We start from the raw sequence: 144,179 nt of genomic DNA, 5'->3' as shown, positions 1-144,179 counted from the left end.
ATATTTTTGTTTCCATCGCCGTAACCGATCAACGTATTACAGCGAGATCTTCCAAGTCAGCAACAACCTTCGTCAGCATCACCGAGATGTTGGACAGTTGATGCTGAATTTCTTCTCCCGATGTGCACGTAAGTGTCTTTTCTTGTCTCCAGAGTCTGAGAATTTTGACTTCTTTGCCATGTTTACCTCAAAAAGCAAGTATGTAACTGGGTGTAACAAATCTCACAGAATTATAACATGAAAATAATTTAAAAACTAGCAAAGTGTGCGGAGCTAGTCGCTCACACATCTGCTTCTTGCATGGCGTCACGTGTCCCCCCTACAATAAAGATCTGTAAAGTTTTTTGGATTTTTACAAAATTATCTTTAAAATACAGTGTCCTGAAAAAGGGATGCTTCTTTTTTTGCTGAGTTTATATTATAATTCAATACATCGTGCGCCATCACATTACCTCAAGTAGATATAACTGCACCAAGTGCGCGCGAGGGATGAGCGTCTCCACAAGCGAAAGTCCATCACCTGTGATCAATTTCAAACTCTTGCGCTGTTTTTCATGTGACTCATAGAAGTGGATCCACATAGTTAAATGCTAGTTTCGCAGTTAGTGCTTATTTAAAATCAAATAAAATCAAATCACTTTTATTGTCACACAGCCATATACACAAGTGCAATGGTGTGTGAAATTCTTGGGTGCAGTTCCGATCAACATAGCAGTCATGACAGTGATGAGACATATACCAATTTACAATAACATCAAATTAACACAGCACAATTTAAAGTCTAATATACACATAATTACACACAACAATATACAAATAATAACATACACTGTACAGTACAGGTGCTGGTCATATAATTAGAATATCATCAAAAAGTTGATTTATTTCACTAATTCCATTCAAAAAGTGAAACTTGTATATTATATTCATTCATTACACACAGACTGATATATTTCAAATGTTTATTTCTTTTAATTTTGATGATTATAACTGACAACTTAGGAAAATCCCAAATTCAGTATCTCAGAAAATTAGAATATTACTTAAGACCAATACAAAGAAAGGATTTTTAGAAATCTTGGCCAACTGAAAAGTATGAACATGAAAAGTATGAGCATGTACAGCACTCAACACTTAGTTGGGGCTCCTTTTGCCTGAATCACTGCAGCAATGCGGCGTGGCATGGAGTCGATCAGTCTGTGGCACTGCTCAGGTGTTATGAGAGCCCAGGTTGCTCTGATAGTGGCCTTCAGCTCTTCTGCATTGTTGGGTCTGGCATATCGCATCTTCCTCTTCACAATACCCCATAGATTTTCTATGGGGTTAAGGTCAGGCGAGTTTGCTGGCCAATTAAGAACAGGGATACCATGGTCCTTAAACCAGATACTGGTTGCTTTGGCACTGTGTGCAGGTGCCAAGTCCTGTTGGAAAATGAAATCTGCATCTCCATAAAGTTGGTCAGCAGCAGGAAGCATGAAGTGCTCTAAAACTTCCTGGTATACGGCTGCGTTGACCTTGGACCTCAGAAAACACAGTGGACCAACACCAGCAGATGACATTGCACCCCAAACCATCACTGACTGTGGAAACTTTACACTGGACCTCAAGCAACGTGGATTGTGTGCCTCTCCTCTCTTCCTCCAGACTCTGGGACCCTGATTTCCAAAGGAAATGCAAAATTTACTTTCATCAGAGAACATAACTTTGGACCACTCAGCAGCAGTCCAGTCCTTTTTGTCTTTAGCCCAGGCGAGACGCTTCAGACGCTGTCTGTTGTTCAAGAGTGGCTTGACACAAGGAATGCGACAGCTGAAACCCATGTCTTGCATACGTCTGTGCGTAGTGGTTCTTGAAGCACTGACTCCAGCTGCAGTCCACTCTTTGTGAATCTCCCCCACATTTTTGAATGGGTTTTGTTTCACAGTCCTCTCCAGGGTGCGGTTATCCCTATTGCTTGTACACTTTTTTCTACCACATCTTTTCCTTCCCTTCACCTCTCTATTAATGTGCTTGGACACAGAGCTCTGTGAACAGCCAGCCTCTTTTGCAATGACCTTTTGTGTCTTGCCCTCCTTGTGCAACGTGTCAATGGTCGTCTTTTGGACAACTGTCAAGTCAGCAGTCTTCCCCATGATTGTGTAGCGTACAGAACTAGACTGAGAGACCATTTAAAGGCCTTGCAGGTGTTTTGAGTTAATTAGCTGATTAGAGTGTGGCACCAGGTGTCTTCAATATTGACCCTTTTCACAATATTCTAATTTTCTGAGATACTGAATTTGGGATTTTCCTTAGTTGTCAGTTATAATCATCAAAATTAAAAGAAATAAACATTTGAAATATATCAGTCTGTGTGTAATGAATGAATATAATATACAAGTTTCACTTTTTGAATGGAATTAGTGAAATAAATCAACTTTTTGATGATATTCTAATTATATGACCAGCACCTGTATACAATACACACAATATAGATTTACATGACCTGCTTCTTTATTATTAGAACTTCACTTAAGGATGCATTAAAGATATTCTGCCTTTTTAGACGCTCTAACATGCTTTTCTCTAGTGGATAACCAGCTCCGCTTTATTTCACAACGACACTGCTTCTGTATTATTTCGTATTTTTTTAATAATTCCCTCATACTTTGCGATGTACATCACCTTTAGCTGTTTGGAAAGTTTGTAGTGCATCTGGACTGTGAGCTTTGTCTTCTTCCTCTCCTCTATCATGCATTCAAGCTTTAGTGCTCCACTCGAGCATCATCATTAGAGTTTTATATGATCTTGTGTTGCATTAAATGAGATCAAACGACTATTCAACAACTAATATTTTTGTAGATAATTTTTTATTTTCTACATTGTCAATAACGTCGACTAATCGTTTCAGCCCTAAAGAGCACTAACCTTTTCTTGCTCTGTTTTTGCTCTGATGTGGAGAGGATGGCAGAGACTGGGCAGATATGTCATTGGGGTTATCAAGTGGGCTCCTACCATCATTAACATTTTGCTGATTGGCCCACGACGTCTCCAGTAGGTTCAGCAGTGAGTTCTGGTGTCCCAGAAACCACTCCCATCTGCCCAGGCTATTCACCTAGGGTCCCAGCTGAGGTTGTTTCTTTTCAGCCAGAGCCACTGGCTACCCTGTTCTGTGGCCTCCGCTGTTGTCTTGATGGTCTGTTGTAGCACCTTCCCCCCTAATTTCCAGGTCCTTAAACAGCCTTACGAATGATGTTGCCACGAAGCCCCAATACCCAACTTCCACCGGACAGACCTTTGCTCTCCATCCTCAATGTTCCGCTTCCGCTGCTGGTTCCATATATCGAGACTTCTTACTTCCAAAGGCTTCATCCAGATTGTCATGCCCTCTCTGGTCTCCCCATATCGAGCCATCACCCGCACTCTCTGACACGCCTTCACTCATCAAGGACTCTATATAATCTCACCTCATTCACCCAGTCTGGATCGAGTCACCATCCCTTATTGCACTGCTAATATCCCCTATATGTTAGCAGTTGTTGTTATTCTTCTTCGTTTAGCCTTATGGTATTCTTCTTTGGTTTACCTTTAGTAGTGCTCTGTGTTTTCTTTGTAGTTTTTAATATTGTTTTTGACATTAAACACACTGCACTTGGGTTCACTCCAACTCCTGTCTTTGTCTCTCCTTCCATCCAAAGCTCAAATGATGAGCTCAAATGGTACTATGAGTTCCACAAAGTAAACAGTGAGTGCTGAGTTGGACCACAACACCAGATCTGGCCTCAGGTTGGTAATGGCTATCTCTGATGGAACTGATAGCTAACGGCCCACGTCCACCAGCATTTTCCAGCCCCAGGCTGTTTCCAGCTGTCCAACCATGGTTTTGGGGGGAACTTCTGTTTATTTTCCTCTTCTCATACAAAAGTACTAGGCAGTGTTGGCTTTGATGTTCTACGAGGGGGGAAAGGCATTAATGGCTGACCTATTAGTTTCGAGAGTTGCAGCCAGGCCCTTGAGTACTCGGTTACATAGGTCGAACAAATAAGGAAAATTATCCTACATGATTCCATCTCCCATAGGTCCTTCCAGCTGATCTTCCTACTCTCCACTCTCTCCCAATTCGTCCACTGCAATCACATGGCTTCAGCTTCACTCTGGGATTTCCATTTCCCACTCCATGCTCACTTGTGAGAGAAATCCTTGGAGAAACGCATGTCTGAATGATGCTGGATTGAGAGAGAATACTGATGCTTTGATAAAAAAAACTTCTCTCTGCAGGTAAAATCGTATAACTCAGCACTTCACTCTGCTTACACAAAACATTGATGCTCTGACTCTCATAAACCCCTCTTCATCTCGGCACTTGCGTGCATCTCACAGCAGCTGGGTGTTAACAGCTCCAGCAAACGCATCGACTCGTTTGCTCTTCAAAACTTGAGACTTGTCCTTGGCATTGCATTCATGATTGTATTCGCAAGCGCAATGCTCTATCAGTTGACCTACCATGCAATTTGATTGTGCCTGAATAAACTTTTAAATGTAGTTGGTTATGTAATGTAAACATTAAAATGAATCTTTAAAATGTGTATACCTCTTGTGTTTATTTCACCAGGAAACTGCTGGCATACATACAATGAGCCATGAAAAAAAACATTTTAGTCTATGAGACTGGGTTGGTTATCCACAGTTTTCTGCGATTCCCTTATTCCTTTCCCTTACATCATTTTAATGATGTACAAATTAAGAAAGCAGAAGAACTCACTGAAGCTGCATATAAACATTCTTAAGTAAGCTTAATTCAGTCTTTTTGTTTTTTAATATGGTGCCCCTGTTCTTATTTTGACCATCTGTACCAGGGAATTAAGGAGAATTGTTGGAGGCAGTCATTTAGTCTGTCACCCCTACTGCATTCTTAATCGGTGAGTGTGACAGACTTCTAACAGAAGAGGGTGAGGTTTTTAGCAAAAACAATTGGTATGTGTGACAACTCCTACCAAAATTTAGTTGCTTCACTTTGGCTAGTGGGAGAAACTGTGAACAGCAGTGTTTCTTTGGAAACTGAAATGAATAAATTATAGATTGTGTAACTGAGATTAAATCACGTTTGCACTAATAAGAAATGAATTAGCAAGGAACAAACAAACTGCACATGCACTGAAAGAGAGAGATAGAATGTAAGAGATATCATCTAAGGACTCAAGATGGCGCCGAGTATGGCTGCTGCGTTGCGAGCTCCGACACAACCTGGCAGTGTTTTGTTTGTTTTGTTCATAATTCTTATGTTTTTTGTCTTGGATGTTGTCTGCCTTATTGTCTACGACAGACAAACACTTTTGGACATTGGTTCAGCAATTTCACACCGTAAACCGGACTTCAAATTCCTCAATGCCGACCCGCTGTTTACAAACATGCAAGCGGAGCCCTTTGTCTGGGCAGGAGGAAAAGGGGAAATAGAGCCAGCGTCCTCATCAGAGTAAGATGCCATGCAAATCGTCCCCCGCTATGCAGTATTCTACTGGCAAATGTTCAGTCTCTGGATAACAAGCTCTGCGAGCTGAAAGCGTGGATCTCTTTCCAACGAGAGACGAGGGACTGCTGCATTATCTGCCTTACGGAAACTTGGATGTCTGCGGAGATTCCAGACTCAGCCATTGAACCCGCGGGGTTCTCTGTGCACCGAGCGGACAGAGTGAAAGACCTCTCAGGTAAAAGCAGAGGTGGTGATGTATGTTTTATGATCAACAAATCCTGGTTTGATCAGAGGAACGTACATTCTATCAAGTCTTTCTGCTCTCCTGATCTGGAATTTCTCATGCTTCTGTGTCGACCATTCTGGCTACCGAGGGAATTCACAGCGGTCATTATCAATGCTGTGTACATTCCCCCACAAGTCGACACAGACCGGGCACTCAAGGAACTGTATGGGAGTATAAGTGAGCAGGAAACCGTGCACCCTGAGGCCGCGTTCATTGTGACCGGGGACTTTAATAAAGGCAGTTTAAAATCAGTCGCACCAATATACCACCAGCACATTAGTTTCAACACACGAGGGGACCGGGTTTTGGACCACTGCTACTCTCCCTTCCAGGATGGCTACAAATCCTTCCCCCACCCACCATTTGGCAAATCAGAGCACTCTTCCATTCTGCTTCTGCCCGCTTACAAGCAGAAACTGAAACAGAAAGCACCCACCCTCAGAATGATCCAGTGCTGGTCGGACCAATCAAACTCTATGCTGCAGGACTGTTTTGATCACACGGACTGGGAGATGTTCCGGTCTGCCTCTGATGACGACATCGAGCTTTATGCTGATAGCGTAATGTGTTTCATCAAAAAGTGTGTAGAGGATATTGTTCCGACCAAAACAATATGGATCTACCCGAACCAGAAGCCATGGTTAAATAGCGATGTTCGCGTGGCACTTAATGTGCGGACCTCTGCTTTCAATTCCGGGAACGGCAAAACGCCAGTACAGGAACAAGATTGAAGGACAGTTTAACACCACCAACTCTAGAAGCATGTGGCAGGGAATTAACATCATCACGGACTTTAAAGGGAATAAAAACTCCGCCATGAACACCGCTGCCTCTCTCCCGGATGAGCTAAATACTTTTTATGCTCGTTTTGAGGAAAATAACACCACCCTCATGGAGAGAGCTTTCGCGGCCGAAGCTACAGAGGTTAGTTCACTCTCCATCTCTGTAGCGGATGTAACCCGATCCTTCTGACAGGTGAATATCCGCAAAGCCGCGGGCCCAGACGGCATTCCGGGCCACGTCATCAGAGTGTGTGCGAACCAGCTGGCTGGCGTTTTTACGGACATTTTCAACCTTTCCCTCTCTTTGTCTGTAGGCCCCACATGCTTTAAAACATCCACCTTTGTGCCTGTTCCAAAGCAATCAAAAATAACTTGCTTAAATGACTGGCGTCCTGTTGCTCTGACCCCCATCATAAGCAAATGCTTTGAGAGACTAATCAGAGATTACATCTGCTCTGTGCTGCCTCTCTCTCTTGACCCATTGCAGTTTGCTTACCGCAACAACCGCTCCACTGATGATGCCATTGCATCTACAATACACACTGCTCCCTCCCACCTGGAAAAAAAGAACACTTATGTGAGAATGCTGTTTGTAGACTACAGCTCAGCATTCAACACCATAGTGCCCTCCAAGCTAGATGAGAAACTCCGGGCTCTAGGCTTAAACAGCTTGCTGTGCAGCTGGATCATGGACTTCCTGTCAAGCAGACGCCAGGTGGTTAGAATAGGCAGCAACATCTCCTCATCACTGACCCCCAACACTGGAGTCCCACAGGGCTGTGTTCTCAGCCCACTCTTGTATTCCTTGTACACACATGACTGTGTGGCAACACATAGCTCCAATACCATCATTAAGTTTGCTGATGACACGACGGTGGTAGGTCTGATCACTGACAATGATGAAACAGCCTACAGAGTAGATGCACACTTTGACACACTGGTGTCAGGAGCACAACCTCTCCCTCAACGTCAGTAAGACAAAGGAGCTTGTGGTGGACTTCAGAAGAAAAGACAGAGAACACAGTCCCATCACCATCAATGGAGCACCAGTGGAGAGAGTCAGCAGCTTCAAGTTCCTGGGTGTCCACATCACTGAGGAACTCACATGGTCCATCCACACTTAAGTCGTTGTGAAGAACGCTCATCAGCGCCTCTTCTTCCTGAGACGGCTGAGGAAGTTTGGAATGAACCGCCACATCCTCACACGGTTCTACACCTGCACTGTAGAGAGCATCCTGACTGGCTGCATCTCCGCCTGGTACGGCAATAGCACTGCCCACAACCGCAAAGCACTGCAAAGGGTGGTGCGAACTGCCAGACACATCATCGGAGGTGAGCTTCCCTCCCTCCAGGAAATATATACCAGGCGGTGTGTGAAAAAAAGCTCATCAGAGACTCCAGCCACCCGAGCCATGGGCTGTTCTCACTGCTACCATCAGGCAGGCGGTATCGCAGCATCAGGACCCGCACCAGCCGACTCCATGATAGCTTCTTCCCCCAAGCAATCAGACTTTTGAACTCTTGATCTCCAACGATCAAAATACATCAGCACTGCACTTTATCACATTAAGTGCCACGCGAACATCGCTATTTAACCATGGCTTCTGGTTCGGGTAGATCCATATTGTTTTGGTCGGAACAATATCCTCTACACACTTTTTGATGAAACACATTACGCTATCAGCGTAAAGCTCGATGTCGTCATCAGAGGCAGACCGGAACATCTCCCAGTCCTGTTTGTTTGTTTGTTTTTTTATCCATTTTATTATGTTTTGTGTAAAAACAATTTTTTTACTGAAGTTGGGTTGTCCAATCAAATAATGACTAAAGAAATAAGAGATGTATAAAATTGTGGCTGATATGACTTTTTCATTCATCACTTCAAATGGAAGGTGAAGTCAAGTGCATTGTGGAGTACAGTACCCATTTAGTAAGTCATCCAGGTATACTACACATACTGAATGTGTGTATAACATGCAAAGAGCATACCATTTACTGCAGAAACAGTAAGAGTATTATGGTAGTATGTTTTTCCAAACAGTCTATGGCAGGGAGGAGGGCAGGGCTGGGTCGTGATGCTGCACACCCGGCCCCTAATCAGGCTAATCAAGCCCTCGAGAGGGATAAAGGCCAGAGTTCCAGAGAGAGAGAGAGTTACGGGCAGCTGCCCGGCATGTGTTTGTGTTTGTCTTTTTGTTTAAGTTAATCATTAAATGATTATGTATGTTGTTAAGCCGGTTCTTGCCTCCTCCTTTCCCTTTTACCTTGTTACACAGTCCCTGTATACCAAGGCATAATACCAAGGTCGTTATCAGGGGTGACAACAAGGAACATAGTTCTGGGAGCTGTGATGATGGGGGGCCTATTAGGTCTGCTATGGTATAGAACAGTGGTTCTCAACCCTGTTCCTGGAGGCCCTCCCAGCACTACACATTTTGGATATCTCTCTAATCAAACACTCCTGATTCAACTCATCAGCTTGTTAGTGGAGACTCCAAGACTTGAATTGGGTGTGTCAGAAAAGGGAGATATACAAAATGTGCAGTGTTGGGGGGCCTCCAGGAACAGAGTTGAGCACCACTGGTATAGAATACTCATTAGGCCCAGGGTAAAGGGGGCCTGGGCCCCCTAAATGTACGTGACACCCTATCTAATACCTCATTGTTTAATGTTGATCATTATTTACAGTGGGGTCCAAAAGTGAACTACTACTGAATACTGAATACTGCATTTCTATTGCAAATTATATTACCAGCATAAAAATTGAGCGAAAAATAAACATTATTTTCAGATTTTCTTAGCATTGAGTATGAACCCCATTAGCTGTAGCGACAGCATGACCTCAAGATTGCATGGACACAAGATTGTGTGAAACCTGATGATCCATGTTATCCCAGCTTGATTTAATGTCACAAATTTGTTTACTTTTTTAGTTATCTAAATTTTTTTTTGCAGAATATCTTCATTTTACATAATAACTTTTCTTTGCTTTACATCTTTCAAAATGCTAAAACGTTGTTAATTTACAGGTTTAATAAAAAAATAAATACAAAAAATTAAAAAAAGGATTTTCAATGTGGTCTCAGACTTTTGGTCAACACAGTATATTAGAAAACAAGTAGTTTTATATATGTGAAAACGTATTTACCTTCAGAGAAACTAGGTGGTTTGCTCCAATCAAAGAGGAGCAGTGACACCAAGTCTTTTTTTATTTTAAACACTCTGAGCTCAATTTAAATGCACTCTATGATCAATATCTGGAAGCTTTAACTCTAGGGAGTTTGTCAAAAAACCCTCCATGCATAACTTACCCCTTATTCACTCTCCCTCTAGCCAGATGGGAAAGCAAGGTCACTGCAAAGATATGTCTGCTGATAGCCCTGTCTGCTGCCATCCTCATCTCTCACCTTGAGAACAATCAAGGCCTGCCAGGAGCCCTGATTGATCTAATGCAACTGCATAAGCTTCAAATCAAATCAAATCACATTTATTGTCACACAGCCATATACACAAGTGCAATGGTGTGTGAAATTCTTGGGTGCAGTTCTGATCAACATAGCAGTCGTGACAGTGATGAGACATATACCAATTTACAACAACATCAAATTAACACAACACAATTTAAAGTCTAATATACACATAATTACACACAACACACTATACAAATAATAACATACACTGTACAGTATACAATACACACAATATAGATACACATTCAATAAAAATAAAAAAGTATATATAATAGTATATATAGAATGTACAGTAGGTTGTATTGTACTGTATTGACATTCAGACTGTCGGTTGATAGTAAGTTTTTAAGAGAGAATATATATATATAATAATAATATAATTTATGACAGTCCGGTGTGAGATATAAGAGTGACCCAAACAAATATTTATATATTTTTTTATAGATGACAACTAAACTCCATTTGCTGAATTAAACATACAACATGGTGAGGTCATGTGACATCTATGTAGCATATACATATTATTTGAAATGGTATCACTTTACATTAACATTCCCTTTGTTATGGGTTTATAAAGAGGTTCATTAGTCAAGTCATTTTTATTTGTATAGTGCTTTTCACAACACACATCGTTTCAAACCAGCTTTACAGAAAATTATGTTTTAAAAGAAAATACAGCTGTAATATCTTAGAGTCATCATTGTGCGGTTTGATAATTTGAATATGATAATTTGAAATTTGTGCCTTTAAATAAATAAATAAATAGTTTAAATATTTATTATCAATAGGCAGTGGTGGCTCAGTGGTTAAGGTACTCGGTTACTGATCAGAAGGTTGGGGGTTTAAGCCCCAGCACCACCAAGATGCCACTGTTGGGCCCTTGACCCTATCTGCTCCAGGGGTGCCATATCATGGCTGACCCTGCACTCTGACCCCAGCTTAGCTGGGATATGTGAAAAAAAGAATTTCACTGTGTATGTGTGATAAGTAATTATAAACATTATATTTGTATTTAGACCCTCAGTGAGCAAGCTAAATGCGACTGTGGCAAGGAACATAAAACTCTATATGATGTTGGTTAATAGAGAAAATAACCTTGGGGAAAACCAGTCTCACTGTGGGGGCCAGTTCCCCTCTGGCTAAACAGCATGAATATAATACTGATATTAGTTATTTATGTGTAGTACAAGTCATGGTTTAAAGTTATTAAACTAAGTAAATGTTAAAGGCCAATGTTTAAACAAAAAAATTTGTATGAACTGTAAAGTTAATTACTAAAGTCTTCGAAGTCCATCCTAAATTAACTGCAGAAGTGCACACAGATGCATTGTCCTTTGTTATTTGGCTGATGAAGGCTTTAGTTGGCAATTAATTTATTGTCTTTGTATTCCATTTTAAGAGTGTAGTCCATCCTTTGACCAAGGTTATGCAGGCAGAGGTCAGTGAGGTGCTCTGCAGTTCAACTGGCAGCTTGTGGCAGTTCATTTTGGTGAAGTCCATCCTAAGTACAAGGTTCAGGCAGTGACCAGTGAAGCATCTCATGTCTTACAGTTGGAGTTGGCAGCAGTACATACTCTGTGAAGTCCACTGTAGTAGACTGAAGTTATATCTGGTCGGCACAGGCTGCAGTTAGTCGTCATCACTCAGCAACACGTAGCAGAGGGAGTTGGACATCAGGCAGGACCGGATCTGGATCTGGCAGGCTTTGGTAACCTCAGGATATGTTTCTCAAGGTTGATACAGCAAAACAAATAGAATAATATTAGCATAGATGCCACTGACTTTAAAGCAGAATTATAGACTATGAGATGTTTTTCAGGTTCTGGCAGACTTGACAGACCTGCAGCATAACTATAAATTGATAGATAAATTAGGTGTATGCCTGGCTGAATAGATGAGTCTTTAGTCTAGACTTAAACTGAGAGAGTGTGTCTGAGTCCCAAACAATGCTAGGAAGACTATACCATAGTGTAGGAGCCAAAAAGGAAAAGGATCCATCTCCTTTTGTGGATTTTGATATTCTTGGTATTATTAACAGGCCAGAAATTTGCAATCGTAGTGAACGTTGTGGAATATATATATAGCATGATAGAAGACTGCTTTAAGTACTGTGGAACTAGACCCTTCAAAGCTTTGTTAGTAATTAACAGAATTTTAAAATTAATATAACATTTAACAGGTAGCCAATGTAGCGATGATAAAATTGGGCTGATATGATCATAATTGGGCTGAGTGGATGGTCAAAAGTCTGGGAAAGTGATCTGGTGTCTCTTAGTGTTGGTACAACAAGGTGCCACTCATTTGCTGACTGTAGTTTTCTGGCGGGAACATAACTCTGCAGGAAGGATTTTAGGTAGGCTGGAGCTGATCCAGTGACTGTTCAGAGTGCCAGCATCAGAGCCTTGAACTTGATATGTGCAGCAACCGGCATCCACTGTAGAGGGACAAGGAGGGGTGAAACATGCACTCTTTTGAGTTTGTTGAAGACCTGATGTGCTGCTGCATTCTGGATCATTTGCAGAGGCCTAACTGCACATGCAGGAAGGTCGGCTAAAAGAGCATTACAGTAAACCAGTCTAGATATGACGTGAGTGAAGAAGGAGTTGTGTGGCATGTTCAGAGAAGAAGGGTCTTATCATCTTGATGTTGTAGAGTGCAAATATACATGATCTGACTATTTTTGAGATGTGGTCATTGAAATTTAGTTGTTGACAATGGTTAATCCTAGATGTCTGACTGTTTTGGATGGTGTTATTGTAGCTGAACACAGCTGAATGGTGATGCTGTGCTCAACAGCAGGGTTGGCTGGAAAGACAAGGAGCTCTGTCTTCACTAGGTTGAGTTGAAGGTGGTGTTCCTCATCCAGGCCGAGATGTCTGCCAAACAGGCCAAGATCCGAGCAGTCACTGTGGGGTTGTCAGGCTGAAAAGATAATTAGAGCTGTGTGTCATCGGTGTAGCAGTGGTAAGTGAAACATGTTCTTGAATGATGGGTCCCCGTGATGTTGTGTATATAGAGAAGTGGTCCAAGCACTAAGCCCTGAGGTACCCCAGTAGGTAGCTGATGTGACTTGGACACCCCACCTTTCCAGGCTACCTTGAAAGACCTACCTGAGAGATTGGACTTGAACCAGGCAAGCACATTTCCTTTGAAACCCAGAGTAGAGAGGGTGGACAGTAGGATCTAATTGTTGACTGTGTCAAAGACTGCAGAGAGGTCCAGCAGAGTAGGACAGATGATCTGGAGCAAAGATCATGAGAGATGATCTTTTGAAGCCAGACTGATTGTCAGCTAGCAGCTTCTTCTGTGAGAGAATGGCAGAGATCTGATTGAAAACTACCCTTTCGAGTGTTTTCGCCATGAATAGGAGGAGAGAAACTGTTGTGCAATTTTTTATTTGTGTGGAGTTAAGCGCAGTCAGCGAGGTGGTAGAAGGTGGAGGGGGAGGACAAAGGAGTGTGTTAAATGTCCTAAATAGTCAGTGTCTGTGGTGTTGTCAATCTTGTCAACAAGAGATGCAACGCTATCGGAAAAGGAAGCAAGCAGAAGCTGATAATTACTCAGATCCACAGGATCTTTAGATTTACGCCATTTCCTCTAAGCCGCCCAAAGGTTGGCCCAATGTTCACAAAGAATGTCAGAGAGCCAGGGGTTGGGTGGTATCATACATGCTGGCTTGGAGGAGAGAGGACAGATGCTGTCTAGACAGGTTGTTAAAATGTAGCATAGAGTATCTTTAGCAGTGTTTAAATCCAGAGAGGAAAAGAGATTTTGCGAGAGAAGAGAGGTAGAGACAGCAGTGGAAAGGCAGGTGGGTGAGAGAGAACGGAGGTTATGGTGAAAGTAAACCAGAGGGAGAGTATGTGGTAGTCTAGATGAAAGTGTCGTGTTAAAATGAACAAGGTAGTTATCAGAAACTTGTAAAGGTGTAACAAGAACATCATCAGTGGTACAGTTACATGTATAAATGAGATACAGCTGGTTGCCCGATCTCTGAGTTGCAGTAGTGCATAGCCTTTCCAAGTTGAACGAGGCTAGAAGAGCATGAAGTTCAGCGGTCTGGGGATTGTCTAGGTGTGTGTTGAAATCACCAAGAACCACAAGTGGGCTGCCATCTTCGGGGAAGGAGGATAGCAGGACATCTAGCTCCTCAAGGAAGTTAGCCAGCTGACTTGGAGGGCAATATATGACAACAACATTGATTTTTATAGGTTGCTTTGTAATGATAGCATGGAATTCAAATTAGTTAATGTTACATAGTGAGAAGAGTGGTGAAAATGTCCAGTTGTTTGGAATGAGCAAACCTGTTCCTCCACTTCTACCAGGATATCAAGGGGTGTGAGAGAAGGAGAAGTTGTTGGAGAGGGCAGAGGGTGTTGCTGTATCCTCTGGTCATATCAGTGTTTCTGTCAGAGTAAGGATGCTGAGGGCTGACTGCATGGTGAAGGCTGAAATTAAGTCAGCTTTGTTCACAGCTGACTGGCAGTTCCAGAGTCAAACCAAAAATGAGAGAGGAGCAGGTGCTGATGTGCAAATGCACCGTAGGTTGTGTGGGTAGTGATGCGTTCTGCATCTGCATTGTGTAAACTGTCTTTAACAGATAACAGGGATGTGCTTGAGGGCACATGTTATTCAAGGAGTAGACATAGAGGAATGTAAAAGGAAATGTAAATGTAAAACAAAAGGAACAGATGCTTAAGTGCTATCGGTGAGTGGCGCCTTGTCAGTGTCCTTGCTCGGTGGACTGACACAGGTAGACTTGATGGTTTTTACACAAGTAGGTCTTCACATGAGGAGGGCTTCAAGCGAGGGCTGCCACTTCTGCTGCCGCTTCCATGTCAGCGTCAACATCAAATACGCTGCTATCGCGTCGTTGAGTGAAAAATGCTGGCCAAGCCTTATATTTAGCACAACAATGGTACTGCATGTGGCTAACTGATACTGATGATTATGCAATATAACAACACAGTTCAGTACACAGTAAATAAACAACTCTAACCTAGCAGTGAGTAATACTCTAAAACAAGTGAAAACACTGAAATAAACACACACTTAAACAATGCGAGTTCAGCACACAGTAAACAAACAACTCTAACCTAGTAATGAATAATACTAAAATAAAGTGAAACACAATAAACACACTACTGCAGACTCATATTGATAGATCGCTTCTCCATATATGCTATAAATGAGCATGAAGTCCTAAAAATGTTTTGCAGAGAGTTTCAGGTAACTAAAATGAGGTAAGTTGGGACAACGCTTGGAGTGGCACAATTCTTTTGACATCCTCTTGACAAGAACCATGAAAACAAGACATCACAGAAATGAATATAAACACAAGTGGACTGTAGCAAAATGACAGTATGCCTTCTTTTAATATCACTATAATAATCTATTTTTACTGCATTGTGAGATAAATCATGAATTAGTGCATTTTATTTTTATTAAAGGTGTATTTATAAAGCATTTATAACATGCAAGCTAAAATCCCCACTATTTGGCAAGTATTGCAGGAAATGTTGTTATAACTGCATATCAGTGGTTTATAATGCATTTGTAAAGGACTTATTTGTCATTACTGAACCCCATGTAAAGTGTTACTCTTGAAACTTATTGTTTCATAGTGCATACTACTATTTAATTTAGGCCTACTACTGTCAAAAAATATTAGGCAATAATCAACATATACTGTGCTGTATGTAGTAAGCACTACGCTAGTATTCCATTCTGAACATCCTGACAAGGAAGACCTTTTGCAACCAAGTCAGTTGGTTGATACATTTGAGAAATATCATGTCCAATCAGTGTATCTTTGTCTTAGATACAAGCCAATCAGTGGAATCTAGTTTCTGATGTTGGGCCAGCACTTTACTGCAGCTACCATTTCATTTAAACGATGCAGGGTCTGGGTGGGGTCCAAGATGCGGAGATATTAGCCCAGTGCAGAGGTGGCAATAGGGGAGGGGCTAGCGTGTGCTTCAGCCTCCCCAAGGAAGTCCATAGCACCCCCGAAGCACTCCCAAAAAATGTTTGTAACAGCACCCAGCAGATTATCATCTGTATGAAGATTGTGTGAAGAAACATTTTCCATGACAATATTTTAGCAGTCATGTCATCATGTTGCCTGTTAAGCATCAGAACTAGTGATGCCCGATTTACAAATGAATTACTCATTTGAGTAGATTCCTTCAAAGAATAAGTCAAACGGTTTAGCAGAATGGTCTGAATCGTTCAGACAGGTCATGCACTGTATCGTTTGGAGCGTCTCTCACTCCGAAAAACAGAAATTAAATTACTAGAACAGAAAACAATGAAGGGGATTATTTATTGTCATGATACACAGAGCAGATGAGGAGGTAAACTTAACTGCTGAAACTTTAAGTGCACTTCAACTGGATGTCTCACTACAACTCTCTCTCAGTAATGGTGGAGCAGCCCCCGTAACATCGCAGCCCATCTACCAAGGTGAGCGTACAAAGTTAGCAAAACTTTGAAAAAATTTATTTAGGGTGCGTCTCAATTAGCTCCCTATGTCATGAATCGGTATATCGTGGACACGAATTCAGGCACTGGCAAGGGTGTTCATCTACTGATCGTCAGGACACTTATGACTCCATCACCTGCGGCACGATAACGAGCTTGCGCATTCAAGCACAGCTGTTATTAATCAGCACCATCACTGTATAAAAGACACTATCGTTCATTTTGTTGAAGATATTCAAATGTACATTGTTATTATAACAGATAAATTACGTAAATAAAGAAATAAATCTATAAATGAGAGTATTTTAAACCTTCTTTTAACAACTCTAATATAAAAAAGATTGTTTCCCTTTCATTGTAATTATGGATGAAAGACGTTTCAAACAACATCTCTTTTAAAGAGAAAATAAGGCTTTGATGTCATATATTTTCACTTTTGCCCATCTTCTAATTACCTGAGGGACTTCTGAAGACATGACGACGTTTCCAGTAAGGGAACATAGTGAGCAACGATGCTCCCTGGTTTTTATGGTGCATTGTGGGACTTTTTATGGAGCGAACGTTTCAGTGCACTGGAACGATTTTGCAATTGAGACAGCCCTAGAAATGTCCGACTCACTAATCAGTGCCCTGACTATTAAACTAGCGAGCGGACTGAGATGCACCCGGTGATATTTTTAATCAAAACCGGCAAGTGCATTCTTTGTTTGACAGTGATGAATAATATCTTTATTAATGATGCGTTCACGTCATGTCGGAATTACCGTAATTCCGAGATTCCGACTTGTAAAAAGCGTTCACGTCTTCGTAGAGCTCATAATTACAAGCTGTAAACTCTGAATTCTATGAAAGCTCCGACTTGACTGTTGTGATGTTGTGTGAAAAGAACCAATATGGCAGCAGCCTCAACAGTTGAAGGAAGTGAACATATATTTTACATTTACATTTTTTCATTTAGCAGATGCTTTTATCCAAAGCGAATTACAAATGAGAAGAACAATAGAAGCGATTCATCCAACAAAAGGGGCAACAATATAATAAGCACTGTAATACAAGTCTCACATAGCTTAGAGCAGTATACATAGCAAGGAAAGTTTTTTTTTTCCTTTTTAAAGAACATGAAGGTTGTGCATTAGTATGAATGGGTTAGGTGTTAAAGAAAGAGATGTGTCTTTAGCTGTTTTTTGAAAGAGGCAAAATATATCTGTTTAATATGCTATTTTATTATGCCATTGATGCCTGGATCATTTATTTTTGTTCTTAAACATTTAGCAAAAACACATAGAGGTGAATTAATGAAGTGATACATTATACTGTTATCTACAACAAAGCCATTTTGGCATTAGAAGTGTTGCCATAGACATGAATAACTTATGTCTGAGGACGTGAATGGCTCCAAGTAGAACCTCTGAGTTGCCATCACGTAATTACAGTAATTCCGACATGACATGAACAAACCATAAGTTCAACACCTGCGTGTGCAGCTTTTGAATGACTCAAGGTAAAGACATTTTCCAACCAAACAGGTATCAAAAAGTATTATTGCATGTTTTTTTTTTTCATGTACATATTACTCCTATGTAAATACTGTGGTGTACATCAATGTACTGCAGTATTGCCATCTAATACCAACACTTTACCATGATCCTGCCATAGCAGGCTATTTATTTAATTTTTTTTAAGGTAGCTTATTTTGAGAAACTTTAACTAGTGCTGGATGTTCTGTATGAATAAGTCTTTTAGCAAAGCTTTGTAGCCCATAGTTACATTAATTGCTTCACAAAACATTCCTCTATGTCTACTCCAAATACTTGTGAAAATGTAAAAATGCTGCACCTAAAGTCAACAGAATTAAATGCTTTAGTTCTGTTTTTGCAAAAAGTTTTGGGAGCATATTCCCAGACTCCCAGTAAGGGTACACTGTTTTGCTAGACCTGTGCTCCAGACAAAAAGCTGAAAACACCCCTGAAAGTGTGTTGTCTGTTTTACTGAGTGGCAGACAGGCTGCAGTGAAGCGATTTCACTTATGTTGTCACCAAGTGCAAACTGATATTAATAAAATCGCTTGGCCATGCCAGGTTTTGCACATACAGTATTTAGTGATCAATGCTCAGCTCCCCCTGTCAATGATTTAGCACCTCTTCAGCACCAGCAATCAAAATTTGCTGGTGCCGCCCCTGGCCCAGTATTTACGTTCATTCCCAGAGACACAGAGAGAAACACAAAGAGAGAGAGAAGCTTGGAAAGGGTTATGTAACAGATTTGAGCTAAAGTCATGTAAAACCAATGTTTAGTTGTGTCAGTTCCTTTATGTGGGAACCTACTGATCAGGATCACCTGAAATTATTTTTTATCACATGCTTAAAAATTAAGGCTCCAATTAGAATCAAAAATGGTTTGCCTGATGCCACAGGAGAACCTAATAAAATTTCATAAGGACCTTTGTATTCTCTAATTGTTTAATTAAAAATACAGCTATGCACTGGTGCTTTAACCCTCAGAAATCCAACTGATGATGTATTATCTTTTTCACTCCTTTAATGTGTTTTTCTACTAATTATAATTTTTTTACGCATATTTATTTTGCCGTGAATTTTGTGTAACTTCAAAAACAATGGTGGTCTATGGGAAGTATAGTCTGTTTTTAAGCACATTTTGCTTTGAAGTGACTATTTAGACTGATCTCACAGTGAAAAAGTAGGTTGACTGAGCTCATTTCAGTCTGTGCTTACCAAAATTCGAAGCATTAACACCAGTGGCCGAAGCGGGAAGTGTTTTGAAAGTAATGGCATGTGTAAGATTATAGAAAGTTGTTTTTAGCTGTAAAGAATGTGATGCAGTGAAGAGGAATTTTATTAACTCTACCCCCAAATCACAAACATCAGTGGTGTAAAAATGTGATCTTAGAGGAAAAATTCAACCTGTGAATTGCGCTTGTCACTGATTATGTGAATGTGATTACTTCCTGATTTTAACAAAGGACAAGAACCTAGGTTTCCCCGCCATTGATGCAACACACTTCCAGTTGCCCCACAGGAGAAGGTAAACACATCTGAACCAATGCAAAATCTGTGTGGTCATAATTTCATACATACATTGATGAGCTAAAACATTATGACCACTCACAGGTGAAGCGAATAACACTGATCATCTCCTAACAAGGTTATGGGTAGATTAGATGGTAAGCGAACAATCAGTTCTCGTAGTCAACGAGTTGAATGCAGGAGAAATGGGCAGGATAAAGACCTGAGTGACTTTGACAAGGGCCAAATTGTTATGGCCAGACGACTGGGTCAGAACATCTCTGAAATGACAAGGCTTGTGGGGCACTCCAGGTCAGCAGTGGTAAGTACCTACCAACAGTCTGAGGAGGGACAAACCACAAAGGATGTTGGGCAGCCCAGGCTCATCGATTCGTGAGGGCAACGAAGGCTATCCCATCTGGTCCGAACTAACAGAAGGTCTACTGTGGCACAAGTAAAACAAAAATTTGTATGAAGTTTACAGGAGGAATGTGTCACAACACACACCGTTTGAAGTGCCTACAATGGGCACACGAGCGTCAGAACTGGACTTTGGAGCAGTGGAAGAAGGTTGCCTGGTCTCCCATTTTCTTTTATATCATGTGGATGGAAGTGTACATGTGTGCCGTTTACCTGGGGAAGTGATGGCACCAGGATGCACTGTGGGAAGACAACAAGCCGGTAGAGGGAGTGTGATGCTCTGAGCAATGTTCTGCTGGGAAATCCTGGGTCCGGCCATTCATGTGGACATCAATTTGCCACCTACCTAAACATCATTGCAGACCAGGAACACCCCTTCATGGCATGGTATTCCCTGATAGCAGTGGCCTCTTTCAGCAGGATAATGCGCCCTGCCTCACTGCACACATTGTTCGGGAATGGTTTGAATAACATGATGAGTTCAAGGTGTTGCCCTGACCTCCATATTCCCCGGATCTCAATCAGATTGTGCATCTGTGGGATGTGCTGGACCAACAAGTCCGATACATGGTGGCTCAACTTTTCAACTTACAGGACTTGAAGGATCTGCTGCTAATGTCTTGGTGCCAGATACCACAGGACATTTTCAGGGGTCTTGTAGAGTCCATGCCTCAGTGGGTCGGTATTGTTTTGGTGGCACATGGAGGACCAACAGCATATTATGCATTATCATAATGTTTTGGTTCATCTTTGTATATTGGAAAATTATCATAATAAATTCATGTCTTTAGGAGAAAAAAAAATACTGAGTGTATCTTTAAAATGTAATCCAAGATATTAGGTTTCTGGCTACAAATGAATTCATGTCAATTGTAATCAGTATCACATTACAAGTCAGAAGTAATCTACCCAGCACTGCAGATGGGAGATGGTACTTGTCTGCATAGTGGGGTTGACGTCAGGGTACTAGAACTTTCGAAAGCAATAGGTCAAGTTCCTGTGTGATCACTTTAGACTATTGTGTGACTTTAGCAAGCTGTGACATTAAATTTTTTTTTTACCAAAACTGTTGTTGTGATACAGTCCAGATTTTCAGATACTGTTATGTGAAGTTTTTCCCCATAATTATTAATAAAAAAAGGTACTGTTTAATTGCTGTAAACAAATGTTGGAATTCTGCTATGCTGAGGGTTAAAGTGTAGTATAAAGTGGTTCTCAACTGGTTTTGCTTCAGAACTCAGATTTTATATTTGTTGTAACGAGTAGTTACTGAGATGAGACGGGAGATGCTGGATCTAATTGCAGGCTTTTAATGAAGATGATGAAAGTGAAACAAACAAACAAACATGAACTCAAATAGCAACAAACAAGAACTGACAAAGAGGGAATAAAACTAGAGGGTATTTATACAAGCAGGAATAAATGAGGGAATGGAGAACAGGTGAGGATGATTGGGAACAGATGGCTGTGATGAGGGCAGTGCACCAGAGCAGGTGGGATCTCAAGGGACTCAAGGGATGAAGCCGTGGAAGGCAGAGCCAGGAAGGCGGAGCCGTGGAAGACTCTGAGGGTGGAGCCGTTAGTGACTGGGGAACGACCTCCGTGGTCGTGAGCACTGGCAGAAACTGGGGCACGACCTTCGTGGTCGTGAGCACTGGCAGCGACTGGGGAACGACCTCCATGGTCATGAGTACTGGCAGTGACTGGGGAACGACCTCCATGGTCATGAGCACTGGCAGCGACTGGGGAACGACCTCCGTGGTCGTGAGAACGGGCAGTGCCTGGGGAGCAGAAGCCCTTCTCCTCTTCCATTTCTGGACTACCATGAGCACAGCTGTGGTAGGCTCGAAGGGCAGAGCCTTGGTGTTCCCCCTTGAAAATTCCTCTAGGGCTGAAACAGGCATGAACGCTGGCTCTGGGATGGATGAGGCAGGAGTGGGTGTTGGGCATGGCAGGCAAAGGCGCTGGCTCTTTGGCCGTGGGAGGCTTGGAGCAAGGGGCTGTGGGAGGATTGGAGCAAGGGGCCGTGGATGCAGGTTTTGGCCCAGGGTTCCCGCCATAATCCACTATGTAAAGGGAACCGCAAAGTTCCAGAGCCTTCTCCACATACTCACAAAATGTACAGTGAGGATCAGCCAGAGGCATCAGTTCCTTCAGTGCACTATTCAGACCGGTCAGGAAGAAAACCTCCAGAGAGCGGTCAGGATAGTGCACTAAATTTACTAGTTCTAAAAAAATCACAGACATGATCCTCCACTGGACAGTCCCCTTGTCTGAGGAGGTGAATTTGGACAGCCGCTACAGCCATATTTGGTCAGTTCTTCTGTGACAAGTAGTTGCTGAGATGAGACGGGAGATGCTGGATCTAATTCCAGGCTTTTAATGAAGATGATGAAAGTGAAACAAACAAACGTGAACTCAAATAGCAACAAACAAGAACTGACAAAGAGGGAACAATATTAGAGGGTATTTTTACAAGCAGGAATAAATGAGGGAATGGAGAACAGGTGAGGATGATGGGGAACAGATGGCTGTGATGAGGGTAGTGCACCGTGGGAAATGTAGTTCATGTAAAACAGTGACACACAGTGACATTTATCATCAAGTGGCACAGTGCCAGAATTGTTTATTGTTTAAAAAGTAAACAAAAATGCCCTTAAAATTTTAATTTTAAAATGTATTAATTTTACCATGAACTGTATAGTGCCAACAATATGAAAAATTATGAATAGGAAAATTAAATATTTTTTTCTAAATGTCTCTTGAATTTAAATAGTTTCATTCTCTTTTTGGTCTGCACAAACCATGTTTATCTGGAACCCATATTTTATGTCTGGATTGTATTTCTTTTTATCTTGTATAGTTTTGTCCTTGTTTTGTCCTTGTTTCTCAAGGTTCATTGTAAATACATCTAAGTACCCGTGCTTTAAAGCAATGGATCTCAAACAGGGGACCAGGGCCCACTATAGGGGCCTCAGCAAACTTCCAAGGGGGCCTGAAGATGATTTAAAATTATGTTAAATAAGTTAATAAATTATAATATTTATATTATAAAATATTATAATAACACTCCCCCGGACATACGGGTATAAAAGGAGCTGGTATGCAACCACTCATTCAGGTTTTATGCTGAGGAGCCGAGACAAGGTCCGGCCATTTCAGCGGGTAGTTCAGTGTTGTGGCAGGAGGGACACAACGTCTCGTTCCCTCCATCAGGGAACGGAGGTTACACAAAAAACCATGACGTTCCCTATCTGTCACTCACTCGACGTTGTGTCAATGTAGTGACACTAGGGGTCCCTATACGAAACGCCACAACTGGCTGAACTGTGTTACGTGAACTGGCGGTGTGTGACAGGTAGACCACTGTGTGCCTCATAGCCAGCACACCAGGTCGACACATAACCTCACCCAACATAGTTATGAGTGTCAGTAGAAAGTCGACTACCCAAAAGATAGAGACAGGCTAACCCAGTCGTGGCCTCTTTTCCCCTTCTTATTTCCACTCCCTAAAAAAAATACATTACATGGTCTTTTCGACCATGTGGATAGTCTTCAAGGTAGATCCTACCCAACGGGAGAGGAGTTACTACAAACATGGAGAATGGGGCAGAGGGGCTCTGCCCAAGGAAGATGCAGTTTGCCAACAGGGAAATGAATTAGCAGAAGATATATATTGCATGGGTTAGCCTTACAGGGAACTGTCACATGTGGAGCACCTACCCCAGAACAGGACTCTTAGTTAGCACGTGTACTGGGCCGGCAGCGAGTCTCTCCGAAAACTCAACTGCCACAGGGCTCGGAGGAAGTTAACCAGGGAACAAAGTTTGTGAACACTACTGGGAATTAATGGCACATGTCTTCAGAGAGAAGGTCCTTCCTCAGGGGAATTCGCCGGGGGGGTGGGGCTGTCGCGAGGAGCGTGCGGTCCGAGACCACGTCTGGGTGGGCCAGTAGGGTGCTACGAGGACAACCTGCTCCTTGTCCTCTGAACTTGCACAGGGTCTGTGCAAGTAGGCTCACTGGGGGAAACTCAGGGGCCAACTGTGTGCCAGTGCGTTAATGCCGAGGGGGGCCTTGGTCAGGGTGTACCAGAGCGGGCAGTGGGGAGGATTCTTGGGAGGCGAACAGGTGCACCTGTGCCTGTCCGAATCGACTCCAAATCAGATGGACCACCTGAAGGTGGAGTCTCCACTCTCCCCTGAGGGTAACCTGTCCTGACAGCGCATCCGCTGTAGTGTTGAGGTTGCCCGGGATGTGAGTGGCTCGCAGTGACTTGAAGTGCTGCTGACTCCAGAGGAGGAGACGGCGGGCGAGTTGTGACATACAATGAGAGCGCAGACTGCCTTGGCGGTTGACATATGCTACCGTTGCCGTGTTGTCTGTCTGAACTAACACATGCTTGCCCTGGATCAATGGCCGAAACCTCCGCAGGGCGAGCAGAATTGCCAACAACTTGGGAATGGGAATTGTGGGCCCGTCCACAATCCAGCGGCTGCGTGCCCGTTGCAAACAACCGTCATGACCACGACATGCCTGGAGACCAGTTCTAGGGGAACACCTGCCCGTAGAAACAAGAGGTCGGTCCAAAGGCTGAAAAGACGGTGACAGACTGGCATGATGACCATGCGATGTGTCCCGTGGTGCCATGCCCATCTCGGGAATCGAGTCTGAAGCCAGTGCTGAAGCGGTCTCATATGCATCAACCCGAGCAGGGTGGCCACCGCTGAGGATGCCATATGCCCTAGGAGCCTCTGAAAAAGTTTCAGTGGAACTGCTGTTTTCTGTTTGAACGCCTTCAAACAGGCCAACACCGACTGGACATGCTCGTTCGTGAGACACGCTGTCAAAGAGACTGAGTCAAACTCCAAACCGAGAAAATAGATGCTCTGAACTGGGAGGAGCTTGCTCTTTTCCCAGTTGACCCAAAGCCCTAGTCGGCTGAGGTGTGAGAGCACCAGGTCCCTGTGTGCGCACAACATGTCCTGAGAGTGAGCTAAGATTAGCCAGTCGTCGAGATAGTTGAGAATGCGAATGCCCACCTCCCTTAGCGGGGCAAGGGCTGCCTCTGCGACCTTTGTGAAGATGCGAGGAGACAGGGACAGGCTGAAAGGGAGGACCTTGTACTGATATGCCTGACCCTCAAATGCAAACCGCAGGAAGGGTCTGTGTTGAGGAAGGATTGAGACGTGGAAGTACGCGTCCTTCAGGTCTACCGTCGTGAAACAATCTTGATGCCGGACGCTCGCCAGAATGCGTTTTTGCGTCAGCATCTTGAACGGGAGTCTGTGTAAAGCCCGGTTCAGTACTCGCAGGTCCAAGATTGGCCGCAACCCACCGCCTTTTTTCGGTACGATGAAGTAGGGGCTGTAAAACCCCTTCTTCATCTCGGGCAAGGGGCGGTAGATTGTGACCACCCCCGGAACAGCCTGGGATGGGGGAGGAAGAGGCCTGTCCTCGTGACCCATGGAGACTGTCACATCGGGGGCAGATTTGTGCCACAGCTGGGCGCTCAGGGGCGGGAGACTGCCGCTGGAGCGCCAAACCTGCCAAATAGAGTGGTGGACGGTGGTCTTGATGACGGCCGTGCACACCGGATACGTGACCCAGGGAACAAGGAAACCGCTCTTGCTGAACTCTTGAGTACTGCAGCCACTTTGGCATGCAGCGCAATTAAATGCAAAGGTAACAAAAAGATGGAGAGGTCTGCTTACCAGCTCCAGAGCAGCGGGTTTCGTCATCCCTGGGTCGCCCATCTCAAGGGTGCTTTGAAGCCTTTCACGGGTTCTTGGCGGCCATGAGACGGGTGGGCTGGGGTACGGTAAGTCCTTAGGGAAGTACGACCTGATCATCAGGTTCCTAAGAGGCGCCAGGAGGCTGAATCCCCCAGACCTTCCTGCGGTGGGCTCCACGCCGGGGCCGGGCCGAAGGGGCGGGCTGCGGTGGAGCCGGTGCAGTTACTGCAGGGGGACACCCTTGGCGACGAGCAGACGGGGTGCGGGATCTTGAGCCGTACCGGAGCAGGATATGCCGGATAGCTTCTGTCTACTGCTCCACTGTCGAGAACTGCTGGGTGTCGCCGAATAGGCCAGCCTGGGAGATGGGGGCAGCAAGGAATGTGTCCTGTCGGCCTCACCCATCTCAACCAGGTTGAGCCAAAGGTGGCACTCCTGGACCACTAACTTGGACATCGTCCGTCGCTCGAAGAGCGAGGTCGGTCGCCGAGTGCAGTTCCTGCATCAATCCCGGGGCGGAACTACCCTCGTGCAGTTCCTTTAGCGCCTTGGCGGACTTGTAGGAGAGCCATGGCATGCAGGGCGCAGAAGGCTTGTCCAGCGGCACCGTACGCCTTGGCCGTCAGAGACGACGTAAACCTTGGACGGGGGCTTTGGGCACCCGCGCCAGGTGGCGGTGCTCTGCAGGCATAGGTGCACCGCAAGCGCCTTTATCCACTGGAGGATTGCCGAATAGCCCTTGGCCACCCCACCATCAAGGGTAGTGAGGGTGGGGAAGCTGAAAAGATCGGGACCGGGCAGTAAAAAGTGCCTCCCACGACTTTGTCAGCTCTTCATGCACTTCCGGGAAGAAAGGAACGGGGGCGGGGCGTGGCTTTGAGTGGCGCCGCGAGCCCAGGAACCAATCATCGAGCCGCGAGGATTCAGGGAAAAGTGGAGGGTTCCACTCTAGCTGATGCTCGCGGCTGCCCAGGAAAGCATGTCGTCATCTCCGCGTCAGCCTGTGACTGGGCAATCGTCCCCGAAGGGAGGAGCCCAGCTGAAGCTTCCGCGTCCGACTGGACGAGCCCGCTCTCCGATGCTGCGCTCGAGAGCTCATCACTTTCGCAGGCTCCGAATAAGAGGTCGAACTCGTCGTGAGACGAGCCGGCGGACTCATCTGGAAGCCCGATCGCGGCAGACGAGCGTGCTGGGGAATGGGAGGTCCGCGGGGGGATACCCAGCGGAGGCAGTCCCATTGGGGTCCCCAATTCGCCCCCAGTGCTAGCCGCGCTGGCCTCATACCCATGGGTAAAAGGACCGAGGTGGGGAGCCTCTGGGGTGGCTTGCTTTCTTATGAAGGCGAGCCGTGACCGCATCGTTGCCATGGACATGTCCTCGCAATGAGTACATGACCATCCACGAACGCTGTCTCTGTGTGAGCAGTGCCGAGACACGAAAGACAGTGACCGTGACTGTCAGAAGGCGAGAGATGACGAGCGCAACCAGAAATAAAGCCAGGCATCTTTAAAAAGACGCGTCTTTAAAAAGACATTCCGTGTGTGCCGCTCTTTTAGAGAAATATACTCTTTTAGAGAAATATACTCTTATTTCTGCCGAAGCGTCCAGGGGCATTCTCTGCAGTGCACCAGTGCAGAGGAGGGAGAAGCCGCTGAAATGCGCCGTCAGATCCAGCAGAGTTGAATGAACAGTCGTGGGAATTCAGCTCAGTGAGCATGACCGTTCGGCTCCGAAGAGAAAATCTGAATGAGTGGTTGCATACCAGCTCCTTTTATACCCATATGTCCGGGGGAGTGACATGCAAATACCACTCGCCAATTTTCATTGGCCTTTTATCAAAGACCAGAGGTGTCTCAGGCTCCCAAGGGTGACCCCTAGTGTCACTACATCGACACAACGTCGAGTGAGTGACAGATAGGTAAACAATGGCATGACGTAATACTATCAAGTAGGATATTGTTTTGTTTTGTGACAAAGAAGATATTAAAGATATTTCTTATCATAGACCTAGGCTACACATTGTCCTGGATTTCACTCAGTATTACCATTTATTGGGACTGCCAAATGTAATAGGATTATTTAATTAAACAATGCTGTAATATATTTTTGCGTAATGTATTTTGCCTTCTTACTTTTATTTGACATTAAAACTGTTTTCCTGTTGTGATATCAAAAACTTTAATTATACTTTTGCTTCCTTTCTTCAGAGACAGACTAGGCGATGGATTAAGGCTGAATGCATTACATTATGAAAGGAAATAAAAGCTACGAAGCACATTTCTGCAAATGAAAAAACTGAGAGGCCTATTAATTTCGTTGACTCCAAAATATGATTATGATTAAGAACCTGCTGAAATATGGCATTGTAGCTTATGGTTATTAAAAAACTAGCAGCTAACTGTTTTAAGCAGATAGTTGCAAGTAAACGAGATATACTCACGTTTGACAAACTAATTACAGTATGATACACAGAGATGTTATACACATCCCAAAACGGGCTTTAGTCAGAATAAGAAGATGAAATATGAAGAATTACTGCATTACCGTTTTTGTCTAGCTGGCAGGGCAGAAAAGGGATTTTTGAGAGTACTGGTCTGTTCACTTATAGTGCTTGGCGTAATGTTGTGCAGTGTTTGGTGTGAATGGAACCGTTGTTTATATTGAAATGATCCCTCACCTGACTTTATGAAGCCCACTTCACGGGTCGCGTTCACGCGGAGATGAAATGCTGCACAACGTATAGTGCGCGTTCAAGCCATTATTTCATTTCGGATGACTGTACGCATAGTTCCACGAGTCCACCTAATTACCTGCCATTTCTGGACACTGCTTCAATTCCCGCTCTGTTTTAAACCAACAAGGTTCTGTCTAGTGGTATTGAAGGCACACCTCTGACTTTGGAGCTGGCCAATCTCTACTTTTCAAATAAGCTATAGTTTTTGTAATGCATAAATATGCAAAAAAAATTAAAAACAAAAAGATTAATTAAAAACAAAGAGTTGCATCGATGCCATATTTTTTTTCCCCCTCTTGTCATCTATGGCAAGGCGGGCCAAATCAAACTTCATCAAGGGCCAACTTTGGCCCACGGGCCCTAGTTTGGGCACCTCTGTTATAGAAGAATGGGGCTTTGGATTTTGTCTCAGACAATGGGGGGCAGGGCTGTTTCTAAGCATATGGGGGTCCTAAGCGAAAAAAACAACATTGCTTTGCAGGGGCCCCTGGTGGTTTGTGGGCCCTTAGCAGCCACTTATGCCTCTTATTGCTAGAAACGGCCCTGATGGAGGGCCTTGCAGTCTAAAAGGTTGAGAACCACTGCTTTAAAGAACTCAGATCTCAGGGGCGGATTATGATTAGCAAGGGCCCCGGGGCCAATTGTCTTTTAGCCATTAATTACTACCATTATTACAAAAGCCCTGTGAAGTCATTATTTATCCCAAAATCCCCTATAGACTACATTACATTGACAGAATGTTCAAATGAGCTTCAAGTCTGTCTTTGAATGTTCGTGATTTCAAACTTCAACTGTCAAAACTTACATACAAGCCCTTTAATCTTATAGCCCTTTCTTTCTTTCTTTCTTTGTCTTACTGTAAGTTCTGTACAAATGTCTAACTTCTAACATTACAGTTTGGCTCAACAAATGTTACATACTGTATCTAGTTTATTTAGTACTTCTGTACCACACAAAATAAAATATCAATATCTTCTTGTTCCTAACCACCTAAGCCCAGTACTTTTTGTAATTTGGGGCATCATGCAGTTATAGCAATGAATAGTTTAATAAATGTTTTTGTTCAACAGCACTTTTCTTAACCCTATAAAGCCTAACATATGAAATAATAGTCAGATTTTTTTTTAAACCTATTTAAACCAATTTTTCAATAAAATACTGAAATTTTAAGTAAGCACATGTTGCTTCAATTCATTAAATACTTATTTTGAAATATCAGTAACAATCTAAACATTATTGAAATTATATTTCAAGGTCTTCTACTTCAAGAAGTAGAAATCTAGTACATTGCATTCAACAGGTTTTTCAGCAAGTTGATGATGAAGTTGATGGCTTTAGAAAGTCATGTATCAAATATGATACGCACAGCATAATAAAGAGTGGCTCAAAAAATATCATTAGAAACAGGAAGGCAAAAGGGTCCAATAACAGGACTGGGGGCCCTCATAGTCACAGGGCCCTATTGAGGAGGCCTTGTATAAGCTGTGGGGCCCACATATTCAAGTATATATTAAACATTTGCTTTCAAAGTTTTCAAAGTCAAGGGCCCCTGGGCACTGGCCCGGTCCATAATACACCTATGGCTGATCTGAAGAACCTGTGTAACGTCAAGAATTTTTTAATCTCCAAAGAACCATACCAACTCAAGAACCCTAACATTTTAAGAGTAAATGAAGAGGATATTTGCGCTTATCCTACTTGATGCATAAGTTATGACAGCCTCGGCAATCTACCCCACACACAGATGCGTCAAAAGTTGGAGAGGGCGTGCAGGAGCGCGCATTCAATCACGGAGCCGAAGGCGCGGTAGCGCGCACAAGAGCGAAGGGGCGGGGAATACAGGAGAGAGAGAGAGAGAGAGAGAGAGAGAGAGAGAGAGAGAGAGAGAGAGAGAGAGAGTGAGTGCTGGCTGATCTCTGTCTATCTCCTACAGACATCTATGTTGCAATACTCAGAGCAGAGAACATACTGGTCACTGGCAGTGCCATAACCCATCATGCGCGCCGTCTTCTGAAAACGTTCGGTAATCGCCTGGCAGTGTTTCTTTTTAGCATTTGTACATCTCAAAATGCTTCTGCAAATGTATCGATGCTTTTAACTAGAATTGATCATGTTTGTTTCAGGCGCGAGGAATGGCTTAGTCCCATGCGGAGCGCCGATGCTGCACGATGAGTGTAGCGCTGCAAGATTTACGAAACAACGTGAGTCGCAGTGATGCTTTTTTATTACATCAAAAACATCTGCAACTCATTTCAATGACCGAACATATTGTGATCTGTATGGGACTGCGTGATCTGCTTTAAATGAATTCCTGGCACGTCAAAAAGCAAGTCAAAGGCTTTGTTGTAAGGAAATCATTCTGCAGATTTCAGGATAAACCACACCAATGTTAACTGCGCGCTTGTTTTTCCTGTTTAGCCTACTCTATGGTTGCGCGTCGTCTCGTGTTTCGCGAGGACTGATGCAACAATACTCATGACAAATATTTGTTTACTTACATATATCGCTGCGGTTGTTATTTTACCAGCTGTTTAATTTGCTCGTTTCTAGTCTGCGTTTCCGCGTTTATGTGAGCACTAAGCAGCTTTTTAGACGAGCTCTATTAGGAAAATAATCAGTCTATCATCAAATTGTGCGCTGAGCTTAAATGTACCATTGCGCTTGAGCGAACATGAGTAATTATCGATGTCTTTTCCCCAAACAAACTGTTTATTCTGCTTTAAACATGCGTAGGTTGACACATCACACACACACAATCCGTGTGGACAGAATTTCTTTCAGGATTACCTCAGAGTGCTTTCTGTAGAAACGTTCGGCAGTCCTATTTCCAACGTAAGACGAACTGGTTTTATCCATTTCACTCTTTGTTCGCGACGTTTCGCACAATTGTTTACAGGGAGTGGCTACGAGAGCATCTTGAGTTGCACAACGCTTTATATACTGGCGTACGTTTCCATGGCAATAGAGCACTGTCTGTGTGTGTGTGTTTGTTTGTGTGTGTGTGTGTGTTTGTGGGTTGGGGGGGTCACGCGAGGAGAGTTCACTGCTAATCATTCTACCGCGAGCGCATCTTTAAAACCTTTTTAATATGTATTTATTTTGGTTTTTCCATGAGTAGGCTACATATCACAACAATAAATATGCCCACATTAAAATTAGTTTTAACAAACAAAGCACACATTTTTATATTCATTTGATGTTTCATTTGATAAACCTTCAGTTACGTTTTTTTTTAACGAGGTTTGAGACAAGCCACTACGTAAATGAACAAAATTAGTGCATTTTTCTGAAGAAAATATAACTTCCATGGTGGTGTTTGACTGCAAATAATCGGTGACACGATGATGGGGTGTTGGGTAGTTGCCAAAGAGCTGCTAAGGTGTTCTTTGTGGTTACTAGGGTTAAACTAGGTGGTTGCTAAGGGGTTTTGGGTGGTTGCTAGGTGTCTTCTTACTGGCTCAAGTCAGAGGTGCCCACCCCCAAGTCTCAATGATATTTTGGCTCTATGTTATTCTTGCCTTAGCAAACACCATTCATAATAGTAATTATTTTTTTGCATACTTAATTTACTCAGAGCAGCTATGAACACACTCATGTGAACTTGCACTTTGTTTCACTCATTTGCAAGTAGTGCTCAGAGTTTATGATATAGAGCCGCACTAATTAGCCACAGTCCAATGTGCTGTAAATCAATTACTGCTTTCAGAGCAAGAGCCATTTCCCCAATTTCGTTATCTGCATTGGCAAGATAATTTATATGCGGACTGAAGCATTTCGTACACTGTGTTCCAGGTCGGTGTACTAATGGTATATGTTCACCATAAAATGACATCACCATACTGTAGTGAAGGGAAGCAATTGCTCCAGCACTACGCTGAAAATGCATTTTAGTGAATGTTTCACCATTTTCTATAAAGTTTACGAATTGAGAAAATTATTTGAAATCGAAATAAAGTTTTCCAGAAGCAACTGAATGCTTTACAGTGGAAACTAGGGTTTTAAAGGGATAGTTCACACACACACACACACACACACACACACATTCATCATTTACTCACCATCATGCTGTCCCAGGTGTGTATGACTTCCTTTCTTCTGCAGAATACAAATGAAGATTTTGAGAAGAATATCTCAGCTCTGTAGGTCCGAACAATGCAAGTAGATTTTTACTATAAATTCTCCTCCCTGCCCAGCTGGTGGCGATATGCACAAAGAATATGGATTTAACCACTGGAGTTGTACGGATTACTTTTATGCTACCTTTATCTGCTTTTTGGGCCTTTAAAGTTCCGGCCACCATCCACTTGCATTGTATGGACCTACAGAGCTGAGATATTTTTTCTAAAAATCTTTGGTTGTGTTCAGCTGAAGAAAGAAAGTCATACACATCTGGGATTGCATGAGGCTGAGTAAATATTGAGAGAATTTTCATTTTTGAGTAACCTACCTCTTTAACCACCATAGATATTTAGTGAAGCTTTAAGTGGAGTGGATGACCAATATGGGTTCTTTAATGACTGATTCTAAAACTTTTACACTTGGTCACCTAACTCTTGAATATTAGGTTGTATCCTTGGTGCAAACATAGCTGAACAGGATTGCCACCACTGATATGCTTTTACCCTCTACCTGCCCTGAGATTTCAGTGTGGGTGCTTTCAAACTAGATAAAGCACAGACTGAGCATTGAATAAGGAATGATTGTTTTAAAGAGTGTGGAAAGAGTCAGGTCAGTTTGAAATCAAGCAGCAAATTTAATTTCTGAAAGCACAGCTGGGGACCCCTTTCTGAAATTGATATTGGTGAACATATGCGTACATTAGAGTACATTGCAGCAAAAAATTTTAGTTGACTGAGCATCGCTTTTGCAAAACCTCGTTTTTTTTAATCTACGTCCTTTAATCTACAGCTCATGACGCACTATTCCCACTGAAATCAAAGGATTAGTAGTGTTCTCAAAACATGTAATGTGTAAGGACGCTGATAGATGTGCACTTTGGGAATCATTCAAATTTTGCAGAAGCAGTTAGCAATGCAATTTGCCTGGGGTTTTCACACATTTAGATAACAGTGCTGTTTTGTTTAGTCATTTCGAGGAGTTTAACATGAACTTTCTGCAGAGCTTTGCTGATGTTTGATGTGGCCAGAGACGTACTGACTTATGTTGACAGTTATTGGATTATAGCTATGCAGATAAAGATTTTACACAACTAGCATGCACATGCGGCTCTCCATTTACACTTACTGAGGGCAATATTAACCCATACTAATCTCAGACAGTGTCCTCTTTCACCATAATTAATACCATTTTAGGCTTAGAAGTGCATATTGCGGTGTGGTAGTAGCACTGGGTTATATATAAAAAAAAAAATATGTCAATATTTTTCAGCCTTTTGGAGTGATTGCCACGAAACCTGGCAAGAAAATGTCCTGGTCATAATTAACCAACACCCCCCCCCCCCCCATATTTTGCATTAAGAAAATGAAGCTTATATTTAGGACCATTAAGATTTTTTGCATTGTAGCACTATATTCAGGACATTTGAGCACATTTGACACCTTAATTCTCATTACCGTAACACATTCTGCCTTTGTACTTTTACTGTTACCTTTGTTTTCAGTAATGATTCTCATTACCGCAACACAGTCATTTTATTATTATTATTGTATTACAGTAAAAAATATACTGTTGAACAGAGATGAATAAATACTTAAAAATGTAAATATCTTTTTTTCCACACAGTAATGAGAACTGGGGGGTAAAATGTGTAAATAGCATGAAAATGTTGCATTGTAAAAGATATCAATGGCCCTAAAAAGAGGGTTAATTTTCTATATGCAAAATGTCTCATCATTTACTCATTCCATCCCAGATGTGTATGACTTTCTTTCTTCTGCTGTATACAAACAAAGATTTTAGAAGAATATCTCAGCTCTCTAGGTCCATACAATGCAAGTGGTGGCCAGAACTTTGAATGTCCAAAAAGAATATCAAGGAAGCATAAAAGTAATCCATATGACTCCAGTGGTTTAATACATATAATCAGAAGCGATATGATAGGTGTGGGTGAGAAACAGATCAATATTTAAATCCTTTTTCCTGTAAATCTCCACTTTCACATTCTTCTTTTGTTTTTGGCGATTCACATTCTTTGTGCATATTTCCACCTACTGGGCAGGGAGGAGAATGTATAGTAAAAAATTACTATAAATTCTCCTCCCTCCCCAGAAGGTGGCGATATGCACAAAGAATGTGAATAGGCAAAAACAAAAGAAGAAGAATGTGGAAGTAAAAGTGAAGGTGTGGATTTATAATTAAAAAAGGCTTAAATATTGATCTGTTTCTTACCCACATCATATCACTTATGAAGATTTTGTGTCTTATGGATTACTTTTATGCTGCCTTTATTTGCTTTTTGGACCTTGAAAGTTTTGGTCACCATTCACTTGCATTGTATGGACCTACAGAGCTGAGATATTTTTCTAAAAATCTTCATTTGTGTTCAGAAGAATAAAGAAAGTCATACACATCTGGGATGGCATGAGTGTGAGTAAATGATGAGAGAATTTTCATTTGTGGGTGAACTAACCCTTTAAAATTGTGTGTGTGTGTGTGTGTGTTTTTTTAAATCAGAGGAACCATCATATTGGCCAAACAGCCATTATAGCCAATTCGATTCTAAATGTATAATGCAAGAAGTAAAATAAAATAAAAACAAAACAAGTCATGTTTTCCATATTGTTTTTCACTATTTTAAAAACAAGGATGAGTATTCATTTTAATACATGAAATATGCCATGAAGGCACTTCCATGGACATTTAGTGCGGATTCATACAAGTCGTTGAATCATAATTTTGAATCGATTCATTGAAACAGGACATTTGGACCTGATTCACGAAAATGAATCAAACCAACTCTAGTCTGGTATGTTGTTTTTTCTACTGAAGTTTAAATCAGAGATGCTAAAACATCTCTGACTTAAAGGAATAGTTACCAAAAAATTATAATTCTCTTACCGTTTACTCACCAATCCGTGTATCTTCCATTCATTCCAAATCAATTCTGAAATCAAAAAACGGAAAATTAATTTTTTTTAAATGCATTATGCATTCGGAACATTAAGTTTGAGAAAAATGACCTTAATGCTGATTTTGAAAATTAGATTTTCCAATTTTCTGTAACTCATCTGTTGGCTGTTATTTCCCGAAATGTCCACAGAAGGTCTCGTAAAGGCTAATGAGGACTGACACTTTTAACCTACTTTATATTCTGCTGTTCCTGTGAGGATCATAGATGCTGGAACTTAGTTTTATATAGGGACGTGGGAAAAGGTAATAATTACCAGAGTTTCTCCCTGATTTTAATCCTGTGCAAATCTGTCATCCAGTAATTTTTACGGACTGCACGTTCACGCGGCAATAAAGATTATCCCGTAGACTATTTTACCTTCTATAAAACGCCTGGTAAAAATAACCCATTGTTATAATACAGTGTAAACTGACATGCTGATAAAAAGCCACTGAATCTGCACTGTCCAACCTGTGAACCCTTTAACTTTCATTATTTCTCAAGTTATTCAAGTATCTGAAGTGGGTGTTGACCAAGAGAAGACACCAGAAACTGTAAAACGCACTTCACTTTAGAAGAACTGCAGATAATGCTGGCAGTTGCATGCATGTTTTTCTCAAGCATTTTATGCTGTCGTGTGTTTATTTAGCCATGAAAAAAAAATAAAAATAAAATAATAATAATAATATATATATATATATATATATATATATATATATATATATATATATATATATATATATATATATATATATCGGTTAAGAAAAAGAAAAAAGTAGCTACACAAGCATGTAAAATTGTGATTTGCCCCCAATGTTTTACGAACATATTTTGCAGAGGGACAAATATAATGTGAATGGATTGTCCATATTTTTTATTCAAGAGTGTAATATATGATTTCAGGCTTGCTAATATCACCAGTTCTGTTATATTTTGCCAGATATTCCAATCAGTTTCTTCTAATAATCCCAGATGCAATATATGATCATGTTTAAAATGTCCTGCATAATTAATGCACTGCAATACATTTTCTGATAGGTCAGTTATGTGGTGACAGTGTGTAAATGCAGAAGACACACCCATCTCTATGATTTCTAATGACATCGCTTAAGTCCCATCATGCAAATCGATGGTAAATTTCCAGACATCTGCAGTAATTACATACAGACATATGTCCAGTAAAATTATCCTGTCTGAATAGGGCTTTCCTTCCCCCTTAAAAGTCCCTTTACTGTATATCCCTTAAAATTACCATGATAACAATAGTTTTTCCACAAAATGCCATATTTACTATACCATTATTTATAATCTGAATAGTCACATCCTTTACCCCACGTAAAATATATATTTGGTCTCTTATCTTTACTTCCCCTGCTAGTGACTTTTTTAAGTGCTGATGAGAAGAGTTATGTAAATTAAAAATAGGAGTTTTTTTAGATTTACGTTTTTCTTCTCTTCAGTTTTGGTTTTGAGAAGGGATAGTGAGGAAAAGACAGAGAAATAGAAAAAGGCTAGAATTCTACTTTTTTTTTTTTTTTAAATTAATCAATTTGTGTATGTTTGTTTTTACTTGTGCAGAAAATGAAAAAAGAAAACACCTGTTTTTTCACTGTCCATTATTTGATTTCAAAATGGAAATGGAATGAACGGATTACTCACCTGTATGCCATCCCAAATTCAAATTCGACTTTTTTTTCTGCAGGACAAGAAGCAAAGATACTTCAAAAGCTATATGTATATATATATATATATATATATATATATATATATATATATATATATATATATATATATATATATGAGCTCCAAAAAGGACATAAAGGCAGCATAAAAGGTAATCCATACAACTCAACAGTTTAATCCATGTCTCCTGAAGCAATACGATTAGCTCAATTACACTTCCTTGTGCTTGATAGTATAATGAATAAAGGATTACATTTTTGTCTGTTTCTCACCCAAAACTGAACATATCGCTTTAGAAGACATGGATTAAACCACTCGAGTCATATGGGTTACCATTATGATGTATTTATGTCCTTTTTGGAGCTTTAATGTTTTGAACCACATTGACTTGCATTGTATGCACAAAAACACTTCATACAGTGTCTCCATCAAAAGATCTCTGTTTGTGTTCTGCAGAAGAAGAAAAGTCATATGAGTTTGAGACAAAGTAAATGATGAGAGAACTATTCCTTTAACACTCTTATACTTCAATGGGATCAAACTTTAGGGATCAAAAAATTAATATAATATCTTACTCTTTAGGTTTAGGAAATCAAACAAAAAGCGCATTATAATCAATGCAATATTCTCATTGTTGCTTGATTTTACATTGTCACCGAAATGATTGCGGATATATTTTATGAATATATAATACATTTTCCAGCCATGTGTGGTAGTAGTAAAAACATTATTTTCTCAGTAGCAGTTTCCGTTTCGGTCTACTCTCAGAGCAACTTCTCAAATCCAGATCCAAACCACAACCATCATAGGAGCGAACGCAACACTGGCTCTGGATCAGAAGGACAGGGAGACTCCAGGGTGTAGTTTGCTGTGGGAAAAGCCGGTTGTAAAGCTTTCTGGAGGTGGAGTGCACTCTCTCCTCAACCCCTGCGTGACCCCTGAAGCACTGCTCAGGGCTTGAGAGCACTGGTACATCCTGCCATTGGGTGTGTTAGAGAAGGGAGATGGCCACACTTTCCTGTCTACGCCAAGACTCCATCTGTATGTGTGCTTGTGTGTTCAGGGTCCAAGCTAAGGTCAGCAATAGTCAACAATCTCAGTCACCATCTGATGCTCCTTAAGGAAGGTCTTTTGTGAGTGACATCTCCTGGGAACATAGGCTTTTGGTGTAGTTGGCCTGATGGACCATAAAGATCAACTATCATCCCATCTTTTCATGCATCCATATTCTTCTTCTTTTAACATTGCCTTTTGTTATTTTTACCCTCTATTTACGCTCTCTAAACTCTCTTTTTTATCTCTTCGTGTCTCCTTTATTATAATCTGTTCCCATCATTTGGTTGCTTAACATTCTGCCAGCTCTGCACTGCAGTACCTGTGAGCTGGCATAAAAATAACAGAGGAGAGAGAGAGAGAGAGAGAAAGAGAGAGAGAAGATTTGGTTTAGTTTTACACACTGTGTTTGCTTCTCTTTTTTTGTTAGCAGCTTCTTGACTGTGAAGCTTTCAATTCCTCATCCTTTTAATCACATCCTCCCCCAGTAAAGTAAGGGATTGTTTGATCACTCTTATTAGATTTTAATGAAGTTGCTTTGATCTTTACCCTCTTTTTTTTATTTTATTTGCATACCTGGAATTTTCTTATTCAGTATTTTGTAGTGTTTTCCACTAAAAAAATATCCTTAAATGAGTAGTTCACCTAAAAATATTTTTATTTTTATTTATTTTTATTGGAACACAAAAGGAGAACATATAAATAATATATGAATACTGGTCACTCTTTTCCATGTAATTACAATGAACATAGAATGAAACTTTAAAAAAAACCTTGACATCCACTCCAGCATTCTTACGGACCTTTTTTACATTTCCGGGTTCAGGACAATAACAAATATTATTTTTGTGCTCCATTTGGTCCAACAGCTAACGAAAGAATCCAATATTTTATTTCAATGACTTTTCAAAAGAGGAAAAAAATAGAGAGAGATGGATTACGACAGTTACGCAAACCATACGCGGTTATCACGGAAACAGAAACGGAACGCTCATATATAAAACGATACAAAAAAAAAATGACACAAAAATGAAAATAATATCATGATACAATCTACAGTTGTCACTTAACAGTTACAGGGCTGTTAAGCGACAAATAGTAAGCCTTGTTTAACAATACAATCAATAAGTTAAAGAGTAGTTACACATACTGTACCTGAAGCAGCCGCATCTTGCCGTTGAAGTGCTGATGCCGGCTGAGGCTCTTTTACTTCTTTTATTATTTCTTCAAATGTTATTGCTAGAGGTCGACCGATAGTGGATTTTACTGATAACTAAGTTGGGCAGCACCTGCCGATAACCGATTAATCAACCAATAGTTTTTAAAATTGATACTGAATGAAAAAAATAACACTCAAATAAAATAGTGCTGAACTTTATTACAAAAATAAACAGTACTGACTGAACCATGAAAATGTATTGTAATTTTTTTAATGAAATAAATATATAAATATTAATATATATGAACTAATATTCAAATTAAACTGAGGTTGTTTCCTTAGTCCACAAGAGGGTGGAATAAAAACAACCATTCAGCACTGTTATATTGTTGCATAGAGCATTCCTATCCTGGCTGTTAAAAAAAGAGCATTTCATTTTCAACTAATGTGCATAAAATAAATAAATTAAAAAGTTTTAGTCGGTCCATATTTTCAAATGTTAATTCAAAAGTAAAATGAGGGGGGAGAACGCTTTAATAGACAGTTCACATGGTGTTACACTTACACTGATTCCTACTACTCCTGACGCAAGCTTCATAATAACAGCGAAATACCACATTGTTTTTTATTCAGTACAGTTGTATGTAGAGTAACAATATTCACAGATAGTAGTGGTATTGGGCTGAACTCGGTGGTGAAGCGGCTCAGACTATGAGCCCAGGCCAGGGACTGTTCAAACAGACAGAACACAACATACTGCACTGAACACGAGAAACCTGAGACACACATTTCCAAGTTGAACATCTTTCCTGACAAAGCATTTAAACAACTCATTTCTTAATCTGAGAAACGCTCATAAGAGAGCAAGACGCAACGGCCAAAGACCTCCACCAACTGAAAGGGGCTGTTCATTCCGAACGCTTTTGCAACCATCCATTTGTTTTTCTATGTAAATGCGTGCTAGATGAACATCTTTGTTTCCTATTGTTTTTGTTTATTCAGCGTCTTGTGCTGGAGCGCTGTTTTTTAGATGATGTGTCTAATTAAAAAGAACTTTAAAAGCATATTGAGCCACCTGCTTTCTGTTAAAATGTATTGGTTGCGCCGCGTCTAGCCTTTTTTAGCGCAAGAATGTTATTGATCTGAAGTCATCGTATTACAGTGAGGAAACATTTTTTTTATTGAAATCAGATGCATTTCTGATTTGTTTATACGTTTCTCTCGGCTGCATGAAGATATTAATTTGCTTTCTCACGTCACTAGCTATAAATATGCAACTTAGCTGGCTAAAGAATGCATAAACGTGACCAGCTGGATATAAACTAATGCAAATATATGGTAATAGATGGTAACAATTGTGACATTTAAACATTTGGGTAGGACTTGCGTGTACTTTTGTCACATAGTTCTAACTGCTTTAGGTTAGCTTTAATGTTAGTGTCCTCTCAGCCTTGTTGGCAAACATACTGCTGTACTCTACTAATGCAGCATCTAGTCAACAAATTAATTTCTTTATAATGATATGACAATGTGTAATGTAGTGTACTGCATGCATATCTTTTCGTTGTTGATGTTTTAAATCCTTATCTGAAGTGTTCCGCTACATGCAGAGTGTAGTTTCACATGTCAAAACGAAACACCACAAGGCATCAGTGAAGTGATAGTTTTTATTTCGCCTCTAGAGGCCGCTCTCAAACTGTATAATGACAGCGGACCCTTCCCAGCTGCTCCAGCACTGGACGCAATGGGGAAAAACAATTGGTGTTGATTTTTGCCGATAACCGATAGTTCCAGAAATCTGTTATTGGTGCCGATTAATCGGCAAAACCGATACATCGGTCGACCTCTAGTTATATCAGTATTCTAATAAATCTCCTCACCAAGACAAGTGCACAAACCATCTGTCTGGAATCGAGTTAATTACATCCAAAAGTTCAAATATTATTGGCTGGATCGTATGTAACTTCTTATCGAGGATTGGCCAGTTTACATGTCAGTCAATACTACTTGTCTGAGTGGGTGGATCTTGTCAGAAGTGAATGAACATAAAAGGAGACACTGTTAAATGCACAGTGAGCAGAATAGTGGTTCTAAAGGATTTTATTTACTGCACGCATGAAAACTCTGCGATTACTACAAGGCTATAAAAACATTCTGGGCTTTTCTTAAACATCCGGGGCTTAAGCCCTGTAAGCCCACCCCTAGCGCCGCATCTGGTTGATCTGGTTCACAAAACCTGTCTGAATGATTCATTAATGAACATGCATCATATTTATGGAGCTTTTGGATAATTGTTGAAGCTCGAAAGCTTCAATTCACCATAATTGTATGGAAAAGAGCGACCAGCACAGTCTTCAAAATTTCTTTTTTTTTTGTGTTCCATGGAATAATGAAAGTCATATGGGTTTGGAAAAACATGAGAGAGAGTAAATGCAGTTGGAATAAATTCACCTAAAAAAGCAAATTGCTTAAAATTTTAAGATTTTTTTTCAAAGAATGTAACTTGTTTTTTTCTTCGCCCCAATGGCAATTTGTGTTGTTTTATGCATTAATCTAACAAAAGGTAGTGAGGTTTATGCTTAAACCAGAATAAAATAAAATAAAATAAAATTTATGCCAATGTGTTGAGGAAAACAAAACTTAATTCAAGACATATTTTGATATGTGAACCACTTTGAGTTGCATTTGATGTATGAAAGTGCAGTACAAGTAGTGTTTTAACACAATTATTTATATTCTCTGAAACGTCTTATAATTTTAAGTAATTCCAATTCTTAAGTAAATTTATAGTTTATAAAGTATGTTTGTTTTTTACTTAAAGGTGCACTCAGTAAATTTTGTCTTTGTGTCATCTTTATGTCATCTTGGACTTACACTGACACCTAGTGGCTTGGATGCAGCATCATTTAAAATAAACTACTAAAGTAAATGTGCTTTGTTTTAAAGGAGTTTTAGATATTTATATTGGAAAACAAGCCAAAACAAAAACAAATAAAAAATTTAATTTTTGCAGTGTGTAATGGGGCGAAGACTACCCTCTCTCACATTTTTGTTCACTTCAATCCATCTTTAACTCACAAAAAAAAAAAAACCTCTCTCTTATTAATAAAGCTGAGTTTTGCCAATTTTCTTCATGATATGAAATTCTTAGTGACATATATTATGATTAAATAAGTTGCCATCGCGTTATAATCTATCTGCATTAAACGCGCGCACTCGAGGGATGAGCGTCCCCGCAACAGAGTGTACCTCAGCTGGGTGCAGTTTCAATCTCTCCCCCTTAGATCGGGACACTTCATGCAACTCATAGAAGAGGTGCTGACCACACAGAGAAATGCCAGTTTCCTTATTATTTTAACTTTAATAAAGCTATAACGCATTAAATAGAACTGCATTAAAGATGTAACGCCGGGGTGTTTCCTTGAAAGATGCTCGACACGCAAGTTTTGCTTAAGCTGAGCATCAGCTCCGGCTCTGCTTATTCCACAAGAGTGCTTCTGTATTTCCTTATTTTGTATTTTTGCATTATAATTCCCTCATACTTTGTGATCTACATCACCTGAAGCTGTTTGGAAAGTTTAGAGTGCGTCTGGACTGTGAGATGTGTTTTCTTCCTCTCCTCAGTCAGGCGCGAGCTGCAGTGATGCTCTTGTGTGCAATCATTAGAGTTTCATATGATCTTATGTTACGTTAAGATCAAACGACTATTCGACAATGAAAATGTTTGTCGAAAACGTCGACTAATCGTTTCAGCCCTAATTCACTGTCAGCCATGATTACGTTAAAATCAATGAGTGAAAGTGTCAAATAACAGGACGGTTACTGAAATTAAGCGAGTAGTATTCGGCTGGTCATGTGATTCTAAAATGGCAGCCCCCATGTGCGGACCCTCTCCGTGTAGAATAAAACAGCTTTTATAAGGTTACCCATATGACTGGAGTCATGATTTCCTACATATATTGCAAAGTTACAATTCTTGTCTTTAGGAGTTAAACTTTTTTAATGAGGAAAAAATTACTGAGTGCAACTTTAAAATATTTTTTTGCACTGTAAGCTTTCTGGATGCACACACACACACACCTGTGTGGAAGCTTATTAGACAACAGAAGGGAAGCTATTTGAAGTCTGTCAGGATTGCACAATCTGAAATACACAGGAAGACAGGAAGTAAGCAGTTAATAGATGACGACAGGCTGTGAGGAACAGCTCCAAAGAAGAGTATGACGTTAGGACAGCTCCCTCCCATGACTCTTCTGGTGCACTTCCAGTGTAGCTCTGAGCAAAGCTGTATGTAATTGTATAATTTGCTTATTATATGCTTGGAGTCCAAAATTTTCCATTCAAATGTGTGTTGGTCAACAGCTTTGTGTGTGTAAGAGAGAACTGTGGTCTATAGTAAACTTTAAGGGATAGTTCACACAAAAAAGAAAATTATGACATAATTTACTCACACTCATGTTGTTCCAAACCCACATGACTTGGGTAATCTATCTGTTTAAATGGAGAAAACAAGACTAAATCTGATTCTGTATATTATCTCATGTCTTTGTCCTATTTTAAAGAAAAATTATGAAATGTCCTGCAAAAACTCTATGCGCTCCCTCCACAGTCTTTTTCTTTTCCTTCCTTCCCTCTGTCTTTCCTCCGTTCCTCTCTTCTTCCTTTGACGGTCTGCGTGCAGAGAGTGAGGTAACCTTGATGCCCAGATCGGTGACGTCATTCAGCCTCCCTGGGGAAGACACTTCTCTTTTTCTCTCACACAAAGAAACACACACAGTGTTGTTCTGTTTAATCAATGACAAACTGAGGCTGGCATAGCGAATGGAAAAGAGAATGTACAGCATAACACATATTTTTTTGTGCCCTTTAACTCCAACCCTTTGCTAACATTCTGCCTAACATCTCCTGTTGTGTTTCACGGAAGAACAAAAGTCATATGGATTTGGAATGACATTAATTTGAGTAAACGATGACAGAATTTAAATTTTTGGGTGAACTACCCCTATAAAGCAGCTCTCAGCAGGTCTTTAGGTTGTGCTTACTGGTTTACAGAGAGAGTGGGATGAGCTTGTGTGAAATGCGCTCAAGTGTCTAACTGCATCAGGGCATTTTGGGCTGCAGGCATGGAACAGAATGGTGTTTTGTACAACAACAGTATGGCTCTCTGTGTCTGTACCCTTCACCCGGCCACAATGGAAACCCCCTCTAGTGGTGCATGAGTGCTAGCACACTTTGAGCGGGCAGCCTGAATGAAGTCCTTATGAATGAGCGGACAGGAGACTGTGGGAATGGGAAGTGGTGGGGTGATTTTTATTGGCAGTTACTCTGAAGGGGATATGTACCCAGGAAAGGAAGGGTTGCAGTTTGTTTTAATATGGGATGGTGTGATGAAGACTCTAAATTGCTTGACGTAAATGTATGGTTATATATGGTGAGATGGTTAAGTTGAGTTTGAAAGTAAGAGTTTTCTTGAGATTGCGAAAGCTTTCTCATTTTGTAATTTAGTTTTCTTTGGTATTGCCCAAAAATGAAAATTCTGTCATTGTTTACTCACCCTCTTTGTGCTCATAAAACTGTATTAGTTTCTTTTTTTCCCATGGAACACAAAAGTAGATATAACAATGACAATATTGATGTTGTGCTTCTTGCATGAATCCGAGTTGTACAGAGCCTCTTAAGGCCTGTTCACACCAAAGCCATTTTTTCGGTATGAATGATCATTCCGAACGAGCTTTTGTACGTTAACAATGGATTCCAAATATAAGCCCCCTGTTCTGTCATCCATGCTCTTAATGCAGTGATTTTAGCATTTGCGTGGTTTTACACATTCACTGTAAAGCATACAACAAATACAGAAAGTATTTTTATTTAATTAAATCGCATATTTTTTGTGGTTTAATAGACACACTAGGACCTATCACGATTTTATTTAGATTGATTGTGCATGCATTTTTTTCAAAAATGTCAAATTCATGTGTGAGCATTTGAAAGGAGTCTTGTGCTAGTCAGACAGTGTGTCTTTTGAATTGAGTCGGTGCTCAGTACAGTACTGCAGAAATCTGACTATTGTGACATCTTTTTTTTATTTTAGTATCCACTTGGTGCCGAAAGTTCTGGTACTTTTGACATCCCTAACACTAAGTATGGTATAACTATGGTATTTGTAGTAAAACCATAACCACAACATTAACCATGGTTTTACTACAGTACCCATAGTAATAATACAGGAAAACCAAAACGATGGTGATAAAAATCATTCTATCCAAATCATTCTACCCAAAACATGGTTATTTTTTACTATAGTAATACCATTGTTAATTTGTGGTACATGTGCCATCATTTTAAAACCATTGTTCTCACCACAAAAATAAATTAATAATTTAAATAAATGGTTACATGGCTACTGCGGGTTTTTTGGGTGAATTATTCCTTTAAATCGTTATTTTTAAGGCATTTTCCTTGTAAAGAGAAAAGGGTTGAAATTAAGGGGAAACGGATGCCCAATGTGTCAAATATGCAAACCACTGGGCCATGGCACCGACTCATGGCTCTTTGCCTCTCTTAGTCTTTCTCTCTCTGGGTGTGACTTCAGTTTATTTGGAACTCTCCTCTATTTTGTCATGCTGTATGAAGTAAGCAAACACCCCCCAACCCCAAATGCTTCTCGAAGGCTTGTTTATTTTCTCACTATCATCACCCCATCTGAGAACTCCCCTGTTAATTCTTTCTCATCCCCCTTTTCTTCATGTTCCAAACCCCCTCCTTCCCTCACAAACTCTCACAAATGTGTTCCGTCCTTTCTTACCACCCTGCTTGTTGTTTGTCTTTTCGTCCGTCTTCTCTTGCATTCTTCCCTCCCTCTCTGAGAGCATTCTGTATGCTGTTTATGGTCTTTCTGACAAGGCCACAAGAGAGAGAGAGAGAGAGAGGGAGAGAGAAAAGGAAATGAGAGGGGGAAGGCAGTGTCTTTTGTGTACTTGCAGCATTTGAGGTACGTACAGTGCTTGTTCCTTGTTCTGTTTGATGCAGCGTTTTGAACGAAGCATTGCTTTATCATTTTGTTTACCTGCCATCTGGGTGCAAAACTGTTGACAGCTGTTGCTGGTTGACTTAATAGGGACTTTACTTAATAGGAATGATGGAATTGGAATAGGAATAGGAATATATGCGTAAGTGAATCTTTATATGTTTAATAGAGGATAAGATCATTGTTTCGATAGGCTTATTTTGGTTTCGTTATGTAGGACATATTCTTGGATCAAAATACTTGTTGGTCCGGGAACAACTTTCCTATCAACCAAAGAGATTTTAGGTTAGGGTTAGGTTTACGGTTGGGGCTTAAAACATCATTCTTCTTAAAACTCTTATTCTACATTCAGATGTATCATTTACCTCTGATTAAGGGATAGTTAATCATTAGAATTGACAATCAGTTTAGGACCAGTTTTGGTGATTAACTAAAAGTAACCAACAACGCTACTACTGCAACTTAACTATATTTTTCAATAGCATGACGGCTCATCTGTTTTCAAAACAGAGTAGCTTTGACAGCAACTAGAATAATTTTTCCAATGATTAGCAGTGTAGCATGACAAACCGCTACAATGCTATTTTTACCACATTGTATTGTAAGCTTTACAGCTGAGCGAAGTGAGCTAATAATCAAATGTGCTATCATAGCATTGGAAAGTCAAATTTATGTATCAGTTTGTTCAGGCAGTTAATTATGTTTTAGTATGCATAATAAAAATATAATAATTAATTGAATGATTAACCAAGATAAAATAGAAACCGCAAAATGACCCAGCTTGATTTTCAAACCTCGAGGGCTACAGTTTAATTAAATAAATAAATAGTCTCAACGCACTGCCTGTTGTGCTGCGCCTAAGTGCATGGCTGTTTTGTCTGTGTAGTGCTTTCTTTTATTTATTTATTTATTTATTTTATTTTATCCTCTTTTTCTCCCAATTTGGAATGCCCAATTCCCACTGCTTAGTAGGTTCTCGTGGTGGCACGGTTACTCACCTCAATCCGGGTAGTGGAGGACAAGTCTCAGTTGCCTCCGCTTCTGAGACCGTCAATCCGCGTATCTTGTCATGTGGCTCGCTGTGCATGACACCGCAGAGACACACAGCATGGGAGGCTCATGCTACTCTCCGCAATCCACGCACAACTTACCACACACCCCACTGATAGCGAGAACCCCTAATCACAACCATGAGGAGGTTACCCCATGTGACTCTACCCTCCCTAGCAACCGGGCCAGTTTGGTTGCTTAGGAGACCTGGCTGGAGTCACTCAGCACGCCCTGGATTCGGGGTGGTAGTCAGCGTCAATACTTGCTGAGCTGCCCAGGCCCCCTGTGTAGTGCTTTCTTAAATACAATGGGATCATTGTATTACACATGTGGTTTCAGAGTTGTTCTGTGCTTCATACACAAAACTCCATCTGGTGCCCTGAGTAACAGATGTGCTCTGAGTTCTCAGATCGTGATCTGAGCGCATTATTTAAAGCGCCCCAGATTTACTTTAATTGCACATTTGCGTAATTTCACATACCTCTATGTTTGGCCACTACAATTTACTTTACACATTTAAAATAACCCCATGAGAGCGGGTTTTTGTTGACAGAAAGGCAGATGAGAGCATTTCACTGCATTAAATGGCCGTTGTCACACAACTTCAAACAACATAAACTTCCGTCCCTTCAGTTTGCAAAATAAAAGCTTCTACCTTTTTTCATTGGTTTGAAAAAAGACTTGAGGGTTTACCGGGACAGCATAGTAAATTAAGAAATTATTAAATAAATAAATTACTATTAAATAATAATAATAATAAATTAGAATAGTAATAATGATAATTATTATTATACAATAATATATTTCTATAATAATTTCTTAACTTAACATTATTATTATTGCAATAATATGATATTCAAGTTGACTGGGTTTCAAAAAAATAATGATGAAAAGTGAACTGACCCAATCACAAACTGGACAAATTGTTTTTTACAAAGCAGACAATGTGATTATGATGCTTTCCCCCCTCTTTTGCATTTTTACAATTTATTTATTTAGTTTGGTTCTTTTTAGAGGACTCAAATGTGAATACCCTTTCTAGAACAGTATCTCTGGTCAGCAGTAAAGCATGGGCAAAACATGGTGTAATTTTGGTTAAAAGGAATCACACATTTTGTTTTATGTTTATCATATCGCAGTTCAAATCGCAATTTTTTTTTCAAAATAATCGCAATTAGATTTGTCCAAATAAAACAAGTTTTATTATCTTGTAATATAGAAACTTTGACTCTGTGTTTTAAATGCCTAAAAATGGAATGTTTATCATTAAGTCCATTGATATGCACACCAATATGCTGATTACTCTCTAAAAATAGCTTTTTTTTTTTTTTAATCTGACAAGGCAAGAAATCCACATTTACATGACATTTGATATAGTCGCGTTATTCTCTACTTTTGACGTCAAACTGTAAAGAGGCATGCGCTTAACAAGTGTGCACATTGGATGAGCCGGTAAGAAAATCGGGTAAGGTGTTTACACGGCACGCGACATTGGCGTAATGGGCAAAAATCTACCTGTGTTGACCGGGTTATTTATAAGCCGTTTATGGCTTTTACGCCGATAAAGGAACGTAGTTTATTGCGTTTACATGATCGCACGCGTTGTCGGCTTATTAAGCATAATCGGTGTAAATATGTGCATGTAAGCACGCTCATTGACTTTGTACATCTTTTTGCGTGCCGACATGTTTGTGTGACGTCATGCACCCACATCTTGGCAAAAACAGAATTCTAGATTGTCGGTAGGACTTGGCATTCCATTGCACTTTTCCAAGCAGCAGGTTGGTTTCAGAGTTGAAATAGAACACTGCATAAGTGTAATTTGATCTTTAAACAGTTCCCCCTTAAGCATTTTGCCGCTTCAGTAAGAGACACAAAGCCTTCAATACGGGACATTTCACCCATCTGACTGGGTCCCCTGCAAGCAGTGCTGGAAGTAATCCGATTAAGAAGTAGTTACTGTAATCTAATTACTTTTAAGACAGAAGTAGTGTAAAACATTACATTTAAAATTCTTTTAATCAGTTTTACAGTTGCAGAGTTTCAATTAAGTGAATTACTTTTAAGAACATTACATGGATTACACATATTTCTAAAATATTATTTATATTAAATTTAGATAACGAATTATATTCATACATACCTCAGTATTTATTTCTGTAACAGCTTAAGGGCATGTGCCCCCTGAGAATGAATCAGAGAAAATTAGTTGTTTGCTCTGTTAGCATTAACAGATGTGTGTGTGTTTGTGTGTGCACGTGCGAGTTATTGAGTGGGTCTCGCTGTCGGAGTGTGGAGAAAGGTCATGAATTGAAGAAAAGAGGAAAAGGAGATTGCCGAACCCTGACTTCCGTTTTGTGTCACCACTGAGAGCTCGGGCCAGCAGACTCTCTCTCACTCCCCTCATTCACTCTTACACCCTTTCTCTTTTGCTTTATGAGAACTGTAGAATTTTATAACAATTACTTTACAATAAGTTAAGAACTAATCTAGAGAAAGACTAATCTAGAACAAAAGCTGATGTTTGGAAAAAAAAATATACTTATATATAATTAATAATTTTCTTTATTTATCACACATTTGCACATATACAGTGAAATTCTTCTTTTTCACATATCCCAGCTAGGCTGGGGTCAGAGTGCAGGGTCAGCCATGATACGGCACCCCTGGAGCAGATAGGGTCAAGGGCCTTGCTCAAGGGCCCAACAGTGGCATCTTGGCAGTGCTGGGGCTTGAACCCCTGACCTTCTGCTCAGTAACCCAGAGCCTTAACCGCTGAGCCACCACTACCAAACATATATATATATATATATATATATATATGTTAAAACACTCTTCTATCCCAGTTTAATGTGCAGAGACTATAAATAAGTCATCCATAGGTTGACTTCCTGAAGAGTGTAAACAATGTGGTTTTGTGGAGCTTTCAAAAATTTTTTTTGGTAACATCAATTTATGGCTCAACTAATGGCGTGAGTTTGGGGTGGGACTAATTGTTAATGGGTGGGCTGGAAGGAATAATAAGGACTGGGTGATAAAATCTTATAGACTTACATTGATTTAGGGACCCAAGACATAAATAAAAACTAGAATATCCTAAAGACTTTGGGGTAGGCTGTCTTTTGATTTGAGATCCCTTGTTACAGCTATTGTCACATAGATTTAAACATAAACTTTTTATTGACTGTTCTTACAGAACAGAAGCATATAAAGATTATTAACATCGTATAGTTAGCTATCTACCTTTCTCTCTTAAAAGACACTTTGTCGATCATTTCTGTGAGCTCACTACTCTTTAGAGTGTTGGCCTAATTACATATTTAGTGTCAGCTAATATATCAGAGCATTCCCAGCTGGTCACTATCCACTTTCAGCAAGCCAATGTTTTTCTGTTCGTTAGTGTGTTTGTATAATCCACACCCTGAGAGGAATTCCACTTCCTCCAATGATTAGGGAAGGCCACTTAGGTTCTGACATTTGCTGTTAAGATATTACAGATTGTGTGTGGGACATTGCATCTCAAAAAGTCTCTTTCAAACTGCAAAATGCCAGTCACTTCCTCTGATAAACAAAAGTGTGGTTAGTATGCGAAAATAATCATGTCCTGTGCTACGTGTTAAAATGATTTCTAGCAAAGGCTTGTCTGTCAGTTTATTCATGCATATTTTAGCAAGTCAAACAATATAGACTGTAGCTCTGTTCCGACAAGTACAGTACATAGGCAGCTGCTTTGTATGGTAGTGTCTTGACCATCATAGAAACCTCATAAGTGACAGATTTGGATTCATATAGCACTCTGCACTGGAGGCTTGATTCATAATTGATTTTAATAGACTTTGACATTAGCATGTTGCTAAGCTAACATAAAAATAGTCTGATAAGCATAAAAATACATAGCACACACAAATATTAAGTAAAATTATAAATTATTAGAATAGGGATGCATCAATACAAAATGTGTGTGCCGATACAGATATCCGATTATTTAGAACAAAATCTACCTATACCGGTAGCATTATTTAGGTGGTTTACATTATTAACTGATATTAACATTCTTTACTTTAACTGAATTCTGAATAGCCTCCAGTCAGGCTCACATTTAACTGGTAAGATTTCTTAATTTCGAATGATTTCTGTCTTTCCGAAAAGATCGAATGTTCTTAACTCACATTAACTGAATTCTGATTGATGAAGCTTGTCCCTTTTTAGCTGAAGTAGCCTATGCTTTAGCTTTAACACACTCTACATATTCCTTGCTGTGAGTTTTAAGGTGGGTAAACAAATTAGTTGTGTTAAAGTTTTAACGGTGGTTCCACCTCATGAAATTCTAGCAGAGCAAAGCTTACAAATTAAAACTGCTTTCATTGTTACCCAATTAAAAGTAATTCCACACAAGAGACATTTCCTTTCATACACGAGTTGTAGATTAATTGCCTGACTTGTTTTTCTGGCCCCATTTGAGTGACAGGAAGTATTCAGCCCTGATCATCGGCTATTTTTTAACAATCGGGCGATGTTTGATGAATGCGAATACAGATGATTGGCCAATACATTGGTGCATCGTTATATTTAATTGCACAGAACAATTTTTATCAGTGCTTTTCAGTACTGAATTAAATATAATCATATTTCTCGCTTTTTCAACCATATTTATTTTTTCACTGAGCTTAGTGCAATGCATACTCCGTGAAGGATATATGCAATGCTCACTTAGAATTTGGTCAAAACAGGGTATCTTAAGAGGCAGTATACTTATGTTATGATGCCTACATTTTAGACCACCTTTATGTTGGGAGCATGTCTATGATGCCTGAAAATATTGCCTTTGTAGGCAGCCCACTAGGTTTTGGAACAGAGCATGTGTGTGAGTGCTAATGTATGTGTATGTGCGTATGTAATTATTTATACTTGGTGACTTGGACCTCACCCACATCTCCGGCAACAGAATGTCTGAGCACTTTAATTTGGGGGACTGCAGAGTGAGGATAGCCCATTCTTTGGTCTTTCTGTTTTCTCTCTTAGATCGAGTAATGACCATGCTATCTGCTCAAAGCAGGCATTGTTACCTCATCTTTTCCCTGGATGGTCTCTTAGGGCCAACACAAACGTGTGTGGCCCTGTGCATCACCCGCTAGTCTCCTCATAACCACCCAGAGTGTGTATGTGTGTTTGTTTAGGTGTATCGCACCACCGTTGCTGGCCTTCACTCCTTTCAAGGTGGCTTTGGGTTGGCTTGGGTGGGTTTCTCGGAGCAGGAGTGTGAGGGTATTTCTAGCTGTCAGGGGCAGAGGTTGGGCTATACCAGCCTACCCCCACCGAGCTGTTTCCTTTCAAAAACACTCCTCAGGAAACCACTTCAAACAATCACATTCCGTGCAGAGAAAGGTCCACACCACTCCTGGAACTTGGGAAAACCTCTCCCTTCCCTTCGCAAGGCTACTCCTTTTCTCCGTCTTGCTCTCATGAGCGAATCTTCATCTCTCACCATCTGTTTCTGTCTCATTTGCTGTCAATTAATACACACACACACACACACACACACATTTGCTTGCTCATTTAGTCAATCAAAAATAGTCATTGTCATCTCACTGTGTATTGAGTCTTGTTTAATCTGAAGGAAATGAGCATAATGGCTTACTGGGGTCTATATTCTACCATTTACTATAATTTTTCCCCACCTGGAGTGCACTTATAATGTTTGTCAGTCGTCACTTTCACACATACAGCCTTTTTCATAAAATTAATTGATATTTTTAGTTTAGAAAATTCTGGTAAATTTAGCATTGGCTTTTCCCTGAGCGAGATGTTGTAACATTACCTGAAAAGTTCCGTTTTAATGCTATGTGTGAACAGAGTCAGATTAATGGTTTGAGCATGTACAAGTTTAGGACACGCTTATGAAAGACAGAGATGGTTCAATTACTCTGGAGTCATATAGATTTCATTAAATTGGACAGATAGTGAAAATATTCCATTTAGTTGCAGGATATAAAAATATTAAATATTTTAGAGCCAATTATAGAGGAAAACTCATAGTGTATGATGCTCCACGACTCAAAGCTGAAGTCATATGGTGAGCAGCCAATGGAAATTGACCGCACGCGGCCACAACACTGGACCATGAAGAATTGAAGATGGCGACCAAGCGGAGTGGAGAAAACAATTAACACCACCTCCAACTTGCGTCACAGTCTCCGTCTTTCCACACAAGACTGCACATAAATGCACTTTCTTTTGAGACTCGGAACAGAGAAGCAGCAACAATAATAGCAGCGCTCCCATACATCCATCTTTGTTTACATCTGTCATGCGTCTCCTAGAATGGGGGCATGTGTTTCCACGTGATTTCGATTAATTAATCGAATTTAATTTGATCAAATATTTGCTGAGATAGTCCCTCAAATAACAATAATGCAATATATAATTATTAAATAATTATAAATATATATATATATATATATATATATATATATATATATATATATATATACACACACACACAATATATAGATAAATAAAGTGCATTATTGTGGCAGAGGCATTGAAAAGACAATACAATGTATTGGTCATTTGCATATTATTGAACATAAGCCAACCATTGGCCTACAGTTCACAGTAATCCATTTTGCAATTTAATTTGTCAGTCAGTCTGAGATTTATTATGAGAGGTTGTCTAAGGATACATCAATGTACACCTGTATCAGATGGATGCTTTTAGAGGGTCGCACTTTGGTTGTGTCGCGTCATATACATAAAATGTTTAGGTTACTGTTAAGTTACAATTAAACATAGTTTAGTACTTAGAAAAACATGTCTTGAGATTCCTAAATTCAAATTTGCACTCCTTCAAGCTGTGTTTTGAACACAAGAATGCATATTCATGTTGTGCTGTCTGCTGAAGGGTTGGTTTGGTCTCTGTCAGTGTTGCCAGATCTTGAAAGAGAAACAAGCAACCTGGTCTGCAAATACAAGCCCAAAATAAGCCACTTGCCTCACCAAAAGAAGCTAAAATAAGTGACCCCACACACTCATTACAGGGTTCCCACTGTCATGGAAAACCTGAAAATATCAGGGAATATAAAAAAATTAAAAGTCTGTAATGAATATATATATATAGTTTTTCTCTGCTCAATATATTTTGAGCTTGAAATTGCTTTGAGATTTGCGGGTCAGATGACTCTTCCACCGGCTGTGTGTTTGACACCACTGATGTAGAGCACGGCTTTAACAGTATATGGGGTTATTTGGCAGCTGCTATTAGTGGTAGATTGCAATTTATTGTGCTTTGAGCACCTAAGCATTAGCAAGCTCAAAAACGCAACTGTACTCTGGCAACAAGCCCAAAAAACTGCATCCCGCGACTTCCTATAGTTATAAGCGACTTCATGAAAAAAAGCCCAAAGTCACTTATAATAAGCAGACATGGCAACACTGTTCTCTGTATAAGCGGCACATTGCCTATACAGCTGCAGTTTTGCTTACTGCCCCCTGGAGAAAACAGGTGGTACTTCAAGCTTGAATTGCTCAGGAATCTTCCTTATTACGGTCCGGGGACATGATTAATTGCGTAAATGTTTTTAACATGTTACATTTTATATAATTAATTGCACTGAATTAACGCGTTCAATCGACAGGCCTAGTTATAATATAATTTTACATTTGCCACTCTCTCTCTGACTCGTATGATTAAACAGCCTCTTTTTATCATGTACCTTAAGACATATATATTATTACGTATGTTCAGGGCACATTATTAATTGTGTTAATTACATAATAAATTAAATTGTATATTAAAATAATTTAAATTAAAATAAATGAAAATTAAATTACATTAAAATGTTTAATTAATTTGATAGATTTTTTATATGAGTAATCACACTGAATGAATGGGTTAAATGGACAACATTAGTTTTTTTAGTATTCAGCATTTAGTATATTTACTAGTGCTGTCGAAGTTAACGCGTTATTAACGCAAAATTCGTTTAACGGCACTAATTTTTTTTTAACGCCGTTAATGCGTAATATGATCCTTTGAATAAACCGTAGGTCATGAGAAGCAAGTCAGTTCGCGCAAACGCCGCTAATGTCACATGCATTGACCGTCGGGAAACAGATGGTGGGAGACATTATGCTGAGACCTGCACCAAGCATTTTATCAATGTAGCACAGCATTAGAACATGCCCACAAAGCACAGATAGAGCTCCTAACATTGTAACATCATTGCAGCAGCAAGACAGCTGCCATTTGAACACCAGCCTTGCACTGTGAGGCGCGGTGCGAGCGTGAGGCAAAAGTTGCAAGGCACGGTGCGAGCACAAAATGAAAGTGTGAGCGCGAGGTGATCGTCTGTGTTCCGCGACTTGGATAACATATAACTTGCAAGTAAGGGCAGCTGGTGGAGTTTCTGGTGCCCCCCTAGGGAGTTGGTGCCCTACACAGACTGGGTAACATGCGTATAGGGAGTGGCGGTACTGATTACCAGCTAACGGAAACCCTGTTGCTGTCTCCAAGGTTCTGTTACAGCGTCTATTTTTGATAGTGCACTAGCCAATGCAGAAGTTGGAGACATTGCTGGAACCCTGCAGGTAATCTACACTGTCAAACCCATTTAATCCCTCCAGTTACAATTGTGACCAGGGTCTAAAAGGAGTTTTTGATGTATTTTTTACAGAGTTGTCAATTGTAAATGACAGTGCAGTCTTTTTTGCATGTGTGTCAAAACTCCATAAAAAGAAGCAAATAAATCCTGTCATAATACACTCACAACTACCATATTTTGTACATAATTTGAATTGAGTTGTGTTGTGTTCATTTTCTGTTATTCAGCTCTGTTGGTGGGGTAGGTTTTGTGTGGATGACTGAACAATACATCTGGATGAAGCATATTTTGTCCACTCATGTTTATAAAGATATTGCAATTAATCGCGATTAACTACAAAAAAATTATGCGATTAATCACGATTACATATTTTAATAGTTTGACAGCCCTAATATTTACTTTTCAAAATATTTTTGTATTTTTGTATTGACTTCCTACCTAGACAGAATAGTACATACTATTCCATGATGTATCCCCTTTAAAAGTACCCTGGCTGATTCAAAGAGGCATTCACTTTTCCTCAACTGCGCCAGTCCTATAAAACAATTATAGCTCATTCCATGACCTGCATGTATATAGAAGTCTTCTCTCTCTCCCTCTCTATCTCTCTATTAACTCCAAAATGCTGCAAAATCTGTTTTCAGATTCATTATTCATTCATCAGATTCAATATTCATTAATACATATTAATACACATTCATTAATACAATTAATACATAACCTCACAGCTGTTCCCAACTGAAGGCTCCTGATTGGGTGGTTCCTTGGCCAATCAAACAACCCATAAAAGGATCCAGGAAAACATTGATTGAATTGGTGATAGTTTGCGTGATGGGGGCCTTGTTTCCATGGCGATAGGATGGACAGCAAGAATCGATTGACCTATTTCATGTGACGTCACTGTATGACCGTGCCACAATGTTTGTGACCAAAATTCCACATTTCTTCATTGTGCTGCACTGTGGGATGCATCTAAAGTCAGCAGCATTTTGGTTGCTATTTATAAATTTTAAGAAAAGGTGATACTGCTGTTTAATTACGAGAGCCAAAATGTAATTTTTCTTTCAATAAAGTTTTATTAACTTTTAAGTGACACGGCTTTATTTCACCAAAGTCAAACAGCGATGAAGGGGGAGAGCACGGATGCAAACACTTGTGGGACTTTTGCTCATTTATTCAAACATGTCAGTTATCTGTACACGTGTTGATTATATTTATAACATCATCTATTCGAATACAATTAAACTGGAAATGTGCATAGGACGATGTTATTCAGAACACCCAGACAGTGTAAAGGTATCTGATAATTGTAACACATTGTAATGAATGAAAAAACACTATAATATATATATATATATATATATATACACACACACTATATGTGTATATAGTAATGTTAGTCAATAACAAACATATTTTAAGATTTTAAACCACAGACTTTATTCACACCACCAGACCACAATGTAAACATATTAGTCATATTCACTAATATGCCTCTTTCTGTGTGAGTTAAAAGCAGCTCTTACATTCATACAGATGGGATCATCTCAGATGTTTTGTAATAGTTTGTGTTTTGTAATAGTTTGACCAAATCAGAGCAGAAAACAACAGAAAGACATTTGTAACTTCTGAATGAGAGATGTTCACTGGTAGGCGAGTGTACTCGCCAGTCACACATCAGACTCGCCTGCGTACAGAGATGAATCGTGGATAAAATTTCAGTGTCTGCGAAAGTCAAATTTGGCAATGTTTGTGCAGACACAAGACCTGAATACACCTTTCCTGGGACTTGGCATGGATCAAAAGCGTTTTTTGAGGTTTTTCTTGATATCGTTTAACGGGTGTTTTTCCATTTATCGCCATTGTTTCATACAGCCGATGGTCAAAAATATGGCGGCTGCGGGGAAAAAGTGACGTCACTGAAGCAGGTCAATAGCAGCAGTGAGCGTATGAAGGCCATACAGCAGAGCTTTGACTTGTAACACACACACACACACACACACATGTTGGTGCAGCTATCATTATGAGGGCTCTCCATAGACATAATGATTTTTATACTGTACAAACTATAGATTCTATCCCCTAACCCTAACCCTACCCCTAAACCTAACCCTCACAGAAAACTTTCTGCATTTTTACTTTTTCAATTAAACATCGTTTAGTATGTTTTTTTTTAAGCGATTTGAATTATGGGGACACTAGAAATGTCCTCATAAACCACATTTATAGCATAATACCCTTGTAATTACCAGTTTGTAACCTAAAAAAAGTCCTCGTAAACCACTTAAAGCTGCCCACACATGCACACACTCACACACACAAACACACACACACATTTTTGCTGAACTATCTAAATGGACATACCATAGACTATTGTTTTTATATAAAGCTAACTATAATTACTGGAAGCTAACCCTAAACCACATCTAAACCTAACCCTAACAGAAAAAATTTAGCATTATTAAAATAAAAAAAACAATATTTAATTTATATATGGATTGTTTTTCCAAATGAGGTCATCCCAAATTGTCTACACAGGGATGAAGTATACTTTTTTCAATCTTTGCACAATAGAAGGCTGTGACAGAGACATATGTATTTGTTTCACACAAGTTTGCACTTAAAAGTGCTCAGACTGGTACTTCACATGAAACATTTCATAACATCACAAAGGCCACATAACAAAAGCATAAACAACCATAACACCAACTTGATTTTTACACTTTCTGAAGAAAAAGTGTGTGGTGCTTGCCTGTTCAAAACTTGCTGCCACAATGCTTAGGTGGGTGATTGCCAGGCATTGCTATGTGGTTGCTAGGGTGTTTTGGGTGGTTGCTAGGATATTCTGGATGGTTGCTTGGTGGTTCCTTACAGGCTGAAATCAAAAGAGCCAAGCACCAAGTCTATATGATATTCTGGTCTCTAGATATGGTTTGGGTCCCTCCTTCAAGTCTATCTGTTTTATCATCTGCCATGCAAAAATTGTGCATCTGATTGCTTAGAAAAGTAAAAGCACACCTCTCCTCAACCCTACATTTTAGGTATGTTGATGCTTGCCTTAGCATCATTACAATGCATTTTCTGGTAAACTTGTGACTTCAGTGGCTTGTAAACTTTTGTAAGCATACTCATGAACTATGCAGTGGTATCTCCAAATAAATATTTAACAATAATATTTACTAAACAAGATCAGATTATTGAGCCACACTGACTGTTTCTTAAGAGTAAGGGTGTCAGGCTGGAATGTTTTAATAATGTAATGATTTACAGAGAAAAAACAAAACAAAACAGATACAATTGTTTCAAGACAGCTTAGAAGACAGCTTGAGTTTAGCACTTAATTGTCAAAACGAAAAAAGTTCACCCATGAAACTCTATATGGCACAAGTTGATTCTTTGAACTTGTTATCTGTTAGCCAGTTAGCTAGTTCACATGTGACATGATAAGTCAATCGGCTCACATTGTGTAAGATGATTGCTTCTTTGAAATGTAATCGGGTAGCCAATCAACTTGCGGACTCTCACTTTGCCTAACATTTAAATTTGCTCAGTTAGTAAGTAAGCTGCAGGGCGTTTCTAGAGTTTATCTCTGAAAATGCTATTTGCTCAGGTGGTTGCTGGGGCTTTTCTTAATCAACTTGTAAGGTAAGACCTGCTTTTGGCACATAGAAGCACATCTTTAACAATCTGGCCTGGCACACATCGTTATCACAGGTTATTAGATTAAATAAATCCACACATGGCTAGTCTAAGTCACTAGTTAAATAAGCTCTGGGATTTCCTGGTCCAGGTACACATTATTAGTCAGGTCATTAGGCAATTAAGCCATTCAGCCAACAGGCCCAGGCACACATAGAAATTTAGTTCATTTAGTTCAAATTTAGCTTTATGCCATTTGGCATTTCTAGCATACACTTGGTGCACATGGCTCTTGGGGCAGCAGCAGTACACAAGTCTTGGCGATAGATCTGCTTGGTTGGGGGGGATGTGTTTTGTGTTTTTATATTATGCATTTGTGCAGCTTCTCTGCATTGTTGGGGGATTGTTTGTATTTCTGTTTGTGTAGCAGCATGTCCTATATGCTCGATGCAGCAAGTCTTGCATTTGGTCTAATTGTGCAGCTGCATCAGCATGTCCACATGCTTAACTCAGTATGTCTGTGTATTTTTTAGCAGTAGCAAGTCTCAGTACTTCATCTGCAACAGCAGCAGCAGCAGCGTAGCAGATCTAGTCCACAAAGACCAATATAGTCAATATATCATATCCCTATTAACATGCAAAATCTTTCCGAGAGTTGTCATGGCTGCACTAAATTCATGATTGTGTGATATGCTGCCTTCTAGTCCTCTAGGGAATTTCCAACTTGGAGGTCATAATCGTGATGTGCATTTTACTTTAGCCAGAAAAAAAAGGACTAATTGGGCGATTTCATATTTCTTTCTTTCTTTTTTACTTGCTGACAGAGACGAAACTAGCTACACAAAGATTGGAAGCACCAACACAATAAAATGGAGAGCAAAGGATGTGCACTAGGTGTATACTAATGATTTATGTATTTTATCATTCTCATCTGCCACAGAGAATGATGGGAAATGTAGTTTTTTTTTGCAACGTTTTGTCACCTCATTTAACCCTTAAATCTCGTGTCTTAAGTAACACCGGATCTTTTCTACCTCCTTTACCTTATTTATTTTTTGGAGTTATGTCCCCAACTCTTCAGTAGTTATACTTCGCATCCCAAATCACTGTCCCCACAAATTTACAATCGCTACAATGGTTCAATAAGGCCATGGCTTTATCCTACAGGAACTTAAATTATTATTATTATTTTTTTTTTACAACTTCCCCATATGCACATGTTTCACCGTTACCATGTAACAGAGGTAGGAGTCTCCTTTTAGGAAGTGAGGTTTATCTGTTCCTAACTCCCACGGTAGCGACCTGCCCTTTCTGGGTCATGCTACCAAAACACTGGCTTTCCGCCCCTGTTCTTCAATGGATGGTTTATACCAGTTACACTACAGCAGTGGCACCAGTCCACTTCTGCTTCTTGGATCACTGGTGTCTTTCTGTGTAAAGTGACTGTTGATGTACGGTAAGTCTCGAGGGGTCCATCTATGGTTTTTTGTGCTGCTTTGACCTCTGTAAAATTTGTTTGCTAGCTGGATTCTCTTTATTTATAGTCTGTTATGAGGTCTATATCTGTTAGTATATAAGACAATGGCTGTGTTCAGAATGGAATACTAGCATACTGACTGTAAAACTGCATGTGGAACTGTACCAACTATGTAACGCTAAACATTTCAAACAGTAGTATGCTACATTGTCACTTGACCTTATTACATTTGTCAAATACTTAATACTGAGTAAATATCTTCTTACTGTGCATACAGAATACTCCCTATTGTTTTTAAAAATAGCATCTGAAATATTATGAACTATGCAATGATAAATGTTTGAAAAAGTTAGTATGCTACATTGTCACATGATCATGTTATCTCATTATGTGCATGTTTAATTCTGTGTCCAGTTATCATCTTAGAAATAAAATGAGTTGTTTTGCATTTTAGTCCAAGTTTTTTTATTTTTTTTTTATTTTGTACATTTTGCAGTCCCATTAAATAATTGCTGTTAAATCAGTAATGATGTTTATGGAAAATAGATAGGCTAATAATATGTATAGGCTATTAAAGATAGTTAATAGGATGAGATTTGAAATATGTTTATTATTAATACATTATTTATATTACATAAATCAGTACATAGGCCTACATATATATTATTAAAATGGACTGATTCTCAAGGCATTAAAAATACTTGTATACGTCAGATGGAGCGTCAGATGTTTATAAGGATGATGAAGCATTTCTCTTCACCCAGCAGTAGTTCTGGTAGCTAACAGGAGTGATAGTTTAATTGCATTGCTTGCTTGCAGAGACGTGATATAACGTCATGTTCATGTCAAATTAACAGATTATACATAAATTTAGCAAATATGTGACAGCGCTCACACTATAGTCAGAGAGAGAGAGAGAGAGAGAGAGAGAGAGAGAGAGAGAGAGACTCAGTAGCACTGATTATGTACATCTGTGTGGTTTCGTTTACAAATTTTCAACTACTGTACATGCTTACGTGAATAAATTTGTGCAGTAATTCCCTGCGTTATGAACGTGGAACTTGCAGGAATTATAAAAATTGTGCACAATACACGCAATCCTGTGCCAAATTTCATGCCCTGCAGGTATTTAATATATTTGCTTAATGTTCAATCAAATTGACATAATATGCACAGAATACATACTGCATAAATATTGCAAACAATATACAAACTAGATAGTCCAGCCTAAAACAACTGTAATTTGTAACAAATTAAACTACATAACTCACCATTAAAATATCTGAAGGCGACAGGTCTCGGAGTGAAATCTCCTGAGAACTTTATCTTTTCACTCATGTAGGCACTTGCGTGTGAGGTCTTTCTCAAAGGCCTTAAGTGCGTGCCGCATAGAACATCTGTGGTCTGTGAATACATTTCTCAAAACTGAAAATGAATTTTCACACATGGCAGTTGAAGCGTCTAGTGTTCATCCGGTCTTCACAGCAATCAGTACACTTAGCATTGCCTACAAAGTTTTGTGGTACTTTAAGAGGAGTTTTTGTGTTCCATTTCTCATTTGCCTCTTTTTTTTTTTTTTTTTGTGGAAATAAACTGTTTGGCAACAACAAATTCCATCTCAACGATGGTCAATTTTGTTAATGATGTGCTGGAGTAACTTTGGATCCAAAAACATGTCGCTCTCTGGATTCAAAGCAATCAGCGACTGAGCAAGACTTGTGTTGCGTTTATCGAAGTAATGATTGATTTCTCCAAGGAGCGTGTCAAATGTGCTGTAAGAAAGCCTCAATAACTCTGTCTTGTCATTGTCCTTTTGTCCTGGTGTTTCTTCAGCCAAATAATGGTGTCCGAATCAGTGACCATATTCCATAGCTCTGTGAACTCGGCCTCACAGCGGAGTTTACTCACACATTTGATATCACTCACAACTAGTTCCAACCCAGTCAACAGGTCTATATCCTCAACCTGCAAAAGCTTTTTAAGGCCATCCAGTAACATCAACACCTTCTGCACAAAGTGTGTAATGAACATAAAAGCAGGTTGAGAGCAGGTTTACCTCAAAAGCCCAATGGCCTCCATCCTCACCTCTGCACTCTGAAAGCAAGGAAGTGATCTCCTTATAAGACCTAATGATCGCTGACAAGGGTGATACATTTCTTTTTCATCGCTCGCCTTTGAACTGCGCTGAAACTTTGTACTGGGCTTCAGAAATAATTTGTACCGGGTGCAACCTACATAAAAAAAAAAAAAAAAAGCTTTCTCTGCTTTGCTTTCTCTGCTGCCAATGTTTTCAAAACCACCAGGTGCAGTTGTAGGTTCAAGCAATCAACATGTGTGATTTCTCGGCCCAATTTCTCTTGCAGTAGCTTCTGCACACTACCGTGCTTCCCAGCCATAACCGAAGCTTCGTCATGAATCCCTTTGAAGTGTTCAGCCTGGCTTTTGTCAGCTCTTCTATTATTTTGTCTGCCAGCATGTTGGCATCACTGATATCTGTACTGGCTATTGTAAGAAGATGTTCCATTGTTTAATTGAATGCAGACACAACGCAAATGACGATTTGTATCCTCGCATCCATTGGTGCCCCGTGTCCTATCCACTTTAATAGTATACCACGACTCACCCACCTCTGGTACAATGGCATCAGTCCAGACTTTACTCATAATGCAGATCAGTTAATTTTGCATGTCCGGACTAGTGTAGCTTACATTACGGAGAATATGTTTTATAGTTTCAGCCAACTAAGGGTCCTTCTTGATGGTATAATTTAATAGAGAGAAAAAGGCCACTGCTTCCCTCTACCACATCATCAAAAGCATCCCAGCTTCTTTTCAAGGGTGACAGAGTTTTGGCGAGAAATCACACAACATCAATAAGAGTAGTGGTGATTTTTCTGTTGTATGCCATTCCAAACATAGCCTGAGAGACTAAAAGAACTGAATTTCACATGACAGCACTTCAGGGATGTGTCACATAAACATGAATGAGGAAGTTTGCTGCAAGTATGTGTGGGTGGTTTTCATGTCAAGGTGTCCTACATTGTTTTTCCTTTTCTAAAAAAACTTCCATGACCAGCCACCCAGGAATCTTGTGAATCTTGTCCAAACCTCTGGAGGGAATTCTTTTGGGTGTAACCTCCTAAAACAACATCCCCCCTCTCAGCCATGGTCATTGCATTGCAATGGAGTATGGAAAATTAAGACAAACAACTGAAATGTCAATAATGAGGAAAATTCAGACTCTGGAAAACAAGTGGATGAAGGGAAAATGTCAAGCCAGTGATTAGCAGTTCTTGAGACTTGTGTTTGTGTGTGTGATTGTGTGGGAGTAGCATGTGCATCGCATTTGTTTCAGATCACAATGAGTCAGAGATTTCGTCTTTGTAATCTAATTTATGGTTTCCTGTAAAAGCCCATTTAGGAACAGTGTACTGAAACTCCAAATCTGGCAGTGGAGATACAACATTTATTAACGAAGACAAACTAGATCAGGGTTTCCAAAATGGTGGTTCAAACTCCAGGGGGTTTGTGAGAGTAGAGATTGCATATGAAAATATGTTCGTTATTACTGATTTTTAAAAACGGATGATTTCAAACATTATCAGCCAATTAACAAATATAAAAAACAAGAACACATCTTAAACCAAGTGCGTCAATTTTCCTTTAAACCAAACTTGTGTCTGTGGCTTCAGTGCAGTTTTCTTCCCTCAATTAGGAGAGCGCACTCTCATTCTCTCTCTCTCTCTCTCTCTCTCTCTCTCTCTCTCTCTCTCTCTGTGCGCCCTGCATATGTGTGTGAGAGAGAGAGAGAGTGAGAGTGCGCACTCTCGTGCAATGGACTGACGGTGAGAAATAGACATTTTTAATGCAAAAGTAAATTACGCGCTACTCTTCAAACAAAGTTATTATGTAGCATAATTACTTTCATTATCAGCAACGCAATAATTTTTTTAAAGTAAAAAACTTGCATTGTTTGCCCTGTAGTCCTGAAAAGCAATAGGCGATGGCTGTACCAACTTGCCTGTACTGAACCAACTTGTGTGATGGTTCTGTTCACTGCCAAACCGACCGGTTGACGGAAGCTTCTGTTGGGTCTTAAAGTTGTCAATTTGGCAGCCGCCTACTATTTCCTTGCATGCAGCCGAAATTTAAAATATAGGCTAATCATGTAGAATTTTCTAAAAATATATAAATATAATGTTTCATTTCCTAAAAATATTTCTAGAATAAACATGTCCATTCCCCCACCCCAGGTTATAATGGATGTTACAGCCCTGGCTTTGTTACTTCAATGAAAATACATTTTTAATTATTGAATTATTTTTAAATTGGCTATAACATATTAAGATATCAAGTGGAGGCTACATACACAAATGGAATAGCATAGATTTATAAAATGTTCAGGTAAATGAAAACAAATAAATAAATAAATAAAATAGACCATATGTCAAAGACAGATAAAAACAGACCACTGACAATACTGTTTTTCTTTTTGGGTTTGTGTGTGTCAGTGTTGGGTGTAATGCATTACTAAGTAATTAATTACTGTAATTAAATGACTTTTTCATTGAAAAAAGTGAAGGGATTACTCTTAATTTTTCAGTAATTTAATTACAGTTACTTCTGATGTAATTATGTTAAATACTGTATAGACTACAATTCTATATAAAACAATAGTGAATTTAAAATCGAAACTTAACGTCTAATGTTAAAATGTATGTTTTCTAATTTAATGCAGCCCCCTTAAATTCTTTGGCCAGTTCATGAATAATTTATTTGATTTTATGATTTATTTGAAAGAATTAAAAGAACAATTTCATATCTATCCTTGTATTTTACATCTGGTCAGGGGCATAAGTAATGCACTTACTTTTCAGACAGTGTAATTAGTACAGTAATCTAATTACACTGTAGAAGATGTAATTAGTAGTTAGTAATTAATTACTTTTTTAGAGTAACTTACCCAACATTGGTATGTGTACATTTTAGCCTACTACTTGTGCAATCTATGACTGGGATAGAAATGGCAATGGTGAATGAAATTAAATTTATAAATATTATAAGGAAAGAACAACAGGTGTATTAACAATTCATTCAAATATAACATTAATACAAAAAAATTAAGTCCAAAGATGTAACATTAATTTAAAAAGATTAACATTACTTAAAATATCTGGGGGTACTTCAAATAAATCATATAGGTCAAAGGGGTCCGGCTGACAAAAATGATTGAGAGTAGCGTTCTTTTGTACTTTAAAACATCTTCCGTAGGGCACTTGTGGCTTTGTTGTATCTCGCTTTTGCTAAACAATCTTAGTGTATTTAACCTTCAATAGAGTCATCTGTCTTTTAGACAAGGGCTTTTAGCAAACAAAGGTATGTGAAGGACTTTGTGTATAACAGCAATTGCATTGTATTAGTGTGTGAGTGTGCGTTAAAAAAACAATGAAAGATGGAAGACTTGGTGCGAAATTGTTCTTTCTCTTCTTTAGGTGTGAATGGGAAAATTGAATATTTGAAGTGTTTCTGAGTTTTAAATGGACATTTGTTACTCGTAATACACTGTGACTCTGACACAGCAAAGTGTTGCCCTGAGGTGTAGATTAGCCACCTCTTCAACTATGAATGTGTGTTTGTATAAATTCCTCTCTGACGACTGAGAGGGGGTAAGGAAACAAGGAACCCCCCCACCCAACATTCATCTTATTTTCACATGCTCCTGCAACATCTCTTGGCTGAATATGTGTGCTCAGTTGAGCGAGCTCACCTTTTAAGATGTATTCTGTTCTCTGTAAAATGTTCCTATTAAGTCTTAATTAGCGTCAAACTGTTTGAAAATTGAATTTAGTGAATGAAACATCTGATCTCTCTCTATCTCTGTTTCCAGTCAAACGGCAACCACATTTGCAAGCCATTTTGCTTCTGTAATGTGACATATCTCTGATTGAAACAGAATATTTAATAATGAAAAAAAAAAAACATTTAGTACAGAACTTGATATTATTCATCTGGAATATATTGGGTCATGAAAAGAGGTCTTTATTTAACAGGTGGTCGAAAGAAAGGGGCTGAAAATGTAGGAAACTTTTGGGGGAATTTTGTGGGAAAACTGAATGAACCCTTCTCAGTTTGTATGTTTGACAACAGCTTTTCACCTCCAGATAAGCAGTTCTCTTAATGGCCTAATGCGCTTATTAACCACAAAAGGCTGCAATTTTATTCTGTAAATATAGTCTGCATATGCTGGGTGCTTCACAGTGAATAAGCGATCTGCTCTCTGTCATTTATTACACACACACAGCTCGCTTGATGCTCATGATGCGTGTTTGTGTACGAGCAGCCGGCTTTACACATTCAATTTGAAGCGTACAGCAAATGCAGACTGTATATTTATTTTATTAAATTGCAGCCTTTTGTGGTTTAATCATCACACTAGAACATATCACAATTTTAATTTGTTTAATTGTGCATTCATACATTAATTTTATCCCAAATATCTAAAATTCCGCATTTTATAGTTAATTCCGTTTTTGTAACTGGATTCCGCGATCATGTTTTCCACATTGCGGAAATCATAAGGCCTATACAGTCTCGTTTTTTTCTGTATATTCCCCAGTGGAACAAACTTTGTCCGGGATTGCCCTCGTTATTTTGATTTAGAATCGCAAATTGTTTTGCTAAATAAATCGTTCAGACTATTTTGTATTTTATTAGAATTTTGCCAATTTTAAAAATTCAACCCAAACGATTAGTTTGAGGCTCGAATGGCACTGTCACAGATCTGACTGGATTTTACATTTGCTGCAAAAGTCACGAAAGGGTCTGAAGAAGTGTATCAGAGTTAAAAAAAATAATGTTCAAAATTTTGAGTGAAAGTAAAAATCAACAGAGTATTTATACTGTTGTAAAGCTGAAATATCCACCTCTGAGTGAAACAAATGTTCGTCAGGCTGAAAACTAAATGCACTCCTGTACATTAGGTGACGCTGAACGAAAACCAAATTTACCCTGGTACAATCCGTGGTGCAATTTCATTTAGTTTGCCATCCACAGAAAAAAACTTTATTATTGGACAAACTTTTCATCCCCGTTTTCCATAGGAATGCATTGTTTACATTACAAAAAATTTTCACACTACATATTTGCATTTGGTGTGAAAAAGCCTTAAATGGTAACAAATAGTAATATTCACACCAAGGTTTTTATAGTTAACTGAAACTGAAACTAAAACTGAAACGAAATTCCAGAAAATAACCTAGAAAAACAAAATTAAAACTAACATTTTCCAAAAAACTAAAACTAAACTGCATTACTTCAAAACGATCTAAAACAAAATAGAAATGATCATAAAATATTTTCAGTTTTCATTGTTAATACACTGACGTGCTTGTAACGTCTCCATCTGTTGCATCGCAAACATGCAGTCTACTGGCCGTGAGTTTCATGTGTGTGCACACATTCGGTTATGTGCTCAATGTTTCAAGATAAATGGATTAGTTTGTTTAATCACATCATCCATTGCTGTTAAAAAAATACAGGGATACATTTCTCCACATTTGTATGTCCTTCTTGGTTGTATTTACCATGTTGTATGTCACCATAGCTATACACTGTAGACCTACAGTATGTTTAATCTGGACTGGATAGGGAATAGTTTAATTTCAGAGGTGGAAAGTAACAAATTACAACTACTCTTGTTACAGTACTTTTTAATTTTTAAATTTTTTCTACTTTTTTTAAATAAATAAACTTTTTAAGTATAAATAAATTATTTAATAAAGTATTCAACTTCGCTACAGTTATTTTTAATCACAATTGCAAAGTACAAAAAAATACATAATATTTCTGAATTTTTGGGAAGAAGAAATTTAAAAGCGTTAAATCTGTTTATAAATTAATATGCACTGTGCGCAGCATGACAGGAGCCCGCAGGGCACAGCATCATGAGCACAGCAGCTTGCATAAACTGCGTCCTCTCTTCTCTAGCTTCTTCAAGACTTTCTGCCCTGTCACAATACAAGAACTGTAATACTGTGATTTTCTGCATATTTAATTTTATTCTGGAAAGAAGCCGTTCATTCAGGTACGAGGGAACAGTCTGAACACGTTTAACCACTGATCAAACTTCACTTGTTTTTAAGGAAGGCAATGTTTTAACTGTGTCAAACATTAACACAATGTAGTTTGACATACATGTGGGGGACATCTTGTTACTATACTATACTATACTATACTACACTTGCTACTATATGTCTAAAACAAACTTTTAAATACCGTAGAAAGATACAATGCCAATAGTGTTGGAAATTAACTGGGACTCGAGGCAAAAATTCCACCGAAATTAACAAAAATATTCCCAAAATTCAAAATGGAGGCAAAAAATGCCCACACAATGAGTTCACGTGTTTTATTAATAATATCTGATATAGGGGGGCCTGGGTAGCTCAGCGAGTAAACTACGCTGACTACCACCCCTAGAGTTCGTGAGTTTGAATCCCAGGGCGTGCTAAGTGACTCTAGCCAGGTCTCCTTAGCAACCAAATTGGCCCGGTTTCTAGGGAGGATAGAGTCACACGGGGTAGCCCCTTGTGGTCGCTATAATGCGGTTCGCTCTTGGTGGGGCACGTGGTGAGTTGTGCACGGATGCACACGTGCTATGTCTCCACGGTAATGCGCTCAACAAGCCATGTGATAAGTTGCACGGGTTGACGGTCTCAGACACAGAGGCAACTGAGATTCATCCTCCGCCACCCGGATTGAGTCACTACGCCACCATGAGGACTTAGAGCGCATTGGGAATTGGGCATTCCAAATTGGGGAGAAAAAAAAAGATATCTGATATAGTTACAATTACGTACATTGTGATCTTCTTTTGAATTTTCATTGAACATAATTTTTTTTCCTGCCGTCTGGTTCCTCGCACCATCGCACACATAGACGGGCTCTCAGCTTCTATCAGTCCGTGTCAGTTTGGTATTGTACTCCCACGTTAAATTCCGTAACCGTTCGCCCCTCTTGTTCAAAATAAACTGTCCTAGCGGGTAACACTCTCGCTCACGGTACTGTACTGTACTTCCCTGTCCGGTACTGCTGTTTATCTGTCTGAAAAGCCTCACCTGCTAGAGGCCAATAGTGCACAAGGGATGGATGTTATATAAAGAAGGTATCAGAAATCACAAAACATAATCTAACCAAATGCTACTATTTACTTAATAATAATACCTCAATATGTTAAATAACCATAAAGTTAATTAAGACTTTTATTAAAAGTGTAATACAGTAATACATATACAGAACAACCACTTTGAATCAATCATATCTCTCACTAAACACTGTGAAATTTTTATTTTTGCCTTATTTTATTCAGTTGGCATGTAGGAGTTGATAACAGTTTGCTTAATAATCTCATTCCATATCTGGATAATTGCTGCAATATCACAGCGGATAAATTTCCTCCTCTATGACATTGCATTATATTAGTTTTGTACAGTATGTTAACTTTATAGCCAAAATACTTTGACATACGTGAATGAGAATAAACCTGAAATAGGAATGTGTTTCAGTCACAATGCACATTATGTAGTTTAGAGACATTTAGAATGTTTCAAATGGCTAATTCTATGTAAATAAATGTTGTATTCTTAAAATGTTCTGTTTGTCCAAGAATCCTCTTGCAGCAATGCAGGTCTTTGGCATTTAGAAGCTGCTAGTTTAGGAGCTGTGAGGAGTCTGTTTCTCAAACTAGAGACTGTGATTTACTTGTCTTTTTGTTGTGCATCTGGCCATCCACTTCCCTCTCTATCCTGGTTAGAGATTCTTTTTTCAAAACAGTAATGTGGAATAGCCTTCATCTCTCTAAAACAATAAACTTTAGGAGAAAATAGAATTTCAGGAGAAATGTATTTCTTTTTGCCTATTTTTAAACCCAAAATTTGACTTGCAAGTGTAAAGCAACTTGTAAGAACTCAATACCTCAGCAAATGGGGAAAAAAAAACCACTGTACTGTGATTTCTGCATGGTAGTGCAACCATTTTCAATTGTTCTAATAAGAAGAATATTTTCTTGAGTACCAAATTAGTTCTTTAGAATGCTTTTGTAAGGAATAGGTGAAACAGTATATGTTTGCCATCACGGGTAAAGAAAAAATGGAATAAATACAACTTAAAACAATTATTTCAAACCGTAATAATAATTTGCAATTAATGATATTGGCAGAATTTTTGATCAATTTAATGCATCCTTGGTGAAAGGAAGCATCAATTTCTTTCAAGAACAAAAATGTCTTTGTGTTCTAAAAATGGAAGTGTATATACTATATATAATATAATTTTCATAAAGTAACTTGTAACGTAATTACTTGAGTAGTTTTTCGGCAAACTACTTATTTACTCTTACTTGAGTCATAATATTTCTCAGTACTTCTACTTGTACTCAAGTGAATTATTTCTTAAGTAAGAGTACTTTTACTTAAGTAAAAAAATAAATCAGTATGTATCAATTATGGAAAGGTAAGGAGGAAGCTGGGACCAGCTTTACAAACACAAACATTTAATGACACTTTTCAGCGTATAAAGAAACAAAAACACGCACTGCTTTTCAGCCAGCTGCGTCAAATCATAACGTCAAACACATGGACAAGTTTCGTACATCTCTCTCCCGTCTGCCGCTGTCTCTTCTCCTTAAATACTCCCGCCTCCCTCGCTGGAACGCGAGGCCGGTGTGGCACGCAGGTGGAAGTCATTCGCATCTTCCCAGCCTTGCTCTGCCCAGATGCAGCTCGGCTCCACCCTGCTCATCACATTGTACATTCCACTACTGTTTAATTTAAAGAATATTACACAAAGTTGTCCCCTGCCAAGTCGAAAACTAAACAAAAGCTGAAATTAACTGAAAAACTAAAACTAACAAACACAGTTGATAAAATAACTGAAACTAAACTTAATAATAATTTGAAATTGAAAATGAAATAAAAATTAAATCTAAATTAAAAACCCAAGTCTATAATAACGTTGATTCACACATTATAACATTACTTTCTCTCTCTCTCTCTCTCTCTCTTGGTTTTCAGATGTCTAACTACAAGCGTGCAACATTTGAGGAGGATGGGACAGACGTCCCTGACGATGGAGCCATCTCTCCTGACTGTGTGGAGGTGAGTGTGTTTCAAGGTCTTAATACCAGGCGAAATCTATACATTCATCTCAAAGGCAGTTGCTTGGCTGGCTCATACAGCCTTGTACGTTCGCAATTTGAATTGTGCCATTTTTGTTAATGAGCATTGTTCTGGCCTGTTCTAGCCAACCACTTCAGCTGTAAATGCCATGTGATTAAATTCTCTAGAGCAGCAAGAAAACAATGTCATGACCATGGTTAGGAGGGTTACTTTTAAAATGTATTCCATTACATATTACAGAATAAATACATGCTGAAAAATATTATTTGTAATGTATTCCGTTAGAATACTCAAGGTCAGCAGTGCTGGGTGGTAACGGATTACATGTAATCTGGATTGTGTAATCAGATTACAAAAATCAAGTACTGGTAATTGTATTAATTACATTTTAAAATACTCATAATTGGATTACAGTTACTTTTTTATAGATTACATGATTATATATTAACGAGGCAATGGCAATAAATTGTTAATAATTTATCGATCATTTTCATATCAGTATCATCATATTCTTATCCTGAAGCACAATAGTCTCACAGATGAACATTTTGAGCATGTGCTCCTTTAACATTACAACAGTAAGATATGCACCTCAGCTAAGGAATATGGACTATTAATAAGCAGTAAGGGTTAAAAGTAAGTGTGTCAGAGTTTAGAGCTGTTAGCTTTGACATAGCAATGTCATTGCTATTGATTTTCATTACTGTTTGTCCATGTAATATTTCTATTGTTTTATGCACTTAAAATGAACTAGATATGTTTTAAAAAATGTTTTATTATTTCGTACTACCTCACCAATCGTGTACAGCTCAAACATTGAACTTAATTGCTTCAAAGGATCTAGTGAATGCCATCTCTAAGGGTACTGCCCGCAGGGTACACAATAGTTCAGTTGCAAAATGTGCAGCAATATGGAACAAAGCCCATCACTCTAATGTTAGTGCTGATGCAGTGGAGTCCACTGCATGAAACTTGACATACAACTTGACACAGTTGTTCCTTGTGTGACTTAGTGGAACTCTGCTGTTTTAAAATATTCTGCTCTTTTAGAATATTCTTGCTGTTTAAAAGATAATATCTTGCACCTCAGCTCAGGAAAAGGCGATGGACTATCAGTAAGGGTTAAAAGTGTTTCAGTGTTTTAGATGAAAGCTTTGACCTAGTCAACATCATTGCTGCTGATTTTAATAGTCATTCATTTTCGTTCATTTTATGATCATTTTATGTTGATTTTATGGTCATTAATGTTCGTAATGCTGCTATTGTTTTATGCATTTAAAATGAACTCGATGTCTCAGTGTTTTGAATGATAAACTTTGGACATGCACTGTCATTGCTGTTAGATTTAATGTTTATTTCATTCATGTAGTGTTTAATGCACTTTTTAAAAATGTCATAAGGAGCTCTTTTTATGAGGCTCTTTTGTTAGTAATAAAGACTGGAGTACATTTTCTTCCTCTTAGTACTTTTATGTTAAATTGATTATTCTACTCAAATGCATGTGACAAAATAAAATAGAATTAGGTAATAAGTAATCCAAAAGTAATCAGATTATATTACCCAACAATGTAATCTATGAGAATACGTTACTGATTGCATTTTTTGTCATGTAATTTGTAATCAGTACCTGATTACAATTCACAAGTAATCCTCCCAGCACTGAAGGTCAGTAACGTAATCTGAATACTTTCGTTTACATTTTAAGCACAGATTTTTCACTTGTTTTGACTATAAACATGTAAATAACAATTGAAAAAAATCTGGCAGTACAGTTAGACAAAAATAATATGAAATTAAAAATACATTATCTGAAAAAAGCCTAAATATCTTATGCAGTTTTGCTCTTCACTCACACACGCTCTCACACACACACACATACGCTCCCGCACACACTCACACGCTCGCACGCACAAACACACACACACACACCACCTTTTTACTCCAGTGCGGAAAAGCAGCGCACACACACACATACGCTCACGCACGCACACACACACACACACAAAATTTTTACTCCAATGCGGAAAAGCAGCGCACACACACACATACGCACGTGCACACACATACACTCGTGCTCGCACACACACATGCGCTCGCACACACACACATGCGCTTGCACACACACGCATACACTCACACACACACACACACACACACACATACGCTCGCACTCACACACATATGCTCGCACTCCCACACATATGCTGGCACACACACATGCGCTCGCACACACACGAACATACGCTCACACTCACACACACACATATGCGCTCGCACACACACACGTTCACACACATACGCTCGCGCACACACATACTCACACACACATATGCTCACACACACACACTCTCACACACACACACACACACACTCACACACGCTCACGCACACACACACATACGCTCGCACTCACACACACATGCTCTCGCACCCACGCACATACGCTCGCACTCACACGCACACACACATGCTCTCGCACCCACGCACATACGCTCGCACTCACACGCACACATACGCGCTCGCACACACACATATGCTCACACGCATACGCTCGCACTCACACACATATGCTGGCACACACACATGCGCTCGCACACGCACATACGCTCACACTCTCTCACACACACACACACACACATACGCGCTCGCACACACACATGCTCACACACATACGCTGGCACACACACTCACACAAACATAGGCTCACACACACTCACACACGCTCGCGCACACACACATACGCTCGCGCTCGCACACACACACATACGCTCGCACTCACACACACACATACACGCTCGCACCCACACATACAGGTGCATCTCAATAAATTAGAATGTCGTGGAAAAGTTCATTTATTTCAGTAATTCAACTCAAATTGTGAAACTCATGTATTAAATAAATTCAATGCACACAGACTGAAGTAGTTTAAGTCTTTGGTTCTTTTAATTGTGATGATTTTGGCTCACATTTAACAAAAACCCACCAATTCACTATCTCAAAAAATTAGAATACATCATAAGACCAATAAAAAAAACATTTTTAGTGAATTGTTGGCCTTCTGGAAAGTATGTTCATTTACTGTATATGTACTCAATACTTTGTAGGGGCTCCTTTTGCTTTAATTACTGCCTCAGTTCAGCGTGGCATGGAGGTGATCCGTTTGTGGCACTGCTGAGGTGGTATGGAAGCCCAGGTTTCTTTGACAGTGGCCTTCAGCTCATCTGCATTTTTTGGTCTCTTGTTTCTCATTTTCCTCTTGACAATACCCCATAGATTCTCTATGGGGTTCAGGTCTGGTGAGTTTGCTGGCCAGTCAAGCACACCAACACCATGGTCATTTAACCAACTTTTGGTGCTTTTGGCAGTGTGGGCAGGTGCCAAATCCTGCTGGAAAATGAAATCAGCATCTTTAAAAAGCTGGTCAGCAGAAGGAAGCATGAAGTGCTCCAAAATTTCTTGGTAAACTGGTGCAGTGACTTTGGTTTTCAAAAAACACAATGGACCAACACCAGCAGATGACATTGCACCTCAAATCATCACAGACTGTGGAAACTTAACACTGGACTTCAAGCAACTTGGGCTATGAGCTTCTCCACCCTTCCTCCAGACTCTAGCACCTTGGTTTCCAAATGAAATACAAAACTTGCTCTCATCTGAAAAGAGGACTTTGGAACACTGGGCAACAGTCCAGTTCTTCTTCTCCTTAGCCCAGGTAAGATGCCTCTGACGTTGTCTGTGGTTCAGGAGTGGCTTAACAAGAGGAATACGACAACTGTAGCCAAATTCCTTGACATGTCGGTGTGTGGTGGCTCTTGATGCCTTGACCCCAGCCTCAGTCCATTCCTTGTGAAGTTCACCCAAATTCTTGAATCGATTTTGCTTGACAATCATAAGGCTGCGGTTCTCTTGGTTGGTTGTGCATCTTTTTCTTCCACACTTTTTCCTTCCACTCAACTTTCTGTTAACATGCTTGGATACAGCACTCTGTGAGCAGCCAGCTTCTTTGGCAATGAATGTTTGTGGCTTACCCTCCTTGTGAAGGGTGTCAATGATTGTCTTCTGGACAACTGTCAGATCAGCAGTCTTCCCCATGATTGTGTAGCCTAGTTAACCAAACTGAGAGACCATTTTGAATGCTCAGGAAACCTTTGCAGGTGTTTTGAGTTGATTAGCTGATTGGCATGTCACCATATTCTAATTTTTTGAGATAGTGAATTGGTGGGTTTTTGTTAAATGTGAGCCAAAATCATCACAATTAAAAGAACCAAAGACTTAAACTACTTCAGTCTATGTGCATTGAATTTATTTAATACACGAGTTTCACAATTTGAGCTGAATTACTGAAATAAATGAACTTTTCCATGACATTCTAATTTATTGAGATGCACCTGTATGCTCACACACACACACATACATACGCTCACACACACACACACACACACTCTCGACGGTCCGTCGTCAATTATTCCTTACTCAATCATCGCAGTTGTGGGAGTAACTCATGTATACACACATGGAATGAAAATTTAGGGGATTCACTCCTGCATTTAAATGCGGTTGTCACTCCCAAATCTTTGTAGTGTTTGTACATGGATTTTCTCTATTAAGCTCCCAAGGGGAAGTTCCTAAATGACGTCATAACCACCTTTACACTCATAACAGTTTGAAAGCGCCCTCTGTCTGCTGGTATATGAATGTTATGCATCATAAGAAAGTGTTTCACTGCTGTTCAAACGCTCCTCGGATCACATAGTTTGTATGGATAAATGTTTTCCAACAGAAAAGACTAAATATTAAATTAAACAAATGACAACAAAATGCAAATGTATCTCTTGAGTAATCAAAATACTGTAATGTAACTGTATTCTGATTAGCAATGATTTAAATTGAAACTCTAGTGGAATACATTTACTAATATTTTGTCATTTTAAATACATAATTCTGTTACATGTTTTCAGTTACTCCCCAACCCCTTAATGACAAATCTGATTGGTTAATGCCACTACAGGATCGTGCACAGTTTCAAGCTGTTTACTAGTGACTATTCTGAGCTGTGACGTCAAAGGCAGTCCATTTACTACTATGTTGCACTGGGTACTCACACCTCCAGACGTCAAGCGATATTTGTGTGGTGTCCCTGAAGGCAAATTTTGGGTCCTCTTTTACTTAACGTATACATGCTTTCTTCAGCTGGTGTAATTAATCAGTGCAACATTTCCTTTCACCAGTATGCAGATGACATGCAACGCTATCTTTCACTTGCAACAGATACCCACAATTCAATTTCCACCCTGCTGGACTGCATAGAAAACATAATTTTATTGATGTCACAGAACTTTCTACAGCTAAATAAAGATACGACAGAAGTACTTGTTATCGGAAATGATGCATAAAGAACATCTATTGTCCCATATCTTGACTCATTTTCTCTTTAGGCCAGTAATCATGTCAAGAATTTAGGAATCACATTTGACAGCGATCTCAGTTTTAAAAAGCATATTAGCAATGTTTGTAAAATGGCATATTATCACCTCGGAAACATTTCCAAATATGTGATATTCTCTCCCCCACTGATAGTGAGAAACTCATTCATGCATTTGTTACGTCTAGACTTGACTACTGCAATAGTATTTTGGCTGGGTTAACAAAGAACTCTATCAAAAACTTACAAAGAGTTCAAAATGCAGCTGCACAAATGCTGACTTGTACTAAAATGAGAAATCACATTACTCCAACACTCAGATCCCTTCACTGGCTGCCTGTATCCTTCAGAATTGAATTCAAGATCCTCTTAATATTTTTTAAATGTCTTCATGGTACAGCCCCTACATACCTTTGTAATATGGTTACTAAATATACTCCAGCAAGACCACTCAGAATAACCAACAGCAACTTGTTGGTTGTACCAAAAACATGGTTAAAAAGTGGCATGTCAGCATTCAGTCATTACGGTCCAAAGCTTTGGAACTCTCTCCTGACAACCTACGTGCAGCTGACTCACTTTCGAAACACAATTGTTCACTAGGACTTTTCCTTGAGGATTTTATTTTCCTATTCTATTATATCAATTTCCGTGTGTATGTAAGCTTTTCTTTCCTAGAAGTATGTACATGTACAGTATATCTTGTCTCTAAAGCACTTTGTAAACACTGTTTTTAAAAGGTGCTAAATAAAGCTTTACTTACTTACTATTTCACGCTTTTAAGAGCTCCTTTCTTGCTTGAGTTTGATGTACTAAGTATTTATGGAAATTAAACTGCAAAAAATGGCTTGTTCAGAAATTCACATGATTATGACTGAACAACCATGAGCACATTACCATTTGTCTGCCCACATTTACTTAATGCCTATTCAGTTTTCAGGAGCTTGACCTGCCCTGATGACCGACAATTTGATGTGTGCTGTTACACATAGGTTAGCCCAATTATAAAACTGTAATTATAGTCTGAATTTTTAGAACATGTTGTATATTCTCTGTTTAAAAGAGACAGTGTTAATTTTGTTATGTTTGGTGACTAGATTGGCAAGTATCTTAGATTATTTGTGGAACACAGTCATTGTTTAGTTGTGGAAATGCAGGATGGATTTTTGAGCAATCTCAAAAGTGCAAAAGTCCAGGTATGAATAGTCTTAACCTGGGAAATTGTGTACCTACTTAAATGGTCACCTTTTAAAGTTGTGAATTATGGACAGGCTTTAGGAAATGGGCCCTAGACTGCTTTGCCTTTTAGTGCAGGTTCTGTCATAAGATACAATTGGAAAGAGAGTCCCAGTAACAGTGGGGGTTTCCTAAAAGTGTCCTGTATCCTTTATTCCAGCATTATTTCTGATATTGACATTTGTTTTAGAGATGCCTTTTAACTGTAGAAAATAGCAGGTTGGATTTCAAGGGATTTTACTGCAGTGAATTGTTAGTGACATTTGATATAGGAACATATTGATTCATGTGGTCTCATTTATTTGCAGCTCACCTTGTGACACATCTTCTGTTGTTTTGGTATGCAAGCAGATATGAAGCATGCATTTGATACAGTATCCCCAGGCAACACATTCTTTATTCTTTGGGTGCTGAAGGTAGTATGTGAATGATTTTGTAGTATGTTTTGACCAAAACCATACTCTGTGTTCCTGCTGTCTCTATAGAGGCAGACATATGGTATTAGACAGTGTATGTGAATGCTAATATGATTGATTGATTGATTTTTTGGTGTACATACAGTAGCAAGTTTGGAATGTTAACCAACAATACATAATATTGAATTTAGAATACATAATATTGAATTTAGAAAATTCAGTAATGATTGTTTGCCTGTTTTTAGGTGGGTTTCCGTAAGGGTGGTATTCAGTTATTTGGTCCACTGGGAAGAAGGACTCAGCTGGAGGTGGTTTTGGCCAGTTTGCTTCTCGGTTCACTTCTAGCACTGTTTGGCTGTGCTATCACACTGGGAGTCCGCTATAATAGAGGTAAAACACACATATACATCCAGTAAAATATGTTTAACATGTACAATAAATTCGTAATTAATATCCTAGGTCTTATTGTCCACGATTTGACCAGATACATGCTCTACACAAGTATGCAAATACAGATGTGCAAGTGTGTGGTCCGTTATACATACTTAAAGGAATAGATCACCCAAAGAATATAACGCTCCCATCATTTACTCACCCTTATGCCATGTCAAACTCATATGACTTTCTTTCAAGTCGCTCTGCACATGCGTCATGCACAATGAATTGTAATTGAGCTTCAAATCATGATTGCGCCAAGGAGATTGCAGATGTCAAGATTTATAGTGAAAACATTTTGGTCTGTTCTCACCCAAAAGCGACTGTCTAGCTTCAGAACACATGGGTTAAACTAATTGAGTTTTATTATCATTTAATTATAATATTTGCATGAACTATTCCTTTAAAGTGCATTCTTGCATTACTGTGTTGGTAACAAACTCAAGGTATTAGAGTTACCTTCAAATGTCCTGTGCCATAACAGGATGTTTTTATTCAGGTAGCTATAACTTAACTAACTTGCTAACTTTAACAAACTGTTGCTCAGCCATGACAGTAGTTGACCTGAAAGAGAAAACTGACTGTAGGAGAAGACTCAAAAGATTATGGTAATACTGCTCTAGTGCCCCTTGTGGCTACACTGAGAAGGCAACGCATACTTTTGTTGCATTATTAATAGGGTTGGCCATTTATAATCTAATAATTACATGAAATGCCAATTAATTAATCAGATTAATTGCAGTTAATTGCATATATCAATATTTACCAAGAAAAGCCCCAAATAAACATTATTGTGCCAGATGAATAAAGCATTGATTAGACAATACAAAAAGTGGCTTTAGAAGGCAATATATTGTTAATTTTCTATATCATTAAAAATAAGCTAGCCTAACATTGGCCTATAGTCCACAAAAATCCATTTTGCAATTGAATTCGTCAGTCTGTTCAAGGTAGACTTATTATAAGGGCTTTTCTAAAGACACATCTACGTACACATGCGTCGGATGGATGCTTTTGGAGCGTCTTAATTTGGTTGCGTTGCATCAGAATACAGCGTTTTTAGGATACTTTGTCAAGTTAAATGTAGTTTGAAGCTTAGAAAAACACTTTTCGAGACCTTTCAAGTTGCGCTCTGTCCAGCTGTGTTTGAACATCATCTTGTGTCGTCTGCAGCTGGTACTCGTAAGTGTGGTTTGTTTACAGCTGCAGTTCCGCTTACTGCCCCCTGCTGAATGGTACTCCAAAAACATGAAGGTGATACGTCAGACTTGATTGCTTCGATGGTAGAATATTCCTTATTACGGCCTGGGACGTGATTAATTGCACCCTAATTATTAATTCGATTCTGACACATTTCGTAATGCAACAACACATGAACTCGAGCTTATGTAGCTAGAAGCATTTGGGTTCACATACTTGCGTAGAGTATTGTAACAGGGTTCAATGGAAAGGAGGAGGTGGGATCTGGACGAAGCATCAAAGTAATGTTTAATGAAAACAAAACACAAAGACACACAAACATAAACGCATACACGGCAGCTGCCTGTAGCTCTCTCTCTCTCGGACTGCCGCATTTTGTTGCACTTATCCCTCTTCTCGGCTGATTAGCCCAATTGGGGGCAGGACGTGCATAGTCATGGCCCGGCCCCACCCTCCTCCTCGTCACAAATATGTTTCAACCTATCATTTCCCTATCTGTCACTCACTCGATGTTGTGTCGATGTAGTGAAACTAGGGGTCACTCTTGGGAGCCTCAAACACCTCTGATGTTTTAAGAAAAGGCCAATGAAAATTGGCGAGTGGAATTTGCATGCCACTTCCCCGGACATATGGGTATAAAAGGAGCTGGTGTGCAACCACTCATTCAGATTTTTTCTACGGAGCCGAGCGGTGTTGATGTATTCCACTGCCAATCCATTAACCTCTGCAAGAGAAAGCAAAGAGCGATCTCCGCGGCTGCTGGATTTTATGGCGCATCACAGCCAGGTGAATCCCCACGGACCTTCCGCCCTGCTCTGCCGCGAGACCCATTCCACAGGTACGTCAGCAGTGGTCGTCCCCTTGGTGCCCCTCACTCGGAGTTTGGATGCGTGGTTAACTCTCTCCAACCCATCGCGATGGCTGGCCAGGACGATCCGACTCAGCTACGCGATTCAGTTCGCCAGGGGCCCGCCCAGGTTCAGCGCCATCCGTTTCACCTCGGTAGGTGGTGAGGACGCCGCTGCCCTATGTGCGGAAGTCACGGTCCTTCTGCAGAAGGGTGAAATAGAGCCTGTCCCTCCAGCCGAGATGAAGAGCGGCTTCTACAGCCCCTACATCATCGTGCCCAAGAAAGGCGGTGGGTTGCAACCGATTTTGGACCTGCAGGCACTGAATCGGGCCCTGTACAGGCTTCCGTTCAGGATGCTCACGCAGAAGCACATTCTATCGTGCGTCTAGCACCGAGGTTGGTTCGTGGCTGTAGACCTGAAAGACGCGTACATTCATGTCTTGATCCTGCCTCTTCACAGACATTCCTTCGGTTTGCCTTTGAGGGTCGGGCATACAAGAGCAAGGTCCTCCCCTTCGGTCTGTCCTTGTCACCTCGCGTCTTCACAAAGGTCGCAGAGGTAGCCCTTGCCCCGCTAAGGGAAGTGGGCCTCTGCATCCTCAACTATCTCAATGACTGGCTGATCCTAGCTCACTCTCGAGATCTGCTGCATGCACATAGGGACCTGGTGCTCACCCACATTAGTCGATTGGGGCTTCAGATCAACTGGGAAAAGAGAAAGCTCGCCCCGATGCAGAGCATCTGTTTATTCGGGATGGAGTTGGACTCGGTCGCTATGACCACTGAGCACGCTCAGTTGGTGCTGAATTGCCTGAAGGCATTCAGGGGGAAAACAGCGGTCCCACTGAAACAATTTCAGAGGCTCCTGGGGCATATGGCATCCTCGGCAGCGGTCATGCCCCTTGGGTTGTTGCATATGAGACCACTTCAGCACTGGCTTCAGACTCGAGTCCCAAGATGGGCATGGTGCCATGGCATGCATCGCGTGGCTATCAGGCTGATCTGCTGCCGCTTGTTCAGCCCTTGGATGGACCTGGCATTTCTACGGGCAGGGGTTCCCCTAGAGCAGGTCTCCAGGTGAATCGTCGTCATGTCAGACGCCTCCAAGTCAGGCTGGGGAGCTGTTTGCAATGGGCACACAGCCGCAGGTTCCTGGACAGGCCCTCTTCTACATTGGCACATCAGCTGCCTCGAGTTGCTCGCGGTACTGCTAGCCCTGCAGAGGCTTCGGCCATTGATCCAGGGCAAGCATGTGTTGGTCCGGATGGACAACACGGCGATGGTAGCATACATAAACTGTCAAGGCGGTTTGCGCTCGTCCCGCGTGTCGCAACTCGCCCGCCATCTCCTCCTCTGGAGCCAGCAGCGGCTCAAGTCGCTGTGGGCCACTCATATCCCCGGCGAACTCAATCGCACAGTGAACGCGCTGTCGCGACAGGTGATGCTCAGGGGAGAGTGGAGGCTCCACCCCCAGGAGGTCCGGCTGATATGGAGTCGATTCGGCGAGGCACAGGTAGACCTGTTTGCCTCCCGGGAATCCTCCCAATGCCCGCTGTGGTATTCCCTGTCCGAGGCCCCCCTCGGAACGGATGCACTGGTGCACAGCTGGCCCCAGGGTCTGCGCAAGTATGTGTTTCCCCCAGTGAGCCTACTTGCACAGACGTTGTGCAAGGTCAGGGAGGACAAGCAACAGGTCTTGTTGGTAGCGCTCTACTGGCCCACCCAGAATTGGTTCTCAGAACTCATGCTCCTCACGACAGCCCCTCCCTGGCAAATTCCCCTGAGGAAGGACTTTCTTTCTCAGGGACGAGGCACGATCTGGCACCCGCGACCAGACCTCTGGAACCTCCACGTCTGGCCCTTGGATGGGACGCAGAAGATCTGAGATCTGACTATCACTCAGGCCAGGGCCCCTTCTACCAGGCGACTGTACGCCTTGAAGTGGCGCCTATTCGCGAATTGGTGTTCTTCCCAAGGCGAAGACCCACAGAGTTGTGCAATCAGGTCAGTGCTTTCCTTCCTGCAGGAGAGGTTGGGGGCGGCTGTCCCCCTCCACCTTGAAAGTTTATGTAGCTGCTATAGCGGCACACCACGATGCAGTTGACAGTAAGTATTTGGGGAAGCATGACCTGATCATCAGGTTCCTTAGAGGCACCAGGAGGTTGAATCCTCCTAGGCTGCACCTCGTTCCCTCATGGGACCTCTCTGTGGTCCTGCTGGGCCTACAGAGGCCCCTTTCGAGCCCTTAGAGTCAGTTGAGCTGAAAGCCCTCTCCTTGAAGATGGCCCTCCTGACTGCACTCATGTGCACGGGGCATTGGGAAGGTTACAATGGGGCCGGTGCACTTGTTACTTGACACGCAGTGGCCTGCCTGCACCTGCACCGCCGATCCACGTAACACGGTTCAGCTGGTTGTGGCGTTTCGTATAGGGACCCCTAATGTCACTACTTTGACACAACGTTGAGTGAGTGACAGATAGGGAACGTCTAGGTTACTGTCGTAACCCCTGTTCCCTGATAGAGGGAACGAGACGTTGTGTCCCTCCTGCCGTAACACTGAATTTCCCGCTGTAATGGCCGGGACTCTGTCTCGGCTCCTCAGCACAAACCTAAATGAGTGGTTGCATACCAGCTCCTTTTATACCCGGCATGCAAATTCCACTTGCCAATTTTCTTTGGCCTTTTCTTAAAACATCAGAGGTGTTTGGGGCTCCCAAGAGTGACCCCTAGTATCACTACATTGACACAACATCTCGTTCCCTCCATCAGGGAATGGGGGTTACGACAGTAACCTAGACGTTTTCTTACATCATACCTTACAGCCTAACATCCACAATCCAATAAAATCTTGATAGATAAAACCAAGTCCTGCCCTACATTGTTTCCCACTGTTTATTCTTTTTTACTTGGATATACGCCACGTGGAAGTAAAATGTGTTGTGAATGCAATTTATTTTTCTTTACCTCACAGATCCATCCCATAGTATCTGTCTAACAGAGGCATGTGTGACCGTGGCTAGTAAGATTGTGGAGGCTCTGGACCGCTCCGCCGACCCGTGTCAGGATTTCTACCAGTATGCCTGTGGGGGCTGGGTCCGTAAAAACCCCCTGCCAGATGGCAGGTCCCGCTGGAGCACATTTAACAGCATCTGGGACCAGAACCAGGCTGTCCTCAAACACCTGCTGGGTAAGCGCTGGAAACACACGCACACAGACACAATTATCCTTTTGGAATAAGTGGGATTTTTTTCAGTAAATCTCAATCGGTGTTCACACACACATTATCTATGTCAAAAATTTACTTTGTGGGAATACATTGATTTTCAGGGGCATTTATAACATTTAAGAGTTCATATTATTTCTAACCATATAAACCAACAGTATGCTGTCCGCTTTAATGAAATACTTAAATAAATAAATTAAATGAAATAAATTCTAAATCTGAACAATTAGTACTGTTACCTATAAAATCAAATCAACATAAAATACAAAAGTAGCAGTAAGTAATATACATGATATCATTACAAAAACACTTTTTTTTATTTTTCAAGTCGTACATTTTAAGAAATTTAAAATTAAATTTACTTAAATGGACAACTCTAGCCATATGCCATCTATGTCGTGCAATAATTGCCTAGTGAATTGTGATTGTTTAAAAAAATTTCCAGGCCACATGGCCAATTAAAGAAATATTCTGTCATAATTTAATCACCCCATCAAATGGAAATAATTTAATGAATGTCCCGTTGGCTCAATTCAACACAATGGTTGTATGTATACAGTACTGTTATAAAAGTAGTCCATGCGGCTTGTGCGTCATGCATACCAAGTCTTCTGAGGTCATATGATCACTTTGTATGATGAAAAGACTAAAATTTAAGTCATTATAAACTCTAAAATCAAACCAAATCATAAATAAAGCACAAACTATGGTAGAAATTCAATATGGTGGCTGCGTCAATAATATCAGATCTTGATGGTTCTTGTGACCAAACATCATGACATCCTGTCGCGACCTCATAAAGGCACTGCAATAGAACAAATGTTAAAATGCACATTGTTACGAATGTACAGGGTTAAGCTGTAATGGAATAGATGTAACGGGCGTTGCGTATTTAGAATACAAAATGAAGTATTCTAATGAACTGTATTCAGAATACAGTTACTTTATAAAATTTTGTTAGAATACTTTTAGAATACTTCTCTCTTAATGACCACAAAATAATGCAAAAAGAAAAACAATTCTTGTCAATCAAGTGAGGAAGTTGTTGTATAACTTATTGCCCAATTGGGCTAATTTGAAAACACAATCGCAGGTTAAAATTATAGGTTGCGGTTTTTGGTATAGTTAAAAAATATTCAGGGACTGAATATCTGGCAACTGCACAGGAATGTTGTTTTCTTAATCAGCACGCTGTCAGCTGTGCATCAGAATCAATCCAGTCACATTTTTACACAAATATTCCTTTTGAGCGCATGATATTTTGTTTCCAGCGATTGTAGTTGCTGTGTAAATACATTTATTTATTTAACATATCACTCCAAGTGATTCACAAGAAAATCAAAGGAGTAAAAGAATTATAAGCACCCAAAAAATTAAAGTGGAAGTAAGCCTAGTTTAAATTAAGTTTTGGGTCTTGGAGGTACAGGCAGCATTTTTCTTGTTGGACGAGATACTGTAGTTGACCGCAACCTGCCTTCAGTTTGCCTTCTGCCTTCCACAAAAAAAAAAAAAAAAAAACATCAGCGTCCAACTCCTCATCTAATCTAAAGAAATCAAAGTAGTGCTAATAAGTTCATGAAATTTGCTGACAAATAGCTAACTGGCCGTTTAGAATCACTTAGATGTAAATACAGGAGATGTAGCAGTTCAGATAAGATAATAATGACATATCACATATAATTCTTCCAATAATTCTTCCTAAAAGTATTTTTGTATTCTGAATAAATTACTGAATACATTTAAGAGAGAGTATTTAGTATTCTACGGTGCCCAGGAAGGGACGGGTTCGGTTCACTTAGTTTTGTCATGGCCACATCAGAGTAACTCATGGGAACGTGATAATATGTTGTGGCCACTAGATATTATGTTAAGGGAACAAAATCCTTTTCTCGTAGCCACGATTTTTAATGACGAGGTAATGACATCCTTTTCTCACAGTCATGACTTTGTATGTCGAGGGAACGACTTTTTTTACATTGATGTAAGGAGCTAAATAAAGAACTATGACCAGGTCATGGACAAACAGCAAAAATGGAAATTATTAATGAAATAACATTTTATTTTGAATTATAAATGACATAGTGTGGTCTCTGGCATTAAAACAAATGAAAGCCATCTAAAACGCATTCTTAAAGTTATGGGCTTTGCAGATGAAAATGTGCAAGTTTGAATGAAAATGTCGGATTTATCATGTATAATTTAAATAGATGCCTACGGATAATGCTGGATGTACACAAAATGTTTGGAAAATGCAATACATGCAAGAAAAGAAGATGTTCGATTAATTTTAAAAGAGCTTGACCCAGACATTTCCAAACATTTTGTAGGGATGCAGCGGTATTCTATATGTAGAGGTTTCCGGGACAAATCTGACAGTCTCATTCACTTGCATATTCCATAACTTTCAGAATGTGTTTTAGATGGCTTTTACTTAAGCATAAACGCCAGCAACCAAACGTCTTTGTATGTCATAATTCAGAATAAAATGTTATTTAATTAATAATCTCCATTTTTGCTTTTTGTCCATGCTGCGGTCATATAGGTCTTTATTTAGCCCTTTACATCAATGTAAAAAAAGTCGTGGCCAAATATTCTGTTAAGATAATTTTCTCGTGGCCACGAAATATTATGTTGAGGGAATGAGATCCTTTTCTCGTGGCCACGAGAAAAGGATGGCGTTCCCTCAGTATATTATCTAGTGGCCACAACATATTATCATGTTCCCACGAGTTAATATGATGTGGCCATGACAAAACTAAGTGAACTGAACCTGTCCCTTCTCAGGCACCGTAGTATTTAGCCCAACCCTACGTATGTATAGCCACAAGACTCAAATATTATACGTGTTAAAATGAAACTAGTGTAATCACTTACCAACCTTGTTTTGTCAATGTTTTTAAACTCCTGTCATAAACGTGTAAAGCTGATAAACCTGGTAACCTTCAGACAATATGCACAAGGACACTAGAAAGATTTCTGGATTTCCGCCTAGAACACGCTAAAAAGGACAATTTAGACAACTTTGCAGCTCAAAATAACATACATTTTTGTTTGGAACAATAAATACAAGCATTTTAACAAAAATACAAGCTACTTTTCCATTGCAAGTGCATTACTGTAAACACGAGCATAGAGCTTTGTTTTGACTTGTATTGAAAAGTTTAAAGAAAAGTAAACTGTAATTTGAGAGTCTGTCAATCTCTCTATCAGTCTAGATTTTATAAAAATCAGATTTCCCAAAAAAAGTATATTTTATTTTGTTTTCAACACATTTCTCCATTCTCTCCTCTAATTGTTGGCCTATTTGGCTCTGACTGTTCATTTAATAACTCGCTGTAATGCAGTGGCTTTGATCACAAGTTCCCTCTCTGTCTAATATATGCGTTCTCACACTGGGGCCCCTGCGGGCGTTATGCCCCAATGACAGTCAATTACATTGACTCTGTGTGCTGCATCACCCCCTCAGCCAGCTACAGCCAATCACATGACACCGTTCTCTCACCGCTTGCACCACTCTGCACATTTAATTACTCTCGCCATACATGAATACAGTGTATACAGTATCTTATCTAATACTATTGGCTATTTAATACTACTTTTGTGGATTGTGGTTCAGGTTTTTATTTGTTCAAGAATTTGATTAAGGAAGGGGGTGTGTGTGTGTGTGTGTGTGTGAATGGCTCAGTAGGTGTGCAGCATGCTGAGGTGAACACAATGCTCGAGCGAACAGTAAATAAAAAGGATTCTCTAATGACCTGCGTCAGAAAACCTACGCAAACCTCCACAAAGAGAGAGAGAGAGAGAGAGAGAGAGAGAGAGAGAGAGAGAGAGTATAGAAAGTGGATGAAAAAGGGAGTTACACTAAGTTTTACAGTCAACATGAAATCAAAACTTGACACTATTTACTTTCATGTTCCTGGTCTTATTAATTCTGCTTGTTATTTCTTTGTAATCTTTTATCAAAATGTAATAACTTGCTCTGCCTCTAAAATGACTTCTCTTTTCAGCTGACATCACAATCCCTTTCTTGTTATTATTTTTATTATATCCCCTCTAATTACCTGTCATATATATAGAGACAACCTTCATGTTGACTTCAGAGACCACATGAAATGGCTCGACGAACATCATTATCTTTTACTGTGTTGAAGTGTTTTCTAATGAAATAGACATTCCCACTCTAGAAAAAAATTCAATATACCTGTGAGTACAAGATAAGTCTTCGATTTATTTTTGGTCAATTTTCCGAAAGGAGAGTGACGAGCCCCTTGAAGGACACAGAGGAAATTTATTTTCCTAAATAGTTTTACATTCCCTTGCATTATTTTTTGTGTTCCCTTGCAATTATTTTGGGTTCCCTTACAATACCTTTATCAATCCCTTCAAAAATGTACCATGGTTTTACTACTATGGTAATTATATTTTAACCATATTCGTAATAAAACTATAGTATTAATATAGGAAAACGTCATGGTTACTGGTGTAACCTCCGTTCCCTGATGGAGGGAACGAGACGTTGGTGTTGATGTAGTGACACTAGGGGTCACTCTTGGGAGCCCGAGACACCTCTGGTCTTTGATAAAAGGCCAATGAAAATTGGTGAGTGGTATTTGCATGCCACTCCCCCGAACATACGGGTATAAAAGGAGGTGGTATGCAACCACTCATTCAGGTTTTACGCTGAGGAGCCGATATAAGGTCCGGCCATTTCAGCGGGTAGTTCAGCGTTGTGGCAGGAGGGACCAACATCTCGTTTCCTCCATCAGGGAACGGAGGTCACATCAGTAACCATGACGTTCCCTATCTGTCACTCACTCTACGTTGGTGTCGATGTAGTGACACTAGGGGTCCCTATACAAAACGCCACAAGGCTGAACTGTTACGTGAACTGGTGGTGTGTGGTGGGCAGACTTGTTGTGTGCCTCATAGCCAGCACACCAGGTTGACACGTAACCTCCCCCAACACAGTTATGAGTGTCGAACAGCCCTTTTTGGGGACAAGTCGACTACCCAAAGATAGAGACAGGCTTAACCCAGTCGTGGCCTCTTTTCACCTTCTCTTTTTCCACTCCCTAAAAAAGAAGGGGGATTATCCGACTGGGCCGCCAGGTCTAGTCGGGGGGTGTCCCTCCCAAGGGGAGGACACCGCGGAGACCACACCTCGCCCCAAGAGAGGGGGGGATATTTAAGTGGAAGAATATGTCACATGGTCTTTCCAACCATGTGGAGAGCCTTCAAGGTAGATCCTGCCCAATGGGGGAGGAGTTACTACAAACATGGAGACTGGGGCAGAGGGGCTCTGCCCAAGGAAGACACAGTTTGCCAGCAGGGAAACGAATTAGCGGAAGATATAGATCGCATGGAGTTAGCCTTACAGGGAACCGCCACATGCGGAGCACCTACCCCAGAACCGGGCTATTAGTTAGCGCGTGTACTGGGCCGGCAGCGAGTCTCTCCGAAAACTCGACTGCCACAGGGCTCGGAGGAAGTCAACCAGGGAACAAATTTTGTGAACACTACTGGGAAATAACAGCGCACGTCTTCAGCTCAAAAGGAGGTGGAAGGCGCTATGTGCAAGCGATACACCCGGCTGGCTATTCTGTGCTTATCCGCTTGTTGTGTGCCACTACCTGGGACGAAACCGGTTCCACCCGGAGGTTGTAGAACCTTGCAAAGGTGTTGGGTGTTGCCCAGCCCGCTGCTCTGCAAATGTCTGTTAGAGAGGCACCCCTGGCCAAGGCCCAAGAAGCCGCTACACCACGGGTAGAATGGGCTCGTAGCCCTACCGGGGGCAGCATGTTTTGGGCGAGATATGCCATAGTGGCGTCAACGAGCCAGTGGGCGATCCTCTGCTTGGAGACAGCGCTTCCTTTCCGCTGTGCACCAAAAGCAGACAAAGAGCGGCTCAGAGATTCTAAAGCTCTGCGTGCAATCCAAATAGATGCGTAAAGCATGCACCGGACACAGCGACGACAGGGCTGGGTCTGCCTCCTCCTGGGGCAGCACTTGCAGGTTCACCACCTAGTCCCTAAAGGGGTGGTGGGAACCTTGGGCACATAGCCCGGTCAGGGTCTCAAGATCACATGAGAGTAACCTAGACCGAACTCCAGGCACGTTTCGCTGACAGAGAACGCTTGCAGGTCACCTACCCTCTTGATGGAAGTGAGCGCAGTCAGGAGGGCAGTTTTCAAGGAGAGTGCCTTAAGCTCGGCTGACTGCAAAGGCTCAAAGGGGGCTCTCTATAGACCCTGAGAACTACAGAGGTCCGCTGAGGGAACGAGGCGCGGCCTGGAGGGATTCAGCCTCCTGGCGCCTCTTAGGAACCTGATGATCAGATCATGCTTCCCTAAGGACTTACCGTCGACTGCGTCGTGGTGTGCTGCTATGGCAGCAATGTACACCTTCAAGGTGGAAGGGGACAGCCTCCCTTCCAACCTCTCTTGCAGGAAGGAAAGCACTGATCTGACTGCCATCGAGGTTAGTGAGGGCGGGGGAACTGCGGAATCGGGGCCGGGCAATAAAAGTCGCCTCCCGCGATTTCGTCAGCTCCTCGTGCACTTCCGGGAAGAAAGGCACTGGAGCGGGGCGTGGCTGCTTTGAGCGGTGCCACGAGCCCAGGAACCAATCTTCAAGCCGCGAGGGTTCAGGGGAGAGCATAGGGCTCCACTCTAACCCGACGCTCGCGACCGCCAAAAAAGCATGTCCATCATTTCTGCATCAGCCTGTGACTGGGCAATCGTCCCCGACGGGGGGAGCCCAGCTGAGGCTTCTGCATCTGACTGGACAAGCCCACACTCTGATGCTGCGCTCGAGAGCTCATCATCTTCGCGGGCTCCGAATAAGAGGCCAGACTCGCCGTGAGACGAACCGGCGGACTCATCCGGAAGCCCAACTGGGGCAGACGAGCGTGCTTGGGAATGGGAGGTCCGCGGGGGGATACTTGGCGGAAGCAATCCCATTGGGGTCCCCAAATTGCCCCCAGTGCTAGCCACGCTGGCCTCATACCCGTAGGTAGAAGGACCGAGGCGGGGAGCCGCTGCCATTGTCATGTTCTCGCAGTGAGAACATGAACCATCTACAAATGCTGCCTCCGTGTGGGTCGTGCCCAGACACGAAAGACAGCGATCATGACCATCCGAAGTTGAGAGATAACGTCCACAACCAGGAATAACACACAATCGGAAAGGCATCTTTAAAAAGACGTGTCTTTAAAAAGACATTCCGTGTGTGCCGCTCTTTTAGAGAGATATACTCTTTTAGAGGAAAAATCTCTTTCAGAAAATATACTTTCTTTTTTTTTTCTGCCGAAGCGCCCAGAGGCGTTCTCTGCAGTGTACCAGTGCAGAGGAGGGAGAAGCCGCTGAAATGCGCCGTCAGATCCAGCAGAGGTGAATGAACAGTAGAAATTCAGCTCAGTGAGCATGACCGTTCGGCTCCGAAGAGAAAATCTGAATGAGTGGTTGCATACCAGCTCCTTTTATACCCATATGTCCAGGGGAGTGGCATGCAAATACCACTTGCCAATTTTCATTGGCCTTTTATCAAAGAGCAGAGGTGTCTTGGGCTCCCAAGAGTGACCCCTAGTGTCACTACATCGACACAACGTCGAGTGAGTGACAGATAGGGAACTACAGTTAGTGTAGTAAAACTATGGTAAATCTTTGTTAGGGATGGATAAAACTATTGAGAGAGAACGCAAAAATAACTGTAAAGCAACGCAAAACTATTGTGAGAGAACAGAAAACTTATTGTGACAGAAAGCAACAATTTTTGCAAAGGAATGCAACACTGTTGCGAGTGTACACACAACTTATTACGAAGGAACGCAAAACATTGAGAGGGAACAGAAAACTTATTGCGGGGGAACACAAAACTTTTTGTGAGAGAACGCAAAACTATTGCAAGGGAATGCAAAACGCATTGAGAGGGAACAGAAAACGTTTTGTGAGGTAACGCAAAACGTTTTGTTAGGGAACTCAAAACTATTGTGAGGGAACGCAAAATGCATTGAGAGGGAACAAAAAAAAATTGTGAGAGGGAACAGAAAACTTTTTATGAAACTATTGCGAGGGAACACAAAATGCATTGAGAGGGAATGGAAAACTTTTTGTTAGGGAATGCAAAATTATTGTGAGGGAACGCAAAACGTATTGAGAGGGAACAAAAAACGTATTGCAAGGGAACAGAAACTGTTGTCAGGGAACACACAACTTATTGCGAGGGAACACAAAATGTATAGAGAGGGAACAGAGAACTTTGTGAGGGAACACAAAACTATTGTGAGGGAATGCAAAATTTATTATTAGGGAACGGAAATCTTTTTGCAAGGGAACACAAACTATTGCGAGGACACACAACTTATTGCGAGGGAATGCAAAATGTATTGAGAGGAAACAGAAAACTTATTGAGAGGGAGTGGAAACGATTGCCAGGGAACACACAACTTATTGCGAGGGAACACAAAATGTATAAAGAGGGAACAGAAAACTTTGTGAGGGAACACAAAACTATTGTGAGGGAATGCAAAATGTATTATTAGGGAACGGAAATCTTTTTGCAAGGGAACACGAACTATTGCGAGGACACACAACTTTTTGTGAGGGATCGCAAAACGTACTGAGATGGAACAGAAAACTTGTGAGGGAACGCAAAACTTTTTGTTAGGGAATGCAAAACTATTGCGATGGAATGCAAAACATATTGTTAGGGAATGGTAAACTTATTGCAAGCGAACGCAAACTATTGCCAGGGAACACACAACTTATTGCGAGGGAATGCGAAACGTATTGAGAGGGAACAGAAAACGTATTGTGAAGGAACACAAAACTATTGCGAGGTAATGCAAAGCTTTTTAAGAAAATAAATTCCCTCCCTGTCCTCTAAGGAGCTCCGTAAGATAGAGAGAGTCTAAAGTTTATTTTGTCAACTTTTAGGAGCACACTCGCATATAGAAGGCATACATATTCTGCCTACCTTTTGAAACAGCCTTCGTGTTGGAAAAATGCCTATGATGCCTTAAAATGCTGCTTACATATGCATCTCATTAGGTTTTGAAACAGAGCCATTGACTTGAAATGAAGAAAAAGAAAGGATAGATGATACAAAAGAAAGAAATGGAACAAGGAAATTAAAGAAACAGAAATAAAGGGTATAGATACATGATACAGTAGACTGAGAATGCTAGAAACTGAAATATTTGTTTAAACAAAAAACAAAAAACAAACAAAAAAAATGCATAGAGTACAGTTAATGTGTTTTTAAGAGAAAAATAATAAAATGTACTTTTGTTACAGACAGAGAGACACTGAAAAAGAGAAATGACTGCTTTGTGCCAATGCACCGCTCAGTTGTCACCTTTTGCCCAGCAAACACAAACGAACACAAGCAAATGCTGGAAATGGGGAGAGATCAGTGTTGTATTCCGCTCGACAGGCAGCGAGTCGTGCCAAAGCTCATTCCTCTCTCACCGTGTGTCCTCTCTCAAGACCAGACCTGCTGACCTGTAATTGGACTGCCACGGGGCCCCTGAGAATTTATTGCCTGAATATTCCTGCCTCCTGTCTCTTAATGTGATGGCACTGTTAGGAGGAGAATAGACTACAGTAAAGAAAAGCAGGCAGATAGGGACGTCAAAAGTACTGGTTCTTCAATACTGTTATTTTGTTACTTCGTTACTTCAAACTAAAATGTCTCAAATTGTTCAAAACCCATATGACTTTTTCTAATGTGGAATACAAAAGGTGATAATAGGCAGAAAGACAGCCACTTTCATTGAATGGAAACAAGTGACAAAGGCTAACAATTGATATATTGATAATCATGAAATTTGACTGAGATTGGCAAAGAAAACTGCAACTTTGGTTTTCGTGACAACCCAACAGGCAAATAAAGAGAGTGTATTAAATGAAGAAGTGGCCTAGGGATTTGCAGATTGCAGATCTACAATTATATTGTAGATTATTCATTACGGCATCTGTCTTTCGCATGACAAAGAGGTGCATACAAACAGAGACTGTGTAGAGTAAATTGTTCCTGCTTCCTTCAAAGAAGTGTCAGGTGCATTGCCATGACAACAGCTAAGAGCACCAATCAAAGGTCATGAACGAGTGTAATTGTGTGTCTGAGAGTGTGCGGCTGCGTTTATATTTGCGACTTATCATTTGTGTGCCTTTATCTGTTTGTTTGAACTCTTCCCTCCTTTCTTGGTTTAGATGTTTACAGGAGAAGCGTGCAATGTCGGTGGCACTGGTGGCATCAAACAGAATAAAAAAAAAAAAATGTACTTGATTTTTGCTTTTTTTTTGCAGAACATGTGAATGGTGCTTTCCCAAAACTTGCTGTCATGATGTTGTGAATGGTTGACAGGGCGTTGCTAAGTGGTTGCTAGGGTGTTCTGGGTGGTTACGAAAATTTAATATTTACCATTAACTACTGTTCTATTATACTATTGACAAACTGGTAGTCAACCCTAAACTCACACCATTGGTTGAGCCAGAAGTTGACATGTCATGCAGCTCAAATAAATAAAGTACCCTTACAAAAAATGTAGAATTCTGGCAAACTAGCTGCAAATGAGCTTTTGATTCAATGCAAATGTTTGGCAGAAGTTTGCAGCTCTTAACCGGGAGTTTGCTTTTAAGCTCATTTGCATGTGTGATCATTGGTGAATTTGCGGCAAATTTGCAACGAACTCTCGATTTTTAAGGGTAAGGTTTTGATAACGCCACATAGCCATGGTGTTTACACTCTTCAGTAAGTCAACCAGTGGATGCCTAATTTTAATATAAACATAAGAATTTACACACTTCACACCATGAAATGGCTTGACAAGTGCAGTTTTCTTTCTTTCTTTTGTTTACGTCACAGTCATTAAGATGATTTGCTACTTGCTAGTGCTAGTCACAAGAAGGTGGCATTAGAGGAGGGACATTCTCATTATAGAGAGCATTTTGTTTTGAACAAAGTGAGTTAGTGGAAGATGAGTCAACAATATTTTTGGTCCATATTTTTGGAAGAGAAAGACTGTGGGGCAAATTCACTAAACAGTTAATTTTAGAAGTACCACTTTTGCGTGTGGTATTTCAGCAGAAAAACCTAAGTGTATCTGTCTGCATCCTGCAAGACAACAAGGAACACCCACTACACTACATACCCACTTCAAGTAAAGCCCCCCTTAGATCATAAAGATAAAAAGAACTATTACAATCCTATGCAATTGCTGAATGATTCATGTTGTCTTAACTTTGTGAATATAACAAAGAATAATTTTTATTACATGTCACATTTTATATTATGAAACCAAAGATATAAATGGTGAAATAACAATGTCTCTGTTCTGTTTTCTCCAATAAGCTCACAAGCTAACTGGTTAGCCTGTTAGCTTAGCATACTGCTGGCTTCTTCTCTTCATTTTCATCACATTTCTCAGCAAAGTTGTGACCTAGTGATATGGTGGTATATTGTATTTAATAGAACTTTTAAGTTGCAGTATATTTAATAATTTTTCAAACTTTTGTATTTTTTTTTTTATCTTTGTGGTTAGGGTTAGTTCAGGGGTAGGTGTAGGGTTACTGTGGGACTCAAATAAACACTGTTGTATGAACGTGACATCCAACTGTTGCAAGACTCAAGTGTTTTTCTGGTTATTTGAAGGGGGGGGGGGGGGTGGGGGGGGACTTGTACTAGTCTTATATGACGCAGACTGACCCTTCTCGAAAAACCTGTCTTATTCACTAACCACCCACAATCTAGTATAAGCAGGCGCAATCAGCGCAGAAATTGCGCTGCACCTTGAGTTTTTAAACGAAGTCATTGTCATTCCTTTCTGCGCAAACACACCTCTTTTCTATGTAAATTAAGCTCATTATAGATTGTGCTTCATTCACAAAAATTGCACAGCCCAATTTATATCGCACTATTACCACCAGATGAAAACATGTGGTAAAATGATTTTTTTTTTTTAAAGATATGTTTGTGTACATCATCAAATAATGATCAAATGATGGAGAAGAGTGATAACCTAGCATATTTCTCGATGTGCGGTGTTGTCAGTGCTGTGGCCTGTTTAAGAGATTATTCAGGTTTTTGGATCACAGTGATGCTGTACAGTCCTGGCAGGTTCCTCCGTTATAAAGCATTAAGAATCGACCCACAAGATCATTATTGCACCGTGCAAATTGCATTCAGCTGTGATTTTGTGGCCGTGTTTCCACTGTTGCCTGATCTGCATAATTCCTTAAGTGAATCGGGCGCTAAACAAGCACAGACAGCACGTGCAAATTACCAGCTCTTAGTGAATTCCCCCCTGTAAGTTTTAAATGCATGTTAATTTAGTCAATTTTTAGAAGTACACTAGACCTCAAGGCTAACAGACATGGACTAAAAGCCACAAAAATCTAATTTGGATGATATGGGGTCTTCAATACTCAGACACCCAAGCATTGATGAAAAACAGTTATGCTCCTTGAAAGGGGTTATGACATGAGGAAACAAATTTCTCTAGATCTTTTGACATATAAAGAGGTCATTGTACTATAAAAACATTCTGTAAGTTTCAGAACTCAAAACATTCTCCTCACTGCAAAAAGAGCATTTGTTGTAACCAAGCTGCCAAAATGACTTGTTGATGTCACACTGTGGTAGAAATTTGCATCTAACCACCTCCACAACAACACATCAACGCCTATTTTACCTTTACCTTTAATCACTTTTGTAGCCCTGTAATATAATTTTTTTTTAAAGAATTTTATGACCACTTGAAAGTGTTTTTTTTAGGAAGCCACTTGTTATAAAATTATGATTTTTGTGCATATTTTGGAAAAATGCAATGCATTAGGGTTGCAAAATTTAACCACAGTTTTTTTTTGGACAGTAAATGGGAGTTTTGAATTAAAAGAATTCACAAAAGTATATGAAAAATAATTTATTACAAGCAGAAAGTGTAAATTCACGAACAGTTAAGAAATTTGACTATTTAAAATTAAGGATGACTATATATTTGCTGATATTATGTAGTAATTCCATAACACCACAAAAAAAAAAAAAAAAAAAAAAAAAAAAAAAAAGAAGCTGCAAATTAGGAAAAGTTTATCCATGATTTACTGAATATGCTTCATTGTATGAATATAGAAAAATGTGAGCACTCAAGCCCAGCATTTAATTTTTTTTTTATAGAAAAATTGTCCCAGATTTATGACATATATAATATCATATTTCACTCAGGAAACATGTTGGGGAATTTCGAAAATATTACAAAAATATTAAATGTCAGATACTTACTTGGACAATCGTGTTAGTGTTAGTGATTGTCAACTAGCTGTGAACTTTTTGTGTGACTTTAGCAAGCTCTGACAGTTAAAATGCTTTCATTAAACATTATTTCCCACCAAAGCTGTTATTGTGATACAGTTCAGTGTCAGTTATTGTTATGTGTAGTTTTTACCTGTATTTCATGATTATTAGATATTATTTAATTGCTTTAAACAAACGTTGCAAATCTGCTACGGTGGGTCTCTGAGGGTTAAAAACCATAGAAAAAGTTATAATGCACACAGGGTACATATGGTTTGTTTGTTTCTCTGTTGAGTCCAGTTTGCACTCTGCACTGCCAGTTACCTCTTCCGGTTCTTTCCGCTCAAGTGCACCATTTCACATATGAATGAAGTTAGCAATGACAGTGGCAATGCTTTCCCCCTCCACCTTTGTCTTCCCGCTGGCAGCTGCGTCATATTGTGACTGATGGTAGAGGTGATTGAGGATGAAAACCACCCCTGCTCGTTCTGTTCGCTCACGGCATCTGCATTTTGTCACGTTTTGTCGCACATGGGCAGCTGCCATAGAGATGACATTAGAAAGATGGATGGCAGGGCCTTTCTCAGTTCACCTCCACTGCACTGCCTCTCCTTGCATCCCAGCATTCCAAGCAACATGGCCAATCAGAGGGCAGTGTGATGTCAGTTTGTCAAGCAGCTGGAGAAACTCAGCTGGCTGTTTCATGACCTGTGTGTTGACCCTCTGCAAGTCGTTCTCCCTCCCTGTCATGTTTGTTTACCTTTTCGATGTTGCTCCGCGTGAGCCCCCCCTCCCTCTTGCTACGTGACATTTTTGTTTCTTTTCTCTCATGTTTTATGTCCTCTTTGTTGTTATCTTTCTTTCTCCCTGTCGCTTTTATCTCAGTCAAGGACAATTTCATTTTGATGTAAAGCATTTAAGCAGTGGTTTTAAATTTGTTTTGTTTTGTTAGGCCCCCCTTTGAAACTAGAAAAACCTTTGTGCTTAATAACTGCATTTCCTTTCAACTTTCAACTCTTTGATAACTAAGAGTATGAATTCAATTCAAGTGTTTCAAAAAAATTATTTTACGACAAAATATTTTAGCAAAAAAATACAATGAAACTTGCATGCGTTTTGGTGAATAATAAAACATTACACTCTTCATCGAAAAAAAACTTTTTGTCACTAGACCTATATTGTTCTATTATTTTTTGTATACTTTCTGTTACAAAAATAAATAAAACAAATTTTTTTAAATTATTTACTTAAAAACTAAATATGGAGTAAATAAAAAGTAATACTGCTTTTCAGGAGTAATAATGAAAGAATAGCTCACCCAAAAAATTAAAATTCTGTCATCATTTACTCACCCTCATTCCGTACCAAACCCATTACTTTTTTCTTCTGTGGAACGCATGAGTTATTCTAAAGAAAATCTCAGCTGCTCTTTTCTAGACAATGAAATCATATAATGACTAGAAGCTGTATAGCTTCAAAAAGTGCAAAAAGTACCATAAACTACATTTACATTCTACATTTATGCTTTTAGCAGACGCTTTTATCCAAAGCAACTTACAGTGCACTTATTACAGGGACAATCCCCCTAGAGCAACCTGCCTTGCTCAAGGACACAATGGTGGTGGCTGTGGGGATGATTACCAGTTATGTGCTTTAGCCCACTACGCCACCACCATCTCTAAACTGAGTCCATTTGAATTGTGCACTATATCCCCAGTCTTCTGAAGACATACGAAAGCTTTTTGTGAGAAGACTGTGTTCACTGAAAATCTTCACCATAGCTCTCAAATCTGAAAAAAATAAATAAATTAATTTAATAAACCCTGAAAATTAGGAATAGTTTAGTGCTATTAAAAATAGTTTAAATGTATTTTCCCAAACCTCGGCAGATAGAGACATAAAACCAATCTTAGTATAGCCAATTTTTTTTAGATAGGGATAATATTAGATAAAACATAACTCAGTTAAAAAGGACACAGCTGTTCTCTTTTTTATATAATGCCACTCACTTTGTTTGGGGGGGGGGGAAAATTTCAAATTATTGAAATGCCAAAATAATGCAATAAGAAGTGTGTTGAAGAACATAACTATAAAAAAAGAGTTGTTCATTAAGTTTTGTCTTCATATACACTACCGGTCATAAGCTTTGAAACACTCATTCTTTATTATATATATATATATATATATATATATATATATATATTTTTTTTTTTTTTTTTTTTTTTTTCACATTTAGAATAATAGTAAAGTCATCAAAACTATGGAATAACATAAATGGAACTATGGGAATTACGTTGTGACTAAACAAAATCCAAAATAAATCAAAACTGTGTTATATTTTAGCATCTTCAAAGTAGTCACCCTTTGCCTAGATTTTGCAGACATGTACTCTTGACATTTTCTCAACCAACTTCTTTAGGCATCACCCTGGGATGCTTTTTAAACAGTATTGAGGAGTTCCCATCTATGTTGGGCACTTATTGGCTGCTTTTCTTTATTATTTGGTCCAATTCATCAATTTCAAAAACTTCTTTTTTTTTTATTAAATTTTAGTTTTATTATGAAATAAATTAATATGGTGGCACAATTATATTTTTGTCTACAAAACTAATTTCAAACATTTAAGCATACGCCTTCAGATCAAAAGATTTTTAAGATCATGAGAAACATTTCAGTCAAGTGTTTCAAAACTTTTGACTGGTAGTGTACTTATACAGTTTGCTTTTGTTCAGAAACCACTTTAAAGTTTGTTCAGCATGATACTAATTGTGAGATTAGAGGTAGACAATATATCGGTTTTACCAATTAAACAGTGGTAATAGTTCCTTTTTAGAACTATTTGGAACTATCGGTTATCTGCAAACATCTGTGCCGATAGCTGCAGAAATATATAATATATTATTTATTCCTCGTGTTCCTATGGGCTGACACTAGAGGATTCTACAGTTAGAATGGCTTGATTCTACAGTTTAACAGCAGCCTCTAGAGGTTAAATAAAAACAGTCTTGTGGGGGTTTGCTATATTTAAATCTTTCATCATTGACCACATTCATCCATATTTTTATCCTCACGTCAGTGCATATTTTGAAATTGTAATTGTAACGGAGCTATATCTCCGTCATTTTAAAATAAGAGTCCCTTGTGTGTTTTGGGTTTGTTTATAGTTAAAAGTCCCGCATTATGAATCAAATCTTATTATTGGGATTTTGGTTGAACAATAAACTGCATCTGGGATTTTATTCATTTTGTACTCTTATAGCCTCTATGTCTGTGCCTGTCATAGTAAGGAAAGACTAAGATGTTTTTTTTTTTTTTTAACATTCTATAAATCAATTTTAAAAACTATCGGTCGATTAATCAGTTTTCGATTTTTTCCAACCACCTTAGTTATCGGTATTGGCGAAATCCAGTATTGGTCGACCTCTATATAAGATGTTGATATGAAATGCAACAAAGGTACGTTTTTGTTACATTTATATTGAAACATTGTTTTTCCTAGTTGTGAAAAAAAAAAAATTCCCTATCATCAGATTTACTCAAACCTCCCATGTTAATATTACTCAAAAAATTATGTAACCATGAGTATTTCAATTAACTGAGTCGATTTAACTAAAAAAAGCATCTTGTCAGCTTTACTTAATCCATGTGTGTTGGGACAACATAAATATTTTTTGTTTGGTTAACTGAAACTAGGCAGATGATTTCTAGTTCCCAGCATGCTTTGCATGGGACTCAACAGAGAGAGAGTAAATGTTAAAGTGTTATTTTATGTGTCATTGTGCAAGATGAATATAAACGGGGAGACTCGTCAGTGTTTAATGTTTTGTTATGTTGAGATGTAGAAGAATTTGTTATGTTGTAGTTCTGGGGGTTACCATCGCGGTGAAGAATGCTTGAGACTACTTTGAGGGCCAATACATTTTGAGTTTTCTACACATTGCTGTGCTAACCATAGCATAGTGACAAAGTTGTACTCAATAGTGCTTCTCACCAGTATTTGTTTAGCATGCTAACATTTCCTGTCCTAGCTAGTGTATCACTTAAAGAGCTTCATTTGTTATTTTGACATGTTAAATTTGGTTGGGTTTACTTGATTCAGCTAGGTTCCCTCTACTTGAAGTATATAAGTTGAAATTACATGTTAATTTTAATGTAAGAAAACTCATTTCAAACATGTGGAACCACTATCCATAATTGAATCAAGTTCAGCCAAAGAGTTATTTTGGGTGTAAAGGACTCGGTCTTGAGTCCAACTCAGCCCCCTTTGGCCTCTCGATTGGTTAAAGACGTTGACTTGACTAAGGTGAACTCAAACTTAACACTATTGTGATGTAACTCACATGCAACTCCAGATTCTTGTTCTTATTTTCTGTAGAGAACGGCACCTTTAACTCAAGCAGTGAGGCAGAGAGGAAGACGCAGTCATACTATCTCTCCTGTCTGAATGAACAGCGAATAGAAGAGCTCGGAGCCCAACCACTCATCGACCTGATTGCAAAGGTGGGTGTTTCTTCAGCGCCCCCTCTGGTGTGGAGGATCACAGTGTGAGCAGAAAAGGAAGGCAATGGAAAACAAAATTAATTTGATGCCTCATTAAATTTATTGATTGGTTTTGCTGTGTATCTCCTCAAAGTAGAATTCTAATTACCTTCATTTGCATTAAACAGACTTGAAAATTGCAATGATAATATCAATGCAGTTCTCTATTTAAAACCAGCAACCCTTGAAATTATCGAATTTGAAAGACTTTGATTAATTAATTATGTTCTGTTTATGGATCATTTCAAGAGCTAATTTGAATACCAAGTTCTCTGCACCTAAAAATCATCAATCTAATTTTTAGCCCAGATATTTGTCTCCAAATAACGAGAACGTTGTCATGCACTTGTGTCTGTCTGAATCAGGCATTATGAATATGAGATATCCAAAACAAACCCTTGGCACATACCAGGGTTAGCTCATTGTTTCATGTGGGGTGACAGGTGATTTGACAGATTCCTGCACTTGAGAGATGTTTAACCTCAACTCATAACTTACATTTTACTTATTAATTCATATTTGTAAATATTATAAACTCAAAGTTATGCGAGTTCCCTATCTGTCACTCACTCGACGTTGTGTCGATGTAGTGACACTAGGGGTCACTCTTGGGAGCCCGACACGCCTCTGGTCTTTGATAAAAGACCAATGAGAATTGGCGAGTGGTATTTGCATGCCACTCCCCTGGACATACGGGTATAAAAGGAGCTGGTATTCAACCACTCATTCAGATTTTCTCTTCGGAGCCGAACGGTCATGCTCATTGAGCTGAATATTACTGTTCATTCACCTCTGCTGGATCTGACGGCGCATTTCAGCGGCTTCTCCCTCCTCTGCACTGGTGCACTGCAGAGAACGCCCCTGGGCACTTCGCCAGAAAAACAAGAGAGTATATTTTCTGAAAGAGCTTTTCCTCCTCTAAAAGAGTATATATTTCTCTAAAAGAGCGGCACACACGGAACGTCTTTTTAAAGACGCGTCTTTTTAAAGATGCCTTTCCGATTGTGTGTTATTCCTGGTTGCGGTCGTTATCTCTCAACTTCGGATGGTCATGATCGCTGTCTTTCGTGTCTGGGTGCGACCCACACGGAGGCAGCATTTGTGGATGGTTCATGTTCTCACTGCGAGATCATGACCATGGCAACGTTGTTTTCGCCTCGGTCCTTCTACTTACGGGTATGAGGCCAGCGCAGCTAGCACTGGGGGCGATTTGGGGACCCCAATGGGATCATCTCTGCCAGGTATCCCCACGCGGACCACCCATTCCCCAGCACGCTCGTCTGCCCCAATCGGGCTTCCGGATGAGTTCGCCGGCTCATCACACGGCGAGTCTGGCTTCTTGTTCGGAGCCCACGAAGATGATGAGATCTCGAGCACAGCATCGGAGAGCGGGCTTGTCCAGTCGGACGCAGAAGCCTCAGCTGGGCTTCCCCCTTCGGGGATGATTGCCCAGTCACAGGCCGATGCCGAAATGACGGACATGCTTTCCCGGGCGGCCGTGAGCGTCGGGTTAGAGTGGAACCCTCCACTCTCCCCTGAACCCTCGCTGCTTGATGATTGGTTCCTGGGCTTGCGGCGCCGCTCAAAGCAGCCACGCCCCACTCCAGTGCAATTCTTCCCGGAAGTGCACGAGGAGCTGACGAAGTCAAAGGAGGCACCTTTTACTGCCCGGCCCCGATTCCGCAGTTCCCCCGCTCTCACTACCCTCGATGGTGGGGCGGCCAGAGGCTATATGGCGATTCCCCTGGTGGATAAGGCGCTCGCGGTGCACCTATGCCCACAGAGCTCCGCCACCTGGTGCGGATGCCCTAAGCTCCCGTCCAAGCCCTGTAGGCTCACGTCATCCCTGACGGCTAAATCCTACAGCGCTGCTGGACAAGCCGCCTCTGCCCTGCATGCCATGGCTCTCCTGCAGGTCCACCAAGCCAAGGCGTTGAAAGAACTGCACGAGGGTAGTTCCGCCCCAGATTTGATGCAGGAACTGCGCTCGGCGACCGACCTCGCTCGGAGAGCGACGAAGGTCACGGCGCAGGCTCTCGGGCGGACGATGGCCACACTAGTGGTACAGGAGCACCACCTTTGGCTCAGCCTGGTCGAGATGGGCGATGCCGACAAGACACGGTTCCTTGCTGCCCCCATTTCCCAGGCGGGCCTATTCGGTGACACCGTGAGGACTTTGCCCAGCAGTTCTCAGCGGTGAAGCAGCAGACGGAGGCAATCTGGCACATCCTGCCCCGGCGTGGCTCAAGATCCTGCACCCCGTCTGCTTGTCGCCAAGGGCATCCCCCTGCAGTGACTGCACCGGCTCCGCCGCAGCCCGCCCCTTCGGCCCGGCCCTGGCGTGGAGCCCACAGCAGGAAGCAGATGCCACCCGTCTCACAGCCGGCACCCAAGAACCCATGGAGGTCCTTAAAGTGCCCCTGAGATGGGCGACCCAGGGATGAGGGAACCCACTCAAGTGGAGCTGGTAGAAAGACCACTCCATCCCCCGGTGGAGGTCCTGGCGGAAAATCTCTTGTAGCCTTTTTGTTTGATTTCACTGCATGCCCAAGTGGCTGTGGTACCCAACAGTTCAGCAAAAGAGCGGCTTCCTTCCTCCCTGGGTCACATACCCGGTGTGTACGGTCGTCACCACGACTACCGTCCATGGGTTCCTTCTTGCAGGATTGGAACTCCAGCGGTGGCCTTTCCGCCCCTGAACGCCCAGCTGTGGCAAACAGCCACCCCCGATGTGGCAGTCTCCACGGGTTACGAGGACATGCCTCTTCCTCCCCCATCCCAGACTGTTCCGGGGGTGGTCACAAGGAGCCAGGTAAGTGCTTCGATGTCCCTAGACTCAGCACGGCCACAACGTGGTGTGGCACCTCGAGCTCCGCCCCGCCGCAAGGCCCCACCTGCCGGTACGTCCGACAACGTTGTCCCCTTGGTCCCCCTTGCGTGGAACTTGGACGCGTGGCTTGCACTCTCCAATCCGTCGCGATGGCTGATCTGGACCGTCGACTCGGCTACGCGATTCAGTTCGCCAGGCGCCCGCCCAGGTTCAGCGGTATTCACTTCACCTTGGTAAAGAGCAAAAATGCTGCCACCTTGCGCGCGGAGATCGCTTCCCTCCTACGGAAGGGCGCGATAGAACCTGTCCTTCCAGCTGAGATAAAGAAAGGGTTTTACAGCCCCTACTTCATCGTACCGAAAAAAGGCAGTGGGTTGCGGCCAATCTTGGACCTGCGAGTACTGAACCGGGTTTTACACAGACTCCCGTTCAAGATGCTGACGCAAAAACACATTCTGGTGAGCGTCCGGCATCAAGATTGGTTCGCGGCAGTAGACCCGAAGGATGCGTACTTCCATGTCTCGATCCTTCCTCGACACAGACCCTTCCTGCGGTTTGCATTCGAGGGTCAGGCGTATCAGTACAAAGTCCTCCCATTTGGCCTGTCCCTGTCTCCTCGCGTCTTTATGAAGATCTCAGAGGCTGCCCTTGCCCCGTTAAGGGAGGTGGGCATTCACATTCTCAACTATCTTGATGACTGGCTAATCCTAGCTCACTCTCGAGACATGTTGTGTGCACACAGGGACCTGGTGCTATCACACCTCAGCCGACTAGGGCTTCGGGTCAATTGGGAAAAGAGCAAGCTCCTCCCGGTTCAGAGCATCTCTTTTCTCAGTTTGGAGTTGGACTCCTTGACAGCGCGCCTTACAAACAAGCGTGCCCAGTCGTTGCTGGCCTGTTTGAAGGCGTTCAAACAGAAAACAGCGGTTCCACTGAAACTTTTTCAGAGGCTCTTGGGGCATATGGCATCCTCAGCAGTAGCCACCCCGCTCGGGTTGATGCATATGAGACCGCTTCAGCACTGGCTCCAGACTCGAGGCCATCACGCCGGTCTGTCACCGTCTTTTCAGCCCTTGGACCGACCTCTCGTTTCTACGGGCAGTTGTTCCTTTAGAACTGGTCTCCAGGCGCGTCGTGGTCACGACAGATGCCTCCAAAATGGGCTGGGGCGCTGTTTGCAACGGGCACACAGCCGCTGGCCTCTGGATGGGCCCGCGACTGCATTGGCACATCAACTGCCTCGAGTTGTTGGCAGTTCTGCTCACCCTGCGGAGGTTCCGGCCGTTGATCCAGGGCAAGCACGTGTTGGTTCGGACTGACAACATGGCAACGGTAGCATATGTCAACCGCCAAGTCTGTGCTCTCGTTGTATGTCACAACTCGCCCGCCGTCTCCTCCTCTGGAGTTGGTAGCACTTCAAGTCGCTGCAAGCCACTAACATCCCGGGCAACCTCAACACTACAGCGGACGTGCTGTCATGGCAGGTTACCCTCAGGGGATAGTGGAGACTCCACCCTCAGGTGGTCCAGCTGATTTGGAGTCGATTCGGATGGGCACAGGTGGACCTGTTCGCCTCCCAAGAATCCTCCCACTGCCTGCTCTGGTACGGCCTCACCAAGGCTCCCCTCGGCATAGACGTGCTGGCACACAGCTGGCCCCCTGGCCTACGCAAATATGCGTTTCCCCAGTGAGCCTGCTTGCGCAGACCCTGTGCAAGGTCAGGGAGGACGAGGAGCGGGTCTTCCTAGTAGCACCCTACTGGCCTACTCAGACATGGTTCTCGGACCTCACACTCCTCACGACAGCACCCCCTGGCGAATGTCCCTGAGGAAGGACCTTCTTTCTCGGGAACGGGGCACCCTCTGGCACCTGCGCCCAGACCTCTGGAATCTGGAATCTCCTGGACGGGACCTGCGGTGGTAGACACGATCACTCAGGCTAGGGCCCCCTCTACGAGGCGCCTGTATGCCTTTAAGTGGCGTCTGTTCGGTAAGTGGTGTTCTTCCCGACGCGAAGACCCCCAGAGATGCGCAGTCGGATCAGTGCTTTCCTTCCTGCAGGAGAGGTTGGAAGGGAGGCTGTCCCCTTCCACCTTGAAGGTGTACATTGCCGCCATAGCAGCACACCATGACGCAGTCGACAGTAAGTCCTTAGGGAAGCACGACCTGATCATCAGGTTCCTGAGAGGCGCCAGGAGGCTGAACCCTTCCAGACCGCACCTTGTTCCCTCATGGGACCTCTCTGTAGTTCTTCAGGGTCTACAGAGAGCCCCCTTTGAGCCTTTGCAATCAGCCGAGCTTAAGGCACTCTCCTTGAAGACTGCCCTCCTGACTGCTCTCACTTCCATCAAGAGGGTAGGTGACCTGCAAGCGTTCTCTGTCAGCGAAACATGCCTGGAGTTCGGTCCGGGTTACTCTCACATGATCCTGAGACCCCGACCGGACTATGTGCCCAAGGTTCCCACCACCCCTTTTAGGGACCAGGTGGTGAACCTGCAAGTGCTGCCCCAGGAGGAGGCAGACCCAGCCCTGTCGTCGCTGTGTCCGGTGCATGCTTTACGCATCTATTTGGATCGCACGCAGAGCTTTAGAACCTCTGAGCAGCTCTTTGTCTGCTTTGGTGCACAGCGGAAAGGAAGCGCTGTCTTCAAGTAGAGGATCGCCCACTGGCTCATTGACGCCATAACATTGGCATATGTCGCCCAGGACATGCCGCCCCCAGTAGGGCTACAAGCCCATTCTACCAGGGGAGTAGCGGCTTCCTGGGCCTTGGCCAGGTGTGCCTCTCTAACAGACATTTGCAGAGCAGCGGGCTGGGCAGCACCCAACACCTTTGCAAGGTTTTACAACCTCCGGGTGGAACCAATTTCGTCCCAGGTAGTGGCACGCAACACAAGCGGATAAGCCCGGGATAGCCGGCCGGGTGTATCGCTTGCACATAGCGCCTTCCACCACCTTTTGAGCTGATTAATTCCCAGTAGTGTTCACAAGTTTGTTCCCTGGTTGACTTCCTCCGAGCCCTGTGGCAGTCGAGTTTTCGGAGAGATTCGCTGCCGGCCCAGTACCTGGTCTAACTAAGAGTCCTGTTCTGAGGTAGATGCTCCGCATGTGGTGGTTCCCTGTAAGGCTAACCCTATGCGATATATATCTTCCGCTTATTTGTTTCCCTGTTGGCAAACTGCGTATTCCTTGGGCAGAGCTCCCAGTCTCCATGTACGTAGTAACTCCTCCCCCATTGGGCAGGATCTACCTTGAAGACTCTCCACATGGTTGGAAAGACCATGTGACGTATCCTTCCACTTAAATACCCCCCCCTCTCTTTGGGCGAGGTGCGGTCTCCGCTGTGTCTTCCCCTTGGCAGGGACACCCCCCGACTAGACCTGGTGGCCCAGTCGGATAATCCCCCTTCTTTTTTAGGGAGTGGAAAAAGAGAAGGGGAAAAGAGGCCATGACTAGGTTAAGCCTGTCTCTATCTTTTGGGTAGTTGACTTGTCCCCAAAGGGCCTTTCGACACTCATAACTATGTTGGGGGAGGTTACGTGTTGACCTGGTGTGCTGGCTATGAGGCACAGAGTAGTCTGCCCACCACACACTGCCAGTTCACATAACACAGTTCAGCCAATTGTAGCGTTTCATATAGGGACCCCTGGTGTCACTACATCAACACAACGTCGAGTGAGTGACAGATAGGGAACATCATGTTTAATTGTGTAACCTCCGTTCCCTGATGGAGGGAACAAGACGTTGTGTCCCTCCTGCCACAACGCTGAACTACCCGCTGAAATGGCTGGACTGTATATCGGCTCCTCAGCATAAAACCTGAATGAGTGGTTGCATACCAGCTCCTTTTATACCCGCTTGGAACTTTAAAGGCCCAAAAAGCTATAAAGGCAGCGTATAAGTAATCCATAAGACTCCACTGGTTAAATCCATGTCTTCAGAAGTGATATGATATGTGTGGGTGAGAACGATATCAATATATAAGTCCTTTTTTACAATCATTCTCCACTTTCATTTTCACATTCTTCTTTTGTATTTGGAAATTTTCATTACTATCACCACCTACTGGGCAGGGAGAAGAATTTATAGGAAAAAAAGACTTATGTTTCTCACCCACACCTATCAAATTGCTTCTGAAGACATGGATTTAAACACTAGAGTCATATGGATTACCTTTACGCTGCCTTATGTGTTTTTTGGAGCTTCACAATCTTGCATACCATTGACTTGCAATGTGAGGACGTACAGAGCTGAGATATTCTTCTAAAAATCTTTGTTTGTGTTCAGCAGAAGAAAGAAAGTCATACACATTTGGGATGGCATGAGGGTGAATATATGATGATAGAATTTTTATTTTTTATTTTTTAAAGTTTAAGACTATTCTTAAGAGCATGTCTAAGACATTTTTAATGTACGTCCCCTGGAAGATGATTGCTTCCCAGAGAGAAAACGGGGATGTCAAACAGCACTTCATCTCCTTAATTTAAAGCCCACATACAGCTGTTCACTGGAGGGTTAGACAAAAATGTGATGATTCCAATTTGTCTCTCTTGCAATCTGTCACTCTCTCGCTCATGTCGTGTCATTGGGATCACATTGATTGAGGAACAGTGTTAAAGAGAGCTGAAAATAGAGTGAGACAGATTTAATTTGCTTTGATATTAGGTGTCTTATGTGTCTGAGCTTTGCTCCTTTAGCTCTGAGAGCAAGATATCACAGCTTTCTGCTATAAGGCCCTGGTATTCTTTGTTAGTAACACTTTACAGTAAGGTTCCATTTGTTAATGCATTAGGTATCATGAAGTAACAATGAACATTGTATTTTTTTCAGCATTTATTAATCTTTGTTATTGTTAGTTAATAAGAATAAAATTGTTCATTGTTAGTTTATGTTAGGAGTGCATTAGCTAATGTTAACATATACAACTTTTGATTTTAAAAATGTTTTACTATACAGTATGTTAAAATTAACATTAACCAAGATGAATAAATGCTGTAAAAGTATTGTTCATTATTAATTCATGTTAACTTATGTTGTAAACTAGTGTTATCAAATGGAAGTACCACTTTGTTTTTTCTGCGTTCTGGATCAGATCGCGCCCGTTCGACCACGTTGCCTTTCAAAGTATACTCTTTGACCGCGAACAAATATGATTCGGTGCATGCCCACTACAACTGTTTTGTGATACTCTTTTAGCACAGTTGACGGCAGGTGATCAGCAACATGGACAACCGAAGTATATCAGGCATTTGTTTCACACACTCTCCGAGAAATACCTTCGATCTAATAGTCAGCACAAAATAGCATTCACAACTCATTTTACTTCCATGATATGATTTATTTTTGAGTGAAACTTATTTTTGGAAAAAACACAGGGCTGGATTCCATACCAGAATGGAGCAAGTTTGCAGTCAGTTTTGGAGAGGATGGAAATTCTGTCTTCTGTCTTTTGGCTTTATTTATTTAAGCCTCCACCAGCTGGTGACAAAGACAGTGGCTAAGACATAGAGGCTGAAATTCAAGTTCTCTCACAATAGCATCTTGCCCATCTAAATGGTAACGCTTCGTTTTGAACTGAATTACTGCATGTACTATTTACAAGGTTGTCCATCCATTCATCCATTTTCTATAGCCACTTGTCCTATATAGGTTTACGGTTGCTAGGTGGTATAAAGCCTAAATTATCTACTACATCAACTTTGACTTTATGTAGACCAGTTAAACCTGTAGGACTTAAATGGGTTAGAAAAGCCTGTAAGACTTGAGCTTGTTAAATAAACCTGTAGGACTTAAACGGGTTTGGCATGTCTTCAGACCCAGTAGCCAATGTGCTCAAACAATCTTGTGACTAAAAAACTGATGGTGTGTATGTGTGCAGACAGGGGGTTGGAACATCACAGAGTCCTGGGATAAAGATAACTTTATGGATGTTTTGAAGACAGTGTCTGGACCTTACAGAGCTCAGCCCTTCTTCACTGTTGGTGTCAGTGTGGACCCAAAAAGCTCCAACAGCAATATCATTCAGGTACATATACTGTAGACACCTGGTTTTAAGATGCATCTCTGGTCATCTGATCACATGTGGTCAGGCAAGTCACATTGCTGTTACACCTGGTGTCTCCTGTGACCACTTGTGTTCAGATTTCGAAGGAAGTGTCAGTCACCATGTCAGTGTGTTACCGCATGATAATAAACTGCCATAAAAGACAAAGAACGCGCTTATAAAACAGACTCACTGTTTCTCCCAGATGGAGTTGAAATTTAATCTAAGCACAAACACAACATTTCGAGCAGAATTATCCCTTGCTTTAGTGGAAGGTCCGTGAAGTTCTTGTGCTTTTACAGTATAGTATGTATTCACTTTTTCAAATTTTTCAAACAGACAGTTATTTCCTTTTAAAGCCACTTGTAACCGGCAAAGTTTAAACTCTTGTTTTAGTGCAGTGGTTGATTGACATGTGAGAGTAGGCACTTCACTGCTGTCCGGGACGCATTCAGGACGGATTAGCGTTTAAACCTCATATGCGATGTGGTCATACTACTTCTGTATGTGGTTTTTATGATCCTATCACAAAGTGTTTTACACCCCATTTACACCTGTATTTAGCGCTGACATTTGTGATTGCATCGTCCAAAATGCATCTTAGTACCAGGTGTCACTCTGTCAGGTTTCTGCTGAGAGCTCTTTTATGTCCAAAGATAGTTGCCTGTTGTTTTATATTTACTGTTTTTACCACCGTACAGAATGTCTCTGGTGTTTGTTCATCAATGTAAACTTCCTGTTTCTTCAGGTTGACCAATCAGGACTCTTCTTGCCTTCTCGAGATTATTACCTCAATAAAACAAATGAGAAGGTAGGATTTGGCGGAGCTTAAAGTCAACATGAAAATAACTGATTTTACTTTGATAACAGAACTTGTCTGTAAAAGCGTATCTTGAGTGATTTTTGCATGATTGCTCTTATCATATAACATAATGCATTTGGAAATGTGATTGTTTGTGTGTGTTTAGGTGTTGAAGGCTTATCTGGACTATATGGTGGAATTGGGTTTGTTTTTGGGAGGAGACAAGAATTCCACCCGGGGTCAGATGCAGCAAATTTTGGATTTCGAGACTGCGCTAGCCAACATCACCGTGCCTCAGGACGAACGCAGAGACGAGGAGAAGATCTACCACAAGATAACGATAGCAGAGCTCCAGGTGTGTGCTCAGGTTTTAATTATACAAAATTATATAAAAGTCGTGATGTTTTGCATAGTTGTGTGTTAAATAGATGAAAGAGCAAATAAGTAGATGCAAGATGAGTTCAGTTCCGTGCTGAATTTTTGGGTTCATTAGTTTTTATCATTAAACCAGAATAATGAGTTTGTGTTTCAGCATAGTGCTTATTAAAGGTGTTTGTGGTGAGTGTGTTTTGAGATACGAGAAGGGAGAGTTTATGAATAATGCAAGAAGTGTGAGTGAGTTGGTATGTACACGCTTTACGAGGGCAGAATCAGAGAATAGGATGAGAATAACCATTACTCCGTATATCTTTTTTCTTTTACCATCTATCTATCTATCTATCTATCTATCTATCTATCTATCTATCTATCTATCTATCTATCTATCTATTCTATCTATATATCTATCTATCTAGCTATCTATCTATCATCTGTCTGTCTGTCTGTCTGTCTCTTGATTAAGTAATAGAATATATCAGCTCATCCTCTCTTTTGTCTTATTTTTCTGTTCATCTTTCTCTGCATACTTATATTCAATCATTTTTGCATCATGTGGCTTGTTTTCATCATTAAATTATTAAGAGCATTTTGTCTTTATGCACCTGCGTTCAGTGAAGTTCTCTGTGATTTCTGTGAAAACAGTTGCTGAGGATCAGCGATATCATTTTAAAAAATCTATTTCCTCCTTTGTACAGTGGGGTACAGAGAACCCTGTGAAATTAAAGATTTGAACCAGCAGGTGGTGACAAAAGACCATCTTTTATGTGTTTTTGAGCGAGTTAAGTTGATGTTGAGAGAGACTGTATTGTTAGTCAGTGCTTGAGTTTCATTGATGTCATCGGCTTGTCTTTCCATGATCACTTGGATTACTACTACACTATAGCTGAGAAATAGAGACCATGTTTACATGCATTTAAGAAAAGTTTTTTTTCCAGGGTTTTTGCAGAAAATAGGTTTCTGAAATGTCATGTAAACGAGAATGCCAATTTCCTTATGCCATTTAAGGGATTAAGAGAAAGCAGTTTAACACAGCTAGGTTTCTCCCAGAGAACGGGGATTAATATGGCCATTTAAACACATAAGCGGCATTGTTACAGGTTTTTGAATAATGCACATGTGCGTGAACAGACCGGATAACAAACGTCATAGGATGGAGCCCAACAACAAGTCAACACAGCAGAAAGATTAAAAAATTTTTGGGACTACAGTGGGAAAAGCACATATAAGCTCTATAGCCATTTATACACACCAATGTAAAATGTCGATGGTCCCTATATATGTGCACACACACACACACACACACACACACACACACACACACACACACATATATATATATATATATATATATATATATATATATATATATATATATATATATGCGCTTATACATTGAGAGAATCCCAGAGTTTTATGTGAGAGGGAAAAATTATTATTTCAGAGAAATTCTGCTGCATATCGTGATGGAAAGTTAAGGAAACAAACACAGCAACAACTCTGGAATATCTTGAAATAAAGCAAAGCAACTGGGAATAAAATAGTGAAGTCTTCCTCGGATACTATGTTTGTTACCGCTTATACAGTGCATGTAAACGGGAATGCTGCTTTCTTGCAATAACCCACTTTCTCGCAATAAGCCACTTTCTGGTGTCCTTGTAAACGTAGTCAGAGTCAAACTAACAGCTTCAACACTACTGCCGATCATAGCTGAGTTGTGAAAGGCAGAGTGATCAAACACGCTCAGGGCGCCTACCTGAGACAAGTTTCCGAGTTGGGAGAAGTCATAAACTTTCAACATGGTGGAGGAGAGAACCCAAGCTGTCGCTACTAGTTCTAAAGTGAGGTTTTTGAATTAGTAATGTAGGCTTGGGCGCATCTTTCGAACTAGCAATGGCAGATCCTGAATCCGTGGGGTAAGAAAGTATAGTTCCACACACGAACGTTTTTTTGGGACAGTCCTTTGTTTTGCCTACTTATTTATTTGCTTGTTTATTGGACTGTTGTATAAAAGCAATATCACACTCAATATAGCAATCGTGCTATATTGTCCATCCTCGTGCCTATGGACGAATCACAGCCGTGCTGATAGCTGGGCATACAGCACTCTTGCTTGTGTGATATTGCTGTATTATAGAATCATTTGTAATGTATTTTAAATTTACTTGAATTACTTTTCTCATATCCCAGTTTACTGTGAGGTGCAGAGCCAGCTACAAGTAAGCGATTCATTTTTTAAGTTATTAAGTCAACCTACCAAATGCTTACTTGTAGTTATCTCTGCAGATTAACATTTATAATAATGAAAAAAATTGCATACTTGAATTAGAACGATATTACTCTCTTGTTTTTGTCTTCTGTCTTTCGTGTCTTACCTCTTATTATGCAAGTCATGTAATAGTCACTTCACATTTTTCATGTTTATTTGCAGAGCATTCACAAGAGTCCACTTGCTTTTTGAGTTTATTTAAAAAAACAACCCAGCTCCACTGCAACCTTATGAAACTCAAAACCATAAGAGAGAGAAAATAGTCCATTTTAGTCACCTAATCTGTTTTCTTTCTCCAGACGCCCACAGTAAAGATGAGGGCTCTGGTAGATGGGGGGCTTTCAACTGTGTTTATGATGGTGGTCTTTGCTGTATTAGACCTAAGGGCAGAGCGGATAAAATTGCATCTGGGTTTCAGAAATGCAGATGTGTGGATTATTATCACTTTCCTGCTGCATAGTTGAGGATTTTGTGCAACCGCAAATCCAAACATGTGAAAGACAAACATGTTATAGAAAAAACAGAAGAGAATGAATGCTGGTCATTATTAAGGATGTAAGTAACTAAATAATTTTGGTCCCTCTTTAGGCATGTAACGATACACAAATTTCATGATATGATGCAAAGCCTCACGATACGAAACGATGCAATACGATTTTTTTTTAAAACAGCACCCACAAATGTTTAGGTCAAAGTTATACAAGGATTCAACATAAATGTCTTTTAAATCATAAATGTCTGATATTGGCAACAAAAAGTAGAGCTCTATAATAAAGTAACTCAAACAATAGAACTGCATTTATTAATACTAATATGAACTCACAATTTTCATTAGTTTGTCTACACTCAAGTCATTTATATTTGTATACCACTTTTTACAATACATGTTGTTTCAAAGCAGCTTTATAGAAAATCAGGCCTTGTTGTCTGAAAGCCCCCAGTGATCAGCTAAAGTGAATGTAGCAAGGAAAAACTCATTTCAATGTTATTTTATTGGTGAAAAAAAAAAAACTCGAGAGGAACCTGATCTCTGGTTTTACGATATATGTACAATATTATTTAGCGGCTTGAGCAAAAACCAGTTGGCACACATAATTTTTTTTGGCCTCTTCCCCCGGTTTCACGTTGCATGTAAACTTTACCAGTGTTATTACGGGCTTATAACTTGTGTGCAAGTGTTGTACTCATACCTGTTTACATTTCAACGTCAAAACCAGAGAATAATAAGTCTTGTGTAATTGCTGTTTTTTATATTGTCATATTTTTTAATAAGCTTGTTTTTGTTACTTATGATCGTCTTGGTCAGTGTAATGCTCCATGTCATCTGGAGAGGCTGGCTGTTAAATGCAACTTTGCTGCTGTTTCTGCATCGCAAATACACCGTTTTGCGCGGCGATGAAATGATAAAATGACGTGTTTGATGTAGCGCCGGGACATGACACCGTTGTTTGGCAAATTCGACAAGCTGTAACGTTACAATCTACTGGCCATTTGCCATCGATCTTCTCGCCTGTGTACTGTAGGTATGTTGCTCTGTTTTCCTGTGAGCGCTCAGCACCGCCTTTCTGGGGAGGAGATTGTTTCGCAGCTCTCAGTGTTGCACTGCTTGGTTTTAATTACACTATAATGTGTTTGTTTGTATATCGTACGATACGTATGGTATTGAATCGTGAGCATTGTATCATACGATACAATACAATACAATACAATATTATTTTACACCCCTAGGTGTCTTGGATTACTATGTACTTTAGAAAATTAAGCATTTAATACAATGTGCCTATTATGCACATATGTGTTGTTCTGTGAAACATTCACAAGATTCAAATTTGCTGCTACAAAGGTTGGGGTACTGGTAGGGTTTGGGATAGGTAGGGTTGGGTTTAAGGGTACTGTAGGTTTAGGGGTAGGGGTCTACAGTGTAATTACTTATGTAATTACAATCATGTACTTTTAATGTACAACACATATTAGGGCTGGGCAATATGACGATATATATCGTGGTGACTATATAAAGTGTAAATCGATAGATTTTTCTGTATCGTTATATATCGCAATATGTTAATATCCATGTGCATGGCATGAGCGTGTCTAACAGTGGGCAGGGCTTCACGTGAGACTGAGAGAATTGAAGAAACATGGAGAAAGACATCTCCACAGAACACACAGAATGGGATGACTCTGAAACAAGTCAAGAAAATGAAGAGGAGCTTGTTATTAAAAGAGGTGTGACATCGGTGGTGCTGTTTGCAAATTAAATATTTCTGCTCTGTGTCAGCTTTTGTGAAACAGCACCACTGATAAAATGAAGTAAGCAAAAAGAATATTATGAAAGAAAAAGATGTGCTTTTTGATGTGCATTAATTTGGTCAAAAAAGTGTTTAAGGTAAGTAACCCCCCCCCCATTCTCAGGCATTTCTGTCTGCAGAACTGCCACACACTGGATGTTTTTTGCTTTTGGCACCATTCTGAGTAAACTCTAGAAACTGTTGTGCGTGAAAATCCCAGGAGATCAGCAGTTACAGAAGTACTCAAACCAGCCCATCTGGCACCAACAGTCATGCCACGGTCCAAATTACTGAGATCAAATTTTTTCCCCATTCTGATTTTTTTTATGTGAACATTAACTGAAGCTCCTGACCCGTATCTGCATGATTTTATGCATTGCACTGCTGCCACACGATTGGCTGATTAGATGATCGCATGAATAAGTAGGTGTAAAGGTGTTAAAATGAGGGTATATATAGTAAAAAGTGCTCAGTGAGTGTATATTTTGTTATTGTGAAATAAGATTTTGGGCATATCGCCCACCCCTAACACATATGTTCACAATAAGTACAATGCATCAAATGCTAAAGCAGTTTTTGAATGTACTGTATGTACATATTAGTTAAAGGAATAGATCACCCAAAATCATCATTCTCTCATTATTTACTCACCATTATGTCGTCCTCAACTCGTATGGCTTCCTTTTCTTAAAATATAACTCCTTTTTCACTATAAATCTTGACATCTGCAGTCTCTTTGGCAACCATGATTTTAGGCTCAATTTCCCTTCCTAGTGTAATTAAGCTCTGCGTATGTGTCAAGCACTAGGAAGTGTAATCGAGCTTGACAATTATTATTGTGCCTAGAGACTGCAGTGGAAAGATGTACAGTGAAAAAGGAGTTATATTTTGGTCTGCTCTCACTCAAAATTGATTGGATCGCTTCAGAAGACATGGATTAAACCACTGGAGTCTTATGGATTACCTTTATGTTGCCTTTTTATATCCTTCTTGGTGCCTGAACATTTGCTCACTTGCATGTATGGACAAACAGACATCATATCTTCATCAAAATATCTTTGTTTGTGTTCCGTGGAAGAAAGAAAGTCATACATGTTTGAAATGACATAAGGGTGAGTAAATGATGAGAGATGTATTATTTTTTGGATGAACTATTCATTTAAAGACTAATATAGAGTCTATGTAACTTTTTCCACTAAAACGTTTTACCCCTAAAGCAAAGCATAGCACTTTTGACAATATGTTTATAATGATTAGAGGACTTCAGTCAATGGCTAGAAAAAGCTGTTTTGTTTTTACATAAGGCAGGTTGCCCCTCATGGTGACTGCCATATTGATATCAGATGACCAGACAAATACTACTCATTTTATCTCAGTAACCCTCCTGTTATCGGACACTTTAATGTGCAAAATAAAGGAATCACAAATATACGTATAATGTCAACATTTGAAAACATTTGCTTTTGTGTGATTCAGTATTGGTTGCACAAGTAATCTCATAAATAATCAAGATTACAATTGAACTAATTAATAGTAGAAAGTGTAAATTACATCATTCAGATTTGGCCTATTCTCATTGCATTACAATTTTCTATTTACTACAATTTTTATTTTAGTTTTTTTTTTTGGCAGCAGCAGCAGTTGAGAATTGTAACCAATCACTGTTATCGCATTCTATGTGTAATTTATTAAAAATTTGAATAACAGTTCTGTTTTTCATGTTGCTAAGAGAGCCAATATGAAGTTGACCATTCTTTATTTACATGTATAAATTACATTTACAAAACAGCATTGAAGTAATTCAGGAACACATACTCCTACATAAAGAATATGGTATGCAGTTACCCTGCACAAAATAAATATTTTGATGTAAATTCTGTGAATTAAAATGAATCACAATAACAAAATAAAGGGAAATAATCAACAATTATTTTTTTCATAATCGTGCAGATCTAATTGACGCAGATAGGTGTCAGTATAAAGCCCAATACCTTTATATCCAGGGGCGTAGATTCCAGAGGGGATGGGGGAGAGGTAACCCCCCCCCCATTAATCAAAACAAGCAAGTACAACCCCTCCATTATTTATAGCATGATCAATGGAAATATGTAAATGCCTTGGTGATATCTATCAGCAAAACATAAAGACAAAATTACTTAATGTACCTTTAATTCACGAGAGGCTCTTTTTTTCTCATATTATGCTTGCTTCATGTCCTTAAAAAATGTAGACCTCTGTGTATGTAATCACTGTCAAAAACAGAAACATTTATGTATTTTGCTACTGGCTCCCTAAGTGAAACATTTATTTTTTCTCTCTCTCTCTCTCTCTCTCTCTCACTCTCTCTCTTTCTATCTCTGTTCCCCTTAGCTGTATCTCAGATTTTTTCCTTCTTTTTTTTTCTTTTTTTTTAACATGCCACAGTGGCAAATCCTTCTTTGTAGAACGTTCTAGTCTGTTAACTTTATAATCTTCAGCAAAGCTCAAAAGATAACCCAGGATTATGTTAACCAAGGGTTAAAAATGTGTGAAAATGCTGGTCATGTGGTGCCATGCGAGGTTCGGACGTGTGAACGGTGCACTTTGCTAGTTTTAATACTTTTTTTGTCATAAACCGCTGAGATGCAATGCACCCTGATTCTTAACTGTTCTAGGAAGACAATATGTCAAAGAAATCAAAATCCTTGGGCTCTGGAGATATTAAAAGACACTTATGTGCTCAAGCTGAAGCCCCTGAGCAGCAGGCCGAAAACCCGGTAGTCAATTTGGACGGTGAAGGAAATTCGGCGTCAATTGATGAACGCATCGGCAATGCTGATGAAGGTTGTTGCTGACTTGGAGGATCTTGCTGTAATACGTCAATTGATCACTGCCATGGTGACGAAATTCACTGAGATGGTTACAAGAGTGGCGGTTGTTGAGAAACGGATCGATTATCTGGAGTCATCGGAGATGGAATTAGCTGCTAACCTGCTAGCGACTAAGACAGACTTGGATCACGTCTGAGAAAAGTTGGAAGACTTGGAGAATCGTAACCGGCGAAACAACGTCCGAATTGTTGGAATTCCTGAGGACGAAGAAGGCTGAGATATGGTAAAATTCCTAGACGGGCTCTTCCCGAGTCTGCTCGACATAACAGGCCATAAGCTGGAAATCGAGCGAGCTCACAGAGTTCCGGCTCAGAGATCCACGGAGGGAGACAGGCCTGATCAATTCTGGCCAGATTTCTGAGATCATCCGATAAAGATCTCGTGTTACGCGAGGCGAGGATTAAAGGAAGGCTTTCTTGGAAGAACCACAACATTTTCTTGTTCCCAGACTTTGCGAATCCAACAAGAGAGAAACATGATCGATTCAAGGAATGCAAGAAACTCTTACATCAACGGAAGGTCGCTTTTGCACTGATGTTCCAGGCCAAATTGAGAATAGATACTAAGGATGGCCACAAAATATTTGCATGCCCACAGCATGCAATGTCCTTCATAAAGTCAGTGGAGTAAGTCATTGTGTTATACTGACTTTGCAGCCGAGTGGGCCTGACTCAGTGTACATTCACTTGACTGTCCGAGGAAACTGAGCACCTTTTTGTTTCTTTTTGTGCTGGTTCCGCCTAGCAGCTGGAGTTTGTTTTGTAGAATAACACTTCTTCGGGACAATTTGTGGATGATTCTGCATGTTTTTTGTGCTTATGCCTCCTATTGGCTGGAGTTTGTTTTATAGATTATTTTCTGTTGTGTAATTCTGTCTCACAAAATTTGTAATAAAGCACCGGACTCGAGCAATCCAACAGCAAAGTTGTCACGGAGGCTTTCGTAGGCATACATGGACTGTTTGAGTTTAGAGGGATGGACGGCAGTTGGTGCTGTCGTGCATGGGGTTAATGCGCACGTTTTTCTTTTTTTTTTCTTTTTTTTTCTGGGGGATGTTCGGGGTTTGATTGTTGCACTAATGTTGGAATGTGGTCGTTATAATTTTATTTTTGACACACAATCTATTATTTCTAATATGCCAAAATGTCAAATGTTAATATGAGTGGATTGTCTCTCTCCCACGTGGAATGGGTTGGGGCACCCCAAAAAAAGAAGGAAGGTTATTTCTTTTCTTAATCGTAAGAAATATGATATAGTGTTTCTTCAAGAAATGCATCTTTCCCTGCAGGAATCTGAAAAATTTGGGAAGATATCGGGTGAAAATATTTCCTTTAGTGCTGGCTCAAGTAAGAGCAGGGGAGTCATTACACTGATAAGGAAGCATCTACAAATCAAATGTCTCAAACAGATTAAAGATAAATTAGGAAGAGTCATTATAGTTTTAGCAGAAATTCAGGGGCAAATGTTGATTTTGGCTAATATTTACGCACCTAACACTGATGATCAGGGCTTTTTTATAGATCTTGAAGGGATGTTGCAAGCCACTGGCACCCCCCATGATATAATATTGGGAGAAGACTTTAATCTTTTGATGGACTCAGTCCTTGATCATAGTGAAGCAAAAGTGTGTAACAGTGATGCAACACAGGATGTGTAAAATTTTGAACCCATCTAGTAAGGACTATACATTTTTTTCATCAGTCCATAGGATTTATTCTAGAATATATATATATATATATATATATATATATATATATATATATATATATATATATATTTTTTTTTTTTTATATATATATATATATATCTAAGTCCCTCATTTCATCTGTTGTTGATTGCTCAATTGGAAACATCTTTTTAGAAATTAGAGGTGTTGCCACATATGGAGAAAAATAAATCATATTGTTGGTGCTTTAATGTATCCCTTTTGCAAAATCCTGAATTTCAACAAATGTTAAAGGCCGAAATCAATGTTTATATGGAGACCAACTGGTGCTCAGTATCCTCTGTGGGCGTGGCTTGGGAGACACTTAAGGCGGTTCTTAGGGGTCAGATCATAAAGTGTGCCTCATTCATCAAAAAATCCAAAGCACGAGAACTCATGGAGTTGGAAGGGAATATTAAAAGTGCCGAGGTAGAGCTGAAGTGCCGAATGTCATCTGATGACCTCAGATAATTGACCCGACTGAAATACAGATATAATACTATTTTGTCACGGAAGGTAGAGTTTTGGCTATTCAGGGCAAGACAGTCATACTTTGAGCCGTGGGACAAAGCAGGGAAGCTTTTGGCTAGATATATAAAGCAGAGAGAGTCTTTTTCTACCGTGGGAGTTAAATGTTGATTCTGTGTATATATGTTTTGCTTTTCTGTGTTCGATGTATGAATTTAAAAAATGTGTGTAAATGTAAAAAGCCTGAAACTGAATCTCCTAAATAATCCTAAAAATCACTTTTAACAGTGCCAAGGGTCATTCATTCAGTATGTGTTCTTGTATTCAGTCTGTGCTTGTTTGTAATTGTTGGCCTGTACATAAGTGTCAAACGGAAGTTGTTGCATCTCACTTTTTTTCAGTTCCTTGTGCCATGACTGACATGACATGACAAGATGCTGTGTCAAGTAAAAAAAACAAAAAACGACTCCATTGTTTTCCATTGTGCGCTGTCTTGCTGTTTATGAATGCAAGAATGACTCCTGTGTGAATGGCCCCTTAACAGTGAATTAGCAGCCGTTCATACAGATCACATTCTTAGATTTAGTCTTCCTTTCTGTTGTGCTCCATCTAGCTGTTTTGGAACTCAAGAACACGTTACAGTGTATTAGAATAAAACGTATTATGGAATATTCTGCTGTTTAATCCTGCTGATGTTGACGTTATGTTTCGGTTATAGATGTTGGCTCCAGCAGTTGATTGGCTGGATTATCTCAACTCTGCCCTCTCGCCACTGGAGTTGAATGACACTGAGCCTGTGGTGGTCTATGCAAAGGAATACTTGCAGCAGGTTTCAGAGCTCATCAACAAGACCGACCGCAGGTACAACCGTCTCGATAGTTACAGCCGATCAGATTTCAGGAAAACAACATTCCCCCTCTGAGAATGCTTATTTAGATAGTGGATCAGAACGTTCAGTACTAATAACAGTCTCTCTATCTTTCTCACTCTCTTTCTGTCTATCAATCCTCCTGTTCATGAATATTAATAGATTTTATTCCTCTTCTGTAAGACTGTCTCTCTCTCTTTACATGGATAAATAAATGAATATACAGTACATGCATGAATGGTCCCTCTTTTAGATATTCTGACACATTCTCTCTCTTTCTTCTCCAGTCTTTTGAATAATTACATGATCTGGAACCTGGTGCAGAAAGGAGCCTCCAGTCTAGACCAGCGGTTTGAAAATGCTCAGGATAAGCTTCTAGAGAGCCTTTATGGCACCAAAAAGGTGTGTGTAGAGTATATGTGTGAGTTAAAGGGATAAACTTTTGTCATTGACTCACCCTCAAGTCATTCCGTGGAACACAAAAGGAGATGAATGAGATAAATCATCATAAAAGGAGCCCATTTAACTCATGCACTATATTTTAAGTCTTCCGATGCCCAGTTTGAATATGCAGAAGCAAAAATAAGATTTGAGCTCTGTGGCTGAGGGCAAGATTTTCAGTAAATAACTTATCTTTCAATATGTTTCTCTTACAAAGCTATCTTGTTGCTTCAGAAGACTTGGAATATTGTGCATGAGTAGTATGGACTACATCTATGATGCGTTTTTGGAGCTCAACATCCCCTGTTCCCATTCATTTTCATTGTATGGAGCACTCAATCTGCTGAATAATCCAAGGATGGGTACACAATGACAGAATGTTCATTTTTGGGTGAACTACTTCTTTGCACATATTGTTTTATTGTGCAATCTGATTATTGGTAATATTGAGGCACATATCAAATAGAAAATCTGGTCCCCATTATTTCTTTTAAGAGAGATTCTACACTACTTTTGAAATAATATACAATGCAATTAATGCACTTGTATAGCAATTGCAGTGGTGATAAATAGTATGTGAACCCTTTGGAATTAGCTGGTTTTCAGCATTAATTGGTCTTAAAATGTGATCTCATCTTCATCAAAGTCACAAGTATAGACAAACACAATGTGCTTAAGCTAACAACACACAAACAATTATTATAATTTTTCATGTCTTTATTGAACACATCACATTTAACATTCAGTGTGCTGTGGAAAAAGTAAGTGAACCCTTGGATTTAATAACTGGTTGATCCTCCTTTGGCAACAGTAACCTCAACCAAGCATTTCTGGTAGCTGCGGATTAGACCTGCACAATGTTCAGAAGGAATTTTGGACCATTCTTCCTCCGAACTGCTTCAGCTCAGCCATATTCTTAGGATGTCCGGTGTGAATGGCTCTCTTGAGGTCATTCCACAGCATCTCTATTGGGTTAAGGTCTGAGCTCTGTCTGGGCCACTCCAAAAGGTGGATTTTCTTTTCTTTTTTTTTTTTAAGCCAGTGGATACAGTGGATTTACTTCGATGTTTAGGGTCATTGTCCTGCTGCATCTCCCAACTTCTACTGCACTTTAGCTGGCGCACAGCCACCCTGACATTATATTGTAGGATATCTTGATAAACTTGGGAATTCACTTGTGAGAGTAGCCACAGTACTAAATCGTCTCCATTTATAGACAATTTGTTTAACTGTGGACAGATGAATATCTAAGCTCTTCGAGATAACTTTGTAACCCTTTCCAGCTTTATGCAAAACAACAAGTCTTGATCGTAGATCTTCTGAGATCTCTTTTTTACCAGGCATGGTCCACGTCAGCAGATGCTTCTTGTGTATAGCACACTCAAAACTGTGAGTGCTTTTTATAAGTCAAAGTAGCTCTAACCCACAGGATGCCAGGTTTGCCAGCTCCTGACTCTAATTAGTTTTTGTTGACGTCTTTAGCCTGGGGGTTCACTTACTTTTTCCACAGTACCGTGAATGTTTAATGGGATGTATTAAATAAAGACATGAAAAGACTATAATCATTGTTTGTGTGTTGTTAGCTTAAGCACATTGTGCTTTGTCTATACTTGTGACTTTGATGACCAATTTATGCAGAAAACCAGCTAATTCCAAATGGTTTACATACTTTTACTTGCCACTATATATATAATATATATAGTGTATATTCATATATATATATTTTATTTTATTTATTTATTTTTGGGTTTTTTTTTGTGCAATCAGAACATTTTTAATATTGAGGCACAAATCAAATTGAATATATGGTCCCCATTTTGTGTTTTTATGACTACTTGTTTCAGGTTACCAGATTAGTTCATCTGAGTGTAATTTGGACATTTGTGTGTTTTATATGCAGTCCTGTACCCCACGGTGGCAGACGTGCATTGGGAACGCAGACGACACTCTTGGTTTTGCGTTGGGTGCTCTTTTCGTCAAAGCCACCTTTGACAAACAAAGCAAAGAAATAGTAAGTCACTCAAAGCCACTGTGAGTCATATTAAAGGTGAACTGTGTAATTTCTGCACCTCTTACGGCACCAAGATTGCAGAAATAATGCTTCCTTCGTCTGCCAAAGACGCTCAGTATTTTACCATAAAAAAAAAATGGCAAACTACACTTTTAAGACTAAAATAAAAACCACTATGAAATGTTTATGTAATATCCAAATGTTATCATTTCAACTGTATAAGTATTTAAAAAATGCTAAATGTTGTGTTTTTGAATATGAGACCCAAGTTTAGTTCTGCACGTTGAATTTAGAAGCTCATTGATGGTGTGAGTTTGCCACCATGTGGCAGCAGTGTGCATTGCATCTTGAGAACATAACCCTGTCTCTTTTTTTTTCCCATAATGCAGGCAGAGGGGATGATCAATGAAATACGCACAGCTTTCAAAGATGCTCTAGACGATTTGAACTGGATGGATGAACAGACCCGACAAGCTGCCAAGGACAAGGTTAGAGCAGATGAGAATTATTGAGTCAGCTGCATGACTGGATAACCAAAACTTGAGAATTTGTCTGGGATTCAAGACTGTAAAAACAACTTAACTGTAAACAGTTTGTGTTAGTTGCCAGAAAATCAGGATAAAGTGTATTTTATGGCTCTAGGCGGATGCCATATATGACATGATTGGATTCCCAGACTTCATTCTGGACTCCAAAGAGCTTGATGATGTATATGATGGGGTGAGTCAGCAAATCCATTAATTAATTTTTCCTTTTTTTGTTATATTTCACTGATTCAGCGGCCCCTAAAATATTTTTTGAACATTTATACAATGTACAATACAATAATACCTTAGACATACTGTTTAAAAAGAGTACAAAAAGTATGTGGACACTTTCTGGCTGTCAAACATTAGTGTAAAAATCCATTGGGAACATACACTACACATCACCACGTTACAAGTCGTGGCAAAAATGCCTCTGAGTTATATCTGAGAAAAATGTCTGGCATCATTTGTTTACAGATGCCACGTTTTTTTCTTTTCTTTTCATTTATTCCTTTTTTATTATAATTTTTTTTATTTATATTTTAAAGGTGACTTGTCATTTTTAAAGGGATAGATCACCAAAAAATTTAAATTCTTTCATTTTTTACTCACCCTAATGCCATCCCAGATGTGTATGACTTTCTCTCTTCTACTGAACACAAACGAAGAATGTTTAGAAGAATTTTTAGAAGTGAATGGGGACCAAAATTTTTAAGCTGCAAAATGCACATAAAGGCAGCATAAAAGTAATCCATAAGACACAAATGGTTAAATCTATATCTTCTGAAGCGATAAGTGTGGGTGAGAAACAGATCAATATTTAAGTCTGTTTTCACCATAAATTCTCTTCCATGACCAGTATGTGCATGAAGAACAAAAGAAGAATGTGAAAGTGTAATTGGAGATTTATGGTTAAAAAAAAAGGACTTAAATATTGATCTGTTTCTCACCCACACCTATTATATTGCTTCTGAAGATATGGATTTAACCACTAGACTATGATGGATTACTTTTATGCTGCCTTTATGTGCTTTTGGAGCTTAAACATTTTGGTACCCATTCACTTGCATTGTGAGGACCTGCAAAGCTGAAATATTCTTCTAAAAATCTTTGTGTGTGTTTAGCAGAAGTCATACACATCTGGGATGGCATGAGGGTGAGTAAATGATAAGAGAATTTTCATTTTTGTATGAAATATCCCTTTAAGTATTTCCAAATACTTTTTGGGGCCACTGTATATCAAGAATAGCAGTAAAGTTGTGCTTTCTTTTAAAAAGTAACAAAGATGCGGGGTTAATATTGATTGTGGAGCCAGCATAAATATTTCAAATATTTATTACATTAGGAATTTATGATAATTTAATATATATTATGTTTGTTTTTTGAAACATTTCAGAAAAACTATGTTGTATTACAATTGTATGACATTTAATAATTGATTAAAATATTTGGGTTCACATTCAGTGTGTTGTGTTTGTTTGTAGTATGAGGTCACGGAGGACAACTTCTTCCAGAATATGATCAACTTCTATAACTTTTCAGCGCGAGTGATGGCCGATCAGCTCCGCAAGCCACCAAACAGAGACCAGTGAGTTTAAGTGTTTGTGTGTTAGAGAAGAATTTGCCATTTTGATTCGACATATCATGTAAGACAGTTGCCGATGACTGATTACGGTCTCTTTGCATCTATAGATGGAGTATGACTCCACCCACGGTGAATGCATACTACATGCCAACCAAGAATGGAATTGTCTTCCCCGCTGGAATCTTACAGGCACCGTTCTACGCCCAGGATCACCCTAAGTAATCATGGCTGAAATAGTTAGCTGAAGTAAAACATTTTTTAAATACATCAAATTTAAAGGTACACTAAGGAGGATTTCTAATTTGAAGGTGCACTCAGTAACTTTTGTCTTTGTGTCATCTTGGAATGACACTGACACCTAGCGGCTTGGATGCAGCATCATTTAAAATCAATAGTTTCAGTTTCAGATGCCATTGCAGAAATGTAGTCAGCTATGATTATTTTAATCAGTGAGTGAAAGTGTCAAATAACAGGACGATTACAGAGATTAAGTGAGTAATATTCAGCTGGTCGTGTGATTCTAAAATGGAAGCCCCCATGTGCGGACCCTCTCCATGTAGAATAAAACAGCTTTTATAAGGTGACTGATATGACTGGAATCTTTATTTTAATGTGAGTGCTCATGATTTCTTACATATATTGCAAAATTACAATTCATGTCTTTAGAAGTTAAACTTTTTTAATGAGGAAAAAAATACTGAGTATACCTTTAATTATTCATTAGAAATGAACAAAATATCTTTATTGTGTACCTTTAAATGTTTCTATTTTCATCTTAAAGACTGAGAGTGTACATGTTTATGCTTCTCACAGAGCTTTAAACTTCGGTGGCATTGGAGTGGTCATGGGACATGAGTTAACACACGCTTTTGATGACCAAGGTTAGCACACGCAAGCACAGACACTAGCTGTCATTGTTGTTCACCTTAAAATGAAAACGAGATGACAGTGATGTTAAGGAGATTTTAGGCAGAGTGTTGGCCTACTTTCAATATATGGTAAAAAGGATACACTGAAAGTCACTGAGGCTAATATTCTGCCTAACATCTCTTTTGTATTCCATGAAAAATAGAAAGTTATATAGGATTTGAACAACATAAGGGTGACTAAATGATGACAAAATTTGCATTTTGGGTGAACTATCCCTTTAACACTTAATGTCATTTCACAGGAAGAGAGTATGACAAAGATGGGAACCTTCGACCATGGTGGCAGAACTCCTCGGTGGACGCTTTTAAGAATCGCACAGAGTGTATGGTCGATCAGTACACTCAATACACTATCAATGGAGAACACATAAATGGAAAACAGACGCTGGGAGAAAACATAGCTGACAATGGCGGTTTAAAGGCTGCCTATAATGTAAGTTACTTCGCTGAGGAAATTGCTTCTTAAATATGTTGTAGCATATACACATAGATCTGCATGCTGATATAGCAGTGCTGGTAATTCATTGTACCTCCACCTCCCAAACACATACTGTAAGGCCGGGTTTGATCTGTGTTTTTGACAAGGCTCCACCTTGTGGTGATGGATATAAATTACTGTAGGTACTTTTATTTATTAAAACAAATAGGTAACATTCTATATGAAGCCTATTATAATGCATTCATAATGTCTCATAATACACCTTACGATATGTTATAAAGTCTCATTAATAACTGTAACCACAGTTTTTAGAAAGTGTTACCAGAAAATCCTCCAATGAAATGTCAAGTGTTGGAGACAAATCCAGATTCTTGTGGTCCTGTGACCATTTGTGTATGGATATGGACTACATACATCAATCACTATGTCAGCGTGTTTCTGCATGATATTAACCCTCTGGAGTCTGTGTATTTGTTCTGGATCCTGACATGCCCTGACATTTGTGCTTATTTCTGCTACTTACACCATAGAAATGGCAAAAGTCTCATTACACTGCATTCAGCACAAATTGTGCTACAATAATATGTGAGCAACTTGTATGTACACATTAGAATTTTTGAGAAAATCAAGTTTAAACTTGGAAAGTAAAACAATTAAAAGTTAAGGACAATGATATAGGGCCATAAAACACATACTAAACATTTTTTCACAAGACTTTTGAGTGCTGGATTTTGTAGGCCAGAGTCATAGTTACAACATGTTGTGAAAACCATCTTGCCCATACATTCACACAAAACACTTCATTGATCAAATCAAATCCCTTTATTGTCACTCAACCGTATACACAAGTGCGACAGTGGGTGAAAGACTTGGGTGCAGTTCCAAGCAACATAGCAGTATGACAGTTACAATAAACATCTGATTTACACATAACACAATTTACACATCTTGTTACACAACACAATATACAATATACATTTAAAATATACAATATTCAGTATACACAAAATAAGAAGTCAGTATACAATGCAAATACATTGTGCTCCTGACACCAGCATGTCAGAGTGTGCACCTCCTCTCTGTAGGCTGTTTCATCATTGTCAGTGATCAGACCTACCACCATCTTATCATCAGCAAACTTAATGATGGCATTGGAGCTATGTGTTGCCACACAGTCATGTGTGTACAGGGAATACAGGAGTGGGCTGAGAACACAGCCCTGCGGGGCTCCAGTGTTGAGGGTCAGTGATGAGAAGATGTTGCTGCCCATTCTGACCACCTGGCATCTGCTTGACAGGAAGTCCAGGATCCAGCTGCACAGCGAGTTGTTTAAGCCCAGAGCCTGGAGTTTCATGTCAAGCTTGGAGGGCACTATGGTGTTGAATGCTGAGCTGTAGTCTACAAACAGCATTCTCACATATGTGTTCCTTTTTTCCAGGTGGGAGAGAGCAGTGTGTAGTATAGATGCAATAGCATCATCAGTGGAGCAGTTGTTGCGGTAAGCAAACTGCAGTGGGTCCAGTGAGGTAGGCAGCACAGAGCAGATGTAATCTCTGATTAGTCTCTCAAAGCATTTGCTGATGATGGGGGTCAGAGCAACATGACGCCAATCATTTAAGCATGTGATTTTGAGTTGCTTTGGTACAGGCACAATGGTGGACATTTTAAAGTATGTGGGGACCACAGACAAGGAGAGGGAAAGGTTGAAAATGTCCGTAAAAACACCAGCCAGTTGGTTCGCAAACGCTCTGATGATGTGGCCCGGAATGCTGTCTGGACCCGTGCACATGAGATGTTTCACAAAAGCATTTGTCTTAAGATGGGTATTTATATCTTCAGCTTTAGTGTGTCAATAGGATATATAAATGTTAGACTCCCAAATATTACTTTTGCAAATAGAAAAGATTAGAATAGAAGAACAGGGAGCCCTGCAACAGATGTCATGGCCCCCACAAAGCCCCCCACTGAACATCATGTTAGTCTGAGATTACATAAAGAGACTGAAAGCAATTGAGACAGCCTAAATAGATAGGCAAGAAGCTTGGAACATCCTGTCTGCCAACATCCAAGGAAAACTGTGTCCAGGTGTACCTAGGAGAATCCTAGGCAACTGTGATCACACCAAATATTGATTTAGCTTTTTTATGTTTACTGGACTTTGTATGACATTAAGTGATAAATGAAAACTATTTATTTCATTATTTTTGAAGACATCCTCACTATGCAACATTTTTAACAAGTACCTAAAATTTTAAACAGTACTGTATATATTGTAGTTTATTTACAACAAAGTGCACAACATAATAAAAATATAAATAATGAGGGTCAAGGGCACATTTTTGAGCAAACATTTATATATATATACCCACCCCGAACAAACCTACGGGAGCACAGAGGTATGTAGATACAGTTGTGCTCAAAAGTTTGCATACCCTGGCAGAAATTGTGAAATTTTGGCATTGATTTTGAAAATATGACTGATCATGCAAAACAAAACTGTCTTTTATTTAAGGATAGTGATCATATGAAGCCATTTATCATCACATAGTTGTTTGGCTTATTTTTAAACCATAATTATAACAGAAATCACCCAAATGGCCCTGATCAAAAGTTTACATACCCTTGAATGTTTGGCCTTGTTACAGACACACAAGGTGACACACACAGGTTTAAATGGCAATATAAGTTTAATTTCCCACACCTGTGGCTTTTTAAATTGCAATTAGTGCCTGTGTATAAATAGTCAATGAGTTTGTTAACTCTCACGTGGATGCACTGAGCAGGCTAGATACTGAACCATGGGGAGCAGAAAAGAACTGTCAAAAGACCTGCGTAACAAGGTAATGGAACTTTATAAAGATGGAGAAGGATATAAAAAGATATCCAAAGCCTTGAAAATGCCAGTCAATACTGTTCAATCACTTATTAAGAAGTGGAAAATTCAGAGATCTCTTGATACCAAGCCAAGGTCAGGTAGACCAAGAAAGATTTCAGCCACAACTGCCAGAAGAATTGTTCAGGAAACAAACAAAAACCCACAGGTAACCTCAGGACAAATACAGGCTGCTCTGGAAAAAGACGGTGTGGTTGTTTCAAGGAGCACAATACGACGATACTTGAACAAAAATGAGCTGCATGGTCGAGTTGCCAGAAAGAAGCCTTTACTGCGCCAATGCCACAAAAAAGCCCGGTTACAATATGCCCGACAACACCTTGACACACCTCACAGCTTCTGGCACACTGTAATTTGAAGTGACGAGACCAAAATAGAGCTTATGGTCACAACCATAAGCACTATGTTTGGAGAGGGGTCAACAAGGCCTATAGTGAAAAGAATACCATCCCCACTGTGAAGCATGGTTGTGGCTCACTGATGTTTTGGGGGTGGGTGAGCTCTAAAGGCACGGGGAATCTTGTGAAAATTGATGGCAAGATGAATGCAGCATGTTATCAGAAAATACTGGCAGACAATGTGCATTCTTCTGCACAAAAGCTGCGCATGGCAATGACCCTAAGCACAAGGCCAAGTTGACCCTCCAGTGGTTACAGCAGAAAAAGGTCTCAGTCTCCTGACCTTAATATCATCGAGCCACTCTGGGGAGATCTCAAACGTGCGGTTCATTCAAGACGACCAAAGACTTTGCATGACCTGGAGGCATTTAGCCAAGACGAATGGGCAGCTATACCACCTGCAAGAATTTGGGGCCTCATAGACAACTATTACAAAAGACTGCACGCTGTCATTGATGCTAAAGGGGCAATACACAATATTAAGAACTAAGGGTATGCAGACTTTTGAACAGGGGTCATTTCATTTTTTTCTTTGTTGCCATGTTTTGTTTTATGATTGTGCCATTCTGTTATAACCTACAGTTGAATATGAATCCCATAAGAAATAAAAGAAATGTGTTTTGCCTGCTCACTCATGTTTTCTTTAAAAATGGTACATATATTACCAATTCTCCAAGGGTATGCAAACTTTTGAGCACGACTGTATATATATTTTTGGTAGTTTATTTACAACAAAGTGCACAATATAATCGAAATATAAATTATTAGGGTCAAAGGCACTTTTGAGCACACCACTTTATTTTTTATTTTTTTTTAGTTTATTTATAACTAAGTGCACAGTATAATCAAAATATAAACAAAGAGGGTGAAAGGCACATTTGAACACACAATTTTTTTTTTTTTCTGGTAGTTTATTTAAAACTAAGTGCACAATATAATCAAAACATCAAAATCGGTATGGACACGCGATGCATATGTCTGTTGATGGGCCATTGCTAGGGTTGCTACTTTTGAAGTTGTAAAATAAGGGACACTTAACCGTAAGGGACTCCTCCACAGTTTTAGCAATAAATGCTTTGAGTTAATATGCATTATTAATACAAATGTTATATCCTTTCTTATATGCTAAAATGAGAACTTTCCTGACCCATGACTTATTAAAAAAAAAAAAAAAAACATCTTTTACATGTTAAAAATAACTTTATTTTATTAATTTTTTCAATAATTTGTCTTCTTTATCTTATGTATACATTTTGGTTGGTTTATACATGTTTTTTATTTTTTATAATTTTTATTTATTTAATTTAATTTGTTTATTTTTTTTCCTTCACCTGTACTTGTCTTTATGACTCAGTGATTATATTCATACACAGTTTTTGCATCATTTGTGGACTTTTCAGACTGCCCCTTACCACACCCTTCATAGTATTAGCACATTTTAGCACAATGTGTGGACATTTCAGATGGTCCCTTACCCACAGTGCTGTTTTTTTAGCATTGATGGGGGGTTTAACATATTTGTTAATTTCATCCAGGTCATTACCGTGTGAATAGCATGCTCTGAAAATGGGTGTGTCCTGAACAGCGCTAATGAGGTGAGACAGAAAAACTGTACCTCTCGTTAGTTTCATATGCATTACATAATCTGAGAATATTTTTGGATTTAAATAGGCTCATTTAAAACTAGACATTTAAAGGTTTCTGTAGACATATTTATCATGCCTGTGTGACAGTTATACGCTGAGTTTCGGATTATTTTTGTGACATGCTCCAGAAAAAAGTTTACAGAGATTGAGGCAGCAGAAATATGGGATGAAATTAGACTCAAAATGATTAACAAATGCATGCATACTTACCCATCAATTTGATAAATGTTGCAAATGTATCTTAGAATCCACAGATAAATGCCTTTCAACTTGTGTATGTGAAATTCAAAATTAAATGAATGTGCTGGGATTTGTACAAATAGAGACATATTTGTGAACACAAATGTTCCCTTTTGTATAAATGTATCACAATTTGTGTATGCAACCAAAGGAAGATGTCCTAAATCAAACTCAAAATGGTCTTGTGAAGTATTGAATGTGCATTTGTGGATCAAGTGACACATGCATTCACTGATGTCTATTTGTGTTGATTCTGTTTGATTCATTTTAATTTTGAGACTTCCATTCCGCTGGTTTTGCCTTGTACAATCCACACGTATCTTTGTGTGATCAAAGCAGCTACCACTAGATGGCATTCTCGTTTTACAGAAATACCATCAGGTGGGGTTTGGTTTATTCACAAGGTCAACGAGCAAGCTCCACACTTCAAGCAAACAGGCAGACATCAGAATGGGTCAAAGGTTAGTCTCAATTTATCTCATATATAACCAAGGATAATGTCATATTTTAAAATGTGAAAAAGCCCATTTTAGAGTGCAAGTGGTGACAATGCATTTGTGTTAAATGTCAGTAGCTTCTAGTTATAAGATTCCGACATCTGATTGACTGTGTTGTTGTTTCTGGCAACAGTCAGCGTTAAAGTCTGTTTTAATCTTAACAAAGTTTATAGACTGACAGTGGGATGCACCAACAAGTAATCTTATAATTCTGTTGCACTAAACTTTAAACCTTGTTTAAAAATAATCACGGTTACATTTGCGAGTACGATGGCTCATCTTGTTGGCAGCGTGATTACCCGCTTCCCCATTGTGTACATGCGGAGACATGGGACAGACGGATCTCTCGAACAGAAGGAGAGTGTTAATTCGTCATTTAAAGGAATAGTTTACCCAAAAATGAAAATTTGCTGATAATTTACTCACCCTCAGGCCATCCAAGATGTATCTGAGTTTCTTTGTTCATCAAATCAGAATTTAAGAGTTTTAGGATTTCATTTCAGGCCTCCTCCTTTAAACAATGCAAGTGAATGTACTCCATTTTTTGGCGGTCCAAAATGCATATTTAGGGTGCATCAAAATAATCCATACAACTCCAGTCGACAAATAAAGTTCTTCTGAACCCAAACAATTGATAATTTTTAGAAACAAAACAATACTTTTTAACTACAAATGTTCGCTTCCGTACAACTCTGTGACGTGCGCTCATGAGAGGGATGACTTAAGCTCATTGGTAAGGTCACGTGTGGAGGAGGAGGCAGGAAGTGCATAATTGTTTACAAGAGAAGGAGCGCTGTACAAAAGTTTAATTGTCTTTGCTGTAGATTTGTATTTAGTGACACAGAAGTGTATTGTTCAAAATGGTCATTTTGTGTGTATCCTGGATGTTTCAACCTTCAGAAACCCCAAAGAAAATGCACTCTGGGAAAAATATTAACTTTTCATCGATTGACTATACCTGATCATGAGCGATTGAAGCTCTGGCTTATCGCGCTGAACCAGGATATCAGTACACCCCTACATTCTCTCAAATATCAATATCTGAATTCATCGGCTGTGCCCGTACTGTTTTTCCAGCGAACTCAGGTGTGTGTGAAAACTTTGTCGTATAGCCTATATATTTCTATAAAGTAGCTATAGTAACAAACAAAACATTATACGTACTCTACTGATAGGGTGCCATTGGGTCCTTCTGGCCTCGGACGGCGCTTCCAGTTTATTTGTGGCAAACTGAAAAACACTTTTAAAACACTACTGATGGTGGAATGAATGAATGAACGTTACATTTATATAGGGCTTTTCTGACACTACACTCAAAGCGCTTTACTTAGTGAACAGGGGACTCTCCTCAACAACCACCATTGTGCAGCATCCACCTTGATGTGACGGCAGCCATAGTGCGCCAGTACGCTCACCACACACCAGCTATTGGTGGAGAGGAGAGAGTAGAGTTATAGAGCCAATTAGTGGATGGGGATTATTAGGAGGCCATGATTGAGAAGGGCCAATGGGAGGAATTTAGCCAGGACACCGGGGTTACACCCCTACTCTTTACGAGAAGTGCTCTATGATTTTTAATGACCACAGAGAGTCTGGAAAACCATTATGTTCGGTAATACAGCTAGGACTAGGAGTGTTCTCACCAGCTGCCTCACAAATTGTTTCCAGTGGTGGGATTGCTATGGTCCAATTGTGGCAGCACAGGTTCTCTGCCTCTGTTGGCATTGGTTGGCATTTACTACATGTGCACCACCATGTCTCCATACACCTCTGCCTCCCCGAGACTTGTGATTGCACCGCTGCTGCAGCCTCCTCCATCTCCCTTAGTTCCTCATCCATGTATTTGGGCTCAAATAGGTAGGGTTTGGCAAGAAACTCCATCTCCTCTTCTCTTCTAAAATCAAAATCCTCCGACATCGTGTTTGAAATTGTTTTGGACTGTTTTGGTTTGTGAATGGTGCTTGGTCTGTGGTCTGTGCAAGTTTCTCTTGTAAACAATGACGTGCTTCCTGCCTCCTCCAAGCGTGACTTTACCAACGAGCTTACGTCATCCCTCTCATGAGCACGAGTCACAGAGATGTATGGAAGTGAACATTTGTCATTAAAAAGTATATAAGTATTGTTTTGTTTCTAAAAATAATCAATCGCTTGGGTTCAGAAGAACTTTATTTGTCGACTGGAGTCGTGTGGATTATTTGATGCACCCTAAATATGTATTTTGAACTGTCAAATGAACTGGAGTACATTCACTTGCATTGTTTAAAGGAGGAGGCCTGAAATGAAATCCTAAAAATCATAAATTCTGTTTTGTTGAAGAAAGAAACTCAGATACATCTTGGATGGCCTGAGGGTGAGTAAATTATCAGCAAATTTTCATTTTTGGGTGAACTATTCCTTTAACAAGAGCGCTTACAAGCGACAGGTATTCGTTATTGCTTCCCTGCTCTCTCATACTCGCTTCAGTCAGCAGCCTGTGCTCTTTATTTCTGACCTAAACAGTAGCACTGATGCGGGGGGAGGCGGTCAATCCGAGACCCCTGCTGTCCTTTTGTCTTAAATTATGCTGCCATATTTAAGGCTTGTGACATTGTACATGCTGCTTAATCAGCCCTGTGTACTAACGATCTACAGATAGGTTCAGAATTCAACAGGATGGACAAAATTGATCACAGATGAAGGTTTTAATCACGGGTTTAAAGTTTTTTTGTTAAACCGTATTTAAAATTAAGTGGTGCAACACAACTCAAATTAAAATAATACATTAAATAAAATAATTTACATTAAGGTTTATACAAGATCTGCTGATGTAAGAATTGGTTTCCACATTATGTAAATAATAAAGATGTTTTTTTCCTTAATAAGGCAAGAGATATGAATTCCATGATATACTATTTCAGATTCAGACAATGATCATTAACTCAATGCTTATACCTTTTCAGATTTTTCCTGTGCATTGCCCATCAACAACACTTGGCTCACCTGCTCCCAAACGCACTTGTTCCAACTCCAGTACAGGATACATTTTAAAATGAATATTATCCTTTATTGTTCTTTGATGTGAAGTCAGAATTTTTAAGTTATATTTCCATGTCTTCAAATGAAAGTGCAATAAACATTTACATAAATAATTAACTTTCTCTCTGAGTGATCATTTTATATGTAAATATAGCCGAAATCACAGATGTGTATGGTGATTTTGTCAGACGACGTTGCGGTTATAAAATCAGGATTTTAGCAGTGCAGAGCAGCAGCTTGGATATGGCTTGGAAGTGACTGCTGGTTAACATGTTGTCTTAATGGACCACATTTTAGTCACTATTTCATACTCGTTCCGTTATCTGACAACAGAAACAGGAAATATGTAAATGAGAACAGCTTTACTGGGAATTCGGCTGTATTAAAATTCAGTATGTGAGCAAAGAGAGTAAGCAAACAGATGTAAAGGGCTGACACCGGCTGACACTAGGCTGAATGCAAATATGACGCAATGACATCATGAACATGCTAATTAATGCATGACGTCATCTAATGTTGACGATAGCCAGCTGGTAGGTAGCTGTGCAGTGTGTAAACCTCACTCCCCTGGCCTCGAGGTGTATTTAGGGCTGGCCACATGTGTTTAGGGCTGGCCACATGTGATTGGAACGCATCTTAATTCCAGGTGGAAATGGGGTCTTAGAAATAGAACAGAATTTGGCCCATACTATTTATAAATTATTAAAGCAATATCACACCAGCAAGAGAGCTGTTATGGCTGTATATCAGCACGGCTGTGATTCGGCCGTAGGCATGACGCTGCAGGTAATTGCAGACTACATTTTCCAGACCAAGTCTAGACACCTTAAGGTCCAGATCCAGACCAAGACTCTTGGTATAAAGACTAAGACCACTTATGTGGTCTTGAGAGATCTCAATATTCAGACTAAAATATCCACTCTACAAAGGACTATCTCTAGACACTTTTTATTTCATAGAGGCAAATGAGAAATTTTGATATCTGTTTGTTTTTACAGTCATATAAGTCATGGGTGAAAAAGAATGGAGAAGAGAAAAGACTCCCAGCTGTGAACCTGACAAACGACCAGCTCTTCTTTGTGGGCTTTGCACAGGTAATGATTATGACAAGGCACCTCATTACAAAAAAAAATAAAAATAAAAAAACAAATATGAAAAAGCTTCCAACAACAAAAAACAGTGCTATGATTCTGACAACATTTGATCTTAGACACACATTCCTTTTGCTCTTCTTTTTAGGTGTGGTGTTCTGTACGAACACCAGAAAGTGCTCACGAGGGCTTGATGACAGACCCTCACAGCCCGCCCAAATACCGCGTTATCGGCACTCTGTCCAACTCGCCTGACTTCGCAGAGCACTTCCAGTGCCCGCTGGGCTCTCAGATGAACTCAGGCCACCGCTGTGAAGTGTGGTAGAACCGCTGGCCAGAAGACATCCACAGCCACCAGTTTGCTTGCACAGATCAGCCTGGTCAAAAACGCTGACAATTTGGGCTGTCAAGCACTGTTTTTTATTTATGTGCTCAAATTTATATGAGGAGTTGGGCTGAATGTAGGAGAACATTGAGCGTGTCCTCCAATGGTTATGTTCTCCAATGATTGGGCCAACTGATATCTATTTTCCACTACCACCACACCAGCCCATCCGGGCTCATTTTATTTATTTGTTTGCTGAACTTGAGGGGACGAGGGGCCAATCAGGGCTCCATCCAATGCTTATTTGTGCGTTTCTGTGCTTCATACCCTGTTTACAACAAGACTGATTACTCATCTTCTGGGATGGAATATTTGACCACTGCGTTGCCACTGGGAGCGCCTCTTTGTGACCTCACAGGAAATGTTTGGCTCCATCTGTGATGACTACACAGGAAGATCCACGTTCTCATAGTGACCTCACAGGAAGTGCCGAGCTACATCTGTAACCCCCACAGGAAGAACGTGCTTTCAAGGATGAAAGTGTATTTCTCAATTGTGATTTCATATAAATGCTATTAAATGGCAGTTATGACAGTGATAGCCCCTGTTTGCTCATCCGACCTGTGTATGATGGTGTCATAGGCATATTTTTGTCTAGACAAAGTTGATTTTAAACTGCTTTTTGCCAAAGAACAATTTTAGTTTTGTTCCTAGTGAAAGTGGAAATCCACACTGCTTTGCTTTCACTGTAATTTCATATAGTGTGTTTGCCTATAGACGTTTACTTGTGTGTGAGCGATGCATTTCCGTGTCTATGTCACCACATTGTTTGCCATGTTGTGCTGAAATTTGTCAAGTCTGCTGAAGTGTTATATCACATAACATCCTGAAAACCACTAAAAATATATATTCTTTTGTCTTCTGCTAAACTTCTCAGCATCCCTAAAAGTGTTTCAGGGAGTTGCATCAGAGGTGGTGGTATAACTTTCAAATAACCCATTTTAGGTTTAGATTGCTGCTGTATGTAATTCCTTTCTCAGCATTTTTACTTGCTCTAATTTGACCCTGAATGTTTTAATCTGATCTCCACTTTCCATTGCTAAAGCAGACAGACTTTGTTGTATGGTGTAATTTGAATGCTGCCGATTTCACCTTTTGTTGACCTTAGATCAGAGTTAAATTTGACTGTTTGCAAAGCTAAAGCTCCCAGTGCGCTTGGAATCTTATTTTATACAACTCTTCAACAAAGGAATAATTCATCTAAAAGTGAAAATTCTGTCATCATTTACTCAGCCTCATGACATTCTAAAGCATATGCTTTCTTTTATTTTTTTCTTTGGATCCCAAAAAGATATGTTGTGAAAGGTGGGTGGTGATTTATACTGTCAAGCTCCAGAAAGGACAGAAAGCACCATAAGAATATAAGCGGCAACTCGTGCTATATGGCTTGTGTGCTATATTCCAAGTTTTCTGAAGCCATATGACAGCTTTGTGTGAGGTACAGAAATTTAAAGGGATTGTTCACCCAAAAATTTAAATTCTCTCATCATTTACTCACCCTCATGCCATCCCAGATGTGTATGACTTTCTTTCTTCTGCAGAACACAAACAAAGAGTTTTAGAAGAATATCTCAGCTCTGTAGGTCCATACAATAGAAGTGAATGGTGATCAAAAATTACTTTAAGGCCACATAACAGTAATCCATAAGACTCCAGTGGATAAGTCCATATCTTTAGAAGCGATATAATAGGTGTGGGCGAGAAATCAATTAATATTTATGTCCTTTTTTACCATAAATCTCCACCTTAACTTTTGAAATGTGAAAGAATGTGAAAATGGAGATTTATAGTAAAAAGGACTAAAATATTGATCTGTTTCTCACCCACACTTATCATATCGCTTTTGAAGACATGGATTTCACCAATGGAGTCTTATGGATTACTTTTATGTGGCCTTAAAGTGATTTTTGGAGCTTCAAAGGTCTGGTCATCATTCACTTGCATTGTAAGGACCTACAGAGCGGAGATATTCTTCTACAAATCTTCCTTTGTGTTCTGCAAAAGAAAGAAAGTCATACACATCTGGGATGGCATGAGGGTAAATGATGAAATAATGTTTTAATTTTTGGGTGAACTGTCCCTTTAAATCTTCCGCTCCACAGTAGCTCTCAAATTTCATTAGCGCTTGCACATATTCAAATGTAAGTATGTCATGATTAGTCACAAGACTCATTAGAACATTTGCTGTTTGATTATGGTGCAATGTGTTTTAAATCGCCAGATTTGCATATGCACAAGTGTGGATGTGATTTGAGAGCTACACCGAAGGGGAAGATTTTCAGTGAATAAGGACTTAAATCACACAAAGTGATCGTATGGCTTCAAGAGACTTAGAATACAGTGCACAAGTCACTTTTATGATAATTTTAAACAGGTCACTTTTATGAAACACTCTTGGTCACTGTCTACCTTACTTGTATGGAAAAGAGCAGCTAGAACATTCTTCAAAAAATCTTGTTTTGTGTTCAACGGAAGAAAATAAAACAGAGGTTTTGAATGACATGAGGGTGAATAAATAAATTTTTTTATTATTATTATTTTTTTGTGAAAAAAAATAAATAAATTCTTTTAGATTGTCCCCCTCAGTCTTAATGAACATTGCACGTGGAAAGAGGGGTTAGTTTGTTTGCATCTTCTCCAATAACATACGGAAGTTCAAAACTCAGTTTTACTCCATGTCGAGTTCATATTGTATTGTACTTTGTTTTAGGATTGCTTGAATTATGTACATTTGACTGAATGAATCTTGGTTTTTTCTTTATACCGTATGATTATTCTATACCATAAAGATTTTGCGATATTAAATTTGATGGGCTCCATGAGGATTGTGGGGCAGTTTTCGATACCAGTATAATTTTTGTAGAGGAGAGGTTTGGTTTTGGCCTTAATTATTGAAGGTATAGACCTACAGTATAAAATAAGATGTACATATATTAACTTTAAAACACAAGTTGAACCAATTGAAAGCCTTTAAATAGCCAGTACTTGGCATTAAATGTGTACCTTCTTTATTTGCAATTTCAGTCTGAAATAACAAGTTGCCAGTCCAGATACTGTATTCCTGTTGAGACCTGAAAGAATTACGTTTTGACTGATTGTCCTAATGTTGTTGTTGATTTTGTTGGATGAAAGCCATTTTTTTTAGCTTTGGTTTAATGGAGAGGTGGTACCCAAACGATCTGACACCAACACATTGTTTTCAGTGTGTGAAAGTTAAACTTCGAGAAATTATGTAGATGTGAATCATTATTTTTCAGAATGTCATTAATGTGACATACTACATTCCGTTCATAATAATGGGACAAAGCAAGGTGATATTGTCTGCCCTGCCACTGTTAATTGCTGTCGTTTTTATTTTTTCTTCATTTATGAAGATGCCTTATTTAATTTATAGAGTGTACATTCAACATTTAATCAACTGGTGGTTTATTGTCATCTCTCTTTTGTACTGCTGGCACTGATGTTCGAGAGGTTACACTGTCTTATAGTTGTGTTTTCTTTTCTTTTTTTTTTTTTCTTTTTAATGAGATGGCATTCCCTGAAATATTAGTTGACAGTCTGCCACGTGTGTAGTGCAACATTCCACCTAGAGAACTGTCACTGAAATAAAGTACATATATTATAAAAAAGAATATCGCACTTTGGTTTCTGTTGAAATTATTCATTGAATTGTGGAAAGAAATTACATTTTAAATGCATTTGTGTCATTTAAGCAAAGGTATTACAATGATACAGTAAGTGGTGATTTTGGTTAATCTGAACAAATTTGAGTTTTGACAATATTTGAAACGTTCAAAAAAAAAAACATCCAAAACAAGAGGTCTGTATATTTAAATTGTGGCCTTATTTTAACGGCAAGACTGATGCCGCCATGCTGAAATGTGCTGAACACATACAGTATATTACAATCAACGGTGAAACATGCTGCACACACATATAATCATTTCAGCATTGGTTTTTATAGTACATTGAACTCTTATATATCAAAAGATCAAGGAAAATGTCATTCCTCATGTCATGGCCCCTTTAAATGTTATGGCTGGTTATTGTCTGAGGGATTTTTTTTATAATCTTTCTCTTAGGCATTTTACTGGCCATTTTATGTTTAAAAATGGCAAAAAGCTGCATTTAGTTTATGTTCAATAAACAACCTTCTGGGGGAAATAATGTCCTGTCGGTTTCCAACCAGTAAGTTGATCATATTTAAAAAAAAAAAAAAGATTAAATTTTTTTGTACAATCTGTCACTTTTCATTTAATATGCAAATATGTACATATTTAACCAGACTGTGCCTAATTTGCATATTTAAAGTTTGAAACGTGTGAGATCACTGCAGCGTCAGTGGCAAACATGGATAGCAAGGCCAACAGTTACATCAGGAAGTTGCTGAGCTATCCGCATTGTCTTTCAGATGTAACATTGTTTGGAAGAAATGCCTTACAGCTGCCACTATAGTCCTTCGCTCTGGGCTCCAAGCAGGAGAAGACCAATGCTGCATTTCCCAAAAGCATCGCAAGCTTATGTTGATCGTATAGACCACTGGCACCAATAGTTTCTATGATCTACTTAGACTCACAATGCTTTTGGGAAACGCATCCCAGGCTGGTTTTGGAGCTACGGGAATCGACAGACCAGTCAGTGAGGG

General features: G+C 40.0%; 1 protein-coding gene across 3 annotated transcripts; it reads left to right on the top strand.

Moving 5' to 3' along the window:
- Nucleotides 1–29,746: 29,746 nt before the first annotated feature.
- LOC127421990 (endothelin-converting enzyme 2-like) lies at nt 29,747–141,149 on the top strand. 3 transcript variants are annotated; one of them, XM_051665283.1, is made up of 20 exons: nt 29,747–30,402; nt 30,503–30,580; nt 72,205–72,288; nt 79,629–79,773; nt 84,840–85,055; nt 102,757–102,881; nt 111,628–111,774; nt 112,541–112,603; nt 112,761–112,949; nt 123,288–123,430; nt 123,725–123,839; nt 125,779–125,889; nt 126,279–126,377; nt 126,532–126,609; nt 127,901–128,004; nt 128,109–128,219; nt 128,815–128,882; nt 129,173–129,363; nt 134,916–135,007; nt 137,983–138,175. In XM_051665283.1, the coding sequence occupies exons 2-20, from the start codon at nt 30,548–30,550 to the stop codon at nt 138,068–138,070; spliced, it is 2,202 nt and encodes a 733-aa protein (XP_051521243.1). In that variant the 5' UTR covers nt 29,747–30,402; nt 30,503–30,547; the 3' UTR covers nt 138,071–138,175. The 3 variants fall into 3 exon arrangements, with proteins under 3 accessions (XP_051521243.1, XP_051521241.1, XP_051521242.1); XM_051665281.1 differs by lacking the exons at nt 134,916–135,007; nt 137,983–138,175 and adding exons at nt 139,057–139,152; nt 139,298–141,149 and having other exon boundaries at nt 29,753–30,402; XM_051665282.1 differs by lacking the exons at nt 29,747–30,402; nt 30,503–30,580; nt 134,916–135,007; nt 137,983–138,175 and adding exons at nt 46,315–46,334; nt 139,057–139,152; nt 139,298–141,149.
- Nucleotides 141,150–144,179: the final 3,030 nt, after the last annotated feature.

The sequence above is a fragment of the Myxocyprinus asiaticus genome, chromosome 31 (genome assembly GCF_019703515.2).
Source record: "Myxocyprinus asiaticus isolate MX2 ecotype Aquarium Trade chromosome 31, UBuf_Myxa_2, whole genome shotgun sequence".
Lineage (NCBI taxonomy): Eukaryota > Metazoa > Chordata > Actinopteri > Cypriniformes > Catostomidae > Myxocyprinus > Myxocyprinus asiaticus.
This window is presented reverse-complemented; position numbering and strand designations above follow the sequence as displayed.

Coding starts and splice junctions, on each gene's coding strand:
- LOC127421990 (XM_051665281.1), top strand. CDS start 30,548: ATGAGTGTAGCGCTGCAAGATTTACGAAACAAC. Junction 30,581..72,204: donor TGCAAGATTTACGAAACAAC/GTGAGTCGCAGT, acceptor CTTGGTTTTCAG/ATGTCTAACTACAAGCGTGC. Junction 79,774..84,839: donor GGGAGTCCGCTATAATAGAG/GTAAAACACACA, acceptor TTTACCTCACAG/ATCCATCCCATAGTATCTGT.